Genomic DNA, 144,179 nt, shown 5'->3' on the forward strand with positions numbered 1-144,179 from the left:
GGCCTGAAGCAGCTTCTGGAATTTCTGAGCAGCCCTGGTCAGTACAAAATGGACCCAGTAGTCTTGAGTTACATGAACAGGCTCCTGCAAAGTCATCTCACTACTGGATCCTCCAAACTGGCTCAATGACCATGTTACTGGGTTTTCCTTTGAGTACCTTGGCAACAGTCAATTTCATGACTGCTCTGACTGCATCTGCTTCATCAGCCCCAAACTTACTCAGTTCATCAAGTGGCTGTCAACCCAGCAGAGATTACCATGTTTATTGAACCCTTGGATCTCCCCAAGAGAGTTGTATTTTTAGCCATCAATGATAATTCCAAACATACAGGTTGGGGAACCCACTGGAGGTTGTTGGTTTATCTGCAAGGTAAAAATGGCTTTTTTCATTATGATTCTTATGCTAGCAACTCATTCCATGCAGAGCAGGTGGCAGAAAAACTAGAGGCTTTCTCAGGCAGAAAAGGAAACAAACTGGCCTTTGTGGAAGAGAAAGCCCCTGCTCAACAAAAATAGCTGTGACTGTGGGATGTATGTGATATGTAACACTGAGGCCTTGTGTCAGAACTCCTTTAGACAACAGCCAGAATCACTATTGCAGCTAAATCTCTCCTACATACATCACAAACAAGAGAGAATAGAAAGATCTCGTTGCCAGACTTGCTAAAAATTAGCTGCTGAAATATATTGACTTTTGAAGTCTCTTTTGCCTGTCCCCATGTATTGGATGGCTGTGGTCTCAGTGCCTGAGGGAAGATGCCTGGGAGAGGAAAGCTTAGAATGTTTACTTTCCCCTGAGAGAATGTTGTCCTCTGCACTATCCTAATGGAAAGTTTCACTTTAACCCTAACTTCAGAGCAGTATGTTCTGTGAAGGTGTCTTCAAAATATGCACCAAAACTGATTAATTCCCTTTTGGGCTCCCTCATCCACACTGGTTTATTCCAAAGAAAAAAGATTGATCTGTAAAACAAATTAAGAATACGTTACATCTAGAAGCAAGAAGAAAATTATAGAGCAACCAAAAAGCACAACCCACATATTTCAAGAGATCAACTGGCTAGAAGCAGATTAAGACCTAACCTAATTCAAGATCGAAGTATTATCAGTTACTCAGTTCTATGATATCTCTTCCATTCAACAAGCAAAGGCTTTCCCAGCTATAAGCTTTGCCAATACTTGATAAAGATGATGTTAGCCCAGAGTTGCCCATCTGATTCCTGGAGCACTTTCAGTGTGTTGAAATAAATGTCTGTGGTAGACCTCTAGTTTTGCCTCTGAATACTATAAGTTGGCTTATTTTTGAAATATAAAAGAGAAAAAGTGACCTTTCTCAACTTTTTCACTTAATTCAAAATGCAGACAATGTAATTTCTGAAATGTGGAACCAAGAGCAAAAAAGAAATGCTATTCCTTCTAAATTAAAAAAAAAAAAAAGATGTGTAATTTCACTATTCTTCCACAATCTAGATGAGTAACTAAAAAGTATACTTTAGTAAATATGAGATTTTTGATAATGTAAAAACCATCCAATTATTAATACATTTTCATAATTGCATATCATATCTTTATTATTTTACTTTCAGTTGATATTTTTGCAGGGCAGAAACACAGCTCTGCCGGAAATTCTTTACAATAACTTCCTACAGAATCTTTGAACAAAACATTTGGTATCAGTTCAGTTCAGTTGCTCAGTTGTGTCCAACTCTTTGCGACCCCATGAATTGCAGCACACCAGGCCTCCCTGTCCATCACCAACTCCTAGAGTTCACTCAGACTCACGTCCATCGAGTCAGTGATGCCATCCAGAGGATGGATGCCATCTCATCCTCTGTCGTCCCCTTCTCCTCCTGCCCCCAATCCCTCCCAGCATCAGAGTCTTTTCCAATGAGTCAACTCTTCGCATGAGGTGGCCAAAGTACTGGAGTTTCAGCTTTAGCATCATTCCTTCCAAAGAAATCCCAGGGCTGATCTCCTTCAGAATGGACTGGTTGGATCTCCTTGCAGTCCAAGGGACTCTCAAGAGTCTTCTCCAACACCACAGTTCAAAAGCATCAATTCTTCAGCACTCAGCTTTCTTCTCATATCCATACATGACCACTGGAAAAACCATAGCCTTGACTAGACGGACCTTTGTTGCCAAAGTAATGTCTCTGCTTTTGAATGTGCTAACATTCAGTATACATAAACTTATATCTCAAGATTCCTAAGATTTCAATTTTGCCAGGTTTCTGATTCATTTCATATACTGTCATGTTTGGGTTCAAAATGAAGCGACTTGGTGAAAAAGAAAAGAAATATAGTTTAATCTTGTTCTAGTGCTGTTATCCTACTTTGGATTTTCTAATAGTTTGATAAAATTAAACAGCAAAGAGTATATTAAGGTATCAAAATATTTTAAAGAGACTGAAAACGCAAGTGAAGTCACTCAGTCATGTCCGACTCTTGTGACCCCATGAACTGTAGGCCTACCAGGCTCCCCCGTCCATGGGATTTTCCAGGCAAGGGTACTGGAGTAGGGTGCCATTTCCTTCTCCAGGGCATCTTCCCAACCCAGGGATCAAACCCAGGTCTACCTGGTTTGTGGGCAGATGCTTTACGGTCAGGCCATTAATGCAAAGGTAAAAGTAAATTTCAAACATCTTCATTTATTAGAAACACAACTATTTCAGACAATGCTGCAACTAGGCTATTCTTGGCATTGTACAGAATGTTTTACTCCCTGCATTTTTAAAAACCAGGCTTTTCACTTTTTATTCTATGGTGTCATCTAAAATTTCTATTAATTGCGAAAAGCTTGTGGAATATATATGGCATTCATTCTGCTTTATCTTTGTAGATTACAAGATTCTTAAATAAATGAGACCTAAATATTTGTATCCCATGATGTTTCTAAAAACATTTTTTTTTTTTTTAATTTAAACCTGGTTCCAGTTTGAATCACTTTCACTTTTCACTTTCATGCATTGGAGAAGGAAATGACAACCCACTCCATTGTTTTTGCCTGGAGAATCCCAGGGACGGGGGAGCCTGGTGGGCTGCCATCTCTGTGGTCACACAGAGTCGGACACGACTGAAGCAACTTAGCAGCAGCAGCAGCAGCAAGAAGTAAATAACAAAAACAACAAAAAACAATTACCTAATATGGAAATCACTACTGCTATCTACCAATTTTTTTCAGCCCTCCTTTGTGATATTTCATAGTATTACACTTACCTGCCCTGCTTGAAGTTAGTGGGGCCATTTTACTTGCTTTGGCCAGAGATGTGTGAGCAAAAGTAATATGTGTCAGCTCAAGGTGGAAACTCTTAGAGCCAGTGCATGATTCATCAGGTTGTTTTTCCCTTTAGCACCACAAACAGCAACATCCAAGATTACTGCTGCTTTGTCCCAAGGTCTCTGAGTGCTCACAGTGGGCAGAGCTCCCCTTCTGAGTGGACAGTATCCACGGGTGAGATACAAACCTTTCTGGATTTATGGCACTGGGACTGGGGGGCTGTTATTATAGGTATACTTGTGCCAGTGTGTTTTGGAGATGATCAAATTCCCACCAGAATTATAACCTACCTGTGTAAGATGAGGCACAGGAAAAAGAAACAAGGCAGATGTCACAGAAAAGTGGACAGGAAAGAGATAGCAAAAGGAAAATAAGCTGAAATCCTTAGTTTAGGTTTCAGGAACCTAAACCCGAAAATTTAGGTTCCAGAGTTCCAAATTTTATATGATCTTCCTAAAAATAACCAGTCCTGATAAACACCAAAAGTTTATTTTTTAGAAATCATTTGTTTGAAGTTTTAAACTAGTCAAAGCACTAAAATGACATGAGTTACATGCTGATGGAAGACACAAAATATACATATCACTATTTACTCTCTTATACAACTCAACAAGTATGAAGAGCATAAAATACATTTATTCACATAACACATTTCATCAACTGTTAAAATATGTCAATGACAAGTTGAAGTCCAACAATATTATTTACCAGGCAGTACAATAGTCTGACCCCCAGTGAAGCAGAAAAATATACACTCCCATCCTTTATAGTCTCACCTTAGACAATTAGTCTTGAGCAATAATGATAATATATATGTGAAGCTTGCACCAAGTTTCACAAAAAGTTCACTTCATTAACTAAATGATCTTACTTGGACTCTGAACTCAGGTTAGGCACAAAACTAAAGCAGGTTTATCATTTTCATACTGAAAATGATCAAACAAGATCATTTGTTTTATAAGACAGATATATCTATGTATATGTGTGTGTGTTAACTTAGTATTTTTCACTTCAGAAACAACAGATAATTGGAAGCAACTTTCTGCTTTTATTAAAAAAAAAATGTTTAAAGAACATATTTCTATCACCTAGTTAAACCCATCAGTAAAAAGTCTGATATTTTAGGATATACTTAAAGCTAATTATGGAACAGCACTCTCTCTCTGTACCCCTAAACACATCTGCTGGGGTTTTGTAGTCTCATTTTTTAAAAGTTCACTAACATTAGAAAAAGCCTGCTATTTTCAAGTAATCTGCCTAGAAAAATATAATCCCCTAGAAATAATGTAATCAAATTGTATATGAAGTTGCTTGGATACTATTTTATCCAATGAGAAGGGAAATTCAGTTACTCTGATGGTCTAATGATAAATTTTAAAGTAGACTGTAAAACTTTAAAAGTGGTAAGCTTCCTGAACACTATTTCCAGTCATTTGAACAAATATCCTTCCCCTTTGAACAAATATATGAAAGTTATTGGCAGATGCTCTACTTTATTATTCATTATACAATAAATTGTCAAACCACATGGAAATACATATAATAACAGAAATAAAATTCTGAAGTCAGATATGCATATTGTGCTCATTTCATTTCATTTTCTGTGGACAAAAAAGCCTAACACAATGTAAGCACACATATTCTTTGACTATTTCCCCCCCCCCCAATTTTTGGTGTTTATTTCTTGAGTTTAACAGCATCATGAAACCAATTTAGTTGCTCTAAACCTAAGCTCAGATAATAGAGATAACCCTTCCAGGATGTGCAGAGAATGACTGCCCTGTCACTCCCCAAAATCTTGCATGCTAAGCTCATGCAGTCCTATACATGGCCATGTCACAATATCTCCTCAACACAGACACGCATGACCAGAGCGACATCATAGCAAGAGAAACAATTTTGTCATTTGTCTTCTCAAGGAGAAAAGGCCTAAAACTGAGGTTTTCTCCTCCACATATCTCCTAGATTAGGCTCTATGGGCACTAGTCACTGCAGCATCCCAACCAGCCTGAGGAGAAAGGATGGAACTTTGCTTCCTTCTACTTCAGCTCACAGAACACCAACACTCTCTCAAGGAACTCTAGGAAATACGTGTCTCCTCTAAACCATCAATTAATTCTTTTAGTCTTTAAGTGCTCCTAAAACATGTGAGAACATTTATGTAATATAACAGCAATCACAAATTGCAATGGCTTTTTAAAAAGTATATACACTGGAGATAGATAGATAGATCTTAAAATAACCAACATGTAGTTGTCAGCTTAAACTAAAAGTACACAAAACCTTTGCACTTCCATGCTCATTTGCACCAAGATATCCTTTCCAGTAGTTCAATTTGGCAAGTATCAAGCATCTACTATGTGCTCTATATGTGAATGACCTAACTTGGTGTGATTCATCATTTACTGGTCATAAACTAAGAATATCATATACACCAGTGTGTCTATGCATCTTGCCCTACTTTAAATTCATTGGGGAACAAAACAGTTGTCTTTAAATCTTCACTGAGGCTGTTTGCTTGAGCAAACATTCTTCCAGTGTATTCATTACATTAAGCATACATTCTTTTAATGTATTCATTAGAATTTACCAACATTCACCAAAGTAAACAAGAACAAGAACTTTTAAATTACCAGTCAAAAGCAAAAATTTGTAAAAATAGTAATTTAAGTCTAATTGATCTATACAGATTTCCTAGAGAATCTAGTCAGTTTCACAAGGAAGAGTAATATTAAAACAGATCCCAACTAATGAAAAAATGAGTTTTTTATAGAAATGCATTTCCTGAATATAAAGCAGAACTAGCTATCCTCTGCTCTGACAGACTCAGGACATTTTGAATGATTACTAAAATTCTTTGAGTTCAATTACACAAACAAGCAAAGAAAAAAATGTAAGTATTATTTGGAAATTTGGAGAGAGATTTTTATCTTTTGGTTAATCATTATAAGGGTCTCAAAATACCTGGCTAATTGCCAAAGTTCCCCTTGACATTGGTAGTACAGGCTTTGGAAGATGCCATCTTACAGATTTAAAGAATTCCTTTCAACTTAAATTTCTGATGTCCTTGGTGTGTGTGTGAGTATATGTGCGTGTATAAGTGAAAAGAAACACACTAGCTGCAGATGGTCTTTGAATATTTTTCTCTAGAGGCTGTGTTTCTTTTGTTCCCTGACACAGAAATGACACTGTGTCAATGGTTCTCAGGTAAAGCACCTTTACCAATGTTCTCTGCACCCATCACTTAGGGTTTAACTTCTGCTTGTTTGCATTATCCATGGCTGAGTTCCTTAGGAACCGCTACAGTGCAAGTCACCTCTACACCTGCTCACACAGACTTTGTTTCTCTACAAACTATTGACTATACATAAGCATTTTCAGAGGAAATGGTGATTACTTGAAAACTGTGCAAATCTATGACTTAACAAGAATATCTTCAAACAAAAACTGACCTTCATATCAATAAATGCAAGAGTTGTATCTGTCAAATATGACAAAGAAACGTTCATTCTAAACAGGCTCACAAGACCAGGCAACCTGACAGCCAACCACGTATGTGGAAGTCATTATAAGAAGCCACAATCAATCCCCTGTGACATGACAACGCACGTATTAACTGAGGCTATGTAACGAGGAGTAAAACAGACCAGATCAAAGAAGGTGCCCCATTTCACTGTGCTTGGTCTGCATAGAGCAGTGACCCCCTAAATGGCCATTTCACTGTTCAGGTAGTAGACCAAATACACGCTTCAGGCTTCAAGAGAGTCACTCATTTCAAAAGCAACAATAGCACAGATAAGGCCCAAACTGCTTTCGTTTGACTCCTATGGCATTATTTTATCACATTTACCTCCAGTTGACAAAAGCGTGTTAAAATACGTAATTAAACAGCTAATTTAACAAATTTAAAAGCCAAGTCTGACAAAAGTGCCCCCATACTATCTGGGTGAGGGCTGATTTTTCCAGTTAGACTTTCTCTATTTACACAATTAACTGAAGTATTGCCAATACTTTTTTTTAAATTTGGTCCTAGACCTACACTGATTTACCATCCTATTCAACTAGGTGCTTGTTTGCTGAGTTACTTTCTCTGTAACTGGTAAATCAGAAATAGCAGCAACCTTTAAGGAATTTTTAATGGAGCTAAGCTCCCAAACATGTAAGCTGATGACATGTACTCCACAACAGCGTCTGGTACACACATAGAGGTTCCTAAGGACAGCCTTCCGTAGAAGAATATACACCCAAGGATCTAAGATTTGATTCCATGTTGCCATTCGAAGAGTAAAAAGGGTTCTTTCACAGGAATCCTTAAAATCTTGTATATTCATTCCAATGCTGGCCATTGTCACCTGCAAAACAAACAAAATAGAGAAATCACTTGATAGACAGATTTTTAACTTAACAAACTGCTACATGGTATTTATTTCACTTTCTACAAAGTGATGTTATTTTGCAAAACACCGAGAAAAAGAAATGATAGCAGAATAGCAGAAATAGCAGAAACATTGACATAGACATCTGAATCCTTCGAATTCAAACTGACACCAGAACTACGAAAATGACAACTTATACGGCAAGTCAAATGTGCACAAACAGAATGACCGAAGAGCAGACAAACACTGATCCTAGTTACAGACCTCTTCTTACTTCTGGGAATAGAAAATTCAAAGCCAACATATTTGTAAATCTTGATGAAAAAACTAAAGTTTATTTATGCAAATAGATTATAGATAAGCTAAAGTTTATATAAACTATAGATAAAAGTTTTTAAAATTTTATTTAGAACAGCTATACACTGTCACTAAGTCACGTCTGACTCTTTGCCACCCTGTGAACTGTAGCCCTCAAGGCTTCTCTATCCATGGGATTTCCCAGGCGAGAAAACTGAAGTGAGTTGCCATTTCCTTCTCCAAGAGATCTTCCCAACCCAGGGATGCTATCCATGTCTCCTGCACTGGCAGGTGAATTCTTTACCACAGAGGCACCAGGGAAGCTCTAGCTATAGATTAGAACTGGTCTAAGCATTGTGCCTAGCTTTTACTTCTCAATGAACATTTGCAGAACAAACAAAATGTCTTTGAAAACATCTTGGCTACAAAAACAAATAACGAATAAATGAACAAAAGGTAAAACTGAAAATTTAAGGGGGATTACACTATTATGTCAGCAGGATTGAGAGACAATGTAAAAACCTAAAACTCAAATGGAAACAAAAAAAAAAATCAAGTCTTCTTGGTCTTCTTGATGGGTCATTATCAAGAATAAAATGCTTCAATGTGGCTGGTGATACTTATGGTTAAAGGAGAAATGTCCCTTACCAAAACCCTCATTGTCTACACAACAAAATACAAACTCCTTAACTGCCTTCTTGATGACGCATCTGACATCCATCTCTATAACCTCATCTCTCCTGCCAATACCCTACGCTCCAACCACAGTAAAGGCCTCAACTGTCCCAGATCCACCAGGCCCTTCTGAGCTTTGGCTTGTATGGCTCTCATTTTGAACCTCCACTCGCCATTTCTCTACCTGAAAAACTCCTATCCATCCTTCAAGCCCCACGTCATAATGGGCTCACCTCCATGAAACTTTTCCCAACTTCTCTGAGATGAATTAGCAAGTTGTGCTGCTCCAGCACCCTGTCCCTACTCAGCTGTGTCACATGCCACACTGCATGATAATGTATTATTTACTTGCAAATCTATGATCATCTCTTCTTTTTATTTTTATTTCTAATAGCTGGTACAAAGCTGGTACTTAAGATGTTCTCAGTAAATGGTAAAATGAGCAAAATTATATTATATTTTATTCATTGAGGCTGTTTCTAGAAGAACAGCATCTAGTCATCAGAGAAACATCTGCTCATCCATCACAGTGGTCTGATATTTTGAGGCCTCAGTTCAGTTCAGTTCAGTTCAATCACTCAGTCGTGTCCAACTCTTTGCGACTCCATGAATCGCAGCACGCCAGGCCTCCCTATCCATCACCAACTCCCTGAGTTCACCCAGACTCACGTCCATCGAGTCAGTGATGCCATCCAGCCATCTCATCCTCTGTTGTCCCCTTCTCCTCCTGCCCCCAATCCCTCCCAGCATCAGAGTCTTTTCCAATGAGTCAACTCTTCGCATGAGGTGGCCAAAGTACTGGAGTTTCAGCTTTAGCATCATTCCTTCCAAAGAAATCCCAGGGCTGATCTCCTTCAGAATGGACTGGTTGGATCTCCTTGCAGTATTTTGAGGCCTAGAATGTTTCTAAAAGTAAAGGATTCCAAGGCGGTTTGTTGCCACTAAAAGAAACAAGATCTTGCAGTCCATGCAGATACTTTGGGAAATGATTCTTTCCTTTATGGTTCCTCTTGTAGGGGAAAAAGTGATCAAAGTGCAGGTCTAAAGATTCTCTAGCTAATAAAATTGACCAAGTTTCACTGCACAGATAATTAGTCCTCAGACAATAGTCCCTGGGTTACTTCCAGACTCTTCTATCACTTCTCCCCAAGTTAGCTAACAGGATTGAAGAAATAAGCCTATATGAGCCCTGTTTCTCTTAAAAGAAAGAAGGGCCAAGGCCCAATTGGCAATTGACTTGAGATACTTTCATTTTATGTTTTTTCTTTACTTATCAAATATTTGTTCATTTGCTGTGTGCCAGGCAATGTGCTAGGCTCTGAGGACACAGTGGCAAATGAAGCAAGTATTGCCTGTCCTTATGAAACTTACAATCTATTTTCTTTGCCTTCTTTTTTTTTTTTTTGGACGTGGGGTGGGGAGGAGTGGGTTGAAGAATGAAAGAAGCAATAGGTCTCTTGCCTGATAAATACTAAGTGAATGCAGTTCCTGTTAATGACTACATGTGTTCCTAGAGATCTCAGAGCCCAGCCAAGACATTGCTCTCTGTAGCTGGGAACAAAGATGCTTGGTGCACTTGGATGGAATAGCTGGGCCTAGTTTAGAAACATACAAGCTTAAAATGCTTGAGTTACATGACATTCACTTCTCTGACTTTCCTCCTTCCCTTGCAAACACCAATGTGGTCACCAGCCATGAAAAAACATTGAGTCCTCTGCTGAGGGCAGCCAGTACCCAGGGCTTCCAGCACCGAGGGTTTTTCCAGAATACCAGGGTAGTGGCCAGACACTCCTCACTCTCCCCTTCCTATGACCCCAGCCCCAGCCTGGAAGCGAGGTTGCTCTAGAACCTAGCTTGGGAGAAGCACCAACAGTTACCCACCAAGTGGGTGGAGTATTTATATAAAAGAAAGATCATTAGTATGTTGTTGACAATAGTATATTGTTGAAAATTCAGGACAACTCAAGTATGCAACAAATCATAAATTATGGTACTTTCATGCAGTGGAAGATATGTAAGCTTTCATGTTTGTGATTCAGTCTTATTTTAATATTTTATTTATTTATTTGGCTGCACTGGGTCTTAGGTGCAGCATACAGGACCTTTTCGTTTTAGGTGTGGCATGCAGGATCCTCTTTAGTTGTTAACTCTCAGCTGTGGCATGTGGGATCTAGTTTCCCAATCAAGGATCTAACCCAGGACTCCTGTATTAGGAGCTCAGAGTCTTAGTCACTGAGCCACCAGGTAAGTTCTCAGTTTTAATTTTTTAAGGCAAGTTACCAAATATATTGATGGTATGATCCCGATTTTGAAAAACTTTATGTAATTTTGTGCGCACATAGAAAAAAAACTAGTGTATTTCAATGATTTTCTTGGTTAACTCTAGATAGTAGAATTGCAGAGGACTTTGATTTTCTCCTGTGCTTTGTCTCTAATTTCCTCTTTGTTAGATTATGAATTGCTTTATAATCTGTACTTTTTTTCCCTCAAGTAATTTGTTGAAATATACAGGCATACCGTGTTGTATTGTGCATAGCTTTATTATCGTTCTTTGCAAATACTGTATTTTTTTTTTCTACAAATTGAAGGTTTATGGAACCTCGTGTTGTCAGATGACGGTCAGCATTTTTTAGTAATAAAGTATTTTTAATTAAGGTATGTATACACATTTTTTTAAAACATAATGCTATTGCAAAGTTAAGAGCTTACAGTACAGTGTAAAATATAATTGTGTTTGCCCTGGGAACCTAAAATTTCATGACTTGCTCTACCGTGACAGTCACTTTACTGTGGTGGTCTAAAACCAAACTCATGATATCTCCGAGGTTGTTGTTGTTGTCGTTTTAGTTACTAAGTCATGTCCAACTCTTGGCAACCCATGGACTGTAGACTACCAAAGTACTAAGTCCGTGAGATTTTGGGCAAGAATACTAGAGTGGGTTGCCATTTCCTTCTCCAGGGGATCTTCCCAACCCAAGGACTGAATCTGCATCTTTTGTACTAGCAGGTGGATTCTATACCACTGAGCCATCAGGAGAGCCCTTGATCCCCAAAGTAGGCCTGCACTATTGTGCTAAAGACTCAGAACTAATGTTGATCATTTATGAATGTCTGTGTTTATGTGAGTGGGGTACTACAGAATTGCTGGAGAATTTCAGCCCTGATAAGCCTGATAGAAGGTTGGGAGTTGGGGTAAGAGCAGGAATGTCTACCATTTTCCCCAGGCTCCATCAAAAGTCACTTCACAAACCTTGAAAGCATTCTTCTCTGGCTGGCTCACTGGAACTTGGATTCCAGAGAGTTGTGCATAGATTTTCATCACTCGTGCAATCTTTCATCTAGTTTCCAAGAGCTACTTGACACATAACTATGCTGTTATTTTCTAAAATATCTTCCTTTAGAGCTTGGCAGGTTATATTCAGTCATCTTTGTTAAAGATTAGAATTCTAACTGAGAAGTGTAAAGGCCAAGTGTTTGGATGTTCTCTGGAAAAACAAATGAATTAACTTGATAGTTCTCAAGACATTCAACATTAAGACAATAGAGAAATAATGAAATCAAAGAAGTATGTGGGCCAGAATGTTTGTGTTCATTGCTAGTTGCAAAGAGCAAAATAGACAGATGATACAATAAGATCTCCACTTATTTGGGCCACATAGTACAATTAACTGTTATGGTAACTGCATATTTTCTAGAACTAACACCAAAAGAGATGACCTTTTCATCTTAGGGGATGGGAATGCAAAGGTAGGACGTCAAGAGACACCTGGAGTAACAGGCAAGTTCGGATTTCGAATACAAAATGAAGCAGGGCAAAGGTTAACAGAGCTTTGCCAAGAGAACACACTGGTCATAGCAAACACCCTCTTCCAACAACACAAGAGACAAATCTAGATTTGGACATCACCAAATGGTCAATACCAAAATCAGACTGATTATATTCTTTGCAGTCAAAGATGGAAAAGATCTATACAGTCAGCAAAAACAAGACCAGGACCTAACTGTGGCTTAGATCATCAGCTCTTTATTGCAAAATTGAGACTCAAATTTAAAAAGTAGGGAAAACCCTAGACCATTCAGGTATGACCTAAATCAAATCTCTTATGATTATACAGTAGAAGTGACAAATAAATTCAAGGGATTAGATCTGATAGAAAGCCTGAAGAACTATGAATAACTATTCATAACATTATACAGGAAGTGGTGACCAAAACCATTCCCCCCCCCCAAAAAAAAGAAAGAAAGAAATGCAAAAAGGCAAAATGGTTGTCTGAGGAGGCCTTACAAATAGCTAAGAAAAGAATAGCAGCAAAAGGAAATGGAGAAATAGAAAGATACACCCATCTGAATGCAGAGTTCTAAAGAATAGCAACGGAGAAGGCAATGGCACCCCACTCCAGTATTCTTGCCTGGAAAATCCCATGGATGGAGGAGCCTGGTAGGCTGCAGTCCTTGGTGTCGCTAAGAGTTGGGGACGACTGAGCAACTTCATTTTCACTTTTCACTTTCATGCATTGGAGAAGGAAATGGCAACCCACTCCAGTGTTCTTGCCTGGAGAATCCCAGGGACGGGGGAGCCTGGTGGGCTGCCATCTATGGGGTCGCACGGAGTCAGACACGACTGAAGTGACTTAGCAGCAAAGAATAGCAAGGAGAGATAAGAAGCCATCTTAAGAGAACAGAGCAAAGAAACAGAGGAAAACAATACAATGGGAAAAACTAGAGATATCTTCAAGAAAAATAGGGGGTCTACCAAACAGGAAGGCTTGGCTTTGGAGAAGCAATCTGAAAATTCATCCTCTGCAAATAGAATGAAAAGGAAGTTTCCAGACTCTGTGTATAAGCACTCAGAGTACTTTTGCTGATGAGCTATTTCAAGACCTTTGGCTGAACACTCAGCTAAAATACTGAAACACAAGGAGGAGCTAAGATGGCGGAGGAGTAGGACGGGGAGAACACTTTCTCCCCCACAAATTCATCAAAAAAAAAACATTTAAACGCTGAATAAATTCCACAAAACAACTTCTGAATGCCGGCAGAGGACATCAGGCACCCAGAAAAGCAACCCAAGTCTTCGAAAGGAGAGAGAAGAAATACAGCTCCACCCACTAGAACACCGACACAAGCTTCCCTAACCAAGAAACCTTGACAAGCCACCTGTACAAACCCACACAAAGCAAGGAAACGCCACAATAAAGAGAACTCCACAAACTGCCAGAATACAGAAAGGACACCCCAAACTCAGCAATTTAAACAAGATGAAGAGACAGAGGAATAACCAGCAGATAAAGGAACAGGATAAATGCCCACCAAACCAAACAAAAGAGGAAGAGATAAGGAATCTACCTGATAAAGAATTCCCAATAATGATAGTGAAATTGATCCAAAATCTTGAAATCAAAATGGAATCACAGATAAATAGCCTGGGGACAAAGATTGAGAAGATGCAAGAAAGGTTTAACAAGGACCTAGAGGAAATAAAAGAGAGTCAATATATAATGAATAATGCAATAAATGAAATTAAAAACACTCTGGAGGCAACAAATAGTAGAATAACAGAGGCAGAAGATAGGATTAGTGAATTAGAAGATAGAATGGTAGAAATAAATGAATCAGAGAGGATAAAAGAAAAACGAATTAAAAGAAATGAGGACAATCTCAGAGACCTCCAGGACAATATTAAACACTACAACGTTCGAGTCATAGGGGTCCCAGAAGAAAAAGACAAAAAGAAAGACCATGAGAAAATACTTGAAGAGATAATAGTTGAAAACTTCCCTAAAATGGGGAAGGAAATAATCACCCAAGTCCAAGAAACCCAGAGAGTCCCCAACAGGATAAACCCAAGGTGAAACACCCCAAGACACATATTAATCAAATTAACAAAGATCAAACACAAAGAACAAATATTAAAAGCAGCAAGGGAAAAACAACAAATAACACACAAGGGAATTCCCATAAGGATAACAGCTGATCTTTCAATAGAAACTCTTCAAGCCAGGAGGGAATGGCAAGACATACTTAAAGTGATGAAAGAAAATAACCTACAGCCCAGATTACTGTACCCAGCAAGGATCTCATTCAAATATGAAGGAGAAATCAAAAGCTTTATAGGCAAGCAAGAGCTGAGAGAATTCCACACCATCAAACCAACTCTCCAACAAATGCTAAAGGATCTTCTCTAGACAGGAAACACAGAAAGGCTGTATAAACTCGAACCCAAAACAATGAAGTAAATGGCAATGGGATCTTACTTGTCAATAATTACCTTAAACATAAATGGATTAAATGCCCCAACCAAAAGACAAAGACTGGCAGAACGGATACAAAAACAAGATCCCTGTATATGTTGTCTACAAGAGACCCACCTCAAAACAAGGGACACATACAGACTGAAAGTGAAGGGCTTGAAAAAGATATTCCACACAAATAGAGACCAAAAGAAAGCAGGAGTAGCGATACTCATATCAGATAAAATAGACTTTAAAACAAGGGCTGTGAAAAGAGACAAAGACGGACACTACATAATGATCAAAGGATCAATCCAAGAAGAAGATATAACAATGATAAATACATATGTACCCAACATAGGAGCACCGCAATATGTAAGACAAATGCTAACAAGTATGAAAGGGGAAATTAACAATAACACAATAATAGTGGGAGACTTTAATACCCCATTCACACCTATGGATAGATCAACTAAACAGAAAATTAACAAGGAAACACAAACTTTAAACGATACAATAGACCAGTTAGACCTAATTGATATCTATAGGACATTTCATCCCCAAACAATGAATTTCACCTTTTTCTCAAGCGCACATGGAACCTTCTCCAGGATAGATCACATCCTGGGCCATAAATCTAGCCTTGGTAAATTCAAAAAAATAGAAATCATTCCAAGCATCTTTTCTGACCACAATGCAGTAAGATTAGATCTCAATTACAGGAGAAAAATGATTAAAAATTCCAACATATGGAGGCTGAACAACACACTGCTGAATAACCAACAAATCACAGAAGAAATCAAAAAAGAAATCAAAATTTGCATAGAAACTATTGAAAATGAAAGCACAACAACCCAAAACCTATGGGACACTTTAAAAGCAGTCCTAAGGGGAAAGTTCATAGCAATACAGGCATACCTCAAGAAACAAGAAAAAAGTCATATAAATAACCTAACCCTACATCTAAAGCAACTAGAAAAGGAAGAAATGAAGAACCCCAGGGTTAGTAGAAGGAAAGAATCTTAAAAATTAGGGCAGAAATAAATGCAAAAGAAACAAAAGAGACCAAAGCAAAAATCAACAAAGCCAAAAGCTGGTTCTTTGAAAGGATAAATAAAATTGACAAACCATTAGCCAGACTCATCAAGAAACAAAGGGAGAAAAATCAAATCAATAAAATTAGAAATGAAAATGGAGAGATCACAACAGACAACACAAAAATACAAAGGATCATAGGAGACTACTGTCAACAATTATATGCCAATAAAATGGACAACGTGGAAGAAATGGACAAATCTTAGAAAAGTACAACTTTCCAAAACTCGACCAGGAAGAAATAGAAAATCTTAACAGACCCATCACAAGCACGGAAATTGAAACTGTAATCAAAAATCTTCCAGCAAACAAAAGCCCAGGTCCAGACGGCTTCACAGCTGAATTCTACCAAAAATTTAGAGAAGAGCTAACACCTATCCTGTTCAAACTCTTCCAGAAAATTGCAGAGGAAGATAAACTTCCAAACTCATTCTATGAGGCCACCATCACCCTAATACCAAAACCTGACAAAGATCCCACAAAAAAAGAAAACTACAGGCCAATATCACTGATGAACATAGATGCAAAAATCCTTAACAAAATTCTAGCAATCAGAATCCAACAACACATTAAAAAGATCATACACCATGACCAAGTGGGCTTTATCCCAGGGATGCAAGGATTCTTCAATATCCACAAATCAATCAATGTAATACACCACATTAACAAATTGAAAAATAAAAACCATATGATTATCTCAATAGATGCAGAGAAAGCCTTTGACAAAATTCAACATCCATTTATGATAAAAACTCTCCAGAAAGCAGGAATAGAAGGAACATACCTCAACATAATAAAAGCTATATAAAAAAAAAAGAAAGAAAAGAAAAATAGAGATAACAAGGGAACATTTCATGCACAGATGAGCACAATAAAGGACAGAAATGGCAGGGATCTAACAGAAGTAGAAGAAATAAAGAATAGGTGACAAGAATACACAGCAGAACTGTACAAAAAAAGGTCTTAATGACCCAGATAACCATCATGGTGTGGTCACTCACCTAGAGCCATACATTCTGGAGTGTGAAGTCAAGTGAGCCTTGGGAAGCATCACTATGAACAAAGCTAGTGGAGGTGATGGAATTCCAGCTGAGCTATTTCAAATCTTAAAAGACCATGCTGTTAAAGTCTTGCACTCAATATGCCAACAAATTTGGAAAACTTGGCAGCGACCACAGGACTGGAAAAGGTCAATTTTCATTCTAATCCCAAAGAAAGGCAATGCCATAGAACGTTCAAACTACCATACAATTGCATGCATTTCACATGCTAGCAAGGTGATGCTCAATATCCTTCAAGTTAGGCTTGAAGTACATGAGCCGAAACTTTCAAATGTTCAAGCTGGATTTAGAAAAGGCAGAGGAACCAGAGATCAAATTGCCAACATCCACTGGATCATAGAAAAAGAAAGAGATTTACAGAAAAACATCTACTTCTGCTTCATTGACTACACTAAAGCCTTTGACTGTGTGGATCACAACAAACTGTGGAAAATTCTTAGAGATGAGAATACCAGATCACCTTACCTGCCTCCTGAGAAATCTGTACACAGGTTAAGAAGCAACAATTAAAATCAGACAGGAACAATGGACTGGTTAAAAATTGGGAAAGGAGTATGTCAAGGCTGTATATTATCATCATGCCTATTCAACTTATAAGCACAGTACATCATGCAAAATGCCAGACTGGATGAATCACAAGCTGGAGTCAAGATTGCTGGGAGAAATATCAACAACATCAGATATGCAGATGATACTACCCTAATGACAGGGTACAAAGAGGAAATAAAGAGTCTTTTGATGAAGATGAAAGACAAGAGTGAAAAAGCTGACTTGAAACTCAACATTCAAAAAACTAAGATCATGGCATCTAGTCCCATCACTTCATGGCAAAAAGATGGAGAAAAAATGAAAACAGTGTCAGATCTTATTTTCTTGGTCCCCAAAATCACTGTGGACAGTGACAGCAGTCATGAAATTAAAAGACACTTGCCCCTTAGAAGAAAAGCTATGACAAATCTAGACAGCATATTAAAAAGCAGAGACATCACTTTGCAGACAAAGGTCTGCACAGTCAAAGCTATGGTTTTTCCAGTAGTCATGTACAGATGTGAGAGTTGGACCATAAAGAAGGCTGAGCACTGAAGAACTGATGCTTTTGAACTGTGGTGCTGGAGAAGACTCTTGAGAGTTCTTTGGACTGCAAAGAAATCAAACCAGTCAATCCTGAAGAAAATCACCGCTGAATACCCATTGCAAGGAGTAATGCTAAAGCTGAAGCTCCATTACTTTGGTCTCCTGTTGTGAAGAGCCAACTTACTTGGAAAAGACCCTGATGCTGGGCAAGATTGAAGGCAGGAGGAGAAAGGAGCCATGGAGGCTAAGATGGTTGGATGGCATCACCAACTCAATGGTGTTCTGTAGTCTCTGGAATCACAAAGAGTCAGACATGACTTAGTGACTGAACGACAACAACAACTGCCTATCTCGGCTTCCCTGGTGGCTCAGTGCTAAAGAATCCACCTGCCAATGCAGGAGACGTGGGTTCAATCCCTAGCTTGGGAAGATCCCTTGGAGAAGGAAATGGCAACCCACTCCAACATTCTTGCCTGGCAGGCTACAGTCCATGGGATTGCAAATGAGTTGGACATGACAGAGACTAAACAACAATTCCGTATCAAACATTAAGGTCACCCAATTAATCAATCTTCCAGGCCACTCTACTCATACTCATAGAGCTCACATTCATTAAAGTTTTATTCTGGAAGTTACGCCATCATCCCCTACCCTGTCTGTTTTTCTGTTGACTGGTATCAGCACTCCAGTGGCTATTAACAATTATAAGCAATGTTAAATTAAGAATTATGCTTTCGTTCCTCTGAGTAATCATGAAAGTAAATCAATCCATTAGTGAATAGTTTCTTAGTGTATACTCTGACCAGTCCCTATAGTAGATGCTAGTGATGCAAAGAACAATAGTTAGAGAAATCTCAACATATGATATATTTTGCTCTTTTATTTAGATTTTCTGTCTCTGCAACTAAAATATCATCTTCAAGGCATGTATTTTTATCTGGTTGTCTGTTGTATACCCAGCACCTGGCATACATAGGACAGGTCAATATTAGTTGAATTAATTAAATGAATGAAATCCCTGTGAGTAGAAACTGATAAGAAAGAAAACAGTTACATTATTGTAAGTAATATAATAGAGACATATAAAAGGTGCTACAAGCAGAGTTATTTGCTAGTACATGATCACAGATGCAGTCATTAAAATGGTGAGTTTTTGTAGTTTTTCTAGTACATAGAAACTTCATTTAGTCAGAGTTGAATAATTTTGCATTTATGGTGATTCTGCAGCAGTTTATATTTCTCCTTGGCACCATTTTTTAAAGGACATTTAAATGAATATGTAATTAAAAACCCATTTCTGATAGAATGTTCAGCTTCTTTAGATACCAAGCCATTTTTTAGAATTTTATCAACATCTGTCTTCAAATGAACAGTGCCTATGACGACTATACATCGGTCTCATCTAGTCACTAACGCAGGTAATTTCATACATAGTTATCTCACTCCAAGGAGCACACCATCCCTTCCTCCTTTCCATCATCAGAGAAGACTTAGTTCAGGGACACCTTTTTAGGGAATAAAAGCATATAGAGAGGTACAGCCCACTGATTTTCAAGCTATTGTCCCTTATAACATTGTTATCCAAAGACTGATCTTTAGGTTTGGCACTTAAATAACCACAGAAATGAGGGCTAATTCTGATTATGCAACTACAATCCAGTCTTACCAGATGATGATAAAAGTCAATTTGGAAGTTTTACCAAAGAACCACGTCCTTACACCTCCATGTTTAAGAAGTTCAATCAATGTGTTAATTTGGACAACTAGTGGTAAAGAACGATGCATAGATGAGTGATTTTTAAATGTCATAGTACCTACAAAAATTCAAAAATTAAAAATTAAATTTTCATTTAATTTCATTTATATTGCCATAATGGCAATTTTTAAAAGGCATATAATCACTGAGTATAATCACTGAATCTATCTCACTAGAACAGGTAACTTTTAAAGTTAAATATACTTATGGTGATTTAACTATAGCATTTATGCTTAAAATAGAATAGCTTATCTCTGCAACAGTGACTACAAGAACCTTGAGAAAAAAAACTTGACTCTAGTTTAAAAAACTTAACTCCTACATAATATTTTTTTAAAGTAACAAATTGAAATGTAGAAGCTCTAGCAGGATATATCTTTCAACTACGAACTTTTTCCATATCTAAATGTTATAAATGTCCATATTGTTGAATATAGAAGGTAATATTTCAATAATTTCCTATTTATTGAATACTCATTAAAATTAAGACAATATTTGTACTTGGTGAATGATGTAGAGATAAGTAAAACAGAAATACTACAGTATTGGGAGAAACAGACAAAAATATATATTATTTCTTACAACACAACTCAAGAACAGCTGTGAAATGTTGCCTACCTCCTAAGTATACATTTATGCTGCATAATACAAACACTTGTACAAATAATGTTTTTTTCTGTTTGGTTTGTTGATAGATTAATCAATGTTCCAATCAACAGTGCATTTTTGTCTCTGTCTACAGACTCTGACAGTTACAAAGAAGTGAGAAAATAGGGCATACTGCATTAAGACAGCTCCCCCTAGAATGAGACTGTCCTAAATTATAATGTTTTATATACATCTTTGCTCCTTCCTGACAGCTGAGGAAATGAGGTACAAAGCAAAGAGCAGGAAAAATTTTCAACTGAACAGTATGTAGAGAATAAAAATAAGTATAATACTTGAAAAACAAAACTATTAATCTTTCCAGACAAGGGTAATTTGTAGAATACATGTATTATCATTTTGTATTCCAGTACCTTCTGCCAGACCTGTACTTTTTTTGAGTCTGTTTAGAAGGAAAATTTATGCCATAATTTCTAGGAATAATTGTCCACATAGGCCCCTGCTGCTAGTTTTTACACCTGCAAAAGTTGTAATTTTCTGACACTTTTCAAAGGAATAAAATATAGTCATTTTAGAATACCAAACATAAAAAAATTCTTCAGTAAAATGTTTATATATATATATATATATGCATATATATATATACATATATACACACACACACATATAGTGCACGCTAAGTTGTTTTAGTCATGTCCAATTCTTTGCAACCCCATGGACCCACAGCTTGCCAGGCTCCTCTTCCATGGAATTTTCCATGGGAGTGGGTTGCATGCCCTCCTCCAGGGGATCTTCCCGACCCAGGGATCAAACCTGTGTCTCGACACCTCCTGCATTGGCAGATGGGTTCTTTACCACCAGTGCCACCTGGGAAGCCTATATATATATATATATATATATATATATATATATATATATACACACATATATACATAGATATATATCACATGTGATCATTTCTCTAAGGAAGGCTATTGTTGTTCAGTTGCTCGGTCATGTCTGACTCTGTGACCCCATGGACTGCAGCATACTAGGCTTTCTTGTCCTTCACCATCTCCTGGAGCTTGCTCAAACTCACGTCCATTGAGTCGGTGATGCCATCCAACCATCTCATTCTCTGTCATCCCCCTCCCCTCCTGACTTCATTCTTTCCCAGCATCAGCATCTTTTCTAATGAATTGGCTCTTCACATCAGGTGCCCAAAGTAATGATGCTTCAGCTTCAGCATCAGTCCTTTCAATGAATATTCAGGGCTGATTTCCTTTAGGATGGACTGGTTGGATCTCCTTGCAGTCCAAGGGACTCTCAAGAGTCTTCTCCAACACCACAGTTCAAAAGCATCAATTCTTCAGTGCTCAGCTTTCTTTATGGTCCAACAGTCACATCCACACACGACTACTAGAAAAACCACAGCTTTGACTACATGGACATTTTTCGCAAAGTAATGTATCTGCTTTTTAATACACTGTCTAGGCTTGTTATAGTTTTTCTTCCAAGGAGCAAGCATCTTTTAATTTCATGGCTGCAGCCACCATCTGCAGTGATTATAGAGCCCCCAAAAAAACCAGAGTCTGTCACTGTTTCCATTGTTTCCCCATCTTTATGCCATGAAGTGATGAGCTTCACTGGTAGTTCAGCTGATAAAGAATCTGCCTGCAATGCAGGAGACCCCAGTTCAATTCCTGGGTCAGAAAAATCCTCTGGAGGAGGGCATGGCAACCCACTCCAGTATTCTTGCCTGGAGAATCCCCATGGACAGAGGAGCCTGGCACACTACATTCCATGGCCATGGGGTCCCAAAAGAGTCTGACACGACTAAGCAACTAAGCACAGTACATCTTAGGAGAAGGAAGGCTATGGATATGTACCATGCTTAGTTGCTCAGTTGTGTCCGACTCTGCAACCCCATAGACTGTAGCCTGCCAGGTTCCTCTGTCCATTGGATTTTTCAGGCAAGAATACTGGATTGGGCTGCCCTTTCCTTCTCCAGAGGATCTTCCCAACCCAGGAATCAAACCAGTGTCTCCTGTGTCTCCTGCATTGTAAGCAGATTCTTCACCCACTGAGCTATCCAGGGGAAAAAAAAAAAAAACATAAGAAATTTTAAACAAAATAAATCAAAAGATATGTTCCATGAATCAAATAGAGATTGTACTGAGTTACAATGAAAGCAACTTACTCATAACTGAATGAGAACAAACTCTACAGTTAAAAGAAAATTTATTACCAACTGCAGACTCTACTACAGAACTGGACCAGCATCAAAATACATGCCAGGATCCAGTCATAGGAACTGGTCATACTGGTAGTTATGGGATACTAATTCTCAGGAAAGACAGAAAGCCTGCTGTAAACTAGAGGAACATGCTATAGAACCTAAAGCAAGAGATACGGCCAAGAATAATAACAACTAGGAAAGCTCTTTTATATAGTTGGTCAAATGATCTTCATAATGACCCTATGACTATGTAGTATTGTCATCTACACTTTACAGATAAGAGAACTGAGGTTCAATAAGATACGGGACCAATCCATGTGAAGTGTTGGGCTTGAATGTAAGCAGACTCAGGGCCTATCCTAATTGCTACACTAGACTGCCTAGGGGGCCTGCAATTTACCTGCTCAATATTCTCGCCAAACTTCAGGAGAGTAAAGAAAGCTTCTTAGGGAGAGGGAGACACTGGGAGAGACCCTTACCTAAGGGAACAGAGCTCTCACCACAACCAGGCCTAGGGAAGGAGGCCCCTTGAATCTATTGCTCCAGCCAATGTTTCCATCCACCTTGAGGAAGTGGTGGGGATAGAAGGAGAAACAGGTTCAGGATTGAAGTCCTGCTCGAGTTGTAAACATGCCTGAAGAAGCCCTTCTCTTTTTCCCTTCAGATTAACACAAATATATCCAACTTGCCACTGAAAGAGGTCAAGAATAAGGCAGAGGCTACAAAATAAGGTTTAGGATTGATGTCTCTGAGTCAGAGGGGTCTGAAGAACTATATTAATGTTTTTGTGACCCAAATCCACTCATGAGTAAATGATTATGTGTTTCTACGATCCATGTTAGCTTAGCCACTACAGCTAAGACCCATGTTCATGTTTCAAAGATAGAATTTAATTGATCCCAAGAGTAGGAAAAAACAAAATGTGCTCTATTTATTATATACACATGGAACTGTCTCCATCACTTCACCTGAAAAGAAAAAAATCACAAAATCTTAGGCAACACAGGAAAGTCTTTATCTAGTCCAGTCTTCTCCACAAAGCAGAAATTCCTTAATTAACTGTGAGAAGACTCAGCATATTACTCATGAAAGAACCTCCTCCACTTTAACTGTGTGGATTGTTGAACATTCCCTATTATCACAAGTTAAAATTTACGTATCTTATTTTTTTGCTCTCCAAAGCATCATGGATTAAGTCCACTCACTAAATGTCAGCCTCTCACATACTTTACTTTAAGAACAACACTGGTCTACCCTAATATAAAAAAGAAATAAAAAATAAGAAATCTGAAAGAAAAAGAAAAATAACACTGGTCTTACATTTTCATCAGTTCTTCAACTATTCCTCATACAACATGGTTTGCAAACTCCTGGCTGTCTTCCTCTTATACCCTAGTCTGAAGCTTCCTTTTAAATAACTCACTAGTCAGAAATAAAATTAATGCTCTATGTATCATCTAACAGGTACAAAGTTCAGTGGAACAATTATTCCCTGGGATCTGAATAAACTGCCTATCTGTGCCTCCAGTATTATGTCGGCTAGTTTCTCCTTTGCATGCATGAATTGACTTTAACTCCTAGTATATCACAGGAAATTTAATTCCTCCCTGGGAATGACCTATCCTTCCACACTTCCTACTCCATCCTCACTAAGAAGCCTTACCTAAGCTGTCGATAGCTTGGTAACCTCTCTTTCTAGAGTCCCATCATGCTTGGCACCACTTCATAAGCACTGACAGACATAGTATCAGTATAATATGAAAAGATATATTGCAAAGAGATAATGACAGTATATGTATACTAATCCTTCCCTATACTGTAAAAGCTTTGAGTAGGAATTATACTTTCTCAAATCCTCTCTCTAGGATACACAGGAGAACAGGGAAAGGACTCTCATAGCTTAGGTAAGAAAGATAAGAAGAAACAGGCAATTTCAAGAACAGAAGTGCAGAGATTCAAGCAGAAAGCAGGCCTGGCAACCCCAGATCCAAGTCAGGGATACAAGGTGAAAAACAACAGATGTAAAAGAAAGCTTATGTGGACTTGTGTTTCAAGGATTACCTCAGATCTTTGAGACCATTAATTTCTAGTCTGCCCAAAAGTGTCTATTTACTTAAAGAGACTTGGTTAAAGTGAGTTCTAAATACTTAAATTTTTTAAGGTTAGAAATCAAACATCTTCTCAGAAACCTTTCTTGTCCTTAGGGAAGGGTCATAATCTCAGGTCAAAACTGAGAATGATTTAGGAGGGTGAAGAGGAGAGATATGGATCAGAGATTTCCAACTGGCCAGATTCCAGAAGGACTAAACAGTACTCTTGCCTGGAAAATCCCACGGACAGAGGAGCCTGGTAGGCTGCAGTCCATGGGGTTGTGAAGAGTTGGACACAACTGAGCGACTTCACTTTCACTTTTCACTTTCATGCATTGGAGAAGGAAATGGCAACCCACTCCAGTGTTCTTGCCTGGAGAATCCCAGGGATGGCAGAGCCTGGTGGGCTGCCCTCTATGGGGTCGCACAGAATCGGACATGACTGAAACAACTTAGCAGCAAGGAGCTTGGAAATGGGAGGAGGGGAAATGGGATCATCAAGGTGCTATAACACAGACCTCTCTGTCTTACAGGTTAAAAAGCTTGTGTTGATTATCATAATAAGTGAAATAAGTCAGACAGAGAAAGATAAATCTCATATGATGTCACATGTGGAATCTAAAATAATGATACAAATGAACTTATATACAAAACAGAAATAGAATCAGACATAGAAAACAAACTTAGTTATTAAAGGGGAAAGGGGGAGAGTTAAATTGGGAATTTGGGATTAACAGATACATATGCTTTTGAACTGTGGTGTTGGAGAAGACTCTTGAGAGTCCCTTGGACTGCAAGGAGATCCAACCAGTCCATTCTGAAGGAGATCAGCCCTGGGATTTCTTTGGAAGGAATGATGCTAAAGCTGAAACTCCAGTACTTTGGCCACTTCATGCGAAGAGTTGACTCATTGGAAAAGACTCTGATGCTGGGAGGGATTGGGGGCAGGAGGAGAAGGGGACGACAGAGGATGAGATGGCTGGATGGCATCACCGACTTGATGGACATGAGTTTGGGTGAACTCCGGGAGTTGGTGAGGGACAGGCAGGCCTGGCATGCTGCGATTCATGGGGTCGCAAAGAGTAAGGCAGGACTGAGCGGCTGAACTGAACTGAACCACTATACATAAAATAGATAAATAACAGGGACCTACTGTATAGCACAGAGAACTAAATTCAAAATCTCATAATAACCTCATATACACATATATAATGAATATCTGAATCACTTTTCTGCACCCTTAAAATACTGTAAATCACTATATGTCAATTTAAATAAATAAAAGCCAAAAAATAAATAACAAGCAACAAAAAAGAAATACTGCATACCTATACAAGTACTATAAAAAAAAAAAAAAGATGTAGGACACTCGGCATATCCTAATGGGGTGGTCTCCATGGTACACTGTTAAGGATAAAAGCAAGGTGTAGGACAGGGAGTTCAGCTTGGTGCTCTGTGATGACCTAGAGGGGTGGGATGGGGGTGGTGGAAGGGAGGCTCAGGAGGAAGGGGATATATGTATACCTATAGCTGTTTCACTCTGTGTACAGCAGAAACTAACACAACATTGTAAAGCAATTACACTCCAGTTTAAAAAAAATTAAGAATCAAGGTTGCAGAAAAGCATTACATTTTGTTATGAAGGAGAAATAAGTTTATACATATAAATTTGCGTTTGCATGCATATTCATAAAACGTCTTTGGAAGAACAAATAAGAAACCAATATCAGTGATTGCCTGTCAGGGATAGGACAAGAGTGAAACAACTTACCTTTTTAAAGCTTTTGAACTTTGAACCAAATCAAAACATAATGCAAACAGTAATTCCAATGGAGGCAAATAAAACTGAAAACCCCCCAAAACAAACTTTTTAAAAACCCTGATAAAATAATTCTTACTTCATTAAGATAAAAAAATTAAATAATCTTTAAAAATTGGGAATCACTATACTGTACACCTGTAACATATAATATTGAACATCAACAACTTTGAAAAGATTTTTATATTGTCTAAAAATTATATCATTCCTTGAACAAGACTGTAGCGTTTGCTACCATTAAAAAAAAAAAAAGAGCTTGTGCTATGCACCTTCTACATAATACATTGTTAGATTCAACCACTGTTAAATCAAACTCACTGGTAATCACTTAGGTTGATTTAATTTTAGAGAAGCCACCTAGCACCACTGGATTGGTACTAAGCCATAGGATATTCCTTTCTTTCACTGTCTGACACTTCCAGTCACAGGAGTGGAGCGGGAAGACGAGATCTGCTGGCGTGGCTTGGGCATAGTAGGAATAATGGAATTCTTTTACTCCACTCTGTCTTCAATGAAGGGCAGAAAAGGAAAGGAAAAATCATACTGGCACTTGATACATATTGACAAAACTCCCAAGGAGTTTTGAGACTATTTTTATAGTCTCAAATATTCAATAGTCTCAAATAGTCAATAGGGACTATTTTTCTGATACTATAGATAAGAAAACCAAATCACAAAGACATTAATTTGCCTAAGTTTACTCTGCTGGTAAACAGCAGAGGCAGGATTTAAATCCAAGTCTACCTGGCTTCAAAGCCCATGACCTTTCACTATACCATTCCCAGTAATGAGACCAGTAGTGGTATATTATGTTCACAAACAAGATGATAAAAAGAAAATAAATAACATTTAGTGAATACTTATTATGTTCCAGGCATTGTTTTAATAATTTATATCTATTATCATCTTTAAGCCTGTTAACAATCCTTTGAGGAAACCAGTATTATTCCTATATCAAGATAAAGAAACTGAGGCACTGAGAAGTTAGGTGACTTGACTCAGGTAATGCAACTAAAATATGGTTGAGTCAGGATTTGAGAAACTGGAGATGATGAGGAAGGATTCATCTACTAGTCTCCCTGGCATTGGTATGTCTCATTTTTAAATCTCTAGGTTTCCAATACTTTTGCCTAGAAAATCCCATGGACGGAGGAGCCTGGTGGGCTGCAGTCCGTGGGGTCGCTAGAGTTGGACACAACTAAGCGACTTCACTTTCACTTTTCACTTTCATGCATTGGAGAAGGAAATGGCAACCCACTCCAGTGTTCTTGCCTGGAGAATCCCAGGGACGGGAAGCCTGGTGGGCTGCCGTCTATGGGGTCGCAGAGTCGGACACGACTGAAGTGACGCAGCAGCAGCAGGTTTCTATTTCCGTCTGCCTATGTCTAGTTGCGTTTCTAGCTGATTCTAGCACTCTCTCATCCAGTATTTCTATTCATATACTTTTACTAGTATCATTTATTTAAATCAGGAACATATGCTTATAAATGCATTGCTCCAAATCTCTTGTGCTCGAAATAACACATGCAACTGACAGGTAAGTCATATGAGTTGAGTACCACACAACTGAAGTGTTCTTCAGAAGGACGGTTGTCAAAAAATGCAAGAGCAGAGGAGAGCTATCTATTCAGAAAGGAAAGGTATTTTTTAAGTATACTAAGTGAAAAAAGCTGAGAGCCAAAGAATTGATGCTTTGAACTGTGGTGTTGGAGAAGACTCTTGAGAGTCCCTTGGACTGCAAGGAGATCCAACCAGTCCATCCTAAAGGAGATCAGTCCTGGGTATTCATTGGAAGGACTGATGCTGAAGCTGAAACTCCAATACTTTGGCCACCTCATGTGAAGAGTTGACTCATTGGAAAAGACCCTGATGCTGGGAGGGATTGGGGGCAGGAGGAGATGGGGACGACAGAGGATGAGATGGCTGGATGGCATCACCGACTCGATGGACATGAGTTTGGGTGAACTCCGGGAGTTGGTGAGGGACAGGGAGGCCTGGCGTGCTGTGATTCATGGGGTCACAAAGAGTCAGACACAACTGAGCGACTGAACTGAACCGAACCGAACTGAAGAGATGTAAAGTGATAGAATAGACAAAGCTCTGCTGTGTGCTGTGCTTGGTTGCTCAGTCATGTCTGACTCTTTGCGACCCTATGGACTGTAGCCCACCAGGCTCCTCTGTCCATGGGGATTCTCCAGGCAACAATACTGGTGTAGGTTGCCATGCCCTCCTCCAGGGGATCTTTCCAACCCAGGAATTAAAGCTCAGAATCTTTTTTATTCCTTTTTCATATCTACTCCATGATGGATGGCATGATTATTATTTTATTAGTCTCTTTCCTCTCATCCTTTTGACTGGTCTTCAAATATCCTTTAGGATCTTTTTTCTTTCAATTTACTTTTTTAAAATCCACACTCCTAAATTGTTATCCTTAGTTGATTATTTTTGTTCTTTGGCAATGATGAAAATTAAAAATTAGTAGGCAAAAATTTCAGGCCTTAAAAAAAGAAAACATCTGTATGAAAATAGATATGTTTCTTTATATGTCCTATTTTAAACTATGCTATAGCAGTACTGTAAACTCTGGCTTTTTCTAGCTATGATCATCTACCTCAAACCCATAATTAGACTTTAAAAAAAAATGGTTATGCTCTAAACATTAGCAGTGATAGATACATAAGGTATTTTCATCCTAAGAAATGTTTATCTTAAATGTCATGACTAAAGTAATTATTAGCAAGTCACCTATGACTTAAAGGGAAAACAATTAGTCAGAAAAACAATTAGTCGGAAATCAATTGTAGTATTGGAGGAACAAAAGACTTTGTTTGACTGCTGGCAACATTGTTTTAATAGCAAAAGTAGATTGTAGCAGTAAGGTGTTCCATAGTGGATGATAGGGTGTTTCAGTAAAACATCCACCCTGAAACACAATGTTTTTCCAAAGAGAAATTTACAACAGGCAAAGTTGGTTTATTATGGCAGAAGTTTGGAAAGATTTTCTGAAGCCTCTTTTAGGCTCTAGCACAATAATTCATTATGTAGCAGGAATTTTTAATGAAATGAATGTACCTTTAAAGAGAAAAGATATCCACCATTTTTAAGAGAAAATTGGTCACTGAAAAAGTCAATCTAAACCCACAAACCAACTGCAAAGGCTCTCAACAACTTTACGGGTGTGTTTGTCACATACTCTTTATAGATGAACAAATCAAGACACATACACATAACTCGGAGAAGGCAATGGCACCCCACTCCAGTACTCTTGCCTGGCATATCCCATGGATGGAGGAGCCTGGTAGGCTGCAGTCCATGGAGTCACACAGAGTCGGACACAACTGAGCGACTCAGCAGCAGCAGCAGCAGCAGCAATACATAACTAGGTACTGTGAGTCAGGATTATAACCAATGTCTATTTCACTAGAAAGCATAATATAAGTATAGGTCAAAATGAAATCAACATATGCATCTGCTCAGGAGAAATAAAACAGACCTTGCAGATTATCCAAGTCAATTTAGTTAAAAATAATTCTGTTTCATGGCAGCACTTAAGTCATGTGTCTGACCTGAGTCTGGTTGTTTAGTCACAAAGGTAAGATAAAAATGAATTATCAGTCATTTACTGATAAATGATTAAGAATAATATTAATCATTGAGATATTTTTTACCTTCTGATCTTAATTTTCTAGAGTTACATAATTACACTTTTTATTTTTCTTCAGGATATCTAAGTAGACAACTGAAATTCAGCTTCCTTAGTTGTAAGTCTGTGAATACACTAGCATTCTTTTGACAACAGGCTACTGGCCTAAATCCAATAAAATTCACTCTTTTCCATGTGATTTTCAACACTTAGCCACAAAGCTCTGTTCCAAATCCATTTCCTCTATGAAACAATCTAGTGCAATTGTGGTTCTTTCCCTTGATACTTTGTTTTGTATTACCCAATCAGCAACCATTTCAGAAGCATATACCATGGCTCCACTAAGCCATAAACTCTGCAAAGAAAAAGACTGTTTTGTAAATCTTTATCCTTATTGCCCTGCTCAGTGTGCAATACATAACAGTGAAAGTCACTCAGTTGTATCCAACTCTTTGCGACCTCATGGACTATACAGTCCATGGAATTCTCCAGGCCAGAATACTGGAGTAGGTAACCTTTCCCTTCTCCAGGGGATCTTCCCAACCCAGGAATCAAACCCAGGTCTCCCGCATTGCAGGAAGATACTTTACCAGCTGAGCCATGAGGGAAGCCCAGTAAATACCAAATGGAGGAATGAATGAGAAGAAATTTCATGGTCCATGGAAGCCACACAAACCACAACTCTTACTTTACACTGCACTGGGCACATAGTACTGCCTAATTGTTAACTGGCATACAAACTTCTCAGTAATGCTGAGAACTATCCCAGTTGGCTTCAATGGTTGCATCAGCATCATAAACAAACGAGTAGCCAGCATTCATCAACTTTATGATATTGTTATGTTCAACATCCAATAGAAGGCAGAGTTAATGAGTTGCAGTGTTTGGGAAGAGGGGATCTTTTAATATTTATTTTATTTTATTTATTTTTGGCAAGAGACTAAGTTACTTGAAGTGGTAAACTTGGACCTTGGAACTCTAGCGTAAGTATGTCACTGATGTGTCTCTTTGGCATGATTTCAGGGAATGCAATTACAATGACATTTTGCATCCCATTAATCATTACTTCCCTAAGACTTCAGAAAGGCTATCATTTACTGGTGTATTAGCATCACCATCATCAAAAATTACAATAAAATCTTTTGTTAGTTTAAAATACAGTTAAGATTCAGAGGCCAGCAACCATTGTCTAAAAATTAAACCGGTTTACAACAATATGAAAAATTATTGCTTTATGCCAGTAAAAAGGTTTAACCTTTTATCCCATAGCTTTCTCAAAAGTCATAAAAAATCTAACTTTTAAATAAAAATAAAAACTTTACAATGCAGTATATACAGTTTTTAGGTTGAGTTGATACTCTTTCTGAAAATAAAGTAAATAAAGTACTGACTGCAAGACCTCTGTCTTTTATACAGCATTTTATCTTACCTAAAAATTCATAGCTGATATGAATTGTATGTCTTGTGGGAAAGTATAAGAAGAAGACTTTGAGAATTTGCCAAAGTGGTCTACTAGAAAGGAAATATCAATCATGCTATTTGCTATTTGATGAACTCTTATTCATCCTTAACAAGAGTTACACAGCCTTGTGAGATTTGCCTTTTATGAAGCAAATTGAATGCTCTACCTATTTCATGGATAAGTTATGGTTGTCTCTACAAATCACACAAATGCATTCTATTCCTTTTAACAAGTGACTGAAACCCATCCATTAAAAACCTCCTTGACTCACTACTGACCCCATACTTTTGCTCCACCAGATACCTCACTCCTACTCCTATCACAAATCACAGGGTCTGTCATGACTACTTCTTGCCACACAGGGACACAGGTGGTGATCTCATTCTTTTCATTTGTCCCAAATGAGAATCTGTGTTTTCAAGAGTCTGCAGAAATGCCGGTGACCCAACCTCATTCTGATAAAATTACTGGTGTTCCTGTCCTGCCCCTCTATTAAAACTGTTGCTGAAACTGTTTGGGACCTTGGATGTCTGTGGCAAACTGGATATTAGCGCTACTCACTAACACCACACATTTTGATCATACCTCAAGGACAAATGATGCCAAACAAAGCAAAAGCCAAGAGCACCAGGACACATCGAGCAGGATTCAGTCCTCCTGCTTAAGAGGTGTGGAAATGTATCATGCCTATGATGGAGGTGCAGGAACGTTCCTGCCTTATCTACTCTCAGTGTGGTGTTACACTTGATGCTACATCACCCTGCACTCCCACAGCCTCTCAGAGAAATGTATTGGTTGTCTTCAATTTTTTACCACCACATAGGACACCACTTTGAAATAAAGATCTAGCAATAAAGTTTTTAGTTTCGGGGAATAACATATTGTGTATAGTTCTTGCAGTATTGGGCAGGACCTGGAATTTTTGTTTGTGCTTTGCTCTTAAAGGCATATTGCCAATCTAATATAAGTAAGTCTCAGTAATAGATTAAAGTCAACTAGAGTACTCCTTGGTGCAAGCACTATGTAAACATGTATTGATATTATACAAGCCTATCACTAATTTTAGAAGATTGCTTATAACTAGTGAATTCAAACAGTTTCAAAGATTTCTAAGCACCAAACAAAATACTGTGACACCACGCTTGGTCCTGGAGTATAATAAAGAATTTGGGTGGCCATTGTACCCTGGTTCCTGGGCAGGAGCCTCTATGCCCTTGAAATTTCCCAAATGATAGATGTGTCTATTATTCAGGCCTGGAATCAGGCCTGAGTTTATGCTAATGAGGTGCCTCATGGTGGTCCCTTAAATAATTTCATGATGGGGACAGGCCATGCTGGAAAGACCATGTAATTAGTGGGCTGGAGCTTTGAACCACGTGAGATCAGCCTGACCTCCCGGAGGCTGACATGGTCAGTAATTCAATCAATCATGACTAGGTAATGAAACCTAATTAAAAACTCTGAATACTGAAAGCTTGGCTGAGCTTTCCTGGTTGATGCTGCACATTGATGTTTTGGGAGGGCAAAACATCTTGGAGACATGTAAACTTGATATTGTGGGACCCTCCCAGATCTTGCCCAATGGGTCTTTTCCTTTGGCTAGGCTGATTTGTATACCCACCCTACAGCAAAACACTAAAGAAAATGCTTTCCTGAGTTCTATGAGTCACTCTAGAGAATTATCAAACCTGAGAAGGTAGGAGGAATGTCTGAATTTATTTCCAGTTGGTCAGAAATGCAGGTGGCCTAAGAATCTCCAAACTTGCAGTTAGTGTTTAAAGTGAGGGCAGTCTGACGGGAGACTGTGCCCTTAATCTGTAAAATCTGAAATAACTGTGACCAGTTAGCATCAGAATTCTATTACAGGTCCCTTGTTACATCTTTGCACATGTACGTGTGATAAAGGTTAAGTAAGACTGGAAATATTATAGTAATCCTGAACTGCTTCAGTTTAGGCATCCTGATATCGATCTTACACATGTTGGAACTGGTGACCAAGATACCATTTTCATACCTTTAAAAGGCAGTCAGAGGATATATGTGAACTAAGTCATGGTGGATACCACAGGCATCATGCTCGTTCAGGTTCAGTCACTCAGTCATGTCCAACTCTGTGGCCCCATGGACTGTAGCCTGCCAGACTCCTCTATCCATGGGATTTTTCAGGCAAGAATACTGGAGCAGGTTGCCATTTCCTACTCCAGGGGATCTTCTTGTCCTGGGATCGAACCAGCGTCTCCTACGTCTCCTGCATCAGCAGGTGTTCTTTACCACTGACCACCTGGGAAGCCCACCCTAGGCATAATCACCAGCAAAAAAATTCTTACATTTGTTCAAAGTATACAGTTTTAGATAAAGTTATTATGACTCCCTTCTGATTGACATAAGATAAATACTTTATTAGAAAAGTATAAAGGATGGAATCAGAAAGAACCTTAAAAATCATATACCTTGGCTGTTTGTTTCACAGGGAATAAAATAACTAAGGAAAAGGACATTAAGGGATTTGCCCAATAGCTATTTAACATCAGAGCTGGGACTAGATCTGTAATATCTCAAATTACACTGTGATATCCAAACTCCTTGTGGTGAAACATGTTCAGTTACCAAGGCAGATAAATTGTATTCTAGTTGTTTGCCAGTGAGAGAGAGCGAAAAATAGCTATGTGGGATACAATCACATGCTTTGTCTTTCTTCTGTTGATCATTAAAGTATCACTTTTCATAGCTTCTTTGCATTTCTGCTGACTTACATAACAAAAAAGGTAGCCAATGCAGAAACCCACTCATTTTATAAGCATTTATAAAGCATCTATTATAAATTATATATTATAAATCTGTACTAGGTACTTAGAGATGTCAAGATTAATTATTAAGCCCCTCTTTTCTAGTGAGGAGAACTTGATCCTTCATTAAAAAATAAACACAGCTGTATAAGTCCTGTGGTGAAGGCCATGAGAAAGCACAGAGAAGAAAGTTGGGGATATCATGAAGGGGTCTTCTCTGGCCAACCAAGGAGTTTGGCCATTATTCTATAAGCCTGACAGGCCATTAAAGGGTTTTAAGCAAAACAAAAAACAAACAAAAAAAAATTTTTTTAAGTAGGAAAAAAAAAACCTTCCCTATTGCATACTTCCCTATTGTATACATGGGATATGACTGCCAACTTGCTTGAAGCTCTCAATAGACATGTTTTCTTATCTTGTTACTTTTCTTTCCACATGGCTCAACAACCACAGTGGTTTTGCTAAAACAATGAAGAAAGTCAGGTATACTCGAACATAGTATTGTTCAGTCTCTATCATAGAAGTCTTATAATAAACAAGGTAGAACCAATTCCTTGTCTGAACAGTTAAAACTCAGTTCTGTAATTCCTGGCTCCAGTGAGAATCATGATGGAATCTAAACCAGGCAGACAGTAAAGGAGTCAGGTACCTACCTGAGTGTGTAAGCACATTCTAGAGCCCCTACACACCGGTGGCCCACTGAGCCTCCACGGCACTGTCCGGGGGAAACCTAGTAAGAGATTTTCTGGTTGCAGAAGACCTTCCAGTACATAGCTCTCCAGTTCCATAAGGAAAAGTGGGAGGCATGCTGCTGTTTGCAGAATCCTTGGGGAGCTCCTCAGGATTCCAGAGACGAAGAATGATACAGTCCATCAAAACAAACACACAAGTATAAATTATTTACATGAAAACTTAATTCATCGGTTTAGAGGCCTAGCAGTTAAGACTATCAGTTTATGATCCAGAGCTAAAGCCAAACTGAGGGACATGGTACAAACTAATGACAAGAACTCTTCAAAAGTGTCAAAGCCATAAAAGACAAGGGAAGACTAAGAAATTGCCACAAAGACTAAGGAGACATGACGACGGAGTCACAGCGGCGTAATACTGGGTCTCAGACTGGACCTGGAACAGAAAATGGTCTTAAGGAGACTCCAAATAGAGCCTATATTTAAGTTAATTGTATCATACCAACGTGATTTTCTTAGTTTTGATAACTGTTCTATGGTAAAGCAAGAGGTTAACATTAGGGGAAGCAAGGTAAAGGATATCTTTGCAACTATTAGCAAATCTATATTTTTTCAAAAAAAAAATAAGCTTGTGTGGTTTTTTGTTTTTTTGTGTGTGCTTGTTTTGTTTGGGGAGGTTTTAGCTTCCTGTTGTTGTTGTTGTGTTGTGTTTTTATTTTATTTATTTTTTTTAATTTTATTTTATTTTTAAACTTTAGAAAATTGTATTAGTTTTGCCAAATATCGAAATGAATTGGTTGTTGTTGTTGTGTTTTGTTTTTAAAGGAATATAGGTTTTAGAGTCAAAGTCTTGGGTTTAAAACTCAGTTCTATTTCTTACTAGCAATGTAGCCTTGGGCAACTTCCTTAATCTCCTTTAATCTCTGCCCATGGGAATGGACTTCCCCAGTGGTTCAGAAGGTAAAGAATCTGCCTGTAATGCGGGAGACGAGGAGAGGTGAGTTTCATCGTTGGGTTGGGAAGATCTGCTGGGGAAGAAAATGGCAACCCATTCCAGTATTCTTGCCTGGGAAATCCCATGGACAGAGGAACCTGGTGGGCTATAACACACAGGGCTGCAAAGGGTCGGACATAACCAAGAATGCAATCTGACATTTGAAAATGGGAATAATAGAAACATATTTGCAAGTGAATAAGGTTAAATAAAAAACACAGTATTGTGTCAGGTACATAAATTCCTACAAAGTTATATCTAGTATTTGCTAATGAACATCACCATAATTATTAAATTTACCATTATTATTGTTGTTGTTATTGGGATTTTCTGGTTCTGGAGTCACTTCAAGAACTGATAAAAGGGCAGTGGTATAGATAGCATATATTTAGTCTCTTGCTCATTCTGTAGGAGTCAGAAGGACTAAACGGGCTCCAGGATCTTCTGGGGTAAATTAATTAATCAAGTCTAAGGTATGTACCTGGAGAAGGCAATGGCAACCCACTCCAGTACTCTTGCCTGGAAAATCACATGGACGGAGGAGCCTGGTAGGCTGCAGTCCATGGGGTCGTGAAGAGTCGGACACGACTGAGCGACTTCACTTTCACTTTTCACTTTCATACATTGGAGAAGGAAATGGCAACCCACTCCAGTGTTCTTGCCTGGAGAATCCCAGGGACGGGGGAGCCTGGTGGGCTGCTGTCTCTGGGGTCACACAGAGTCGGACACGACTGAAGCAACTTAGCAGCAGCAGCAGCAGGATATATACCATTGCTGAGTGTGGGGTGAAAGGGGTGGAGGCTGAAGTGGACAAGTACATGGATGGAGGTGGCTTCACCAGCCTATAAGAAATGCCCTTATCAGTTTATATAAGTCTCTTTCAATGAACAGATTATGATCCTCAATAAGCTACTACACCAGCTGCCTGAAAGGTACCATCAAGATTAAGAAATCCATGAATTGTTGTAAACTGTCAGTTACAACCAGATCTTTGTGTTCCAAAGAGCTGATGAGATTTTGTCTTCAGAAATCTGGTATTGATATTTTTGCTGAATTGGAGGCCGCTTTTAGACATAGTAGGAGTACAGTTCCCAAGAGTTAAGAGTGTATCAGGACAGCATTTGAACAAATGCGTGACTGAGTACTTTAAAAACCTTCTGGACCCATTCTTTAAACAATGAAACACAGACAGTCCCTGATTTACAAACTTTTGAAATATCACTCATTTATCAGTTACTTTTTAGAGCACAGAATACAGCTCACATAACAATGCAGAATCGAATTTAAAATATTTTGCACTGACACAAAATATTAACTAAAATAAAATTCTGTTGCAATGTTAGTAATCCTTACACACACACAAAGTTATTTTATAAATTGAACTTTATATCATATCTGAGGGCTTCCCTGATTGCTCAGTTAGTAAAGAATCCACCTGCAATGCAGGAGACCCTGGTTCAATTCCTGGGTCAGGAAGATCTACTGGAGAAGGGACAGACTACCCACTCCTGTATTATTGGGGTTCCTTTGTGGCTCAGCTGGTAAAGATTCCACCTGCAGTGTGGGAGAACTGGGTTCCATCCCTGGGTTCTGACACTTAGAATCCCGATATTCTAGTTAATCCAAAGACACTTATACCTGTCCTTCACATTCTCCTTTTCCCCAGATGCTATTCTCCAATGCAGAATTTTTATTCCTGACCACCTCCCCATGAGCTCTGAATTGAACTATTTCTCCTCCTTCGACTGCTTCAAGGTACTGGCCACCATGGACTCAGTCTCTAAAGATATTAATCCCTAATTTTACAACTTTTTAAAGATGTAAGTGTGACTTCTTGGAGAAAGGAGAGGGAAGTCTACAAACTAGTTTAATCTGTCTGTAGGACAACTTGGCAAAATACATCATCATATGTCTTTATAAGATATTTTCCCTTGAAACTATCAATTTTATGTCTATGAATTTATTCTAAGGGAGTAAATAGGAAGAGTGTGCAAAAATCCACAGGATTCTCACCTCAGTGTTGTTTGTAAACAGAAAGCAGCCTCTAGAAAAACAGAAGCAACCGCTAATAAGTAGTAATTTGTAAAATAGGTTATAGGATAGCTACAAAATGGGACAGTGTGCAGCCATTAAAATGATGTTGCCTAAGAACGCTTACAGAAAAGACAAAATATTTACATTGTAGTTAAGAAAATAAAGAAGATTACAAAATAGTAGCATTTTAGTTTGATTACAATAGTAATGACTATAGCTAAAATTTACTGCATAATTACTACATGCCTTCTGAAATAGGTACTACTAATAAGCCCATTTTAACTACAAGGAAAAAGAGACAAAATAAAATTAATTAACTTGCCCAAGGTCAAATGGTTAGTAAAGACAATCCGGCTCCCAAAATCACACCCATAATACAGCCTCTCTAATACATGTTTATATGTTTTGAGAAAAGCATGGAAGAATTTAACAGAAAGATAACAGTACTTAACAGAGGTTGGGTATGTACCTGCAATAAGCAGAATTTCTAGACTGACCCTTAAAGATATCCCAACCCAATCCAATGTAATGAGATGAACCTCCCATGATTATGCTATATTATAAGGTACATGGACCATATTAACACAGTGAGATTGTCCAGGTGGACCTAATATAGCCACAAGAGGTCCATTAAAAGCGTAGAACTTTCTTCAGCAGGTAGGAAAGAGTCAGCGAGACCCCAAGGATTCAGTGCACAATTTCTGCTTTATTGACAGAGGGGACCACATGAGAAGAGAGGTCAGCTGCCTCTAAGACCAGAGAGCAGCCCCCAGCTGACAGCCAGGAAATAGGAACCTCAAATCTATGGCTGTACAGAACTGGACTCTGACAACAACCGGAATCAGTCTGGCAGAGGATTCTTTCCCCAGGCCTCTGGGCTAGAGCCCAACCTCACTCTTACTTTGATGTCATTCTCAGGGCAGAGAGCCCAGGTGAACTCATCCAGACTTCTGGTCTCCAGAACTGCAAGGTAATAATGTTGGCAATTTCACACTGCTAGGAAGGACTGATGTTGAAGCTGAAACTCCAATACTTTGGCCACCTGATGTGAAGACCTGACTTATCTGAAAAGACCCTGATCTGGGAAAGATTGAAGGCAGGAAGAGAAGGGGACGACAGAGGATGAGATGGTTGGATGGCATCACTGACTCGATGGACATGAGTTTGAGTGAACTCCGGGAGTTGGTGATGGACAGGGAGGTCTGGCGTGCTATTGTCCATGGGGTCTCAAAGAGTCAGACATGACTGAGTGACTGAACTGAACTGAGTTCATTTCAGTTCAGTCACTCAGTCCTGTCTGATTCAGTCCATGGACTGCAGCAAATGAGTTAGTTCACATCAGGTGGCCAAAGTATTGGAGTTTCAGCTTCAGCATCAGTCCTTCCAATGAATATTCAGGACTGATTACCTTTAGGATGGACTGTTTGGATCTCCTTGCAGTCTAAGGGACTGTCAAGAGTCTTCTCCAACACCACAGTTCAAAAGCATCAATTCTTTGGTGCTCAGCTTTCTTTATAGTCCAACTGTCACATCCACACATGACTACTGGAAAAACCATAGCTTTGACTAGATGGACATTTGTTGGCAAAGTAATGTCTCTGCTTTTTAAGTCACTAGGCTAAGTTTGTGTGAATTTGTTATCTAGCAATAGAAAACTAATAGAGTACTCACAAGGGACTTAGAATTAGGAAACAATAAAATTTATATATTAAAAACCTACAACAGCATTATAGTTGAAGGAGAAAATCAAGTGCAGACACTTTTTAAGATCTGGAACAAGATAAAGACATCTGTTATTACTACCATTGCCTAACTAAGCATTGTAATTCCTGGCCAATGCTATTTTTTAAATGAGGTATATAAGAATTAGAAAAGAAGAGATCAAACTTTGTCATCTTGAAATGATTAGAATCAATAAGTGATTGGAAGCAATAAGTTTATCAAAGTTGCTGAATACACAACCATGTCAGAAAGATAGAAAACATTTCTCTATACTGACATTACCAATCACAAAATATAAGACAAAACTCATTCAAAACAGCATAGAAATTATAAACTATCTAGGAATTTACTTAAGAAATAAACAAGCCCAATAAGGGCTCTTACATTTTTCACCTCTCCTTTTCTGTATTTTCCAAAATTTATTTAATGAACACATATGGCTTTGCTAATAAAAATACACCACGTCAATGGTGATACTCAAAATATTTAGAACATTGGTACCAATCAGAATTGCATGGGCAATAAAGAAGTCGCTCAGCCATTCAGGTATTTGCCAGGTGAAGAAGAGCCTCACAACCTCTAATTGTTAATTATTATATTTCTCTCCCTGAATTGGCTGGGAAGAACAAACTTCAGCCTTACATTTTATTTGAAAAATTTCTCTCAATTAATTATTTTTTCCTGTACTCACAAAGAAAGAGAGGACAATTAAATCAATAAGGCAAGCTGGCTTACTTTAAAAACACATGAAACAAAAAAACACAGCTGGCATAGAAGGGAAAAGGATATGTTTACATGGTTTTACATGGGATGGAGAATGAAAGAGTAAGAAAGCAAAACCAGGGAATTCCCTGGCGGTCCAGCGATCAGAACTCGGTGCTTTCACTGTAGTGGCCTGGGTTCAAGCCCTGGTCAGGGAATTAAGATCCCACGGGCTTCACTGCTCAACAACAACAAAAAAAAGTAAAATCAGCCCATGTGGCCTGCAAGTGATCAGCAAGCTGAGCATCTTATCCTGCCTGAGGGAACAGAGTAAAAACATATGGCTCAGATTACATGTCCCCACATGAATCCAGTCATTCAGAAATGCAAACAAAGGACCTTGCCATTACTTGCCTTCAAATTATGAAATGACCAAGTTAAAAATCCTTGGAGTTTGATGTTCAGACCCCGGAGAAAGCAAAAGGTAGTAATTAAAGCATGTGAGCATATTAAGTAAGTACTTTTATCAAATCCACCAGAGTGATAAGTGTAACAAAAAGCAGCTTAAGAGGTCAAATTGGGTTTTTTTCTTTTTATCACAATGCTGGTATCCCCAACAGATAACTTGTTTCTCTTAATTCAAATTGTTTTAGAATGTCAACACATGACTTCTAAAAACATGCCATCTTAGAATTTTGCACTTACTCCTTTCCATCTTTGGATAGTTTTCAAAATATTATTCATGCAACTAGTTCACAATCAAACATCAATGGTGCCTAACAGTAGTTGGCCTTGCACAAAGCCATAAAATATTTAAAACTGAGAAAATGCACGTATCTACTTTACAAAACAGAAACAGATTCACAAACTTAGAGAATGAATTTATGGTTACCAGAGGGGAAGGGATAGATTGGGAGTTTGGGGTTGACATGTACACACTGCTATATTTAAAACAGATAACCAATGAGGTCAAATTGTTTTCATTTTACAAAAACATTCAAGGAGCACCAGAGAGAAACACCCTCTGTATACTTTAACAACAATTGATCCCAAATTGAAGGCAGTTTGTTGCCAAATTGCACTAATTCATATCACTCAGAAAGGTCTGGTAAGCCTGAAAATGATCACCAAACGTATCAAGACCGTTCTTCCCTTAGGAGACTATCAACAAATGCTCTGGAAATTTCGTTCTTGCACTAGTATAAAACTGTGGTTCCATGCCACTCCCTTCTTTCCAGTATATAAATTCCCTGTTATTTTTTCCATCAAGCTACCAAGTTTTCTGGTATTATTTGTGAAACCAGAAAGCCAAGACCTTCCTCTGTGGCTATATAGAAAATATCGTATTCCTAAGAGGTTTTGCAAATAGTACCACAAAAATGGTCTTGCTTAAAAGAAAATATTTCCCAGAAATAAACAGGAGGAAATATAGATATGTAATCAACAAGAAATCAGGCTTTGCATTCAGGTAAGTGTTTTGATAAAGGACTGCACTGGCCTTCAGATTCCTCTGCTTGGGTTAACCAGTGAAAGACACAAGATCCAAAACCCTGACTTGCAAAGGTCCAAAATCCCAAAAGGTAAAATGGTGTGAGGTTGGCATCTCTGAGAAGAACTGACCTTATTAAATGCATGCATATTAAGAAACACATCATGAAAAGAAAGGAGGCAGTACAAACTGAAAAATGACATTTACAACAAGTTTATGGAAAAGAAATCCGTGTGGGGAAAAAATGAGATCATTTAACCCCCAAGGAAAAAAAGAAAACAAAAAGTTTATAAACCAGTGATTGAATCAAAAACCAAGAATTGCAATTCTAGACAAGAATTCAATCTCATGATTTGTAGTTAAGAGCCTACTTCACTAAGCCTAAAGACCACCAGAAACCACATAAGCCTGAACTCAAGGGAGCTTTAGTCAAGAACTCTCTACCCTCCACTGCGAAGTGTAGACTAAATACAGATGAAGGTTCCAGCAAAGCTGCTCCTTGGAAGGTCATGGGCACTTGTTCACAGGGTGCTTCTGCAATACAGTCAGTTCTGCTCACGCCCCCTTAAATAAACCACAAATTCCTTTGAAGTTAGGATCCCATTTTATTCATGTTTATATACCCATGAAGTACACATGCAAATGCTCATGGTAGACACTTAGTGACTGTTCTTCAAACTGCTACTTTACTAGAGTATCATATGGAATAATGGTCATAATAATCATCAAAACAACCACACGGCACCTCCACTGAATGCTTACCAGGTGTTATGTGAAGATTTACAGGTAACTTAATCAGTGATATAGTCAGTACTGTTATCCATATTTGACAGAAACTAAAATTGAAGCCCACAAAGATCCTCAATAATTTGCCAAAGGAGATGTGGCTAGTCATAGGTTGGGAATGAATGCTGATCCTTTCTTCCCAGCGACGGAAGCTGAAGAATAGTCAAGCACTCTGACTTAGAAGGCATAGTATCTACACAAGTCAGAATTTGCTGAGGCTTTTTATGGGGGGCTTGTTCTTTTCCTCTGCTCTTAAATACTTTAAGCCCCTGTAGAAAAAGTCTATAAAATAAAATGATATGCCCCGTTGATGCTTCACACAATTTAAACAGTGGGCACTATAGTAATAAAATAAATAGTAAAATAAAAAAATGTTCCTTATTCCAGAATCAAAGCCTGCGAACCCCAAACAAGGGATCTGTAAATGCCTGGCTCATGGTCTATCTGACATGGAATATACACTCTCCTAGAAATACATATACATACTCATTCTTCACACTGTAGTCACAGACACGGAAATGGTTGAATGTTTCTCTTTTGTGGTCAAATAATTAGTAGGGCATTTCAAAACTGATGTCTCTAGAGTCAAGAAACAGAAAATCACTTGTAACTAAAGAATGGAGTTATGTAATTTGTGAGTATGTGTGTAGCCGTGTAAAACCGAAACCAAAAAAATAAATCATAATAAAGGGAATCAAAAAAGAGTCAAACAACCTCATCTCAAAAGCAAAACAAGATGGATAATTGCATATTTTCAACCAAACAAATGATCATCAAAATGCCCTTTGGTAAGTCAGTAGAGAAGAAATACTGAGATTATCGACCAAGTAAAACAGATAAGATATAATTAACTGTTTTTCTTTAAAATTTTTACCACACAATATAATTGCACACTAAGCCTTAAGAAGAATTGTTTTCAAAGTATTTCCTTTGTTACTCACAAGCTAAATAGTGATTTATTATTTGCCTTATCTCCCAACATAAGTTCTAGAAAAGTATTGTATTCATTCCACATATTTCAAATGAAATTTTTCAAACAACTTTCTGCTATATTCCTGCTCTGTTGTAATCCATCCTCTACGTTGCAGCCAGTTATCTTTTAAAATCATACATCAGATCATATCTTTATCTTGTTAAGAAAGCATTTCAACCAAATTTAATCCAAACTCAGAGTGACCGAAAACATCCTCGACAATCAAAGGTCACCGACAATCTGATCCTTGCCTTCCTCTCCATCCTCAAATCCTACCACCTTCATCTGTGCACCCTTTGTTTTAGTTAATGGCCTTTGCTCTGTTTCTCATACAAGAAGCTCATCCTCACTGTTAAGTTTTTTTGTGCCGGTTGTTCCCACTACCCGACCACCCTGCCAGTATATCTTCTTGTGGTGGGCTCCTTTTTATCATCTAGGGTTAACCTCATCATGAGGCCTTCCCTGACCACCCAACATAAAAGAGCCCCAGATCCACTCTGAGTAACAGCACTTACCTCTAGATGAAGTTATTCTGTTAATTTCCTTGGTTACTTTTCTCTCTCTATCTCTCTGTCCAATCAGTCCCTATCCCTGGCAACCACCACCATTAGAAAAACGAAACCTCCATGACAGAGGGAATATTGCCTGTCTTGTCCAGCACCATGGGCTTCCCTGATAGCTCAGCTGGTAAAGAATCCTCCTTCAATGCGGGAGATCTGGGTTCAATCCCTGGGTTGAGAAGATCCCCTGGAGAAGAGAAAGTCTATCCACTCCAGTATCCTAGCCTGGAGAATTCCATGGACTGTATAGTTCATGGAGTCATAAAGAGAAGGACATGACTGAGCGACTTTCACTTCGCTGTCTAGCACCATAGTCCTAGAACACAGAACAATGCCTGACACATGGAAGGCTCTAAGAAAAATATTTATTGAATAAATGAACATTTCTAAACATATTATATTTATGGATGCAGTTTAATTGTTTTTAATAGTGAATTTTCATTAAGGCCCTATCTTCAACTGTCTAAAAATCAAGGACAATCAATGGCTTCCTCCAACTGCAAATATGCCTGGCTATGAATGACTGCAAGACATTTGGAATAAACAGGCTGTTCAGTGAAGATGAACACATTTTCAAGATAAAAGTTTGTTTTGTAGTAATCAAAATTCTGAAACTGGCTCCTCATGGAACCCTCTGGTTTTAATCAAGCCTCACTGGTCCCTCCAAACATTTAGCAAGGACAGTCTCCTCTGGTTTCAACTTTCAATGGTGGAAGAGAAGAGAAAAACACTTCTCAATGGGTAAAAAAAAACCAAAAAACTGTACATTATCCAGGCTACTTTTGATATTTAAAACCAACTAACAGAGCTGCCATTATTTTTTTTTAATTTACCCAGATAAATTAGGACCCGTTTAGGTTGAGGACAGCAGAGAAAGCTAGAAGACTAAGGATATTGTCAGTGCTCTGGAAGGGAGAAGAGAAGCGATTTTTTTTCCAATTATTGAAGGCAGACTTGTTAGCATATTTGTTCAAAGATTTACTCCCAGTCAGGCCTACGTCAGAATAACAGTGGAGTACCAAAATAATCCTCCTTTTTGTCCTGTTCACCTTTTTCTACAAATCACAACCTGATCAGTGTCTTTAAGCTGTCTTCATGTCAGAGCTCTTATCTGTGAATCCTGACTTAAATCTGAAGGTATTTTAACTAAACTTTGCATTGTAACATATGGCCAGTGATGTTACAACTGCTCATGATGCTAAATGCAAATAACGTCCAGCCTTATATGATTGGATTCTTTGGGAAAACCTTCTGAACATAGAGAATTATAGTTTCCTTGTATGAGGAAATATATAACTAAAAAGGCAATAGGGATTCAGTGCACTAACATCTGTAATGGCTGCCGCCATGAAATTAAAAGACACTTGCTCCTTGGAAGGAAAGTGATGACAAACCTAGATAGCATATTAAAAAATAGAGACACCACTTTGCCGACAAAGGTCCATATAGTCAAAGCTATGGTTTTTTCTCAGTGGTCATGTATGGATGTGAGAGTTGGACCATAAAAAAGGTTGAGCGCTGAAGAATTGATGCTTTCAAATTGTGATGCTGGAGAAAACTCTTTGAGAGTCCTTTGGACTACAAGGAGATCAAACCAGTCAATCCTAAAAGAAATTAACCCTGAAAATTCATTGGAAGGACTGAAGCTGAAGCCCCAATACTTTGGCCACCTGATGCAAAGAATCAACTGCTGGAAAAGACCCTGATTCTGGGAAACACTGAAAGCAAAAGGAGAAGAGGGCGGCAGAGGATGAGATGGTTAGATAGCATCACCAACTCAATGATCATAAATTTGAGCAAACTCTAGGGGACAGTGCAGGACAGAGGAGCCTGGTGTGCTGCAGTCCACGGGGTTGCAAAGAGTCAGACACGACTTACTGACTGAACAACAACAACAAACATTGTAAAGTGCTAAGAGTGTGGTCTGGCATATGTCAGGAGCTATATATGAGGAGTTTTAATTAATTGATTTTTATACTACAAAACAAAATGTCTAGGCAAAAACTTTACATTTTAAATCATCACAACAATTACAGTTTCCAGTTATATTTCATGGAGAAGGAAATGGAAACCCACTCCAGTATTCTTGCCTAGAAAATCACATAGACAGAGGAGCCTGGCTGTCTGTAGTCCATGGGGTCACGAAGAGTCAGAAACAACTGAGTGACTAACACTTTCACTTCAAAACTAACATTTAAAAATAAAATCCTTATGTGACATTATATGAATTTACTAACCATCATTACAAGGATGCTGTTTCATTCACTAATTTCATTTGTGATGAAAAGATTCTAAGAGATGAGCTGCATTTTCCTTGAACCTCTGCAAGTAGTATACCAGGCACTGCAGGATAAATAGAGTAGAAAAATATGGCCTTGACTATGTCATCAGGGGCTCCTTGTTTGTTTGAGAGATTAGACAGTCACAAGACAAGTAGTGTAAATTTACAACTATATAGAAATTTGATGCTATACTTTGCCCATAGAAAGAGAGATAAATATGGGCTATAATAATCAGAATAGGTCATGAAGAAAATTATTACAGATATAAAAAACAAATCAAGACTTCCAGAACTGTAATTCTCTAATAAAAAGAAAATCAGATTTGCATCAGTGTAACATGTTATAACAACATATTCTCATAGAGAGATAATCTTTAGCCAACAGCCACATATACTTCATTCTAAACCATGCAATTTGGACATTTTAGTTATGAAATTTAGATTTTCTTTAATAAATTTTGGAAGGAAAATTACATTACTTAATCAACATTTGTATATGAGCATTCTGATTTTGGGCTTCCCTGATAGCTCAGTTAGTATACAACCCCCTTGCAATGCAGGAGACCTGGTTCAGGTCAGGAAGATCTGCCAAAGAAGGGATAGGCCACCCACTCCAGTATTGTTGGGCTTCCCTTGTGGCTCAGCTGGTACAGAATCCGCCTATTATGTGGGAGACCTGGGTTTGATCCCTGGGTAGGGAAGATCCCCTGGAAAAAGGTTCTGATTTTAATTATAAAAGCATTATTTAATGATACATATTCACCTGTTCTTAAAGTCATGCTAGCACATTAACTTCTCCCTCCCCTCCTCAAGCTGGGGGTAGGTCTGTCTCTGAACAGGGAGACCTAAGACCAAACTTCTCCCTCTACCTACCGCAAAGAAGGCTCTTGTTTCCCACATATCTCAGTGGCCTTCATGGACAGGAAAAATGAGGCTAATTCCAAAATATAGACCTTCATCCTTCAAACTGAAACACTTTTGTTTTGGCTGTGAGGGAGGGGGGAGGGGCATTGGACCAAGAAACCCCTCTGGACTCATTAGGTTCTATTACTTTGCTCAAGACATGAATATACAGGGAATCCTTCAGAAATCACTTTGATGCATGAATTTTAATTGCTTGTTTGCTTGTCTCATTATCCTGTTTAGCATATAATAATCTCTGGGTGATTTGAACTGATGTGTATTTGAGTTTTCAGCAGCTATATAAAACAAAGCAAGAAGGCCAAGAGAAAGGTGACACCAATGCCATGGTTCAGCTTACATCAATTCATACTCAAAGCAGATATTCAAGACAAGGGCACTGATACAGGTGAACCAGGTTATTCATTCATCTTAACAGCCAAATATAAAATGGCTTGCTAAATCAACCATGAAATCCACATCAATATAAAACCATAGAAATAAGCAAAGTAGCTTTTGCATTCCTACCATTTATCTTAGACAGACCTAAAGCGGGCAATCAGAAGGTCAAGAGCACACAATGGAAATTACGCCTAGACAGACTGCTATTTTCTCTACCATTCAGGAGAGCTTTTAGCAAGTAGTTCTGGCATCCATAATCACGGATCAGCGTGCTACAAGACGAGAGAGATGTACTAAAAAGGCGAAGATCTCCTCTAAATGCCATGCATTTTAAACTGCCTAGTATTTTTGTTTGTTTGTTTTTGACTGAAAACAGCAATTTTTTTTAATTTATTTATTTTAATTGGAAGCTAATTACTTTACAATATTGTATTGGTTTTGCCATACATTGACATGAATCTGCCAAACCCCCCTCCCACCTCCCTCCCCATCCCATCCCCTGGGTCATCCCAGTGCACCAGCCCTGAGCACCCTATCTCATGCATAGAACCTGGACTGGCAATTCGTTACACACACGATAATATACATGTTTCAATGCCATTCTCCCAAATCATCCCACCCTCGCCCTCTCCCACAGAGTCCAAAAGACTGTTCTATAATCTGTGTCTCTTTTGCTGTCTCGCATACAGGATTATCGTTCAGTTCAGTTCATTTCAGTCACTTAGTCATGTGCGACTCTTTGCGACCCCATAAATTGCAGCATGCCAGGCCTCCCTGTCCGTCACCAAATCCCGGAGTTCACTCAAACTCATGTCCATCGAGTTGGTAATGCCATCCAGCCATCTCATCCCCTGTCATCCCCTTCTCCTCCTGCCCCCAATCCCTCCCAGCATCAGAGTCTTTGCCAATGAGTCAACTCTTCGCATGAGATGGCCTAAGTATTGGAGTTTCAGCTTTAGCATCATTCCTTCCAAAGAAATCCCAGGGCTGATCTCCTTTAGAATGGACTGGTTGGATCTCCTTGAAGTCCAAGGGACTCTCAAAAGTCTTCTCCAACACCACAGATCAAAAGCATCAATTCTTCGGTGCTCAGCCTTCTTCACAGTCCAACTTTCACATCCATACATGACCAGTGGAAAAACCATAGCCTTGACTAGATGGACCTTTGTTGGCAAAGTAATGTCTCTGCTTTTGAATATGCTATCTAGGTTGGTCATAACTTTCCTTCCAAGGAGTAAGCGTCTTTTAATTTCATAGCTGCAATCACCATCTGCAGTGATTTTGGAGCCCTCAAAAATAAAGTCTGACACTGTTTCCACTGTTTCCCCATCATTTCCCATGAAATAATGGGACCGGATGCCATAATCTTAGTTTTCTGAATGCTGATATCGTTACCATGTTTCTAAATTCCATATATATGCGTTAGTATACTGTATTGGTGTTTTTCTTTCTGGCTTACTTCACTCTGTATAATAGGCTCCAGTTTCATCCACCTCATTAGAACTGATTCAAATGTATTCTTTTTAATGGCTAAGTAATATTCCATTGCGTATATGTACCACAGCTTTCTTATCCATTCATCTGCTGATGGACATCTAGGTTGCTTCCATGTCCTGGCTGTTGTTAACAGTGATGCGATGAACATTGGGGTACACGTGTCTCTTTCAATTCTGGTTTCCTCGGTGTGTATGCCCAGCAGTGGGATTGCTGGGTCATATGGCAGTTCTATTTCCAGTTTTTTAAGGAATCTCCACACTGTTCTCCATAGTAGCTGTACTAGTTTGCATTCCCACCAACAGTGTAAGAGGGTTCCCTTTTCTCCACACCCTCTCCAGCATTTATTGCTTGTAGACTTTTGAATAGCAGCCATTCTGACTGGCGTGAAATGGTACCTCATTGTGGTTTTAATTTGCATTTCTCTGATAATGAGTGATGTTGAGCATCTTTTCATGTGTTTGTTAGCCATCTGTGTCTTCTTTGGAGAAATGTCTATTTAGGTCTTTGGACACTTTTTGATTGGGTTGTTTATTTTTCTGGAATTGAGCTGCAGGAGTTGCTTGTATATTTTTGAGATTAATTTTTTGTCTGTTGCTTCATTTGCTATTATTTTCTTCCAATCTGAAGGCTGTCTTTTCACCTTGCTTATAGTTTCCTTTGTTGTGCAGAAGCTTTTAAGTTTAATTAGGTCCCATTTGTTTATTTTTGCTTTTATTTCCAATATTCTGGGGGTGGTTCATAGAGGATCCTGCTGTGATTTATGTCAGAGAGTGTTTTGCCTATGTTTTCCTCTAGGAGTTTTATAGTTTCTGGTCTTACATTTAGATCTTTAATCCATTTTGAGTTTATTTTTGTGTATGGTGTTAGAAACTGTTCTAGTTTCATTCTTTTACAAGTGGTTGATCAGTTTTCCCAGCACCACTTGTTAAAGAGATTGTCTTTTCTCCATTGTATATTCTTGCCTCCTTTGTTGAAGATAAGGTGTCCATAGGTGCATGGATTTATCTCTGGGTTTTCTATTTTGTTCCATTGATCTATATTTTTGTCTTTGTGTCAGTACCATACTATCTTGTCATTGTTCAGTGCTAAGTCATGTCCGATTCTTTGCAACCCCATGGACTGTAGCTCACTAGGCTCCTCTGTCCATGGAATTCTCCAGGCAAGAATACAGGAGTGGGTAACTATTCCATTCTCCAGCAGACCTTCCCAACCCAGGGATCGAATCTGGGTGTCCCACGTTGGCAGGTTGACTCTTTACCATCTGAGCCTCCAGGAAAGACCCAGGGTCCACTGTGGTCTGCAGCAAATTCGTGGGATGAGGCAGAACTGACTTACTTTCTATACTGGAAATTAGCCATGCTCTTCCCTTCACTGACCTGCTGCCCTTCTGATTTAACTTCATACTCCCCAAATTAGCAGAACTAAAGCATCCACCAGAATACGGACCACAGGAAACATAAAAATTTACTCCCCATGTTGTATTTTTTTTCAATATCAGAATTCTAGCACGCAACCAAGAGTTATTGGAGGCATGACAGAAAGAGAAAGAAAATTTATTCTTATTCTGTTTGAATGTTATGATGATGCTATATTCCATTAACAAGAATGGCATGAAAAGATTCTTAGACTATTCCAATAGCAAATGCACAAACAAAATCCAAAATAGTCAAAAAGTCTATTGCTATCATTGCACTAATAAAGCTCACCTTCAGGATAAGATAAAGAATTTAAAGAAAAATGTTTTTAAAGGGAGAGGGAAGATTGCTTTATATTTATAAAAGGAATAATTTAAACAAAGATATAACAGACATGAATTAACCCTTGATGACATTACATTGAAATCTAAATCTTTGAAATCCAGTGAAAACCATTAGAAACACAAACTAACAAAACATAAATATAATGAAATTCTAAGTTCTCATACATATTATTTAACAGAGAAACTAGAAAGAGAAGTAGGAAAATAAGATTCTACAATTATTTGATTTAATAGCTGTATATTGAAATTTGTAACTTAAAAAATAGTATAAATTCTTTTCAAATGCCCATGGATATTTATAAAATCTGATAATAAGAGCTTAACTAAGATTTATAAATTGATATAAAACATTTTTAAACTATTAAACAATCCTCTGGGAAGACTAACTTAAAAAGAAAAATTTCAAATTTCATACAAAATATTCATAAAATAAACACATATATAAATGTATATATCCATATTTGTGTGTATATATATATAATACATATATTAGTACAGAAGAATCTTAATAAGCAAATTCTCAGTACAAAAATTTGCTACTAAATTTATACTCTCAAAAATTGATTAAATTATGCAAAAATGTACCAATATTGGATCAAAAAAAGTATTAACCTCAAACCAATAGAAAAAACTAAAACTTTATGAAAATAATACTGAAATGACTCCATATCATCACAAAACAGTTGACATCCAAGTTATTTCAATTATTCCAGAACACAGAAAAAATTTTTCCTACTCTTGTTCAAAACTAACATAATTCTAGTATTAAAAGCAAAAGAATAAAACAAATGAAAATTATGGACCAATAAAACTTTTATAAACACAAAAACATGCATGAAAGACCTCTTCATAAAACATCTTATTTCTGGAGTGACCAATCATAATAATTTCATATTTTGAGATTAAAGTTGAAGACTTAATTAAATTAAGACTTAATTTAAGTCCAGGTTCGATGCATGACACAAGGCGCTCAGGGCCGGGGCACTGGGACGACCCTGAAGGATGGATGGGGAGGGAGGTGGGAAGGGGGTTCAGGATAGGGGACACATGTACACCCATGGCTATTTTATGTCAATGTATGGCAAAAACCACTACAATACTGTAAAGTAATTAGCCTCCAATTAAAATGAATAAATACAATTTTTTTAAAAAGAAAAAAAACTGTATGCAAATACCAGCACGCACATGAAAAAGGTGTTCAACATCACTAGTCTTTGTATGTGTTCGTCGCTTAGTCGTGTCCAACTCTTTGTGACTCCATAGACTGTAGCCCACCAGACTCCTCTGTCCATGGAATTCTCCAGCAACAATGCTGAGGTGGGTAGCCATTCCCTTCTCCAGGGGCTCTTTCCAACCCAGGGACTGAACCCAGGTCTCCTGCATTGCGCTATCCAGGAAGCCCTTCATTAGCCTTTAAGGAAATGCAAATCAAAACTAGAAATGACTTAGCATATCAACTAGACAGCCATAATACAAAATGTTTTAATAAAATAAGTGTTGGCAAAAATGTGGAGATACTGGAACCCTCATACATTGTTGACAGGAAAGTAAAATGGTACACCATATGGAAGAGATTAGTGGTTCCTCAAAAACTTAAACATAGAATTACCATATGACCCAGCAATTCCACTCCTAAGTATAAACTCTAAACAACTGAAAATAAATGTCCAAACAAAAATTTGTACACAAATGTTCATAGCAGCTCTATTCCCAACAACCATAAGATGGAAACAATCCAAACACCCGTCAGCTAATGAATGGATAAACAAAATGTGGTCCATTTATCTGAATGAATATTATTCAGCCAAAAAATTGAATAATGTATTGATACATACCATTATATGGAAGAACTGTGAAAAAGTTATGGTAAGTGAAAGAAGCCAGATACTAAAGGTATAAGCTTCCATTTACATAAACTATTAAGAATAGGCAAATTCATAAGGACAGAAGAGAGAGTAGTGGTTGCCAGGGATCACAAAGAATGGGAAACGGGAAAATGATCACTTAATGGGTATTGGGTTTTTTTTAAGGAGGAAATTAAAATTTTCTGGACAAGACAGGGATAATGGTTGCAGAGTACTGTGAATGTACTAAATGTCACTGAATTGCATCTTTTAAAGTCAAAATACTGAATTTTATACTATATGAATACTGTCACAGTAAAAATGAAAAATAAATGTATCAAGATCGGTGCTTTCTTATATAATGATATGAAAAATAAAATAATAAAACAAAAAGATTTTATTATTATGATAGGAAAACATTTTAAAATCTTAGGATAAAAATGATGTGAAGCACTGTTATGAAGAAACTACAGAATTATTATTCAAAACATGATTATGATCATGAAAGGAAATATTCTTATACTGTAATTGATAAACTGAACACAAGTGTAAATAAAATGTGAAGAAAAGTTAAAGTTAGGTCAGTAAGATGAAATAAAGGGTATAGAAAAATTCAAACACATTTAAGAACTGCATATATAATAACGGTAAAATTTTAAAACAGTTGCAGAAAGACGATTTAATAAATGATTTGGGATAACAAGCTAACCATTCAAAATGAAAAAAAAGTCATGCTATTAACTTGCAAATTAAACCAACATAAACTTTAAATGTATTAAAAAAAGAAAAAAAAATGAAAAAGCAAAAGTGCTAGGAGAAATGAACACCAATATCATCTTAGCCGGAGAAAGTACTTCTTAACATGAAACAGAAAGCAGTAACTACAAAAAATTATTGACTCATTCACTCCTTATAAGGAAAATACTACATTAAAAAGCTAACAATGAACGTGGAAAAACAACTGCTTTTGTAAAAACTGATTTTATAATTACTTTTACATATCAGCATTATCTAATCTTTGTCATCCAAAGACTTCTTGTAAATCATTCACAGATAACCATACCTTCACAAAAGAAAGGAGATAATGCCCAATAGCATAAGAAAAAAGCTCACTCTGTTAATCAAGGAACTTAACCAGTATGAATTCTGTTTCTGATGAGTAAAAGGATGCACCCAGTATGCTAACAGTGTTTATCTCTGGGTAATGAGATTTGAACGATGTTTTTAAACTTTAATTTGTACTTTACTTTCTTACAATAAAATTTTATGGTTGAGGAAAACCTTGCCTTTTTTAGAGTAGCTTGAGGGACTATAACACATGAAAGTCAATATTCCTCAGTAAGGAGAAGATACCCATGGAAATAACGGGAGGTCTTTTCTTTCCAGCAGAATTCCTACAACAAGAGAGCACCTCTCCACCCTCACACCCATATAAGCCAGTTTTCTGCTGCCTTCACTGCCTCTTCCCTGCTCCTCTCCCCATCCAGTATTCTGTCTCTCTGTCATTCATGTGGTTTTTATTTTCCTTGTTTTCTGGTCCTCCGTCATGAACATAAATGCAGGAAGCAAAATAAGGAAAGATGCAACCATAGTAATAACAATAACAATTACTGTTGCTGCTGCTTGAAGTGAAAGTCACTCAGTCATGTCTGACTCTTGTGACCCCATGGACTATACAGTCCATGGAATTCTCCAGGCCAGAATACTCGAGTGGGTAGCCTTTCCCTTCTCCAGGGGATCTTCCCAACCCAGGGATCAAACCCAGCTCTCCCGCATTGCAGGATTCTTTACCAGCTGCTGCTATTTAATACTAATGCACCTTTGGGCCCAGAGGTTCCTCCACTATTACAAAAGCAATCAACCCTCTGCTGTGCTCCCAAGAAGGGCCAGAAAAATACAAATAGTTATATTTATGTCATATTAAACAAAGAAAAAGAAGGAAAAGGAGGATGCACATAAGAGAGATTGGAAGAACAAGTACAAAGCTCATAGATAAACTGAAGGAGCTAGAAATTATGATTTCTAGAATTTGGCTCAGGAATATTTTCCCAGGTCATGTCTTTATCTCCATGCTTTACTCTTCACCTAGAGAGATACCCAGCCTTTTGCTCAACAAAAAGCTGCTGAAAAAATAAATCAGTGAATAAGTTAACAAGTAGATTGGAAGCATAAATGATTCAATTTCCTTCATTTATATTTATTAACGTTCACAGCAACTTGTTTTTAAGTCCCTGCTAACATTTTCTTAACCTAACTTCTTGGAAAGAGTTAATTGCTTTTGTAATGCTTTCACCAACATTTATTTCTCTTCCATATCCTAAGTCACTTTCCTTATCAAAAGATAATCTAAAAATACTAATTTGAATTATTAAATTTTTATTACCTGATTCAATTTTTCTGCTAGTCATATTTTACTTGAAAAATCATCTTAGCTTTTAATATTAATTTATTACTGCTATACTCTAATCTGTACTCTAATCTTGTTCAGTACAGTAAACTGCTGTACTCTAATCTTGTTCAAGCCTGTTCCAAATACTAAAGAGTTTCTTATTTGTACACTTTTATATCTCTAGGTAATTATATACATTATCTCTTTTCTCCTGGTTTTACATTACAATTTACATCACTTGACTTTGGATCACATTTTTTCCAATAATTTTTCTTTGTAAATGATATGCTATAGATATTTATGTTACCAAAACAGTCTCATCCACTACATTCATAACAGAATACCTGCTATTCTTTTTTGCCATAGTTTTTTTTTTTCTTTCAAGCAAAAGCATTTATTTGGTTATCCATTTTAAATACAGCAGAGGGATAGTTAGGGGGTCCAAACTTGACTGCACCTGCTATTGTATCTGCTATTTTATTATAACATAAAGTATAATCAAATATCTTCATATCTCAATTTTCTATATACGTCCTCCATTTTCCTTTTCTATAAATACTATTAATTAAGGCCATAGATATCATTACCAATTAGATCACAGAGATTGTTATTCTGCATTTAGAATACTGCCTGGCACCTGGTAGTGCTCAATAACCACTTGTCAAATGAGTAAACAAATAATTCCTTGCGGACCACCAGTTTGAGGGTAACAGCTTCCTGCTATAGCACCCTTATTCATTTAACAACTAATTAAAAAGTGCTTTTGATCATCTTGTTGACAAATGATCTTTTGTTGGCTTTTACTGGTCGGCAGCATTAATATTTAACAGTAACAGCAACAATAATGATAACAGCATAGTAACCGAAGCATATGGTATTTACTCTGTCAAGCACTGTATTAACTTGGTGGTGGTTTAGTCGATAAGTCATGTCCAACTCTTGCGACCCCATAGACTGTAACCCAACAGGCTCTTCTATCCATGGGATTTACCAGGGAAGCATAGTGCAGTGGGTTGCCATTTCCTTCTCCAGAGTATCTTCCCGACCCAGGTTCTGAACCCATGGACCCATGTCACTTGCTTTGCAGGAGGATTATTTTACCGTGGAGTCACCAGGGAAGCCCAATTATTTTAATTCACATGTATTTATTTAGTCCTCAAAAACAACTCAGTGAAGTGATACTATTACTCTACCCATTTTACATATGAAGAAACTGATCACAGAGTGGTTAAGGAAAGTGGAAGAAATAGGACTTGAACCTAGACTCTTAACCACTACGTGATAATGACTCTCCAAGACCTAGTATTTTAATTCTTAGGGTGTATCTTTTACTCCAAGTGAGTTATTAGCTCTTTAAGGAAAGAGCTTAATCTTTTACCTTCTGGAATCAGTCACAGCCCCTAGAGTAGTGCCTTATATGTCATAGGCTCAATAATTTTTTGCTAATTTTAGCACTGATTAATAATGTATAAGTTAATATCTAATAAATTATACTATAATAATAAAAATTTGAATTCAAATAAGATGGGAAAGATTATCATGAAACATCTTTACTTCTGGTAAAGGCAGTGAAATGAGGCACAATAATCTGAACCGTTGGGTGAAATTGTCCAGGAACATTCTCTGTAGCTATGAGCTCCCTCTGTTCCTTTCTAATCTTCCAAATCTTCTCAACAGAGGAAAAATGGAAAACATCTGAACTAAACACAGATGATTATTTCTAATTGAGATGGGGGGTGGTAATGACAGCAAAAGATTTTTGAGGATTTGGGGATTGGGTTGAGCATACGATGCGCCAATCACCATGTTATGAGATTGTAAACAGGGCAGATCATACCTACTGACAGCACTTGTCAGTAAGTACTATTATCATAACCAGTTCACAGATGTACAAAATTGGCTTAGAGTAACTACAGGTCACAGCTAACAGGTGGTGGGGTTGGGACCTGGTCTATGTTTAAGTAACTAGAGTATTCTAAAAGGAAGGCTTGACTGGGGATTATGCACCAAAATCTAAAATCATGGAACAACAGACTGGTTCCAAATTGGGAAAGGAGTACATCAAGGCTGTATATTGTCACCTTGCTCATTTAACTTATATGCACAGTACATCATGTGAAACACCAGGCTGGACAAAGCACAAGCTGGAATCAAGGTTGCCGAGAAAAATATCAATAACCTCAGATATGCAGATGACAACACCCTTATGGCAGAAACCAAAGAAGAACTAAAGAGCCTCTTGATGAAAGTGAAAGGGGAGAGTGAAAAAGCTGGCTTAAAACTCAACATTCAGAAAACTAACTCATGCATCTGGTCCCATCACTGGCAAACAGATGAGGAAACAATGGAAACAATGAGAGACTGTATTTTCTTGGGCTCTAAAATCACTGCAGATGGTGACTGTAGCCATGAAATTAAAAGATGCTTGTTCCTTAGAAGAAAAGCTATGACCAACCTAGATAGCATATTAAAAAAGCAGAGACATCACTTTGCCAACAAAGGTCCATCTGGTCAAAGCTATGGTTTTTCCGGTAGTCATGTATGGATGTGAGAGTGGGACTATAAAGAAAGCTGAAGGCCACAGAATTGATGCTTTTGAACTGTGGTGTTGGAGAAGACTCTTGAGAGTCCCTTGGACTGCAAGGAGATCCAACCATTCAATCCTAAAGGAAATCAGTCCTGAATAATCATTGGAAGGACTGATGCTGAAGCTGAAATTCCAATACTTTGGCACCCAGATGGGAAGAACTGACTCACCGGCAAAGACCTTGATGCTGGGAAACACTGAGGGCAGGAGGAGAAAGGGATGACAGAAGATGAGATGGTTGGATGGCATCACCGACTTGATGGACATGAGTTTGTGCAAGTTCTGGGAGATGGGGATGGACAGGGAAGCCTGGCGTGCTGCAGTCCATGGGGTCACAAAGAGTCAGATACAACTGAGCAACTAAACTGAACTGACTGACTAAAATCTAAAATGATTCCTTTTACATAATCCAGTTGTCTCTGTCTCCTCTGCCATCACACCAAGCCACACTTCACTTTGGCATTTCACTGTCTGAATTTAATTTGGGGATTCAATAGCTTAGCAGGAGTGAGAAAAACCACCTCCCTGTCTGAATAAAGCCACAATTGTACCAACTCCTCTGTGGCATCACCATCCTGACACTTAGCACTGACAAATTTACCCAAACTTTGAAAGGTAATATTTGCAAATACCAAAAGGCAAATTTCTCCTATTGAATGAAATTCTCTCTGAATACAGTTAAATGGCATTGATAGACCAGGTAAAATCTGATGTGGTTATGAATGCCTTCCAAAGCAAATATAAATGAAATGCATTTTATATACCTCCTGTAAGGATCAATTCAGTTCAGTCGCTCAGTCGTGTCCGACTCTTTGCGACCCCATGAATCACAGCACGCCAGGCCTCCCTGTCCATCACCAACTCCTGGAGTTCACCTAGACTCACGTCCATCGAGTCAGTGATGCCATCCAGCCATCTCATCCTCTGTCATCCCCTTCTCCTCCTGCCCCCAATCCCTCCCAGCATCAGAGTCTTTTCCAATGAGTCAACTCTTCGCATGAGGTGGCCCGAGTTTCAGCTTTAGCATCATTCCTTCCAAAGAAATCCCAGGGCTGATCTCCTTCAGAATGGACTGGTTGGATCTCCTTGCAGTCCAAGGGACTCTCAAGAGTCTTCTCCAACACCACAGTTCAAAAGCATCAATTCATCGGCGCTCAGCTTTCTTCACAGTCCAACTCTCACATCCATACATGACCACAGGATAAACCATAGCCTTGACTAGACGAACCTTTGTTGGCAAAGTAACGTCTCTGCTTTTGAATATGCTATCTAGGTTGGTCATAACTTTCCTTCCAAGGAGTAAGTGTCTTTTAATTTCATGGCTGCAGTCACCATCTGCAATGATTTTGGAGCCCAAAAAAATAAAGTCTGACACTGTTTCCCCTGTTTCCCCATCTATTTCCCATGAAGTGGTGGGACTGGATGCCATGATCTTCGTTTTCTGAATGTTGAGCTTTAAGCCAACTTTTTCACTCTCCACTTTCACTTTCATCAAGAGGCTTTTTAGTTCCTCTTCACTTTCTGCCATAAGGGTGGTGTCATCTGCATAAGACTAAGCAAATAAAGTTAGAACTGGCAACCCAAAGAGATTCAGGGTACATAAACATCTTGAATAGTGCTTCAAATGTTTTGGGTCTTAACTTAAAACTCCAAAGCACATTAAAGCAGAAGACTTTCAGATCCATGATGGTATAAATTTAATCCACATGTGTCTGATTCATTTACACTTGAAGCATTCAAGTAATGTTTTGTAAGTGCCGTCTCAATGTCTATGAGATCTCTGGCATTTTGTGTCTTTCTCCTTAAAAAACAGGAAATCATACTTTGGCAAGAGTAAATAAACTTAAAATACCAAAGTATTACAGACCACCATGCACAACTAAATCAACAGACTTTTGTGTAAATTCTCAATCCAGCAGTGTCTTTTTTCTTAATTAGATTGACTTTTGCTGGTCCAATTTTACACCATTCATTTCCATGAAGGGAGATGTTATACTCAAATATGAGTTCAAATCCAAAGACCTATAGACAGCTCAATAGATTTACCAAATCACAGTGTAAACCTATGTGTAATATACTTTATACTGAGATAACATGTAAATAAATGGACTTCTAGAAGAGGGTCCTAAGCCAGATTCTGTAGGAAACACTCTGAGACAGTGATCTACATGCAGAAATTTTTCTGAAGGGTGTGAGGCAATGAGGAAAGCAGGATTTGGCAGAAGGAGGCACAGAGCTGGAATGCAGTTATAAGCTCTGAAGTGCATAGGACCCTTCAGAAATGTCCCACAGGAGGCAAAGGTGTGCTTTAGGTCCCCACACCCACCTGTCACTGTACACAAAATGACCAAAAAGAGGGGGGTACAACCACCGGCAAGGCAGCTCCCTTTGGCTGAGGGTAATTTCCCTGAGGGAAAAACTCACCCCATAGGGATCCAAGTGGGACACCAGTGTCTACTAAACAAGGCTGTTGGAGTTTTCTGAGAATTAATCCTCTGTGAATATAAGACCTACTCAGTATTTCAGTCTGATTAGCAATACAAATCGGAGAAGACGATGGCAACCCACTCCAGTACTCTTGCCTGGCAGATCCCATGGACAGAGGAGCCTGGTAGGCTGCAGTCCATGGGGTTGCTAAGAGTCGGACATGACTGAGCGACTTCACTTTCACTTTTCACTTTCATGCATTGGAGAAGGAAATGGCAACCCACTCCAGTGTTCTTGCCTGGAGAATCCCAGGGATGGGGAAGCCTGGTGGGCTGCCATCTATGGGGTGGCACAGAGTTGGACACAACTGAAGCGACTTAGCAGCAGCAGCAGCAGCAATACAAATTGAGCCATATATTCACTCAATCAGCTAGCAAAGGCTTGAGGTAAGCAAACTCATTTTATAGAGAAATTTTAACATTTACTATGGAGCTTTTATTTATGACAATGTACGACCAGTGTCTGTAGGTCTTACTAAAAGACATTTTCTCCTCCTGTGTCCTGAAATAATCCCCTCAAAGATAAAACACCAATAAAAAATACATTTTGGAGAAAAAAAAAATTGCGCACGTAGAGAAAAAGGCAGCACTAAAGATAATAATGGGGCAAAAATAACTTTGAAGAAGTTGTATCACCTAGCTTTTTCCCTTTGCCTTCAATAATTCACATTTGATACCTGGTTCCTTTTCATTCGTTCATTCAATAAACATTGGTTATGACCTACTTCTTGTAGAAACTAAAACATAAACCAGCAAATAGCTCTTAAATGCCAAGAACCATTGAGACTAACAGAGGAAACTGACACATAAATGATGTAACAAGATAGTATCAATCCCAGTTTATCTATGAACTTCTTCCAGGTTGCTGATGAAATTCCTAAATCCTAGCACCAGACTCAAATTGTCGAATGTTCAGGATACTCCAGGATGCCAATTCTAATACTGCTGGAAAACCTCTGAACACACTTTCACCTCTCGGATTTCTCTAATCCAAATCCCAATCCACAGTTTTGAAGTATTCCCAAGGCCGACCAATCAAGTCCTAACCCCATCAGCAGACTGAGTCCAAAGTGGAAATGAGAACCACTACCCACTGAGCCCTCGTTTACATTAAATTCATTTAGAAAATACTTATTGGGCCCAACTCTGTGCCAGCCATTGGTCTTAGAATTGAGGACACAGCAATAAACAAGGTTCCTTCCTTTAAGGAGGTTATATGCTAGAGGCAGAAGCCAAACAACAACCAAATAAGCAGATAAGTGTATCCCATGTTATCTGATACTGCTAAATGCTATGAAAGAAAATAAAGCAGAGGAATGGAATAGAGAAGAGAAGGGTCACTTTCTAAGACAGCCTGGTTAGACAACATGATATTTAAGAGAGGAGTCAGGGAAGAGCCACAAGGATGTCAGGAGGAGAGTATTCCAGGCAAGAGAACACCAAGGCTTCAGGCTCAGGATGTGTTCCCAAATCTCTCAGAACTGCTCCTCTGCCAGCTCCCATCACTGACCTCACACTACATACTTCATGTCCACCCAAACACAAGAGCAGCCTGAATACCCATCATAGAAACTATATTGAACTATCTCTAAAATGTGCCTTATTTTTTGGATATGAATTTTGAGTTGCATGTGTCTGAGTTGTTCAAGAATTTCATAAAAGTGGGGTTTCCCTGGTGGTCCAGCAGTTAAGAATCCACCTGCCAGCACAGGGGATGTGGGTTAGATCCCTGGTCCTGGAAGATTCCACATGCTGAGAGGCAACTAAGCCTGTGAGCCACAAGTACTGAGCCTGCGCTCTGGAGCCCATGCTCTGCAACAAGAGAAGCCACAGCAACGGGAAGCCCAGACACTGCAACTAGAGAGTACTTCCTGCTCACCACCACTAGAGAAAGCTTCATGTAACAACAAAGACCTAGTGTGGTCAAAAACAATAATAAATAATTTTTAAAAGAATTTCATAAAAGTAGAACCCAAGTATTATCAGTCCTTTCTCCAAACATCATCATTATAGCTTCCACATTCTTTAACCAGGGAGCACTCCCACTTCACAAGGGAAAGCAGCTAAAACAATTATCAACAATATCACCTCTAAACTAGTAGCAATGCGAGAACAGCCAAAAAGATCTGACATAAAGCCATAAAACAATCCAGTTTGTTTTTAATTTTAAAATGAAACTCATTCAAAGTCCTTTATTTGGTACAGTGAGATCCAATGATGGATTGGTTAATTATTTTTTTTAGTTTGGGAAATAATTCAAACAGGCACACATTATGTATGCATATATTTACACACTTCCACATTTTCATTTGAAATATGTAAATATACATCCACTCACCATCCTTTTGGTATAGAGCCAGGTGGACAGGACACATACACAGGTTGTCATTATACAGTTTTTACACATGATAATGAGGGCCAGCCTCTCAAAGAAAGCAATCTTTACTAATAGTCAAAATGTTCTATTCTGTTGTTTTGTTCCACCATTTGCCACTGGCCCTGTAAGATCTGGTCTTTATGACGCCAATACCTTTAGCAATTCAGTAGAATTCAATTAACCATTCAGTTATTTGATTTATATCTGACAAACATCTTAGTGACCAAATGTTTAACTACATGACTAGAAATACTAGCAGAAGAGTAAAAACCTTAGAAAAATTAAAATCAAACTCTATGTATGAAAGAAAACACATTTCTTGGGTAAACTCGCCTATATAAGTTATCATTCTGCTCTTCATATACTTCCCAATTCAAAATGATCCTTCCAGTAAAAGACTGCTAAAGTTGAACTGTGTCATAACTCGACAGTTGCTGACTTACGGAACAGATTAAAAATTACCATTTGGTTTCAATATCTGCTTAATTAACTTACCTACAGAACTCAGAACCCACATTCTGGTAAATCATTTCCCATCTCTTGACATTCATACTACTTAAGTTACAGTCAACCAGTCAACAAGTATTTATTGCTCTGCCAAACTAGTGAAATAAACATAGGAATAATAATAAGTTCTTTTTAGGATTACATAGTCTAGAAATGGAATGTTAAAAAGACTCACTACCTGAAGAAAGACAAAAGTAAAGATATTAAGGAAATGTTACTTAGAAGTGCTGTTAAGTGTCTTCTTTTTCCACATCACTCTAGAAACATCAGAAAAAATATTTTCAAGGTTTATTTATTAGGAAAAAGTGGTTCACCTAAGATGCATGCAAGACAATTTTATAACAGCCATTTGACTCTCAAAGCTTTTTGTATTAACTTGTTGCTAAATGGAATTGTAGGTCAGTCAGTACCTATTGCATTTCCCTGTATTTTTCAATTGGGATTGTAATTAAATGAATTAACAATGTTTAAAACTATAAAATTCAGATATTGAAAATTTTTCCGACACTAACAAGTTATACTTTAAGTTAGTATTATGACTATGTTTCTAAGTAACAATTCCTGAAAATAAACATATACAGACACACACATACACATACATTCCTCTTTTTGTGGGGAAAAAAATAGGGGATTTTTAGGGCAGTGAAACTATTCTGTATGATACTGTGATGGTGGATACATATCAATATACATTTGTTAAAACCCACACACTGTACAGCACAAGGAGAACCCTGATAAAAACTACAGACTTTAGTCAATTATAATGTACTCATACTGGCTCATCAATTGTAACAAATGAACTACATCAACGCAAGATGTTTATAATAAGGATTACTGAGTGTGAATGGATGGAAACATGAGGAGGTATGTGAATTCTGTGCTTTCTACTCATTTTTCTGTAAACCTACAACTACTCAAGAAAAATAAAATCTATTAAAAGAGATTTCTAACAAATATCATGATCTTCTTACCTTTGTATTAAACTCAATCATCAAAATTAATAAAGTATCCCCTTTTTCATCAGCCACAAGTTTTAAAAGTTTTAGAAATTATGCCAAAACTATTGATAAGTTTTGATGCAGTAAATCCTGCCAATCCCAGACATCAACACCTGCATTACTCACTTCCTCCTTTCAGTTTATGCATGCACCTGTACCCTTATTCCAGTTTGAGGCTTGAAAAATGACAGTGAACACAGGTCAAAGACTGTCTGCAGATGTTCATTCAAATGACAAATTCAACATTTCATCCTTATCAGGATGAGAGAAGGCACAGTGTAGAGTAGGGCATTGACCTGGAAGATGTCACAATTATAGTGCATCTGTGGGAATTTAGAAGCTCAGTTTCAGAGATATGTTTTGAACATTTAGAAGTTTCTAACATGTAGGGAGCAGAATGATGGCTCAGTCATTAACACCTATGCAGTTTCTCCTGGGCATTCAGAGGATAAAGGAAAAATGGTTCAATAGGGAAATCAGTGTTGGGTATTATTTTGGCATTTCCAAGCCTGGATTTTTCACTCAGGTTCCATTTAGAACTGTCTGAGGGCCTTAACAAAGCAAGTAAGGCACTTGTTATAAGTCACAAGTTATAAATCCTTTAGCCAGAACTTGCCATGAAGACCCAAGACTTCACAAGAGAAAGAAACTAGGAATGCAAAGAATGCTTGAAACAATTTAAAACATCAATTCAGCCTGGGGTATCTGTGGTAGACCTACTACCCATCTGATGCAGAAACAATTTTCCACACTAAAAAGCAGTTTAGAAGTATTGATGCATTGGGGTCATAAGTGTAGCAATAATTCACAGTTAAATAGAACACAGACCTCAGAAAACATTTCATAAAAATAAAATTATATTTCCACTAGGATATATATGCAAGATATTAACTAAATTGTAATATCTATTTTAGCAGTAAAGAAAACCAAAACTTCAGGAAAAGAAATTAGAGAAAAACATAAATTCAAAATATTCCTGGTGAGGATGAAACTTTGTTACCTTCTATTGCCTGACAGTAGTTAACCTAAAACTCCTATTTTTTCAAAGTCAAAAGCCAAAACTAAGTAGAATTTTAAAGGTGACTTGAAAAAAAAAAAAAAGCAAAAACCAAAACACCAGTGATTAGCCCAGTTATCCAAGGTTACCTGTGTCTCATTAAGTTCACTACTTCATGGTTTTCAGGCTTTCTCCAGAGCTTCATTTTTACATTCTCTTTAAATATTTTCAGCTACCTCTTTTCTCCCTTGCTTAGCATTCCCTTTCCAACCCTCAAATTAGTCATTTTTACTCAGACTTATTTTTTATTTTAAAAAGCTACTCTATTTCAAAGTTTAAAAGAAAAGGAGAATTATTCTAAGGGAATTCCCTTTGTCAAGTAGCATAAATTAAACTCTCCAAGAATGAACACTGAAGTGATTCCAAGTGTTGACAAACTTTTCTCAGCTATTCACATTCAAACAACTAAACTATGAGCTCAGATGAGACCCCGAGTTGGGTTCACCTAAGGCCTCCTAAATTGACAATAAGCAAGCTTCAATATGTTGACTTGCCATTGACAGATGTAGTCTATCCTCTGCTAGATTGGGCACCTTGGACTAATTCCAGAATACTGTGTAAAAAAATACTTAAATGATACAATTTCAGTAGCTAAATGCAAATTGTAAGGAAATAAGAGGTATAGAAATAAAGAAATATTTTAAAAGCAAGAAATCCTTTTGCAGAATAAAATTGACTACTAGAGGATCTATCTGCAGCAGCAACTCTCAAGACTTCTGTTCACCAGGACCATCAGGATTGTTTATTAAAACTCTACTGGCAACAGTTCTTAGACAATGAACCCACAGGGGCGTGGAAGAACTGCATTAAAACAAACAAGAATAAGCACTTGCACATCACTATGCAAGGTATGACCATGACCTCTGTGTTATGGCTACCTCTGTCTTAACTTTTTTGCCTTACCTCTACCTGAGTATCACCTGTATTACTACCTTTGAATACCAATCTGTTTCCCCCTTGGCAAATGGAAAAAGGAATGGAAATAATCTTCACTGCCATCAGTAGCCACATACACAAGGATGTTTTCTCTTTCCTTGTATGTTGTCACCTTTTCTATCAAAAATTGTTGGCCAAAGTTATGGCCATACTTATCAATCACAAGTATTTTTTGTCTTCTATTTAGAAAGTCATATAAATGATTTATATTTGTTGCTAATTCTTTAAGCTTAGCCTTCATTTCCAAATAAAAATACCAAGATGTTAAATATAGCTGCTGGAAAAAGAGGAAATGAAATGATAAGAGAAGATTCCTTGGCTCTCATATCCCTCCCTGCATTACTATCATCCTGGGTTAATGAACTAGAGATTTCTTTACCTGATCTACCCATTCCTTACCTGATCTACCCATTGAGATCACCTGCACTATCCAACTATCTCAACTCATCACTTCCCTTTGCAAACTGAGACCTGATCATTGTGTGTTGAGAAGCCAATCTATAAATTACAAGCCCATGTGATTTTCTATCAAGACTTACTGGAGTCCATTCCAATATTGTTTTATAGTCATTTTTTCACATTTTAGAAACTAATCATATTCAGTATATTAAGACTGTCATTTCTGCGAAAATTACTTTATACCACACTGCAATATTTAACACTACGGTTAGAATTGTTTACTGAGATATTTCTTTTATTTCCAGGCTTGTGGGAAAATAACCATCTGTGTCATAGTTAGCTTAATTCTAAGCCAGAGCTGAGAACTAAAGCAAGTTCCGAACAGGAGTAAATTCCAGCACTCAAAAGATGAAACAGCATTGCCCATCAAGACTAACATCTTTGAAAAAGACAACAAACCTTGTATTGAATATGGATTAACTGAAAAAGGCAAAAAAAAATGTCAAAACCATAGATCCTTACCAGAAAAGGACTCCAACAAATGCAGGAAACACACATTATACCCAGAAGCTGGATGACCATTTCAAAGTGATGAGACCTGCCTTGTCTGTGCTGTTGACTTCTAAATTTAACTTTCAAAAGTGAAATTCCTGTGATGGCATTGCAAACAAATGAAATACCCAGGGCTAGGAGCCCCAGAAAAGCAAAAAGTAAAAGATAAAACCTATCTTCCCAGTCTTTGATTTCATCTGTTTTGTAGAAACACCAGGTCCTTGAAGCTTGAATTTTATAGTCACGGTGCCCGAGGATGGGCAGCAAAGCTACAAAAACAGCAAAAAAGCACACCCCACTCAACATCATTTTAACATGCTTGGTTGTAATTTTTGTAGAGTGAAATATTGGTTTGGTGACTCCAATGCATCGCTCTATGGCCATCAAACTGCCTAGAAAAAGTGGGCACAGACCAGAGAACACCATGCAGATACCAAAAATACTGCAAAGGATATTTGACTTGTCAAAGTAGATCCAGTCTTTATCAGAAGCATACACAAAGACTGCTATAGTTCCATTGATGAGGTGCCCAAAGAAATCTGTGATTACTAGAGCACTAGCCAAAAGCAAAAACGATGACTTATACTTCTGTCTAAATCTCTGGTATGCCTTCATGAGGATAGCAATGGCAAGGCTGTTCGATAAGATTCCCACTGTCATGAAGATTATTGAAAAAGATATTGAAAGGTCTTCTTCCAGTTGGCAAGTTGTATTTGAAAGGAGCTCAGATTCAGGAGACACTGGCTGTATAGAACTGTTCGTGGACATTGTTATGGAGATAAGAGCTGGCCACTCAAGTCATCTCCTTCTCAAGAGTTTAGGCTTGCAGTCCAGAGATCTGTAGCATAAAGACAGAGAAATCATGAGCTCTGGAAAACTGCTCATCTGGCACCCCAGCACCCTATGGTGGGAATCATATTTATCCAGCCTATCAGGAGCCAGATTGCATCATGCTGTGAACAGCACATATCTGCCTGGGGTTCCACATCTCATTTTCAAGGTAAAGAAGCTACCAGAACTGAGACCTTTTGGTTAACTTCTGTGTCTACTCTGCCAATGAGCACCTCCTAAATCTCCTCCTGACACTTCACTGTCACCCTAAAACTTCAGATTTACCAAGTCACTTAACAAGACTAGATTTAAACCCAAATGAGTTTTTAAAAGTATGATAGTCTATTCTAATAACTAAGTGACCTTCTAAACTTTTTGCTTTTTCCTCTGATGAACTTTGCCCCAAACGTGTAGATTATTCCTTTGGGAGCTATGTCTGTTTGTCACGCAGACAAAAATCATCTTCCCCAAATTTTGGAAGGGTGCAGGGTGGAGCCGCAAGCGCACTGACGCTGCATGGGCTTCTCTGAATAAGTTCTGAATTTGAGCTAAAACTATGTGATTTAGCTCAAATAACAGCAAACCACACACATCAATGACCCATGGAAGGTTACCACCTGTGCAGAAATGCAGGTGGGTGACAGCCAGGGAGACGGACCGCCCTCACTGTGGGTAGTTCTGCCTAGATGCTGCTGATCTTACGCTACAGGTTCAGGGCAGCAATATCCAAGGCGAATTATTCATTTGTAGCTCTTTCCCTAAGGCTTCCTTGGTAGCTCAGACGGTAAAGGGTCTGCCTGCAGTGCAGGAGATCCGGGTTTGAACCCTGGGTTAGGAAGATCCCCTGGAGAAGGGTATGGCAATCCATTCCAGTGTTCTTGCCTGGAAAATCACATGGACGGAGGAGCCTGGCGGGCAACACCCCACAGGGTCGCAGAGTTGGACACGACTGACACACAGCTCTTTCCCTGGTGAGCTGAGGCCTGAGTCACAGACCCTCTATGCCCACCACCGCCGCCACCCCGCCCCGAGCTCTTTCGGCCGGCGTTTCCCCAACAGCTTTCCCGGAGGCTAGGAATTCCGAAGCCAGCCTTTCCTGGGACCGGCCCAAGAAGGGCCGCCCCGGTCTGCCCGCAGGGCGGCCGCCTCCTCCGAGTCTTACTCACAGCGCTACTTTCGCCCGCTGCTACCCCGACGCCCCCGGGCCTCTGCTTGCAACATCCTTCCCAAACCTCTTAACTGGCTGAAACTTTCTGCGATTGCTCAAACGCCAGAGGGCCGGTCTCCCTCCCACCCCGGGGGCGCCAAAGACCTGAGCTGATCCGGATGTGGGAGTCGAAGGGTCCCGGGCAGGGAAACGAGGGGCGAAAGAGCATCTTTTCCTTTACCCGTTTCCCTCCTCTTAGACCCGTTCTCCCGGGTCCCAGCCGCGCACCTCAGAATCCGGACGGGTCGGTCTTTCCTCTGAGGCTGTATCCCCAGCTGGGGGCATCTGTTCCAAACTTGTTGGCCAGCGCAGGCTCAGGTGCCCTCGGGTGCGGCTGCCTGCTGCCGCCCCGGGCGTCCGAGAGTGGGGTGGCTAAACCTCAGTAGGCTTGAGCATCCGGAGACCAACGCGTGGGAATCTAGCCGCTAAAGGGGTGGTGACCTTGGCATCCCCGGCTGCGGGCAGGGCTCTAGGCGGAGCAGAAGGGCGCGCCAGCCCGTGGGCCATCCCGCGCCCTGCTCTGCTTCGCCGCCGCCGCCGCCGATGCCTCCTGAGCGCAGCGCTGCGCCCTCGCCACGGCTCCGGCCCGGATTCGCTCGCGCCGCGCGTCCTTCCGCGCGCTCGCGCAGCGCGGAACCTGCCTGGTGCGCTCGGCTGGCTGGATCCTTTAGCACCTAGCAGCGCTCGCCGCCTGGGCGGGGAGGAGGGCGCGGTTGACCTCCGCCCCTTCCTCTCCGCCCCTTTTGCCTTGAGCCTGACCGGGAGAAACTTCAGCACCGTGCTCAGATGCTACAGCCCCCCTCCTCAGCATCACTACGGCCCTCTTAGCTGCCCGAGCAATTAGGGAAAAGTTTTGTTTTAAACTCATTCTCCAGCTAAAGGCGCCATCTCTACGGCTGTAAAATAACAATCAGGAGAGCCGAGGAAAGCGCGCAGACAGCAGTCGTGACAGCGTGTTGGAGCTGTCAGATTGTAGTTTGCCGACAGTTCATCCCAAATCCATCTTAAAAAGATAAAACCAGGTACAAAGAAAGAGATGGTGCATTTGAGATGGTGGGCTTAGGGGCCGATATCCCCAAGAAGTGAAAAACATTCGGGCCACGTGTTGTCAATGGGAAGTCGCTGCCTTAGGATTCTCTGTCACTTACAGGACTGGACTGTTTCTAGCTTTCTAAAGAAGGTGAGAAGGGAAAGGGTGAGGCGTATTCTCGAAGGACGAATGCAGATAAAGCAATAACATTTTAATGATTTTAAAAGCTCAATGGTGAGAGAATTTCTAGTGGTGTATTTACTCAAAGAAACGCTAATAAATTTGGCTGAAATAGTTTTATAATCAAGAAATATCCACTATTTCATTAAGAATTGTAATTCGAGTCATTTTAATATTGTAACCGCTTTTTGCTTATATTGTTTCGATCCGTACCTATTAACTCTCATTTTCATAGCTTATGGAAATGTATTACTGACTTTTGCTTTTTTTGTCAGTAAAATATTGCCACAACTTATGTGAAAAACCAATGCCTCATGGAAATAAACCCTCTTTTCTCTGTTCTAAAATCAGAAGAGGTCTCTAAACTCCTGGAAATTAAAAAGGATCATAAATGCTACAGTGAGATAAATAAATTAGCCATTAACTATAGAAAAGAATGATTGCAGTTTTTCTCTATGGTAGACATAGATTTTTTTTTTAATGATATGATCATAACTTATAAAATAAACTATTACTCAGGTAGAGTCACTTGAAAATTCTGGTTAACCAAATATTCTAGTTAGTAGAGAAATAGTATATCTGAATGACCAGTGTCCAAAAAACAACTATGTAATAAACCACATGGAATATGTTAATCACACAGAGTACTATTCTATCCTTTAGTGATTAATATCACTTGATCACATTGGATACAATTATCTATTTCTTATGCCTCTCCCACTGAACTGCATATCTGCAAAGGTCTTAATTATCTCTCCATCCTCACCTAGGACTATCCTCCTGGTCACTTATTAACACTGCTTGAATTCATCAGTGGTACAAGCAACATTTCCAGGATTACACTTCAAGATCTTTAAAAGTCCCGATCTCTCACTGGCACATCTCACAAACAACAGCTACTTAATCTACTGGGTAAAAAAGAGAAAATTCTCATGAAAGCAATTTCAAGTCATAATGTTTATTATGTATATTCAAAACATTATTAATCTATTTTTCAAAGTGCTAGATAAATCCTATTATTTTTAAAGTATCTACTTTGGGGGGAAAAAAAGTGTCTACTTTGCATGTATTCTTGGAGTTCCATTTTTAGAATCCATTCCTTAATCAAGATACATTTCACCTGAATCTCAATAAAGGATTCTAAAGAACCTACATCTCTTCTCAAGATAGAATATATTAGTATCAGTAGAGAAGGTACTAACTAATATGGAAGAGTAAATAATTAACTAACTACTCTTAAAAGAAAAAAATACATATCTGGCCTTATTACACCCAAATCTGACCCCTATTCAAAGTCCCAATGGCAGCCTCTGACTTTATATAAAGAAGTACTTACATAAAGACTTTATATAAAGAAGTACTTATACAAAGAAGTACTAGTTAGTAGAGAAATAGTATATCTGAATGACCAGTGTCACTTCAGTCACTTCAGTCATGTCCGACTCTTTGTGACTCTATGGACTATAGCCCACCAGGCTCCTTTGTGCATGGGATTCTCCAGGCAAGAATACTGGAGTGGGTTGCCCCACCCTTCTCCAGGGCATCTTCCAGACCAAGGGATGGAACCCGTGTCTCCTGCGGCTCCTGCATGGCAGGCAGATTCTTTACTGCTGAGCCACCGGGGGAGCCCGAGTATAAGGAAGAAGAGCTAGCAAATCAGCAGATAGAAACAAACAGATCAAAAATTAGTTGGTGGGTGGAGGGGGTGAGAGATGGTGGGGGGGGAGGTGAGAAGGGGGGTAGCTGATAAAATTCTTCTGAAAAACAGTAGTTGGTATCATTACTGCTGAGAAGCAGACACACATAAAACTCTTAACTTACACCTTCATTCAACAAATTTCTTGAGCATCTACTTTGTGTCACACACTGTTTCTAAGAGGCAGAAACACAGCTGTGTGGACAAAGCATCCAAGCCCTTCCTCTAGTGTGGCTTTGAGGTAAAGGAGGGCACTTACTTTTGTGGAGCCTATGTCTGAAACCTTGATGTGATTTGGTGGCTTCCCTTTAATGGTGCCAAAGCTGATGTCAGCCTGTTGACAAGAGATTACATGACAGGTGTGTGCTTGGCAATCACCTTCATTCAGGATTGGATGCTGAACACTGTGCTCAGAGAAGTGTGCACATTATAATTAAAGTCAGAGAAACCGGGACTCAATGACACTGAGGATGAAGTAAAAACTCCATAAAAATTAACAGGAGTGTTGAAGATTTTTATAGTTTTAATAAAACTGTCTAGGAAAACTTTTCTGGAATTTACCATTGACATTCATGCTAGAAACTATGTCCCAGTGTGGCAGTAATTAAAATAATAACTTCTTTTTAAAAAAAAATTATTATGTAACTCTTTGAAACACCAAAAGTAACATATGTAATGCATTTGTAAGTCGTGAATTATAAAATAAACACCCATGCACCTAGTATCTAATTTAAGGACTGTGTGGATTTCCTAGGGCTGCTGTTACAAAGTACTACAGACTGGGTGCTTAAAAAACAGAAACGTTATCTTGCAGTCTGGAGTTTAGGAATCCAAAATCAAGGTGCTGGCATGGTTAGTTCCTCCTAGGGGCTGTGAGGGAGAATCTGTTTCATATCCCTGGCATGGCTTCTGATGATTTGCTGGCAGTCTTTATCATTCCTGGCTTTTAGATGCATCACTCCAATCCCCGCTTTCATCTTCACATGCCATTCTCTCTCTTTGTCCTCACATGGTCATCTTCTTATAAGACCAGTCATATTGGATTGGGATCCACCCTACTCCAGTACGACCTGATCCTAATCGATTACATCTGCAACAACCCTATTTCCTACTACAGTCACATTCTAAGACACTGGAGGTTTGGATTTCAACATATTTTGGGGGGTGTGGGGGGAAAGAGTCATTCAATCCATTGCAAGACTATACAAGAACATTACTAACATTGTTACATCTATCTTCATGTTTCTGTCTCCATTTCATTCTTCTGTATCCTACCCCCGGAGATAACAGAGATAACCACTATCCTGAATTGTATGTTTGTCATCATTCTCTTGCATTGTATTATTACATAAATATGCATATGAACCAATGTATTATTTAATTTTCCTTGTCTTGTAACTTAACCTCCTGTAACTTGTTTTTTTAATACAAGATTTATAAGATTCACAGATATTGTTGTATGCGGTAGGAGTTATTCATTTACAAAATTCTGCAGTCACAAAAATTTGGATTTCCAAATTTTTCAAATATCATCCTGTTAATGGTTATTAGGATTATTTCCAGTTTTATGTTCTTAGGAAATAATCTACTGTGAATAATTTTGTATTTATCACTTTGTGTAGGAGTTTCTCTAGGACTTATACCTAGAGTGAAATCACTGGGTCACAGAGTTTGAGAATGTCCGACTTTCCAGGATAAGGCTGTGCCTAGGAGTTTTCCTTCATATTTGTGACAATACTTGGAATTGTCTATCTCTTTAATTATTACTAACCAGACAGTTGTAAAATAATATCACATTGGGGACCTAAATTATATTTCTCTTTGCATTCCTGTCTCTTTTTCTGTGAAATATCTGTTTATCTCTTTTGTCCAAATTTTCACTGGATTCGTTGTCTTTTTACTGCTGCTAAGTCGCTTCAGTCAAGTCCGACTCTGTTCGACCCCATAGACGGCAGCCCACCAGGCTCCCCCGTCCCCGGGATTCTCCAGGCAAGAACACTGGAGTGGGTTGCCATTTCCTTCTCCAATGCATGAAACTGAAAAAATAAAGTGAAGTCGCTCAGTCGTGTCCGACTGCTAGCGACCCCATGGACTGCAGTCCACCAGGCCCCTCCGTCCATGGGATTTTCCAGGTAAGAGTACTGGAGTGGGTTGCCATTGCCTTTTCTGGGTCTTTTTACTAATTCTTTATGTGTTCTAGATACTAATTCTCTATCAGTTGCAGAGAAAACATCTTTTTCCAAATCACAGCTTGCCTCTTCATTTTCCTTACTCTCCTTTCTTTGCTGTCATTGTTTTATACAGTGCTTAATTTAATGTGATCAAATTTCAAGATCTTAAACCTCATCTTTTATGCTGTACTTTAGCATTTTTTCTGTCACATTTTAAAAGCCTTTCCAGAACCTGGATTATAAGATATTCTACTATATATTTTCTAAACATTTCAACATTTGTGCCTTCCACATTTAAGTCTTTAATCCTACAGATAATTATTTTTGAGTATTTGTGAAGTAGGAATCCAGGGAGTTCCTCAATACAGATAACCAATATTTGTGGTGCCATTGGTAAGTAACCCCACTATTATGGGTTGCACTGTGTCCTTTAAAATTCACATATTGAAGTCCTAACCCCCAACACCTCAAAAAGTGACCTTATTTCTAGATAAGGCCTTTACAGAGGTAACCAGGTTAAAATGAGGCCATCGGGATGAGTCCCATTCAATCTGAGTGGTGCCCTTATAAAAGAGGGAGATTCAGAGACAGAGACACATACAGAGAGAACCCCACGTGAACGTGAAGATGGCGCAGTTACAATACCTGCCATGGAAAGAGGCCCTGAACAGGGTCTTCCCTCTCAGCCCTCAGAACAAATCAATGCTGCCAACAGCTTCATCTTAGACTTCCAGCCTCCAGAGCTGTGAGACATTTCAGTTGTTTAAGTCACCCCATTTGTAATGGCAGCCCTAACAGATTTGTACATCCTCCCTTCCTCATGAATCTAACATTTATATCTCTCATAGACCAATATCCAATTCATGGGAAAATAATTATTCCTTGACAGACCTACCATACTCATTGGGTTCCACTGGACTCCGGTTCCCCTGGAAAGTACTATTTGGGGAGTGCTATTGTTACCCTTAGGATAAACTCTGAATTCTTTAAGGTGGTTTTCAAGACTTCTTAATCTATGTTCCTACTTCTGCCATGAGGTTTAACTCTCCTTCCTCAGCCCTAAAACTCTTTGCCCCAGTCACACTGACATCCTCAGCTCCCACAACCTGTCCTTGGCCTTCTGCACCGTTATCTTTAGTAATCTTCCTTCAATCCCTCACACATTGCCTGATCCCTATTCAGACGCCAGTGTTCAAAAATTAGTGTGATTTCTGTATATCATGCTAACTGCACGTCTATCATTGCCATTGCATGTCCAGCACTTTGCACATGCTGTGGAGGTGCTCAGGAAAGAATGAATGAATTAAGTGGACATACTTCAGAAGTGGAAATTCAAGCATCAAGAAGTAAACTTGCCTGATTAGAGTGGCAAATACATGTGACAAAACCACATCTATCTGACCAAAAAACCCATACTCTCACCAACTCTTCATATTGCCCCTGGGTTTAATAAGACATAAAGTGCTGTCCTTTATGCACAGTTTGTTGCTACTAAGCCTACCACCAGAAGGGCAGATGCCTGTATTGTTTTTCTTTTGGTACAAGAAGTTTTGCAATAATCCATCTACATTCTTTCACAAGATCCAAGACCCACAGCGCCACTGTTCTAGCACTGATGCTTTTGTTAACGCTTCAAGACGGGCAGAATGGAAAATCTAGGAGGTGAAAAGAAGGAAAAAGTTGGAAGGAAGCAGAAGAGAAAGAGAATATGTACTGATTTTCTGCCCTTTGCCCAGCGCTGTGATGGGTTCTTTAAGTGTACACATCAATGCTACCAGGTGGTTATTCTATCCTCATTGCACAGAGGAGAGATGAGGAAACTGAAGCCTAGACAAAAATAAATTATTTGCCCAAGATCACACACATATGCTGAAAGTGAGGTGCAAACCAAACCATAAAATACTCAGCAATTTCTGCTTCGTTCAGGGATAGGGGGCCAATGCAGATCCTCTTAAATCTCCTATCCATCCCCACATCTCCCCGTTAGCCTGGACCCTGCTATCGGCTACTCCCACTGGAGCTCTGGGTGCCTATCACCATTCACTATTTATTCTACACATTTACTAGACTCAAAGTGAGCAACGTGTTATGCTAACAAAGTTTGAAATGTAGGGATCAGGTAGCCTCTGTTTCTGCCCTCAAGGAGCTTAAAAATCTACACTAGCACGCTAGTTCTTGTTAATGACCCCCTGTTTTTTTCCCTCTTCTTTCCATTTCATCTTCATCCCTTTCTAGGATTCTATTAGCCCTCTTCACATTTTTCTTCCTGTCTTATCTGACTTCAATATTTCATATAGATAGCTAGGATCCAACTAAGAAGCAAATTTAATCCACCCAGTAACCTATTATTTTTAAGTGGCCCCTGAGCAGGTGAGACACAAGACATACAGTGTTTGACAAAAGTGAAGTGACAAGGACAAGTTTGCACCAGGGGAGAGAATGGACCAGACACAACATCACAGAAATTCCTGAAGGCACTGGGGATCACAGACAGGGGCCACAAAGGAAGACTGTTTTGCAAAGAAACTACCACCTTCACTTTTTTCTGCATGCTTGCATATGAAAAGATATAGAATTTACAGCTATTGAGGACTGACGGTGTCTCAATGCTAAACACTTTACATATATATTAAATTAACTTTTCCAAGAACTCTATTTAAAAAGGCAAAACCATGACCCTCACTTGCACAGAGATAATTGAGGCACAGAAAGATTAAGGCGTTAAACTGCTTAACACAGAGAACGAATTCAGTACCAGGTCTGCTCAACTCCTTGATCCTAACTCCTGGCGCAACTGCCTCACTGGCAGCTAAGACACCCCTGCACGCTGTGGTTTGACAAGCAAGGTTTCCCAATATTGGCAGCTATCACAGAATGTTCTTTTGTGGCTAAGTGGTTATCAGGGGTCATCTTGATTCTTTATCTGCATTCAATACTTGTCTACAATTTTCTCATGGATTTTACTTCAGTGAAGTTTCAAAACACCCACATCCAAACCCAGAGCAAATCTGAAACCACCACAAAGATCATGAGACCATCCTTGCCAAAGTAAAGAAAATCCCCCTTTAAAAAAACATTAAAAATGAGTCCCTTGCTGGAAGAAGAAAATATTGATAGATTCACTATTCCCCCAACTTGGCACAAAGGAGAAATTGCCTTCTCTGAAAGATGGAGCCATCTCGGGGGTGTAAAAAATATATCCAAAAGCTGAACTCAAATAGGACTGCCTGCTTCAGCATGCAGCCAGTGCCATCTTGAAATTTCTCAATCATTTTAGCTTTGAATTGTGTATTTAAGTGAAGTCCAATCAGACAATAGAGCCTGCACCCCCAGCTGAGACCTCCAAATCTTGTACACATTCACCTCCCCGGGATGGGCCTCCCTGGGATGGGTTCTTGGCTACCCAGTCCCCTATCCCAGACTTCAGCCAGCCTCCATCGACACTCTCACATGGTAACTGCTGCCATTCTTCACCAAGGAAGGGGCCTGGCCATGAGATTGGGTACGGTGGGCATAAGGGCCACTCTTCACCAAGGAAGAGGCCTGGCCATGAGCTTGGGTAGGGTAAGGATAAGGCATCTTGGGGCCAAGCATGGCTGCTGCACTCCCATGCCAGATGAGCTTATCTGGGCTGAGCAGGGCAGGCTTCTCACTGCTTCATCCAGGTACTGAGCACATCTGGGCACAGAGGTTTAAGATCTTCACATGCTCAGTAGCTCAATCGTGTCCAACCCTTGTGATCCCATGGACTACAACCCACCAGGTTCCTCTATCCATGATATTTCCCAGGCAAGAATAGTGGAGTGGGTTGCCATTTCCTCAGGGGTCTCCCATCTACTATGAACTGAGGCAGTCGGCCCATGGAAATAAGGAGCCACCTGGCTCGATCCCTCCGGCCCAAACCCTGTACAGACACTGCACATGGGTCCCTAGTTTGATGGGAGAAGGAACCCAGTAGCCATCAGGCTCAAGCAAATTCACACACACCTCAAAGATCCTTGGGTACCTGTGAGGGTTTTGTATTGGCCCCTGTTCCTGGAGGGCCCCTCAAAAAGCTCCACTCTGGGGAATTTTCTCTTCTTCCTTCCAAGTCTTTCTCATTCTGTCTTGAGTTTGTCTCTTACCAGCTAGAGGCAGCCTTGAACGACAAGCCACAAAATAGAAATTGTGTAATTTTGGTGACTCCGCACCCAAGTGAAATGTGATATTTGCATTTGAATTGGCATTGCACAACATAGAAAGGAACAAGAAAATTCATCCTAGTAATCTAACATTTTAATTTCTATTTTTTTAGAACATCAAGTAGCAAATAAACAACACCATGACAAGTCCAGAGAGAGACCAAAAAAGGGAAAAAATTTATATTGTAGTATTTTTAAGTGTACTTTTCCCCTACTTTTTACATTTCTTTCTCAGCTTCCACACATCAAACACTGGATCCTAGTTTTCTGGGTTCCTCTAGGCTACAACATACAATTAATAAACATTTGGTAAGTGAATGAATAAGTTTCTATAACAATTTTCTCTTATGGCATTAAAAACTCTCTACCTGCTAAACTGACAGTGAAGCTGTGTCCTTTGTATTTTTGTATTTCCCTAAAACTCAGCATAATTCTTTTGTTGATGATCATTATAGTGTATTGAATCACCACATACACTTTTATTTTCCCTTGTCTCAGTAACTGTATCTCTGGAGACATTGTGAAGTGGAGATCAAAATTATAGGCTGAATAAATAAAAACAAAAAATACTCTCGAATTATCCAACACACAAGACATAAAAAGAATTGAGAGGAAAAAGTCGTTCTCAGATGGAATTGTGCAACTTATTAGCCATCTTTTCCACAACTTGCTTCCTACCCAGGCAAAGCTGAGGCATCAAGTCTCATTTTCTAAAAGCCAGTTGGAACTTATGCTAACATGGTTGATGCTGTTTCTCCTTCTATCATAAAAATGTTTTAAATCAAATTGAAAGTTGAAAGCTCTGTGTGGTCATAAATTTTTTTTTAGTTCAAAAACATCTTGGCTCTCAGATGTGACTTCTCCAACAGTTAAGAGGCTCTCATCTTGTGAAAGTGTCTGCCAGAACCAGTTATCACTAACCAGAGGGAACAACGCTGCTGTCAGAACGCGGTGTCCTTGACAAACAGAAACTTAGCTTTTCCACACATGTTGGGAGTTTGTCTTTGCACATCATCATAATTGAGAATAAATCTTTATTCTCAACAGGACAATCATCAGAAGAAAGTCTCCCTTTCCAGAGGGGAAGTATTTCTCCTACACATTGAACACCTTCTGCATCTCCACCACAGCTGATGGTCTAAGCACAACTGCATGAGGCTGGAACTTTGTCTCAAAATGTGAACATTCTCCTGATATCTCTGTTCTTTTAAACAATCCCAAGTATCCAGTGGGTCAACATTTTAGCCATCAGTGATGCCCCCTCTCTCCCTACTCCAACAATGGCTCAACATGCCAACTTAGTCATCAGTTTGCTGATTATCTTGGAAAAGTCACTGGATCCTTCTGATCTTCAGATGTTTCATCTATACACTGAAGAACAAGAGGCAAGGGAGAGAGAAAAAGAGACATGGCAGGGCTAGAATAGTCTTCAAGATTCTATGTTGTTGCTTAGTCACTCAGTCATGTTCAACTCTTTTGCGACCCCATGGACTGTAGCCCGCCAGGCTCCTCTGTCCATGGGATTTTCCAGGCAAGAGTACTGGAGTGAGTTGCCATTTCCTTCTCAAGGGGATCTTCCTGACCCAGGGATCAAACCCGCATCTCCTGCATTACAGGTGGATTCTTTACCACTGAGCCACCTGGGAAGCCGTAGGATTCTGGATTAGTTCTCCAGAAAAACAGAATAAATAAGGTATCTATGTGTTTGTGTGCACATGTGTGTATGTGTATATATACATTACAAATATATACAACACTCATATTCATATATACATCATATGTAAAATATATATTACATATGTATACTTAATATATTACATGAGTATTCAGCCCACAGGGAGAGACTCAGCAGAACCATGCTCCAGTTCAAGTCCAAAGGTAGACAGCTGGAAAATTCCCTCTTGCTTGGGAAAGCCTGCCTTTTTGTTCTATTCAGGTGTTCAGTATATATACACATACACATACAGCCTAGTGGCTCTCTTTCTCTGCAGAACCTAATACAAAATCCTAATCCTACTCTTTGACCTCTACATGAGAACAACCATTCCATATACCAGGTGGATGGTCGGGACACGAGCATCTGGATAGCACTCCATACAGAATATGAGTCACAGAGGGAACTAGAGGACAGAATTTAAAAAACTAAGGGGAAAGCCATTTGTAAAGACTAGGTGAATGTAGTGGATTAGTGGAAATCAGCTCACTGGACATGCAAGTGCCTAGGACTCATCCCACATACTCCATGGGAAAGTGTACTCCAGTTCCCCTTGGCTTGTGATCCGAGTCCACTGATCATCAGAACAGGCCCAGGAATCTGCTAGAGAAGATTCTAACAAGGACAGACACACCCTGCTAATTCTACCACTGGCTTACTCATTTATTCAACAAACGTTTATTTGTTTAACTTGAACAAAGTTCTGGATACAATGATTTTAGGCTTTCTGGAGTGAGATTGCCATCAAGTTATACAGCTAAAACTTAAGTGGGCAAGAGACCTTTGATAGAATTGGCATGATAGTCACTACCCAAATATAATAAGTGAAGAAGAAAGAGAAGTGGAGCTCATAATTCACACCACATCTGCAGGTTATCTTGGAATTTAACCACATCAGGGTGTGGTATAGAAAACACACTGTAAGCCATGCTGCCACTGATAACCTGAAGGTGCTTGGAACATGAAATGAACCACTGGTCTAGGATTAGACTGTCCATCGCTGTGTCATTATGCCTTCAACTTGCCAGGAAATCTCCTTGAGTGGTCAGTCTAGCTGTTTGGTCAGGAAGGCCTGAGGCTGACCCATCTAACTAAAACTTAATTACCTCTGCCTCATATGTAGATTCTACTAGTTCCATACACATTAAATTCAGACATCAGTTCAGTTCAGTTCAGTCACTCAGTCATGTCTGACTCTTTGCAACCCTGTGAACTGCAGCATGCCAGGCCTCCCTGTCCATCACCAATACCAAGAGCTTACTCAGACTCATGTCCATTGAGTTGGTGATGCCATCCAACCATCTTATCCTTTGTTGTCCCCTTCTCCTCCCACTTTCACTCTTTCCCAGCATCAGGGTCTTTTCAAATGAGTCCATTCTTCATGTCAGCTGACCAAAGTACTGGAGTTTCAGCTTCAACATCAGTCCTTCTGAAGAATATTCAGGACTGATTTCCTTTAGGATGGACTGGTTGGATCTCCTTGCAGTCCAAGGGACTCTCAAGAGTCTTCTCCAGCACCACAGTTCAAAAGCATCAATTCTTTGGCACTCAGTTTTCTTTATAGTCCAACTCTCACACCCATACTGGAAAAACCATAGCTTTGACTAGCCAGACATTTGTTGGCAATGTCTCTGCTGTCTAGGTTGGTCATAACTTTTCATCCAAGGAGCAAGCATCTTTTAATTTCATGGCTGAAGTCACCATGTGCAGTGATTTTGGAGCCCAAAAAATAAAGTCTCTCACTGTTTCCATTGTTTCCCCATCTATTTGCCATGAAGTGATGGGATCAGTACCATGATCTTAGTTTTCTGAATGTTGAGTTTTAAGCCAGCCTTTTCACTCTTCTCTTTCACTTTCATCAAGAGGCTCTTTAGTTCGCTTTCTGCCATGAGTGTGGTATCATCTGCATATCTGAGGTTATTGATATTTCTCCCAGAAATCTTGATTCCAGCTTGTGCTTCATCCAGTCCAGAATTTCTCATGATGTACTCTGCATATAAGTTAAACAATCAGGGTGACAATATACAGCCTTGACAACACAAATCTAGACATAGACTATACCAAAAGTGCATGATGTAATCCAAGACTATGTGCCAGAAGAAGAAAAAAACTGAGAAGAAATTACTTCATCAGAATTAAAAGCTTGACCTTAAAATAAGCAAATATTTATAAAATAAAAAGAGGCAATGATATCTGCTAAACTTAGTTGACTTCAAGTACAGTCATTATATATTTACACTCAAAAGCAGTGGAAAACTATTGTCTCACACACATCATCGGTTGATTGATTTCATTGTCCCAAACTGGTATTTTGAAACTAATTTAGAAGATGTCTGTGTGTCTATGGTTATCCCCCTATTTAACTTAACAGAACAGATATTAATGATTTCCTCTTCCTAACAGTAGATTCTACAAAGGCTTACATAAATAGCCTGAAAACTACTTCTCTAATATTCCTCTGCCTCTCACCTTAATCACCTTGGCTATTTTTCCTGCCTTAGGGTGTGTGTACTCTTGTTCTCTCTATCCGGAATAATTTTCCCGCAGATATCCACTTAGCTAACTCCTTTTCCAACATCATGTGTTTGTTCAAATCTCACCCTCTCAATGAAGTCTGTTCCCTAGTTATGCCGTAAAGTGTAGCACCAGCCCACCATACCTCACCAGCACCCTGCGTGGATCAGGCCCTCTCCCTCCCTCTTACTCTGTGCTCTTTTTTCTCTTTTCCATAGTGCTTTCTGCCTGCTAACAAAATATATGATTTCCTTATTTCTTATAACATTTTTCTACTCATCTTCTAGAATGACATCTCCATGAATGCCGTAGTGTCCCATGGCTGCAATAATAAACTACCACAGACTTGGTGGCTTAAGCAACACAAATGTGCTCTCTTATGGTTCAGGAGGTCAGAAGTCCAAAGTCAGTTTCCACAGGCTTCCGTTAAGGTGTCAGCAGGGAGGCTGTGATGGAAGGATCCATCTCTTTCTCTTTTTCAACTTTTAGAAGCCATCCTCATTTCTTGACTTGTGGGCCCTTCCTATAACTTTAAAGCACACTACTCCAATCTCTACCTTCTCCTTTACTGAAGGAAAACCTCTGTCTCCCTCTTGTAAAGACATTTCTAATCACATTTAGAGGCTCACCAGGATAATTCAGGCTAACTTCACATCTGAAAGTCCTTAATCCTACCAGCAAAGTCCCTTTGCCACAAAAAGTAACATATTCACAGGTTCCTGGGACCATGACATCAACTATTTTGGTGGGCATTTCTCAGCCTACCTCAATGAGAATAGGACTGTGATCTGTTTTGTTCCCTCAGGTTATCTCAACCCAAACCTGGGACACAGTAAGGACTCAATAAGTGTCGATTAGAAAAGTTAAACTGTATAAGGTAAAATCATACAAATAGTTTAAACTATTTAGTTGAGAATTTGAATGTATAATATCTGATCTTGAGATGTGGTTTTTGTTGTTGTGCTCAGTCGTGTCCAACTCTCTGTGACTCTATAGACTGGAGTCCACCAGGCTCAGTGGGATCCCTTTTGCTGTGAGATTTCCCAGGTAAGAATACAGGAGTGGGTTGCCATTTCCTTCTCCAAGGGATCTTCCCAACCCAGGGATGGAAGCTCCAGCCCTTGCATCTCCTGCATTTGCAGGTGGACTCTTTACCACTGCACCACCAGGGAAGCACCTCGTAATGTGATAAAAGCATCCAAAGAAGCCAGACTGCCTAGTGTTACTCGCATAACCTTTAACCTCCGCCACATCTTAGAACATTCCTTTTTGTAAAATAAATGAATCCTCTGTTGAATTAAATTGCCCCTGCATTAGACTGAAATATGACCTCTCTTTAGTTTCTTTTTAAAAAATTATTCCACTTTTTTGTTTTGTTTATGTGCTGTACAATTCTCTGTGAAGGACTGCTTCTCAGGGTGCATACATTCAGAATTACTAATTCATAATGCTTAACTAACCATTAGTCAACAGTTACTGAATGACATATTACTCTTGGCATGCTCTTAAAATGTTTATTACCTCACAGAAAGGAATTATAACTCCAGATAACAACCCATAATATTGACACTCAAAAATGTATATTTTATCATTTGATTATTTGAGATTCATAAAATTTGTGGAAATAATCAGAAGCAGTGGTCACTGTCAGTCAATACCTATCTTATCTTTAATCCACCTTGTTAAGCAATTGATCAAGCTATGGATATACGCTTTATTTATTTATTCATTTGTCTTGCTCCACAAAAGATCTGACTATGGCTTATAGTTTGAATAAAACAGATGGTTAATTTTTATTTTATCTTTTAATTTATTTTTATTGAAGTACAGTTGATATACAATATTAAATAAGTTACAGGTGTATTATATAGTGACTCACAACTTTTAAAGATTATATTCCATTTAAAGTTGTTATAAAATATTGGCTATACTCCCTGTTATACAATATATCCTTGTAGCTCATTTTATATCTAATAGTTTGTTAAATTAAAAATGCAAATTCAGAATTAAAAATTAGGACTGGGCAAAATACCAATAAGAGAGTAGACATAAATACCAGGAAAACTTAAATATTCAGTTTATCAGCATTATAGGATTACTGCATTTGAGTCTCATATTTGGATCTAAGCTTCTTAGTAAGAACCACGTAGAGGAAGTCATGTAGTTGTTTCAAACAAAGAAGGGAGAAATGCCAGTTCTTTGGGGTGGGGGTCGGGGGATTGCTCCTAGCATGTGAATGAGAGATATCATGATGGAAGATGCATAATATGATGTCACATGCAATGTGAAAATATGACTAAGAACACTAAAATCATAAAGATCTGGTTCTGAAAACTGGCCCCACTACTTAACCTCTGTAAGCCTCAGTTTTCTCATCTGTTAATAGATATTTTTTAAGTATCTACCTAATAGCATTATTGTAAAGAGTAAATTATGCTTACATGCAAAGCAATTTAACATGAATAGCAATATCTACTTGAAAGGACTGCTGTACAGAATAAGTAATGTAAGTAATGCAAAGTAATGCATTATTGTCAGACACAGCAACAGACACTGTGCCAAAGGTTCAAGCAATGTAGGCTATTATAAACATCCACTGGCATTTTACATCTAAGATAAATGTCCTACCTGGAACCTAACTGGAAGCTGAAAGTTAAATGTGAGGCTCTAGTGTACTGTTTTATATAAATAACAATGGTGTGGAATTAATTTAATGATTTCTAAATGTATTGCCAACTTTGCTATTCAGTTCAGTTCATTTGTGACTCAGTTGTGTCTGACTCTGTAACCCGATGGATTGCAGCACACCAAGCTTTGCTGTCCATCACCAACTCCTGGAGCTTGCTCAAACTCATGTCCATTGAGTCGGTGATGCTATCCAACCATCTCATCCTCTGTCCTCCCCTTCTCCTCCCACCTTCAATTTTCCCCAGCATCAGGGTCTTTTCCAATGAGTCAGTCCTTCACGCCAGGTGGCCAAGTATTGGAGTTTCAGCTTCAGCATTAGTCTTTTCAATGATTATTCAGGATTGATTTCCTTTAGGATGGACAGGTTGGATCTCCTTGCAGTCCAAGGGACTCTTAAGAGTCTTCTCCAGCACCACAGTTCAAAAGCATCAATTCTTTGGTGCTCAGCTTTCTGTATAGTCCAACTCTCACATTCATACATGACTACAGGAAAAACTATAGCTTTGACTAGATGGACCTTTGTTGGCAAAGTAGTATCTCTGCTTTTTAATATGCTGTCTAGGTTAGTCATAGCTTTTCTCTCCAGGAGCAGGCATCTTTTAATTTCATGGCTGCAGTCACCATATACAGTGATTTTGGAGCCAAAAAAAAAATAAAGTCTCTCACTATTTCCATTGATTCCCCATCTGTTTGCCATGAAGTGATGGGACCAGATGCCATGATCTTAGTTTTTTGAATGTTGAGTTTTAAGCCAACTTTTTCACTCTCCTCTTTTACTTTCATCATCTTTGCTTTCTGCCATAAGGGTAGTATCATATGGGTATTTGAGGTTATTGATATTTCTTCCAGAAACCTTGATTTCAGCTTGTGCTTCATCCAGTCCAGCATTTTCTCATGATATACTCTGCATGTAAGTTAAATAAGCAGGGTGACAATATACAGGCTTGACGTACTCCTTTCCCAATTTGGAACCAGTCTGTTATTCCATGTCCAGTTCTAACTGTTGCTTCTTGACCTGCCCCCTCAGAGTCAACAAAAGAGTCTGAACTTTGCTGTAAATAATGGTAATATCTGAGATTATTGAGTGCCTGCCATACAGCCAGACATTGTTCCCAGTAATTCACACAGACTATATCACTGAATCCTCACTGCAAATACTAACCTGTTCCTCATCGCACAGATAAAGAAACTAAAGTTCCAGGAGTCTAGGGAACTTGCCTAACTATGCCCAGAAAGGAAGTAATTGATAACTCTAGTTCTTTCCAAATTTGATTGAATAACTATCCCCATCTTATAATAACAGTAGACTGGAAAGTCCAATTAGAGAACTTTTAACGTAACTCCTCATTTTAAAGACAGAGAAACAAGTCCCACAAGACACTGCAGACTTGTCCAAAATTCTCAGGTAGTTATTGCAGAACTAACATAAGAAGCTCTTTACTCTGCGGGGGAGAGTGGGAAAGGTGTAACTGATAACTCTGTCAGGAAGAGGTGTGGTTGGTGAGTGCATTCAAATGTATGATGATGAGAATGGCTCCAATACTGCTCTGTTGCAACATACATTTGACACTCATAAAAAAAAAATCAGTGAAAAAATTCATTAAAATTAAGGTTTGACTAAGTCTGATGATTCTGTTCTAGTGGCCCATTTGATCTCCTCATTAGGCAGGACCACTGTCTTATTCTCCCCACAAAATGAGTAATGAAGCACAGTGTTGATCATCAAGAGCACAGTAAACCAGGCCTCTGTTTTGCTACCTTGTTTTGAACTTCTGCTCAGCAATTAACAACATGACTAATCTCATTCAATGGGAGCAGTCTCCTTTATTTCTCTGTCTCTCACCAGACATCTAGTAACAGTTCTCATAGAGTATCATATGCTTTGCAGATTCTTACTATTGTCTGTTTTCATGCTGATTTTCATAAGTAAACTGTAGGTGGTCACCTGTATGCTTTGACTTTCAGAAGTAATCAACATTTTTGAGCATTTTCTATGCTTCCAAGAATTTTCTTAAGTCCTTTATTTGTATCAACCTCACTAACACATTTTATTCTCAGGACAGTACTATGAGGCAGGTACTCTTACTATCCCAATTTTGGATATGAGGTAACATACAAAGAGGATAAAGAATGTGTCCAGGATAAGGATAAGGAATGTGCCCAGGGTTTCAAAGTTAGTAGGTGGTAGGCTGAGAGACAAACTCAAGCAGTAATGATCCAGAGTCCGCACTCTGAATCAAACTTTGCTAACCCCACAGCAAAGATGCCAAAAAGACACTGGAATATATTATTACAGTCATTTTGTTCTACAAAAACTGAAGTGATCAAAAGAGGAAAAGGCAATATGTAAGAATGGAGCTCTTCTCACTGAAGAATTTGTACATTGCCTGTGCCCTGAAAGGCAGACTCAGCTGCCTAGAGCACCCACCAACTAAGTGCTGTGCTAGACATGGGACACAATCTTGTCCTCTTAATACTGATGAGTCCACAAGCTAGAACACTGCTTCATGCTCACTCAGATTTTAACCCCACACACAGCAGCCATGCTCTCATCCTCCCTAATAAAACCAACAAGGGATCAAGGCTAAAATAATAGAAGGTCAGGAAGAGTAAGAATTAAAGGATCTAGAAAAACTTAGAGCACAATTACTGCATGTTTTTATCCATTTTATGATAGGCAACACCTTATGAGTTCATAATATTTTCTCACATTACAATTTTAATGATTTAGTATATAAAATGTATATTTATAATATATGTATTTATATTTAATATACTTTATATACTTGCAACATTTCTCACAATTTAATTGAACACTTTAATAAATTCTTTTCATTTCTTTTTAAATCAACCCATTTCCAATTTAAAATGGACTTACATAGTTTTCCATACTTTTGAAAAATAAAAAAATATATACCAGACACATTCTATTGCAATTTTCTCCTTTATGGTTTCTGAAGCTCATTTCACAACTGAATTTCTTATGGATATCATTTGTGATAGAGGATCAAGCAGCTTGATATCCATTTTAGAGTTCACTTGTCTCCCTTCCACTCAATTTCTATACCGTTTATTGAGGTTTAAGATAAGCAGAACGCTAATTATTAGACAAATGCAAACCAAAACTACAATGAGGTATCACCTCATACCAGTCAGAATGACCATCAATAAAAAGTCTACAAATAATAAATACTGGCAAGTGTGCAGAAAAAAAGGGAACCTTGTTACATTGTTGGTGGTAATATAAATTGGTGCAGCCACTATGGAAAATATAGAAGTTTCTTAAAAAAACTGAAAATAGAGTTACCATATGATCTAGCAATTCCACTCCTGGGCAAACATCTGGAAAAGAGTAACTGTCTAATTCAAAAAGATACATATTTATAGCAACCACTATTTATATTAGGCTGTGGTCCATGGGGTCGCGAAGAGTCTGACACGACTGAGCGACTTCGGTTTCACTTTTCACTTTCACGAATTGGAGAAGGAAATGGCAACCCACTCCAGTGTTCTTGCCTGGAGAATCCCGGGGGCGGGAGAGCCTGGTGGGCTGCCGTCTATGGGGTTGCACAGAGTCGGACATGACTGAAGCGACTTAGCAGCTGCAGCAAGACATGGGAGCAACCTAAATGTTCATCAACAGTTGAACAGATAAAGATGTGGTATCTACATACAATAAAATATTACTCAACCATAACAAAGAATGAAATAATGCCATCTGCAGCAAAATGGATGGATTTAGAGATTATCATATTAAGTAAGACAGAGGAAGACAAATATCATATGATATCACTTATATGTAGAATCTAAAAGATAATACAAATGAACTTGCTTACAATATAGAAACAGACTCACAGACTTAGAAAACTTACGGTTACCAATCAGGGAAGAAGGTGGGGAAGGGACAAATTAGGAGTCTGGAATGAGCAGATACAAACTAGTATATATAAAATAAACAAGGTCCTACTCTATAGCACAGGGATCTACATTCTATACCCATAGAATAGCCCATAAAGGAAAAAAAAAAAAAACTGAAAAAGAAAACATATACATGCGTATACGTGTGTGTGTGTATAACTGAATCACTTTGCTGTACACCTGAAACTAATACAACACTGTAAATCAACTATACCTCAATTTTAAAAATAAATAAATAAAATGAAATTTTAAACTTAAAAAAAAAGAAAAGCAGCACACATCTCTCTGAAGCGGTATTACACACTAAGAGCACAGGTCCTGGCGCCAACATTCCTGTTTCAACTCCATCTTCATCATGTATTAGTTATGAACTTCAGTGAGGTATTTGATCCCTCTATGCCTTGATTTCCTACAAATTGGGGATAACAGTGCCACCACTAGTACTAATATTCTTCAACATGCACCAGGATGAGAGATCTGGCTCCTTAAAACACTGAAATATTTTTATGCCAGTAGATAACTTGCTGCCATCTCAAGCATCACGGTGCCCACTCACACAGCCTCCACCCAGGCCTCAGCCCCTGTGTGGCCTCTATATTGGAAACATTAAATTTAAATATTGAAAATCTAATGCTCTGAACAGCAGAAATCTGACAACCATGATCCAGCTCTGTACCCCAAATTCATTCCAATGGGCCAGAAACCAAGCCTTATAGGTTGCTAAATGCTTTATATCAAACTACCTTATAGGGTTCTTACAAGGAGCAAATAAATTTCACACATTATAGGAAAAGCTCAAGAAAACTTTATTATTACTCTGATCAAACCTATTGAAGAATAATAAGTAGTGACAAATATATGCACCTCTTAAAAAATGTTCAGTTCAGTTCAGTTCAGTCACTCAATCGTGTCCGACTCTTTGCGACCCCATGAATTGCAGCACGCCAGGCCTCCCTGTCCATCACCAACTCCCGGAGTTCACCCAAACCCACGTCCATCGAGTTGGTGATGCCATCCAGCCATCTCATCCTCTGTCGTTCCCTTCTCCTCCTGCCCCCAATCCCTCCCAGCATCAGAGTCTTTTCCAATGAGTCAATTCTTCGCATGAGGTGGCCAAAGTACTGGAGTTTCAGCTTTAGCATCATTCCTTCCAAAGAACACCCAGGACTGATCTCCTTTAGAATGGACTGGTTGGATCTCCTTGCAGTCCAAGGGACTCTCAAGAGTTTTCTCCAACACCACAGTTCAAAAGCATCAATTCTTCGGTGCTCAACTTTCTTCACAGTCCAACTCTCACATCCATACATCACCACAGGAAAAACCATAGTCTTGACTAGATGGACCTTTGTTGACAAAGTAATGTCTCTGCTTTTGAATATGCTATCTAGGTTGGTCATAACTTTCCTTCCAAGGAGTAAGCATCTTTTCATTTCATGGCTGTAATCACTATCTGCAGTGATTTTGGAGCCCAAAAAAATAAAGTCTGACACTGTTTCCACTGTTTCCCCATCTATTTCCCATGAAGTGATGGGACCAGATGCCATTCTTAGTTGTCTGAATGTTGAGCTTTAAGCCAACTTTTTCACTCTCCTCTTTCACCTTCATCAAGAGGCTTTTGAGTTCCTCTTCACTTTTCTGCCATAAGGGTGGTGTCATCTGCATATCTGAGGTTATTGATATTTCTCCTGGCAATCTTGATTCCAGCTTGTGCTTCCTCCAGCCCAAATGTTACCGGTAGTATTTCCTTATCACATAACCTCAATTCTTAAGGCTATTTGAAAGACAAAGCAAGTGCTTCTAAGACTTATGAAAATCAAGCAGTGAGAAGAATCCCTCTGAGAAAAGCTCAGTTGTAAATACATGTGCTTATTAATATTAATATTAATAATACAAAACAAATAGCTTTTCTTAAAAATACAGATATGAAGGGGTTAAGAGGATATTCAATAACAAGTGATGCTGCTATCTTTCTAACATAATATGATCTTTTCTAATATAATCAATGCTTATTTAAAGTGTCTTTTCTTTAGAAGCCAATAAAAACTTAATGAAAAAGTAAGAACTCTTAAACAGCATTAGAAGGTAAAAGTAAAGTTTCAAAATAGTTGAGAGGGTTTTTTAAGTATTAGAATGAATATTTGAGCAAAAAAAAAAGTTAAATTGTATAGATCAATTCTTAAAATCCTGTCATTTTAAAATTACATAAAAAACTGTATTTATAACTTGACACCATTTTCTCTCTCCTAATGGTTCCCAGTATTTAAATGCAAAAATATAATTTGCATATGTATATGTATGTAGAGGGGTAGAGATAGGCTGAAGCTGGTACAAGCTAGAATAACCAGCTACAAATAAGAAGTAAGAACCAACAGCCTAAATGAATGCACTTTTTTTTTAAACTAAATAACACTGGAGCAGTAACAATCTTAACTGTGAAACTACTACTGTGCCCAACAGTATTTTCTCTCTATAAGCACTGAAGACAGATTTTATGATTCCTAGCTCTCAGAATTCTCCTTGGTATTTTTATGAGGTCCAAGATGATTTTATAAAAACTTTCAATATCACAGTAATCCAAGTCTAACCTAGACTCTTTGAACATTTTCCGGAAAAGAAAGGTTTAGGGTTACTATAAAAAATAATGTCTACCATTCACCAGCATTTCTAGAAAACTCAGGAAAGTAGATGGAGTGATTCAAGGAGGCAGAAAGTAGAGGTCCAAAGACTATTTGGTAAGATCCTCCTTTTTTAGGCTGTTTACAGGTTGCTGTAAACTATGAGCCATGCCATGCAGGGCCACCCAAGATGGACAGGTCACGGTGGAGAGTTCTGACAAAATGTGGTCCTGGAGAAGGGAATAGCAAACCACTTCGGCATTCTTGCCTTGAGAACCCCATGAACAGTGAAAAGGCATAAAGATATGACTCAGAAAGACCAACTCCCTAGGTCAGTAGATGCCCAAAATGCTACTGGAGAAGAGCAAACAAATAGTTCCAGAAGGAACAAAAAAGGCTAAGCCAAAGCAGACACAATGCCCAGCTGTGGTGAAAGTAAAGTCTGATGCTGTAAAGAGCAATATTGGAACCTAAAATGTTAGGTCCATGAATCAAGGCAAATTGGAAGTGGTCAAACAGGAGATGGCAAGAGTGAACACAGACATTTTAGGAATCAGTAAACTAAAATGGACTGGAATGGGTGAATTTAATTCAGATGACCATTATATCTACTACTGTGGGCAAGAATCCCTTAGAAGAAACGGAGTAGCCCTCATAGTTAACAAAAGAGTCCAAAATGCAGTACTTGGCTGCAATCTCAAAAACGACAGAATGATCTCTATTCGTTTCCAAGGCAAAGCTTTCAATATCACAGTAATCCAAGTCTATGCCCCAAACAGTGATGCTGAAGAAGCTGAAGTTGAACAGTTCTATGAAGACCTACAAGAACTTCTAGAACTAACACCCCAAAAAAGATGTCCTTTTCAGCAAAACAAACTGGAATGCAAAATTAGGAAGTTAAGAGATACCTGGAGTAACAAGCAAGTTTGGCCTTGGAACAGAAAATGAAGCAGGGCGAAGGCTAACAGAGTTTTGCCAAAAGAATGCACTGGTCATAGCAAACAGCATTTTCCAGCAACACAAGAGATGAACACCATCAGATTTCAATACCAAAATCAAACTGATTATATCTTTGCAGCTGAAGATGGAGAAGCTCTACACAGTCAGTAAAAACAAGATTAGGAGCTGGCTGTGGCTCAGATCATGAACTCCTTATTGCCAAATCCAGACTCAAATTGAAGAAAGTAGGGAAAACCACTAGGCCTCAGGTATGACCTAAGTCAAATCCCTTACAATTATACAGTGGAAGCGACAACGAGATTTAAGGGATTAGATCTGATAGACAGGATGCCTGAAGAATGATGAGCAGAGGTTTGTAACATTGTACAGGAGGCAGTGATCAAAACCATCCCCAAGAAAAAGGAACGAAATAAGGCAAAATGGTTGTCTGAGGAGGCCTTACAAATAGCTAAGAAAAGAAGTGAAAGGCAAAGCAGAAAAGGAAAGATATACCCAACTGAATGTAGCACTCCAAAGGATAGCAATGAGAGATAAGAAAGCCTTCCTCAGTGATCAATGAAAAGAAATAGAGGAAAACAATAGAATGGAAAAGACTAGAGATCTCTTCAAGAAAATTAGAGATACCAAGGAAACATTTTATGCAAAGATGGGCTCAATAAAGGACGGAAATGGTTTAAACCTAACAGAAGCAGAAGATATTAAGAAGAGGTGGCAAGAATACACAAAAGAACTATATTTAAAAATCTTAATGACCCGGATAACCATGATGTTGTGATCACTCGCCTAGAGCCAGACATCCTGGAGTGTGAAGTCAAATGGGCCTTAGGCAGCATCACTATGAACAAGATGGAATTACAGCTGAGCTATTTCAAGTCCTAAAACATGATGTTGTGAAAGTACTGTACTCAGTACGCCAGCAAATTTGGAAACCTCAGCAGTAGCCACAGGACTGGAAAAGGTCAGTTTTCATTCAAATCCCAAAGAAAGGCAATTCCAAAGAACATTCAAACTACAGCACAATTGCATTCATTTCACATGCTAGCGAGGTCATGTTCAAAATCCTCCTAGCTAGGCTTCAGTAGTATGTTAACCAAGAATTTCCAGATGCTCAAGCTGGATTTAGAAACTGCAGGGGAACTAGAGATCAAATTCCCAACATCCGTTAGATCATAGAAAAAGCTAGAGAATTCCAGAAAAACATCTACTTCTGCATCACTGACTATACTAAAGCCTTTGTGGATCACAATAAACTGTGGAAAATTCTTCAAAAGATGGGAATTTTAGACTACCTTACCTGCCACCTGAGAAACTTGTATGCAGATTAAGAAGCAACAGTTAGAACTAAACATGGAAAAAAAGACAGGTTCAAAATTGGGAAAGGAGTGTGTCAAGGCTGTATATTGTCACCCTATTTATTAAACTTATATGTAGCATACATCATGTGAAATGCAGGGCTGGATGAAGCACAAGCTGGAATCAAGATTGCCAGAATTATCAATAATCTCATATATGCAGATGACACCACCCTTATGGCAGAAATTGAAAAAGAACTAAAATGCCTCTTGATGAAAGTGAAAGAGGAGAGTGAAAAAAGCTGGCTTAAAACTCACATTCAAAAAACTAAGATCATGGCATCTGGTGCCATCACTCCATGGCCAATAGATGGGGAAACAATGGAAACAGTGACAGATTTTATTTTTTTGGTCTCCAAAATCACTGCAAGATGGTGATTACCACCATGAAATTAAAAGACACTTGCTTCTTGGAGGAAAAGCTATGACCAACCTAGATAGCATATTAAAAACCAGAGATATCACTTTCCTACCAGTGGTCTGTATAGTCAAAGCTGTAGTTTTTCCAGTAGTCATGGATGGATGTGAGAGTTGGACCATAACAAGGTCTGAGCACTGAAGAATTGATGCTTTTGAACTGTGGTGTTGGAGAAGACTCTTCAGAGTCCCTTGGAGTACAAGGAGATCAAACCAGTCAATCCAGAAGGAAACCAGTCCTGAATATTCATTGGAAAGACTGATGCTGAAGCTGAAGCTCCAATAGTTTGGCCACATGATGTGAAGAGCTGACTTATTTGAAAAGACCCTGATGCTGGGAAAGATTGAGGGCAGGAGGAGAAGGGGACAACAGAGGATGAGATGGTTGGATGGCATCACTGACTCAATGGACATGAGTTTGAGCAAGCTCCAGGAGATGGTGAAGGACAGGGAAGCCTGGAGTGCTGTAGTCCATGGGGTCACAAAGAGTGAGACCCTACTGAGCAACTGAACAACAGCAGCTAAGGACTGTCAGGGCAAAAGTCTGGCACTGAATGTTCTCCCCACTTGCAGAGCCTTTAGAGGAGAAAGCGAAAACGTTAGTCGCACAGTTATGTCCAATGTTTTGTAACCCATTGGACTGAAGCCTGCCAGGCTCCTCTATCCATGTGGTTCTCCAGGCAAGAATACTGGAATGGGTTATCGTGCCCTCCTCCAGGGGATCTTCCAACCCAGGGATTAGACCCTCATTTTATGTCTCCAGCACTGGCAGCCAAGTTCTTTACCTCTAGTGCCACCTGGGAAGTCCTCCAAGGGAGAAGTGAGTGTTAAGCTACTCTGAACTGACTTGCAAAGAAGTTTCCAAATAAATGCTTGGGTCTTAGTACCACTTCCTTCATTAAAAAAGGGAAGAGTCAAAAAGTTCCATTTGAAAAATAGACATTTTTCATTGTTTATCAGAGGAAAATCTGAAAATATGTACTATTAAAATTAGATTTTCATTTTTGCTGTTTAAAAAACACAGTTTGTCCATGGCTAATGGCGTTTTGGGCTTCCCATGCACACACTCAATGTAGTCTTAGACTTTCAGCTAATTGCGGTATAGTTTTCTTATTATTTCATAAGTAGAAGTTCAAAAAACTTCAAAATAAGAATGCATATGCAGGATTAGAAAATATTTCCCAAGAAATGGCAAGATTAATGTTCATGAAGAAATATGTTCATAGAAATAAACTTTTGTAATTTTTCTATTATGTTTTAATGAATATTACAAATGTTAATATGCTTAAGAATAAAATATCAAATTGCAAAAATTATTGAATCACAAGATACCACTCTCCTACTTCCCTCTCCTTCCCTTTTTGAAGTGAATAAACATAGTTGTGGAAAGATCTTAAAAATTTAAAGCACAACTTGAAGGTGGAATAAAAAAGAATAAGATTGTCAAGGCAGAGAGGAGTAACAGTGGACAAAAACAATTATTATTACTTGCAAAATCTTCATAATTTTGCCAGTAATAATATAAAAAGTTTTACAATTTTTATATGAGAAGTTGTACAACAGAAATCCATAGGCTCCCTGTCATGAGATATCATTAACAGTAAAAATTCATTAACTTAAATAATTTTGAAGGCATTTCATGACACTTTGAGGATATGTGTGTGTGTGTGTGTGTGTGCGTGCGTGCGCGCGCACACATGTGTGTGTGTTAGTCAGTCAGTCATGCCTGACTCTTTGCAACCGCATGGACTGTAGGCTGCTAGGCTCCTCTGCCCATGGGATTCTCCAGACAAGAATAGCGGAGTCAGGTCCTATGCCCTCCTCCAGGGGATATTCCTGATCCAGGGATAGAACCCATGTCTCCTGGATCTCCTGTCCTACAGGCAGATTCTTTACTGCTGAGCCACCGGGGAAGTCCTCTGAGGACATAGCAGTGAACAGAACACCAAAATCCCTTCCCTTGGAAACCTTTCATTCTAATGAGAAAAGACCTGGAGACCTGGCTCCTGGCACTAGCTGTTCCCTCTGGCATGGCTGCTCTTACTGTTACTTCTGTCAAGTTCCTCTCATACTTCAGGCCCCCAGTTTGGAGGTAACCAGACTAACCCACGAAGGATATGATGGTGGCTTGGACCAAGGTGTGAAAATGTGAGAAGAGGTTGAACATATTTTGAGGGTAGAGTCAATATGATTCACTAATGGATTGGACACGGAGTATAAGGAAGAGTCAAGTTGCCTCCCAGATGTTGGCCAAAGCAATGAAAAGGATGAGGTTCCTAATAGCTGAGAAGAGCAAGAATAGGTGTAGGGATGGTTTGGTGAGGTAGATAGGAATTCAGTTGCAGATGTGGTAAGTTTTAGATGCCTGTTAGAACTACAAGTAGATACGTTGAGCAGACAATTGTATATATAAGCTTGGAGATCAAGCAGAAGACGTAAATTTGGGAATTATCAATATTCACCTATAGATGACTTTTTAAAATAGGAGACTGAAAGATCACTAAAGGAGCAACTATAGATAGAAGAAAGAAGAGGAGGACTCTCGGTTGAGTTCAGGCTGATGACAAAGGAATAGCAAAAGACTAAGAAGTAGCAAGTAGGTGGAAGGCAAATCAGATAGGTGTGATATTCTGTGGGGCAAAAGTAAAGAAAACAGGTAAAGGTAAAGGTAAAGGACAGAAAAGTAATCAACTATGACAAGTGCTACCAGGAGGTCAAATACATTCCTTAGAAGTGATGCTTAAGAAAGTGGAAATATATGGTGACTTTGACAACAAAACCAACTGAATGCTATATTAAATACTACACATGCATGCAAGATAGGTCACTTCAGTCATGTCCGACTCTTTGCAATCCTATGGACTGTAGCCCACCTAGCTTTTCTGTCCAGGGGATTTCTCAGGCAAGAGTAGTGGAATGGGTGGCCATTTCCTTCTCCAGGAGATCTTCCAACTGAGAGATCAAACCCACATCTCCTGCAGGTGCAGATTCCTTACCAAGAAATCCCTGGGAAACCTAATATATAGTATATGTGAAAATGAAAGAAAGTGAAAGTCGCTCAATTTTGTCCGACTCTTTGCGAGCCCTTAATACAGTCCATGGAATTCTCTAGGCAAGAATACTGGAGTGGGTAGCCTTTCCCTTTTCCAGGGGAATCTTCCCAAGCCAGGGATCAAACTCAGGTCTCCTGCATTGCAGGTGGATTCTTTACCAGCTGAGCCATGAGGGAAGCCCAAGAATACTAGAGTGGGTAACCTATCCCTTCTCCAGTGGATCTTCCCGGCCCAGAAATTGAACCAGGATCTCCTGCATTGTAGGCAGATTCTTTACCAACTGAGCTATCAGGGAAGTTCAATATAGTGTACAGTATACAGTTTATAGTATATAGCTTAAGGCTCAGTGGTAAAAAATCTGCCTGCCAATGCAAGATATAATCCAGGGTTCAATCCCTGGATTGGGAAGATCCCCTGGAGAAGGAAATGGCAACTCACTCCAGTATTCTTGCCTGGGAAATCCCATGGACAGAGGAGCCTAGTGGGCTACAGTCCATGGGATTGCAAAAGAGTCAAACATGAATTAGAAATTAAACAACAAATATACTATATGTTTAATAAACATATATTAAATACCAAATTCTACAATTTGGATTTGTACTGTATTATAAGAACGTTTGGAAAGTGAGTTATAAAGTCAGGTCTCAAAAAAAGGTCCTCAGACCTCACCTTTATGTTTATATAATTTATATAATCTTAGTGAAAGTGAAGTCACTCAGTCGTGTCTGACTCTTTGTGACCCCATGGACTGTAGCCTGCCAAACTCCTCCACCCATGTGATTTTCCAGGCAAGAATACTGGAGTGGGTCATCATTTCCTTCTCCAGGGGAGCTTCCTGACCCAGGGATTGAACCCTGGTCTTCTGCACCGCAAGCAGACTCTTTACTGTCTGAGCCACCAAGGAAACCCTCATATAATGTAGAGATAAATCTCAGTAATATTGTGATCTGCAGGGAGTCCCTATATGACTCTTTAGGTTACTTTTCGCTCAAAGGTGTCTAGCAAAGAGAGCAAGTGGGGCCCAAAGTGTGTGAATTTGTGAAGATGGGAATGCACTGTGCACTGTTTTATAAGTTACTTTTCTCTTGTACCACATTGCAAGCATTTCTCATGTGGTCACACTTGGACATTGTTGGCATGTAGACCATGTTTAAAACTTAGGTAAGAGTGAAATAATCTTGGGAGAAATAAAAATAAATAAAAGAGGAAGTCCACTAGGATGTTGAGGATAAGAGAACCAAAGAAAAAGCAACATAAATACAACATGGAGATCATTAATGAATTTAACAAAAGAAGTTTCAGTGGGGTGATGGGGTCTATAGAAGCCAGATTGGAGTTGGTTTAAGAGTGAATGGAGTGAGAAGGAAGAACAACATGTGTAAAGATGTCTTTCAGAGAGTGTTGTTTTACACACATTAACTCATTTTATTCTCTCAACAGCCTTATGGAATAGGTACTCTTGTTATTCTCATTTTACACATGAAGTAATTTGCCCAAGGTCACACAGCTACTAAGTGCTCAAGTTGGGATTTGAACCCAGATCACTGTAATTCTTAAGCCCATGCTCTTAACTGCTATTCAATATGGCAAGATACATAGCACAGGATAAAGTATAGATTTTGATATTCATTGATTCATTCATTTAATGAATAAGAGTTAAATCACACAATAAATTCTTAGACGTTTATCTAACCCAGAAGCAATTTTCTAATATGTGAAAAATTAGATTTTGTGTTCAAAATCTGGTATTTATAATAGAGGAATGAAATGTTAATAAATTCCTCAAATATTCACTCATCACTTCTTATGTACTTAAGATAATGGTGAGGTAACACCAAGTATAAGACTTGTCTGTTCTCAACCAGCTGAACCCACTTGGTAAAATGGGTTGATAAAATGATGAACCAAGCCATCACACTGTGTGTAATCTAGATAGAATTTGCTGATATTAGTATGTGGGACAGTGGAAAGAGATATTTGCAAGGCTATTATAAACTCATTTTAAAATACTCAAGTCTAGTTTATTTTCCAGGCACTTTCAAAACTGTGAAAGGTTAAGGTTTCAACACTCTTTATCCATTTTTCTCTTTTATAATCTGATTACTTGTAAATCACATATATTAGGCCTATATGTCTGGCTGGTCTGGAATATGACTTTACAGGTCATATGGTTATAAAATATGTAGTAACACAATGTTAAGAGTAAATGATTCTTATGTCTTGACTTTTCAACGTGGATTTTAAGAGGTGTATAACTGAGTGTTTTATATCCATTCCTATGTTCTTGAGAAGAATTTCCTTCAGTATTAAGTTGTTCCAGCAATTACCATACTATAATGTGTCCTTTATTCTACACCAATCAAAATCATAAAGTTCTTTTATTAAATAAACCTGTAAATTTTTATACTTTTCCTTGCATTGCTCTAGTGTTTTTCCAGATGATTTCATTTTATCATAGGATTTTCCATGGGTTAACTTCAGCCAAATTCTTAAGATTCATGCTTGGTTTTTATACCGCATTGCTTCCCAAATTCTCTACAAGTGATTTACGACAGGACTGACAAACTAGAGAATTCTCTATGTGTACTTATAAATAGTATCTGTAATATACGGTGCATGTGTATTCAATTCCACTCAACAGTTAGGAATTATATGTTATGTATTTATGTTAATAATATTTATGTTAATAATAATAGTATTTATGTTAATAATAGTAAATAATAGTATTTATGTTAATAATAATATTATCATTATGAATAGCACATGTTCTCTGACACATATTTGAAAATAACAAAAATTTTCAGAAAAGAATTCAATATAAAGTTGATAAGAATCTAAACTCTACATCAGAGTAGAACAATCCACTTATATGCTGCTAAGTCACTTCAATCGTGTCCGACTCTGTGTGACCCCACTCTGCCGACTCTGTGGGCAGCCCACCAGTCTCCCCCGTCCCTGAGATTCTCCAGGCAAGAACACTGGAGTGGGTTGCCATTTCCTTCTCCAATGCATGAAAGTGAAAAGTGAAAGTGAAGTCGCTCAGTCATGTCCGACTCTTAGCGACCCCATGGACTGCAGCTTACCAGGCTCCTCCATCCATGGGATTTTCCAGGCAAGAGTACTGGAGTGGGTAGCCATTGCCTTCTCCATCCATTTATATATATATATAATATATATAAATGAAATATGCTATACTCCTGTTATATATAATTATATTTATTTAAAGTTAGTTAGTTTAAATTATATTCATTAATTTAAATTACATGAATATACACTAATTTACTATATAATTATATATTTATGTAAATATTGTTAGTGGACTAGAGCAACTGTATTGTTCTACCTTGATTTAGATTTCAGACTCTTATCAATTCAATATGTTGGATTATTTTCCAAGAATATTTGTTATTCCCAAATGATTCAGAGACTATGGTTCCTATATATGAACAGAATGTTGTTGAACAGCCAAAACTTGTCATCTTCCTTGACTGGGAGATGCTGCCAGACTTTATCAATCAGTTGAACAGCAATTGAGCTCCTCCTGATGCTGGAGAGCCACTCACAACAAAAGCCTCTAGCACAGCTCTACTGTCATGCTCACATCATTTCATGAACAGCATGCCCATAGATTATGCTCACCAGATCAAGGATAATTCTGGGACTCAGCTGAGAACTGGCAAGGGATCTCAGTCATCTTTGCAACTCTAGTTCTTGGTGCACAAGGTTTTCTGCAAATATTTGCAGAATGAAACAAGGGTAAAGAATAAGAAGGCTGGGTTAATTTAAGTGTCTCTAAAACTCAACTGTAACTCTGTACCTCCTTTCCACCAACTGAATAATCTGAAAGTCTGTTTCCTTAATTCTTCTAACTCCCCAATCCCTTTTACCTAATCTATCGATAAATTTAATTGGTCCTACTTCCACTATAAATCCTGACTCCATCTATTCCTCTCCTCTCCTCTGACCCACAACCTAGCCCAAGCCACACTCTAAATCTCACCGGAAACACTACAAACAGCTTTCTCGTTCGGCTCCTGCTTCCACTTTGTCTACCTCCAATGTTCCAGACATACCACATCCAGAACAGTTTTTTTTTTTTTTTAATATAAACCTAATTAATGCCACCAACTTACCTAAAATGCACCAACAACTTTCAAATATACTTAAATGAAAACCAACCTCTCTCCTCCAAAAGTTCTGCATAATCCAGGCCCTGTCTACTTCCCAGCTGGCATCTTCTGTCATCCTTCCCCAAGCTCACACATTTCCAAGCACACAGGCCCAGTTGCAGTTTTCCAAACACACAAAAGTATCCAAGGTTTGCACATACACTCTTTGGACTGCCAGTTTGAAAACGTAAGAGAAAAATCCTTCCCCAAAAAGGGCTTGATTATTGAATGTCAGGGAGTATACCTAGACATTTTCTGGTGAGATTTTTTTAATTCCACAGGTATAAAGAAAGTGCTGCATGCTTAAAAAATAATTTTTACAAGATTATCCCCAAATAAGAATCAAAAGTTTTAGATTTCTATCTTATATTATTGAGTATAGAATTTAAAAAGTAAATATCTTAGCCATTACTAGAAAAAAAAATAGAATTCTGAACAAAAGAACTGTGACCTTAGACATATTTTCTAGATCAAGGAGAGAAAAACAATAAAATAACAGTAAATTAGAATAACTTGATAAGTTTTATTTATTAACATGTAGAATTTTATACCCAATAAAATACTCATTATTTTCAGATATCATAGAATTATCTTTTAAATTAATAATACAGTAAACCATAAAAGAAATCATAATAAATTCCAAAAAGTAAGAATATTACAGTGTGCCTCACTAACCACACTGCTATAAAAGCAGTTATTACTAGCAGGTATCCTCCACACTCCCACCATCCAGCTAATTATCTGTAACTTTAAAAATCTTCCTCCAAACAATTTAGGTTAAATGGAAATTGATTCTGAAATTATAGAATTTTTAAAGGGAAAGGCAATGATAACACATTGAAACTATAAGATGAAATCAGAGTATGGAATAAAAATAATATAACTCCAAATACATTCATTAGAAAATAAGAAATATCAAACAGGTTATTTCATTATTCTTCTAAAGGAGCTAGTGAAAGAATAAGTAAGTAAGCCAAAAGGGAGTCAAAAGAAAGACTCTGTTGAGATAGAAGCAGGAATTAACAAACTAGAAATGTAATATTTCTAGAAATTGTGATGGCATTAAAAACCTTTGCTAGCACAAATAAGACAAAGATCTAGCAAGTCTGAATAAAAATTAAAAATGGAAAGAACAAAAGATATGCAAAATTAGCAATAAGAAAGCCAATACAGTCACAGATACAGGTGAAATTTGAAAATCTAGATAAAATATGTGATACTCTTAAAAATATATATAAATTATCAGAATCACCCCAAGAAGAGGCAGATGACCTAAGAGAGCTAATTCTAAAAAATAAAATAAAAATCTGTCAAATTTGTACTGCAAGGAGATCCAACCAGTCCATTCTGAAGGAGATTAGCCCTGGGATTTCTTTGGAAGCAATGATGCTAACTCCAGTACTTTGGCCACCACATGCAAAGAGTTGACTTATTGGAAAAGACTCTGATGCTGGGAGGGATTGGGGGCAAGAGGAGAAGGGGACGACAAAGGATGAGGTGGCTGGATGGCATCACTGACTCGATGGACGTGAGTCTGGGTGAACTCCAGGAGTTGGTGATGGACAGGCAGGCCTGGCGTGCTGCGATTCATGGGGTCGCAAAGAGTCGGACACGACTGAGCGACTGATCTGATCTGATCTGATCTGAAAAGTCACCAGGCCTTCAAAAGCCACCATTATTAATATTCAACATAAGCAAGAGGGATTGTTAGCAGTTAGCACTTTCCAGGCATGGTTTTGAGCACTTTATTTGTTAGGTGACTGACTACAATCTTCTTTCTATAATCAAAGAAGCAGAGACAGGCAAAGAAATTTGTCAGCTTTCACACAGCTATTGGGGGTAGACCTGGTATTGGAACACAGTCGTTCAGTTGCCAAGTCGTGTCCGACTCTTTGCGACCCCATGGACTGCAGCATGCCAGGCTACCTTGTCCATCACCAACTCCCAGAGTTTGCCCAAGACTGGAACACAGACAAAAACACATACACTACATGGTATGTAGTGACCACAAAGCCTAACATCTTGACCTCTAAATTATGTGCAAGAGTGATTTCACATGAAAACAAGGTATTATTTTTAAGAGATACAGAAAAAACACTGATCATTTCAATAAAAGTAGAAAAGGTTTTGATAAAATGTAAAAGCTATTCCTGAGTTTAAATAGAAATGTTTAACATCAATTACAGGATAAAAAAGTATTTCTCAGAAACCACCAGCAGACACAATACTCAAAATTGAAACAAGAGAGCAGAGATCCTTAAACTGTTATGAAGGGAGGAGATGTGCCCAGTTAAGTTTAGAAAAAAACATCTTTTGCATAACAAATAAGTTGGTTTGTTTAGCTATTAAGCAAATTAAACGGGTTTCTTTTATACTGGGGCGTTTCTCATGGCTTTAATATGCTAACATGTTCGTTCCGTGACTCCTCTGGAATGGAATTTGCTGTGATGTTTCCCAAGCTTCTTAAGACTACTGAACCCTTTGCTCTCCCCACTGGGACCTAGGGTACACACCTACACAGTTGAGAAAACACGGCTCTGAAGCCTGAAGTGCTGAAGGTACTGGCACTAAAATTACTAATAAAATAAGGACTCTCATTCTGAGGCCTACTATTCACGATTACTCCAGTAACCTAGCCAATGCATAAGAGGAGATAAATAGAGGTTGATACTGGGAAGGAAGAAAAAACAATATTTGTAAATGATATGATGACCTACATAGAAAATTCAAGAGCAAAATAGCCTATCAAATTACTGTCTTAAAATGACAATAACTTAGATATATTTTTAGATACAAAATAAGTATGTGTAGAAACTGGCCTCCACATTCAATAAACTCAAAAGGCAGAATTTATATGCAGTCAGAAAGGGGTGAAAATAAAGATTAGAAAGGGGAAAAAAAATCACTGAACATAAAATACATTAGTTAATAATTTCCCCATTTTATCTCAAGAGTAGCAACAAGATTAGAGGAAAAACACATTTCCTTTGTTTTGAATTTTGTATTCAAGAAAAATTAAAACAAGCCACATGATAGTGGATAATACAATTAAAAGTAAATCTGCTTATAATTAGCTGTGTAAACTTTGACAAGTTAACTTTTCTAGCAGAATCTCAGGAACAAATCACCTAATATGGATCAAAACCTTATAAATATTTACCTTGATATAGCATAGCCACTTCAGAGAATTTATCATTAGAAAGAAGTCAAAAATATGCACAATGCCCAGATCACATTTTAAGAGCGCAACATCACAAACTTCAGTGCACGCAAAAGGCTATTTTCTTAAAGAAATTACAGTACATTCACACTGTGTACCTAAACTATGTTTACTACACTGGCCTTAAAAATCCCATGACCACATGAGAAATGTTTGCAAAGCAGCACAAGAGAAAAGTAATCTACAAAACAGTACACAGTTATTACCGCAACTTTGCACTTAGGGCCTCACTTGTTCTCTTTTTTCAGGCCCCTTTTAAGCAGGAAGTAACCAAAACAGCCACATAGGGATACCCTACAGATCAAAATATTACTGGTTCTTATCTTCATGTACTAAGATTATATTAAGATGATTTGTATTTTCCTCTTAGGGTTCCCATATCTGCAAAGTCTACACAATTCTTTGTAACCAAAAAATTTTAACAAATAGCATTTTTAATTTTCTAGGTTAACCACAAAGCCTGTTCTTAGTCTTCTTGAATTATACTCCTCCCGGTGCCTTCTACCATTCCATATTCAAATGTCTCCAATGATATGACCCAAAGATTCCCAGGAAGATTTTGAAGACTTCGATATTGTTAGAGAATTTGTTCTTGTGTTGAGCTGTAATCTGATTCCCTGTAACTTCCAGTCAGTGGCCATGCAAAATAAGTTTATTCCTATTATAAGCAAGAGTTCTTCCAACATTTTAAGATATCAAGCATGTAGCATTTATTCTTCTTTTCTCCAGATAATCCAATTTTTTACAACTCTTCCTCTTAGTGGCATAGATTTGTAATATTTCCGTCAATGTGTGGAAAGATCTTTTAACATATATAGAGTGTGAAAGAAGTCAACATAGCCTTAGCCAGTTTCCCCAACCGGAATAGGCATCGTAAAAATAATAGCTGGAGTGTCACTTAATGATGTAGCATTCTTGCTACACTGCCTTTGCTAATTTAAAACAGCAAATTTTTTTTAAACATGTTGTTCAAATTATTAATCTGTTTTTTAAAGAATCAATGTCTGCCTATCAAGTATTTAAGCAGGGGTTAGGGTATGTCACGGCCTGAAAGTTGTTCAAGTAGTGAAGACTAAGACCTTTGTCATTCTGTTCTCTTGATCAAGAACTCTCATAATGATTCCTTCTGTTGGGTAAAGAGTCACCAGGAAGAACTCTCCCACCCATTTCTACATGAGAGATGAGAGACGGAAAGAATGAGACACACTATTGATGAGAAATTTCTTAGCCCTCAAGGATTTATAAAGATTCCTCATAACAGAATATCTTAACAGAAAAGTTCCAATAAAAGCAAACAAAAGTATATAAATCATCCATGAAAGCTTGTAAAACCTACTTAGTCATACAAGCAGATTTACAGTATAAAGAAAACAGACAGGGGAAAACAGAAGTATGGAATTGAAACACGGGGTTGAGGGAAATGTGGTAACATTCAAGTATGATAAAGACTAAAGGCATTACCACAGTCACATGTCTGGACCAAGGGATGCGTGAGAGCCATTGGAGGAGGAAGGAGGAGAGCATAGCTCTCCTCTCTCAACTCACCTCAAAGCCCTCAACTTTCTGTCACTGAAACACTGTAGAATATAGGGAAGACAACTCCACAAAGCAAGGGCTGGAATTGTCTTGTTTCCTGTGATCATTTTTCAACTAGGAGATTAAGACACAGGCATCGTCCCCAAACCTTATTCTGCAGTTATCCCTGTTCTGTGTTTTCAATCTTACCATCTCTATTCAACCATCCTGAAGCATTTTGGACATGCTCTAAGCTCTTCCTTCCTGGACCTCACCCACCCTCAGCTATGGTCCCATATCCTTGCTCTGCTTGACAACAACGCTTAGCAAAAAGTCTCAAAGTACCCTGTCACCACTTTGTTATCCTCCATTCCCTTTTCAACATTTTTATTAATTTTTAATTAAATAAATATGCGTATTCACTGTACCTTGTAAAGAAATGCAATGGTCTAAGGATGTCTTCTGTAAGGTCACAAATGTTAATAACATGGCTTATATTGATCCACATCCCCTGCCATCTATGCAAACATATATGCATTTATGAAGAAACTTTGTTATCATTGTTTGTTTTAACAAACTGAAATTGCACAGCATAAAGAATTTGCCATTTGCTTTACTGATTTGAGAATTCATGATAGAATCCACTTCAATCTGGCTCTGTCTTCCCACAACCCTGAAATTGTTTGTCAGTCTCACTGTATTACCCCTGTGTTGAGGCTTCTCAGGTGGCTCAGTGGTAAAGAATCTGCCTGCCAAGCAGGAGACCCACATTCAATGCCTGGGTTGGGAAGATCCCCTGGAGAAGGAAATAGCAACCCACTCCAGTACTCTTGCCTGGGAAATCCCATGGACAGAGGAGCCTAGCAGGCTACAGTCCACGGGGTTGCAAAGACTCAGATACAACTTAGCAACTGAACCACCACCATCACCACCCCTGTCAAGTACAACAATGTAAGTACTTCCATGCTGTTAAGTACAATGGTCACATCTGTAATCTTCACCTTGCCCTGGCTCCTGGTAGAGTATGAAAGGTGACTATTTTCTCAAAGCTCAATCTTCACTTGGTTTTGAGATGCCCCAATTCCTGGTGTTCTTCCTATCTCTCTGGGTGTCTCTGCAATCTCTTTTACTGGCCCCCTCCCCTATTGACCCTTAAACGTTGGATGCCTTGGGCTTTTTTAAACTTTTCTACCTCTGCAAACTTTATCTGACATCTAATAGAAATATCATATTTCTCATGTTCAAAATTTAATTGATTTTCATCTCCAACTACCCACTCACTCCAACAAACATCCAAGTGGGTCATTAGGAGAGTAGGTAGTTGGATATACAAGTTTGGAGATCAAGGAAGAGTTATGAGTCATAGTATAGGTGATTTTAAAGCCATGGGCATGAATGAAATAACCTAAGAAGAGATTAGAGTCAGAGGCTTCCCCCAGTCCTTTGAAGAAATCGAAGAAAGGAGTGTCTTATTAAAGTTTGAGTGTTTTTTAAAATCATAATGCAGCATGGTGACAGCGATAGATTATTTCATAACAATGGATCAGCTCTTCAGTCCTAAATTTGAATGGTTCAGACAAGACAGCCAGGAGTTGCAGAGGTCCTACAGGACCCACACTGAGCCTGGCTGCCTCCAGCTAGGGTGACACAGGCAGTGCCAGGGGCTCCTTTTCCTAATCAGCTTTCACATATAAACTTTACTCCAGTTGCACTTCTTTGTCAAAAGCCAAAGAGTAACTATCCAACCGTTTTTTTCTTCATTATCCATAGAAAGAAGCTCATTCCTTGAATTTTCTGTTGTTTTAAGAAATGCAAAAAAAATCATAGGAGATCCTCTGGGCTTCTTATCTGAAAATCAGTCCCACTGCTAGAACCAACTGAGTGAGATGCAATGCTGAAATCAAATTGCTGACCTAGAGAACACATGGGCTGAACAGTCACATAAAATCAATGAAGTATCCATTAATTCTTGTCTTGCATGTCAAATGAACTCAAGTCTTAAAAAAAATTTTTTTATCATGATCAGACTGCTCATGATAGTGATCAGCCTCTTTGAAGAAGATAATGTGATTGTGTAGTTTGAGATCTGTGTCTCTCCCTGAGTTACAGAAAATTCATTTATTTTGAAGCTGAGTCTATATAACAATACTTAACCAATAATGTGTCCAAACAAGTGTTTAATGTCATATATTCTGAGCATCAGGAGAATGAATTACTGTTTTGAGGAAATCAAGAGTAGCACCTACGAGTATTCACAGAATAAAATTATTCATAGGCTACCTTAGCAATTCATTCCAATTCATTGTCATATCAGATATCAAGTAAGTTCTGGGATAGACGATCTGAAATCTAAATGGGGACCCAAAGGAGTTACACCTCCAAAAGCAGCACTCACTCTTCCATTCGATAACCAAACACTGGTTGTCATGCACTATTTATTAGACGCTCATCCCTGGAGAGACATCAGCATGATGTCCACTCCCTCAAGGCACTCACAGTCTAACGGAAACACAGTTATGAACTCAGAATATTATATATACAATGATGGAATGTGTATGTACTATGAGGATGTGTTTTATTTAACTTCAACCCTTAGAAAGGAGCTTACAAAGGACCAGGGAATTTTAAAACACTAGTAAATTGATGATGGTGAATAAAGGGTTCACCATCACCAATTGAAAAAATTTCAAGAAGGTCAAAATTTTAAAAGCTAATAAAAAGAGATGAACATAAAGAAAATTGCACCATGTCAGAGTCGAGAAATTAGACTTATCCTTAAGAAAACAATGCTGAATATATGAGAAAATATCCTCCCTTTTAGAAGAAAGTTCAGCAACCTAGAAATAGTGCTGAACAAAAAGGGTCTAAACACCAGAAATATAAACACCAGAAATGCAACTCATAAAATAGGGTTGAATAGCATGAGAGCTAAGGGTGGAGCCCCAGACAGAGACCCCAGGTTTTAATTCTGAGCCCATTGTCTATTATGCTGTGGGACTTTGGGGCAAGTTATCAGACCTCTCAGTGCCTTATTTTCCCTGGTTGTACATTAAAACTGTACACCTGATGCGAAGAACTGACTCATTGGAAAAGACCCTGATGCTGGGAAAAACTGAAGGCAGGAGGAAAAGGGGACAACAGAGGATGAGATTTTGGATGGCATCACCAACTCAATAGACCTGAGTTTGAGCAAGCTCCAGGAGTTGGTGATGGACAGGGAAGCCTGGCGTGCTGTAGTCTATAGGGTTGCAAAGAGTTGGACATGACTGAGCAACTGAAATGAACTGAATAGACTGTGTTAAAGATTTATTTCAAAGCTGAAAGTAAGTGATCTACTTAAAATACTTAGCTCAGCTCCTGGCACATAGGTAAGATCCACACAAACATTTTCTATTATTACTAGGTTTTCTGGAGAATTCGTACTTTTATTTCTCTTATATTTATAGAGTCCAGCAAGTAAATGATACACTGCCTGAGGTGTCACTGAGAAAACATTAGGCGAACAATATTGACAAGAATCGTGTTCAAAAAGGGCTTATAACTGGTAACAGAGGGAGAAATAACAGGTAATCACAGTGTAATGTGAACTCAGAAAAGGGAAGTAGGAATGTTTATAATCCCCATAAAAATAATAAAAACTAAAAAATTTAGTTAACTACTGCACTGACTGGCCTCTATTTATTAAATGCCTTGAATGGTTAGGCAAATTGAATTTATCATCTATTTTAGCCTCCTAACAAAGCATACCATTCCCTAAGTTAACACAGAAACGGCGGGGAGAAGGCAAGTAAAGTACCCTGCAACAGGAATTCGGCTGTTCAAAAGAGTTGGTAGAGAGAAGGCCCCATCCTTCCTGCAAAGAAAAATAGCAAATGTGAGTTCTCTTCTCTATACTTGCTCCTACTCTGACCTCATCTAGAATAGAAATCTGCAAATTAAAAAGCTGGTCTAAACAATGAACATCTGAATTAAAGAGTTTTCCTTGCAGTTTTACTACTTTTAAGCATATAAAATAATGAAGCTATTTCATACGCACAAGGAAGGATATATATATCTTGAAAGCACGAAGGACATATATCTTGAAATATGTATGTAAGATGTATGTATGTGTGTGTGTGTGTGTGTGTGTATTATATATATATAATCATAGTCCCTGCTTTCAAGATGCTCAAAATTTAGAGAAAAGAACTCAGGCTACTGTAATTGTGTCTAACTTAACTCTTTGCCTCTGTTCTTGCTGCCTTCCAATTCATCCAGGAGCCTGGATAATCTTTCTAAAGTCAATTTGATTGAGACTCCTCTGCTTAAATGGCTTCCCTACTGTTGCCTGGAAAATCTCATGGATGGAGGAGCCTGGTAGGCTGCAGTTCATGGGGTCGCTAAGAGTCGGACACAACTGAGTGACTTCACTTTCACTTTTCACTTTCATGCATTGGAGAAGGAAATGGCAACCCACTCCAGTGTTCTTGCCTGGAGAATCCCATGGACGGAGAAGCCTGGTAGGCTGCAGTCCATGGGGTCGCACAGAGTCGGACACGACTGAAGCGACTTAGCAGCAGCAGCAGCAGCAGCAGGGGATCAGACAGTAAAGAATCCACCTGCAACGCAGGAGACCTGGGTTTGATCCCTGGGTTGGGAAGATCCCCTGGAGAAAGGTATGGCAACCCACTCCAGTATTCTTGCCTGGAAAATTCCATAAACAGAGGAACCTGGTGGGCTACAGCTCACAAAGAGTCAGACACGACTGTGACTAACACAAGTTCATAAGACACAACTTCTCTACTTAAAAGCCTGCATTGCTGTTAGAATAAAATGCAAACAGCTGAGCATACCACAGCCAACCCTAATCTAGTTCCCACTACTTCTGCAGCTTCATCCTCTATCATCACCTCACCATTCTTCTCCTCCTCTCTTCCTCCTATAACCTATACTCCCAGCCACATGAGTGACAGACATTTCCTTAAAGGTGCCTGTGTTGCTTATGTGTCTCTCTCTGACTAGAATGCCATTGCTTCTATTCTACCTGATAAACCTCTCTCTTGGAAGGCATTCCCCTCATCATCTCTTCTATGAAAACTTTGACTGACAGACACACGTGCTACACACACATGCACACATGTGCCTTTTCACTCTTGGTACCCTAACCCAGTTCCACCACTGAGTCATAATACCGTGCACCACGCTGTAGTGTACGGTGTCCAGATCGCCACTTTAGAACTGAGATGCTGAGTCTCAGCTGAATGCCCCCAGCGAAATTTGCCTAGGCCAGCTCAAATCCAGGATGAGTCGATAAAAATAGGATACAAAGCACCTCTTGCTTCAACATGAGATGATTCTGATGTCCATTCCTGCTCCTGAGCTCCTGGGAGGACATAAAACAGTTCAACTCCATTCACTGCTTGATTCTCTTCTCCCACTTCCCCACAGAGACTGACAAGTGCACTCCCCAGCTAACTCCACCTTGGAGTGTATTTCCCAGGAGCCCTAACTTAAGACACTGTTTTACACTTACTTTTTTATAGTTATTTTCACATACCAACTGTAAGTATTTTAAGGCATGGGCTGTATGCATTTGTGTCCCTCAGTACAGGCTGTCAATAAAGTCTTACCAAAATAATGAATAAACATTAATATGAACCAAGTTGTACAAAGATTGCTCTTGGTCAAGAGTAACAAAGACTGCATAGTGTATCCAATAACAATTTCCCCTCTTCTCTACTCAAAACATCTTTGCATTTAACTGGACCCATGGTCACTACCCATGGCCATACAGAAAGGAAACTACATTTCTCAGCTTACCATGGCCCTAGCTGTGGCCATATGACCAAGTACTGGTCAGGGGGATGTTACAGCAAAAGTGATACATGCAACTATTACTCCATGTCCCTATAATAGATAAATGTACTCTCCTTTGTCCCAGCTTTGTCCTCCCCACTGTGATATGAATACCATGATTATAATTTGGCCCTTCTCTGACCATTTACACAAGGCCAAAACCTTGGGATGGCAAAGCCTGGCTTCTGAATATCAAGGAGCTGTTCTATCAACATTGGGCTCAGAGTGTTAAATGAAAGAAATATCCATTTCAATCTTATTAATCTCCCATATCTTGGAGTCTATTTATAGTATCCTGCACCCTAATTAATATCAATAATTGCAAACAGCTACTCCGCCTGAGGATCAATCTGCTAAATGCCAATTTTTCAAATTAACCAAATGCATCTATTAACCAAAAACTTTTTCTTAAACATTTTTATAAAGTTGTCAGAAATATATGGTCCTCCAATGAGAGACTGTGGGAAGCCTGACTCTAACCTCCTTAGACCTCCAAATTCTCCCTATTCCTGTCCCCTCCTGGGTCCTCTGCTCCTTAGTCTCCCCACTCTCAAGATTCAGATAAGTTCAGATCAGTCACTTAGTCGTGTCCAACTCTTTGCGACCCCATGAATCGCAGCACACCAGGCCTCCCTGTCCATCACCAACTCCCGGAGTTCACTCAGACTCAGGTCCATCGAGTCAGTGATGCCATCCAGCCATCTCATCCTCTGTCGACCCTTCTCCTCCTGCCCCCAATCCCTCTAAGCATCAGAGTCTTTTCCAATGAGTCAACTCTTCACATGAGGTGGCCAAAGTACTGGAGTTTCAGCTTTAGCATCATTCCTTCCAAAGAAATCCCAGGGCTGATCTCCTTCAGAATGGACTGGTTGGATCTCCTTGCAGTCCAAGGGATTCTCAAGAGTCTTCTCCAACACCACAGTTCAAAAGCATCAATTCTTCGACACTCAGACTTCTTCACAGTCTAACTCTCACATCCATACATGACCACAGGAAAAACCATAGCCTTGACTAGACAAACTTTTGTTGGCAAAGTAATGTCTCTGCTTTTGAATATGCTATCTAGGTTGGTCATAACTTTCCTTCCAAGGAGTAAGCATCTTTTAATTTCATGGCTGCAGTCACCATCTGTAGTGATTTTGGAGCCCAGAAAAATAAAGTCTGACACTGTTTCCGCATCTATTTCCCATGAAGTGATGGGACCGGATGCCATGATCTTCGTTTTCTGAATGTTGAGCTTTAAGCCAACTTTTTCACTCTCCTCTTTAACTTTCATCAAGAGGCTTTTTAGTTCCTCTTCACTTTCTGCCAAAAGGGTGGTGTCATCTGCATATCTGAGGTTATTGATATTTCTCCCGGCAATCTTGATTCCAGCTTGTGCTTCTTCCAGTCCAGCATTTCTCATGATGTACTCTGCATAGAAGTTAAATAAGCAGGGTGACAATATACAGCCTTGACATATTCCTTTTCCTATTTGGAACCAGTCTGTTGTTCCATGTCCAGTTCTAACTGGTGCTTCCTGGCCTGCATACAAATTTCTCAAGAGGCAGATCAGGTGGTCTGGTATTCCCATCTCTTTCAGAAATTTTCCACAGTTTATTGTGATCCACACAGTCAAAGGCTTTGACATAGTCAATAAAGCAGAAATAGATGCTTTTCTGGAACTCTCTTGCTTTCTCCATGATCCAGCGGATGTTGGCAATTTGATCTCCGGTTCCTCTACCTTTTCTAAAACCAGCTTGAACATCAGGAAGTTCATGGTTCACATATTGCTGAAGCCTGGCTTGGAGAATTTTGAGCATTACTTTACTAGCATGTGAGATGAGTGCAATTGTGTGGTAGTTTGAGCATTCTTTGGCATTGCCTTTCTTTGGGATTGGAATGAAAACTGACCTTTTCCAGTCCTGTGGCCACTGCTGAGTTTTCCAAATTTGCTGGCATATTGAGTGCAGCACTTTCACAGCATCATCTTTCAGGATTTGGAATAGCTCAACTGGAATTCTATCACCTCCACTAGCTTTGTTTGTAGTGATGTTTTCTAAGGCCCACTTGACTTCACATTCCAGGATGTCTGGCTCTAGGTCAGTGATCACACCATCGTGATTATCTGGGTCATGAAGATCTTTTTTGTACAGTTCTTCTGTGTATTCCTGCCATCTCTTCTTAATATCTTCTGCTTCTGTTAGGTCCATACCATTTCTGTCCTTTATCGAGCCCATCTTTGCATTAAATGTTCCTTTGGTATCTCTGATTTTCTTGAAGAGATCCCTAGTCTTTCCCATTCTGTTGTTTTCCTCTATTTCTTCGCACTGATCGCTGAAGAAGGCTTTTTTATCTCTTCTAGCTATTCTTTGGAACTTTGCATTCAGATGTTTATATCTTTCCTTTTCTCCTTTGCTTTTCACTTCTCTTCTTTTCACAGCTATTTGCAAGGCCTCCCCAGACAGCCATTTTGCTTTTTTGCATTTCTTTTCCATGGGGATGGTCTTGATCCCTGTCTCCTGTACAATGTCACGAACCTCGTTCCATAGTTCATCAGGCACTCTATCTATCAGATCTAGGCCCTTAAATCTATTTCTCACTTTCACTGTATAATCATAAGGGATTTGATTTAGGTCATACCTGAATGGTCTAGTGGTTTCCCCTACTTTCTTCAATTTAAGTCTGAATTTGGCAATAAGGAGTTCATGATCTGAGCCACAGTCAGCTCCTGATCCTGTTTTTGCTGACTGTATAGAGGTTCTCCATCTTTGGCTGCAAAGAATATAATCAATCTGATTTCGGTGTTGACCATCTGGTGATGTCCATGTATAGTCTTCTCTTGTGTTGTTGGAAGAGGGTGTTTGTTATGACCAGTGCATTTTCTTGGCAAAACTCTATTAGTCTTTGCCCCGCTTCATTCTGTACTCTGCTGGGGACCAGCCCCAGCTGATCCAGGGTATTCGAAGGAGAAACGGCCTAGGCGACTATTTATATGCTAATTAGAGATATAAAGAATAATAGAATGAGGATAGCTCAGTAGGAAAATTCAGTGGAGAAAAGAGGCTGAGTAGCTTGGTTTACGTGGGAGACCAATAAAACTTCAAGACAAGAAGTTTGCACCACTTACGTAGGCCGCAGGCGCCCTCTCGAATAGCGGAAGGTGCCTCACCCTAGACACCTTCTCGAGTGGGTCTTAGAAGCCCAGGCATAATTAGTAAGCGTGGTGGGTTCTGCGCTCCAGATGGAGACTCAGCTGGAAGTTAAAGGGAAGAATGACATGGGGAGACCAAGCGTTGGTGAGCAAGGCCCATAGCTTTATTTTTAACAGGGGCTTTTATACCCTAAGTTACACATAGAGGATAATAGGGGATGCAAAGTCAGCAGTCTTTGATTCTTATCAAAAACCAAGGTTTCTTTCCTGCAAATTTATCGTATACAAATGGTTTAGGTGATTTACATCATCTTCTGGCCAGAAGGCCTACTAACATTTTATGACTCTTGACAAGGACTTATCAACAAAGACTTATTTTCTCTAAGAGTAATTATTTTAAGGTTTGGCACCATCTTCCAAAGATAAAATTGCATTCCTATAGGGCGGATGTGTAATGGGTTTACAACAAAGGAAAGAATTTATTACCTTAAGGGTCTAAAGTTACTAACACCAAGGCCACTACTTATTTTTTTCCATATACCAACTATTAATTAATACACATTCAAGGATACAATTCAGGGGATGTGAAAACTTGGCAACAAGCATTGACTCATCAATGAAATCCTTTACTAGTTTATTCTGACAGTTTTTAACTCTCTGAGAGGCTCTAAGCTATTTGAATATCTTAAGCTTCCCGTGCCTCTGGAGGCTAGGAGACTGTAAACAATCGTATGCATAGCTGCAGGAGTCCGGGTAAACTTGTCAGGCGAGTTAGAGAGCCATCTGAGGGGTTTGGATTTAAACACTCCTAATTGCCCAGGAACTTTATTAATTGGAGCTGTAAGTTAACTCTGTCAACAGAGAAAGAGCGAGATGGTGGTAAGGGACAGCCCCCAGTAAAGTCAGAGGTGAGAGCACAAAGCAATAAAGTAGGCAGACTCTGGTTTTTTGGGGGAAAATGCTCGAGAATATCCGGGCGGACTCCTGAGCCTCGATCCCGCCTTTGTGTATGCCGAGCCTCCTTCCTCATGACCTTTGTCACGAGCGGAATGCCTCACCGGCTCCCAGCAGTACTCCAAGGCCAAGTTTGCCTGTTACTCCAGGTGTTTCTTGACTTCCTACTTTTGCATTCCAGTCCCCTATAATGAAAAGGACATCTTTTTAGGGTGTTAGTTCTCAAAGGTCTTGCAGGTCTTCATAGAACTGTTCAACTTCAGCTTCTTCAGTGTTACTGACTTGGATTACTGTGATACTGAATGGTTTGCCTTGGAAATGAACAGAAGATCATTCTGTCATTTTGGGGAGTGCATCCAAGTACTGCATTTCAGACTCTTTTGTTGACCATGATGGCCACTCCATTTCTTCTGAGGGATTCCTGCCCATAGTAGTAGATATAATGGTCATCTGAGTTAAATTCACCCATTCCAGTCCATTTCAGTTCGCTAATTCCTAGAATGTCGACATTCACTCTTGCCATCTCTTGTTTGACCACTTCCAATTTGCCTTGATTCATGGACCTGACATTCCAGGTTCCTATGCAATATTGCTCTTTACATAGACAGCTGAAATAGAGCTCAGATTGACTCTTCTTCTTTTTTCTAGTAGAGGGTCCCTACCTTTGCCTTGGCTCTTTTTAATCATGGAGTTCAGGGAGAGACAAACTCAACATTCCTTTAAAAACTGTTATGAAAAGAAGAATGAAAACTCATCAACATCTAACATTGTTCAAAACCTCTAACCATAATTAAAAGTATTAATATTATCTTATCCAATATAAAGTTTTATAAATATTAAAGAAACACAGGCATTTGGTAAAAGATAAATTAGGAAACCAATCATTTGGTTGATTTTTTGGTTAAGAGGTATTCAAATAATTGATTTCAGGGACTTGGATGGGGTTTCTCCTTCTGGAAAACATAGACTGGCTTGTTTAAGTTCTATCTTCTTGCTGAGAACATAAAAAAAAAAAAAAAAAAACTTGGCATATTATTTTGTTTTTCCTTTTTTGAAATTTATTTATTTTTAACTGAAGGATAATTGCTTTACAATATTGTATTGGTTTCTGCCATACATCAACATGAATCAGCATAGGTATACATATGTCCTTTCCCTCTTGAACCTCCCTCCCACCTCCCACCCCATCCCATCTCTCTAGGTTTACAGAGCCCCGGTTTGATTTCCCTGAGTCATAAGGCAAATTCCCATTGGCTATCTATCTTACATATGGTAATGTGTATATTTCCATATGACTCATTATTATTTTTTAAAAATCTACTTGAGGGAATCAGTAAGTTACCAGCAGTGGAAGTTCAAGAGAAGGAAAACACAGAGGAATTAGTCTGAAATCTGTTCTTACTATTCCTCATGAGTCATTTACTGATTCAAAACCTGCAGCTAAAGGTCAGAAGGGACAAAAATGGAAACCCAGGACCCATTAAGAAGGAGGGGTCTTGGAAAACAAAGCTTTCAAGTGGGTCCTTGGAAGCATGTACCTTAGAAGTGGAAATGAAGTGGAACTACTTACAGCTGAAGAGCAGCTCCTACTCAGCTCAACCCTTGACTGAATTAAAGAGGTCTGCCCCTGTTCCAACTGCTTCCCTGAAGTGAAAGTAAATTCACTCTGAAGGAAGACAACATTATCCAGAGGTTCAAATTATCTCTATCATTCTTCATAAATAGTGCTGTTATGGCTGAATTATATCCCCCCAAAATATATATGCTTAAAGCCCAAACTCAGTACTTCAGACTATGACGGTATTGGAAAGTAGGGCCTTTAAAAAGCTAATTAAATTAAAACAAAGCCATGAGGGTGGACCCTAATCCAATCTGACAGGCATCCTTATAAGAAAACAAGATTAAGGCACAAACAGACATCACAGATGCACAAAGGAAAGACCACACCAGGACACTGTGAGAAGATAGCTGTCTTCATGCTGAGGAAACAAGTCTCAAGAAAAACCAAACCTGTTTACACCTTGATCTTGGACTTCTAGCCTCCGGAACTGTGAGGAAATAAATTTCCGTTATTTAAGCCACCCAGTCTGTGGTATTTTGTTATGACAAACTTACCAAACTAGTACATATGTCCAGAAGTTGATTTTTTTTAAAGGAACAACAACAACACAAAAGAATGAGAATGAATACTCATAAGTAACTTCCATCTCTTTAGAGTCAGGATCTTGTCTGGGGTCTCTTCACAGACTTTACTGTCTCAGAAATTTATGCCTATGATCACATTTCTTTTGCTTTAAAGTGCCTTTTCTTCTCAGTTTCCTGGCAGAACTCTTTTCCATTCTCTGTGGCTTCCCCTGATCCACAGAAAATCATTGTATTTTTCCATCCTTTATACACTATTGTCGCTGGTACAGGGACAGAATCACTTAGAAGAAATGGAGTAGCCATGATGGTCAACAAAAGAGTCTGAAATGCAGTACTTGGATGCAATCTCAAAAATGACAGAACGATCTCTGTTTGTTTCCAAGGCAAACCATTAAATTCACAGTAATCCAAGTCTACGCCCCAACCAGTAATGCTGAAGAAGCTGAAGTTGAATGGTTCTATGAAGACCTACAAGACCTTCTAGAACAAACACTCAAAAAGATGTTCTTTTCATTATAGGGGACTGGAATGCAAAAGTAGGAAGTGAAGAAATATCTGGTGTAACAGGCAAATTTGGCCTTGAAGTTCAGAATGAAGCAGGCAAAGGCTAATAGAGTTTTGCCAAGAAAGCGAATTGGTCATAGCAAACACCCTCTTCCAACAACACAAGAGAAGACTCCACACATGGACATCACCAGATGGTCAACACCAAAATCAGATTGATTATATTCTTTGCAGCCAAAGATGGAGAAGCTCTGTACAGTCAGCAAAAACAAGATGGGGAGCTGACCGTGGCTCAGATCATGAACTCCTTATTACCAAATACAGACTTAAATTGGAGAAAGTAGGGAAAACCACTTGGAGAAGGCAATGGCACCCCACTCCATTACTCTTGCCTGCCCTGGAAAATCCCATGGATGGAGGAGCCTGGTAGGCTGCAGTCCATGGGGTCGCTAAGAGTCAGACACGACTGAGCAACTTCACTTTCACTTTTCACTTTCATGCATTAGAGAAGGAAATGACAACCCACTCCAGTACTCTTGCCTGGAGAATCCCAGGGATGGGGAAGCCTGGTGGGCTGCTGTCTATGGGGTCGCACAGAGTCAGACACAACTGACACAACTTAGCAGCAGCAGCAGGGAAAATTACTAAACATTCAGGTATGACCTAAATCAAATCCCTTACAATTATACAGTGGAAGTGACAAATAGAGTCAAGGTATTAGATATGATACACAGAGTGCCTGAAGAACTATGGACGGAGGTTTGTGACATTATACAGGAGGCAGGGATCAAGACCATCCCCAAGCAAAATGAATGCAAAAATGCAAAATAGCTGTGAAAAGAAGAGAAGCAAAAGGCAAAGGAGAAAAGGAAAGCTATACCCATTTGAATGCAGAGTTCCAAGGAATAGCAAAGAGAGATAAGAAAGCCTTCCTCAGGGATCAGTGCAAAGAAATAGAGGAAAACAATAGAATGGGAAAGACTAGAGATCTCTTCAAGAAAATTAGAGATACCAAGGGAACATTTCATGCAAAGATGGGCTCAATAAAGGACAGAAATGGTTTGAACCTAACAGAAGAAGATATTAAGAAGAGGTGGCAGGAATACACAGAAGAACTATACAAAAAAAGATCATGACCCAGATAATTACGATGGTGTGATCACTCACTTAGAGCCAGACATCCTGGACTGCGAAGTCAAGTGGACCTTAGGAAGCATCACTATGAACAAAGCTAGTGGAGGTAATGGAATTCCAGTTGAGCTACTTCAATTTCTAAAAGACAATGCTATGAAAGTGCTACACTCAATACGCCAGCAAATTTGGAAAACTCAGCAGTGGCCACAGGACTGGAAAAGGTCAGTTTTCATTCCAATCCCAAAGAAAGGCAATGCCAAAGAATGCTCAAACTACCACACAATTGCACTCATCTCACAACGCTAGTGAAGTAATGCTCAAAATTTTCCAAGCCAGGCTTCAACAATACATGAACCGTGAACTTCCAGATGTTCAAGCTGGATTTAGAAAAGGCAGAGGAACCAGAGATCAAATTGCCAACATTCACTGGATAGTTGAAAAAGCAAGAGAGTTCCAGAAAAACATCTGCTTTATTAGACTATGCCAAAGCCTTTAACTGTGTGGATCACAACAAAGTGTGGAAAATTCTGAAAGAGATGGGAATACCAGACCACCTGACCTGCCTCTTGAGAAATTTGTATGCAGGTCAGGAAGTAACTGACCTGCATACAGATTTCTGTCCAGTTAGAACTGGACATGGAACAACAGACTGGTTCCAAATCGGGAAAGGAGTACTTCAAGGCTGTATATTGTCATCTGCTTATTTAACTTACATGCAGAGTATATCATGAGAAACCCTGGGCTGGATGAAGCACAAGCTGGAATCAATATTGCTGGAAGAAATATCAATAACCTCAGATATGCAGATGACACACCCTTATGGCAGAAAGTGAAGAAGAGCTAAAGAGCCTCTTGATGAAAGTGAAAGAGGAGAGTGAAAAAGTTGGTTTAAAACTCAACATTCAGAAAACTAAGATCTTGTTATCTGGTCCCGTCACTTCATGGAAAATAGATGGGGAAACAATGGAAACAGTGAGAGACTTTATTTTGGGGCTCCAAAATCTCTGTAGATAGTGACTGCAGCCATGAAATTAAAAGATGCTTGCTCCTTGGTAGAAAAGTTATGACCAACATAAACAGCATATTTATAAGCAGAGACTTTACTTTGCCAACAAAGGTCTGTCTAGTTAAGGCTATGGTTTCTCCAGTAGTCATGTATGGATGTGAGAGTGGGACTATAAAGAAAGCTGAAGGCCACAGAATTGACGCTTTTAAACTGTGGTATTGGAGAAGACTCTTAGAGAGTCCCTTGGACTGCAAGGAGATCCAACCAGTCAATTCTAAAGGAAATCAATGTTGAATATTCATTAGTAGGACTGATGCTGAAGCTAAAAGTCCAATACTTTCACCACCTGATTCAAAGAACTGGCTCATTTGAAGAGACCCTGATACTGGAAAAGATTGAGGGTGGGAGGAGAAGTGGATGACAGAGGATTAGATAGTTGGATGGCATCACTGACTCAATGGACATGAGTTTGAGTAAACACCAGGAGGCTGCAGTCTATGGGGTTGCAAAGATTCAGACATGACTGAGCAAATGAACTGAACTGAACTGTCCCTGATACAGACTTCTATTATTGTACTTGGCATGATACAGTGTGATATTTTTAATATTCAGTTCAGTTCAGTCACTCAGTCGTGTCCGACTCTCTGTGACCCCATGAATCGCAGCATGCCAGGCCTCCCTGTCCATCACCAACTCCCGGAGTTCACTCAAACTCATGTTCATCCAGTTGGTGATGCCATCCAGCCATCTCATCCTCTGTTGTCCCCTTCTCCTCCTGTCCCCAATCCTTCCCAGCATCAGGGTCTTTTCCAGTGAGTCAACTCTTCGCATGAGGTGGCCAAAGTATTGGAGTTTCAGCTTTAGCATCAGTCCTTCCAATGAACACCCAGGACTGGTCTCCTCTAGGATGGACTGGTTGGATCTCCTTGCAGTCCAAGGGACTCTCAAGAGTTTCTCCAACACCACAGTTCAAAAGCATCAATTCTTCAGTGCTCAGCTTTCTTCACAGTCCAACTCTCACATCCATACATGACCACTGGAAAAACCATAGCCTTAACTAGACAGACCTTTGTTGGCAAAGTAATGTCTCTGCTTTTGAATATACTATCTAGGTTGGTCATAACTTTCCTTCCAAGCAGTAAGCGTCTTTTAATTTCATGGCTGCAATAACCATCTGCAGTGATTTTGGAGCCCCCAAAAATAAAGTCTGCCAATGTTTCCACTGTTTCCCCATCTATTTGCCATGAAGTGATGGGACCAGATGCCATGATCTTAATTTTCTGAATATTGAGCTTTAGACTTCCTAATAAACTATGGGCAACTTCAGAGTAAATGCTATCTTAATTACATCCGGGTTCTTACCTAACACATTGTCTGAGGTATTCATTAAAGATTTATACAAGGAACTGAATGGATAATGTCCTACCTTTAATGAGAATATCAGAATGTTTATGAATCTTTCCTCCAACAAGGAAAATTAAAACCTGAACAAGTTTTTAACAAAAGAGTTTTTACATGGACTGTGTCATTATTTTCATGTATGACATGAAGAGCAGTATTATATATCCCCTTTTTTCTTTATTTGACTCTACCAGCTTGTAATGCCTAATAAAATCTATATTAGAAATCCATTGTTTCAAGTAAATAATATATAAATAAGATATACCCTAATTTTCTTTATTAAGAATATTAATACTTAAATGTGAGCAAACTTTACAGTGTGTATCTTCAGGATTTTTCCCCAGCCCCTCTTTTTCCAAGCACCATGATTCCTCACATCCACCTAGCCTCATCTGCATGGTAAAAAGAATAGCTCCCGGGAGTCACAGTTATGCATATGATTCCCATACCCTAAAATTGACTATCGTGAGAGTAAGTACCTTAAACAAGCTGATCCAAAAAAGTTCTGCCTCTAAAGTTTAGAATTTGGAACAAAAGAAAAATTTAGTCTGTCTTTTGGTGGTCGAAATTGTTACAAGTAAATTCAGAAGCTATATGAGCGATGTTCTTCCCTGTAGCCTAAAGAAGTAAAAACCTGTCTGTAGGAGACAAAAATGATACAAACTCATCCAAAGAATAGTTAATGACAGACACAGGAAAGGCCTGATAGCACTACATCCCCTGGTTCCAGTTGTAACTACTATGCAATCTGTAGGCATCGTAAGTTATGCATATATCCTCTTTCTGCTTTATCCTAGCTCAAATGGAATTCTGCTGCTTGTACCAACAGTCATAAGAGAGATTTATTAGAAACTCTCCAACTAAAGTCTAATGCCATTTTTCTTCAACAAAGTAATGTTGTTTTTGTTGTTCAATCACTAAGTCATGTCCGACTCTGAGACTCCAGGGACTGTAGCCCACCAGGCCTCCCTGTTCCTCACTATCTCCTGGAGTTCACCAAAGTCCATGTCCACTGAATCAGTGATGCCATCCAACCATCTCATTACCAAAGTAATCTGAGAAACTGTAATTAAATAATGCAATATATTTCCAACACCGTCCATAAGGTACACTTTGATGAGAGGATGATTTGGGAACTCCACAGTGGGGGATTTAAGTAAAAGAGTGCAGATTGTGCACAGCTACAGAACACTGAACATCTGGAGAGATGCTAAGGATTATAGAAGAGCAATAAATTTGCTGGGATGGAAGGGGACTAAGATTGACATTTGCCTACTTTGCAATTGCCAACATGGAACCAAGGATATGATTACTGAGATATACCCAAGGAAAACAATGAAATACCAAAGGAAGAGCAAGAGGAGCAGAAAAAGACGAGGAGGAAAAGGAGCAGGAATCAGGAATGATCCAAGACAGATGAGGTGACCTTCAAGTTCTCTTCAAATATTAAGAGGAAATACGAGGTATGAATGGAAGAAGCTTATTCTTGAATGTTATAGCTCAACTGCAATAATAGTGCTGCTGCAGATTTTTTTTCTTTTAAATAAATAGCATGCCTGTTAAATTATTGGGCTTTCAAATTCTAGCAATTCACTGGGAAAGGAAAATTTGAACTTCCTTAAAGTTCTTATATTTGAATCTTTTTCTTTAGTAAAAGAGATAAATGATCAATCATCAGGCATCATCACAGTAAAAAGTTTTTAAACAATAGGCTAACTTAGGAACACTTTGGGTTTGGTGATTACTTCAAGGTATTTTTCAAATATCTGTGATTTTACCAAAGCCAAAACACATTTTGTGTCTTACCAAACCCAAAATAAATGTTGCCAAGAATTTTTTTACATTTAAATTTTGAAGTCATGTGTATTTTATGTGAAATTTAGTTCATATGTTTCTGATTTATTTATGTACAAATAATCAAAATTTTGTTTTGTAGAACCATTTGATGTCCACAGAAGCATTTTATAAATGATCTAAAGTGTTTAATAATTTTTAAAGCCTTTTTCCTATAAATAGGCAATTTTTTCTTTGAATTTACTTAAAGCTTCTCCTTATTCCCCAAACTTATGCCCCCAAAGTAATTAAAATATTAAAGCTAGCAAATTTTTGGTTTTAATTACAAAATAAGGAAGTTCCATGCTTTCCCTAGTAACCTAAAGATAGAAACCTGGGAAGATTTTTTCCTTATCCCTTATTCTACTTTTTCAGTTTTTTTATTTTCTTTGTTCCACATGTTATTAGTGGAAAAAATTATGTATGCTTAATGTTTAAAGAATCTGATCTCACATTTGACTCAGTTCTAATAAGGTGGATCAACCTAGAGCCTATTATAAAGAGTGAAGTGAGTCAGAAAGAGAAAAACAGATATTGTATATTAACGCATATGTATTAAACCTAAAAAGATGGTACTGGTTAATCTATTTGCAGAGCAGCAACGGAGACTCAGATATAAAGAAGAGACATGTGGACACAGTGGGGGAAGGAGAGGGTGGGACAAATTGAGAGAGTAGCGTTGGAACATATACATTAACACATGTAAAATTAGATAGCAGATGGAAAATTGCTATATGACACAGGGAGCTCAAATCCGGAGCTCTGTGACAACCTAGAGGGATGGGATGGGATAGGTTGGGCGGTGGGAAGGTTTAAGATGGAGGGGACATACATGTACCTATGACGGATTCATGTTGATATAGAGCAGAAACCAACACAATATTGTAAAGCAATTATCTTCCAATTAAAAATGAATACATTTTAAAAAAAGAATTTGATCTCTGAGGAAAAGTGACAACTTTGGTAAAGTTTATGGAGCATAAACAAAGATAAACAATAATTAAATGAAGAAATAACAGTGCAGCACATTATTTTCACTGATAATGCTAAAAACCAAAGAGACACTAGACTAAATTGACAAACAGCCATTATTGATAGCTAGTTCCCTGAAATAAGATGCAATCAAGGGAGCAAATTAAAATATTTTTACGTATCCTTTTGCCCCTCCATTCTCTTCAACTGTCCTATCATACAAAAGCACACATTTTTTAAATGAGACATTAAAATGTAACATTTGACATCATGGTACGATCCTTTTTATCTTTTCTTCTGAACAACCTAGAATTAAGCAAACTATCCTTGATTGTTTGGAAAGACTGCCTCTTTATAACAGTTGTTGTTTTTCAGTCTCTAAGTCATGTCCAACTCTTTGCGACCCCATGGACTGCAACACGCCAGGCTTCCATGTCCTTCGCCATCTCCCGGAGTTTGCTTATATTAATGTCCATTCAGTCAGTGATGCTATCCAACCATCTCATCCTCTGCCACCCCCTACTCCTATTGTCTTCCGTCTTTCTTTCCCAGCATCAAGGTCTTTTCTAAGGAGTTGGGTTTTTACATCAGGGGGCCAAAGTATTGGAGCCTCAGCTTGGGCATCAGTCCTTCCAATGAATATTCAGGACTGATTCCCTTGAGGATTGATTGGTTTGATCTCCTTTCAGGTCAAGGGACTCTCAAGAGTCTTCTCCAAAACCACAATTTAAAGCATCAGTTCTTTGGTGTTCAGCCTTCTTTATGATCCAACACTTATATCCGTATATGACTACTGGAAAAACCATAGCTTTGACTACACAGACCTTTACCAGCAAAGCGATGTCTGCTTTTTAAGTCATAGCTTTTTATTTTTCCAAGAAGCAAGTGTCTTTTAATTTCATGCTGCAGTCACCACCCTCAGTGATTTGGGAGCCCAAGAAAATAAAATCTGCTTCCACTTTTACCCCTTAAGGGTAAAAGTGGAAGCAGTGACAGATTCCAATGAAGAGGCCTGCTTAACTCAATGAAGCTATGAGCCATGCCATACAGGGCCACGCAAGACAGACAGATCATAGTGAAGGGTTCTGACAAAACATGGTCCACTGAAGAAGGAAATGGCAACCCACTCTAGTATTCTTGTTGTGAGAACCCATGAGCAGTATTAAAAGGCAAAGAGTTATGACAATGGAAGATGAGCCCCCCAGGTCAGAGGGTGTCCAATATGCTACTGAGGAAGAGTGGAAGGCAATCACAAATAGCTCGATAACATAAATACCAATAATATTAAAATTTGTACATTTAATTTGAAGATTTCAGTCTATAAAATTATTTCTACTCCTACATTAATAGTTTATCCTTTATATTAATTCCCAAAATGTACAAACAAATTTATACAGCTCATGCTTAACGTCACTAATTATTAGAGAAATGCAAATCAAAACTTCAATTTGGTATTACCTCATAACAGACAGAATGGCCATCATGAAAAAATCTACAGACAATAAATGCTTGGAGAGGATGTTGAGAAAAGGGAAACTTCCTACACTGTAGGTGGGAATATAAATTGGTGCAGCCACTCTGGAAAACTGTAGGGATGTTCCTTAAAAAACTAAAAATGGAGTTATTATACAGTTTAGTGATCCCACTCACTCATGGGCATATACATGGAAAAGACAAAAACTCTAATTCAAAAAGATACATGCACCCCAGTGTTCATTGCAGCACTATTTACAATAGCCAGACATGTAAGCAACCTAAATATCCATGAACAGATGAATGGATAAAGATGTGGTACATATTCACAATGGAATATTACTCAGCCATAAAAATGAAATAATGCCATTTGCAGCAACATGATGGACCTAGATTATATCATACTAAGTGAAGTCAGACAGAGAAAGACACTATCATATGATATCACTTATTTGAGGAATCTAAAAATAATACAAATGAACTAATTTACAAAATAAAAATAGAGTCACAGACATAAAAAAACTTACAGTTACCAAAGGGAAAGGCTGGAAGGGAGGGAAATATTAGGAGTTTGGTATTAACCATACACAAAAATAAACTCAAAATGGATTAAAGATCTAAATATAAGACCAGAAACTATAAAACTCCTAGAGGAAAACATAGGCAAAACACTCTCTGACATAAATCACAGCAGGATCCTCTATGACCCACCTCCCAGAATATTGGAAATAAAAGCAAAAATAAACAAATGGGACCTAATTAAACTTAAGAGCTTCTGCACAACAAAGAAAACTATAAGCAAGGTGAAGAGACAGCCTTCAGAATGGGAGAAAATAATAGCAAACAAAGCAACTGACAAAGAATTAATCTCAAAAATATACAAGCAACTCCTGCAGCTCAATTCCAGAAAAATAAATGACCCAATCAAAAAGTGGGCTAAAGAACTAAACAGACATTTCTCCAAAGAAGACATACAGATGGCTAACAAACACATGAAAAGATGCTCAACATCACTCATTATCAGAGAAATGCAAATCAAAACAACAATGAGGTACCATTTCACACCAGTCAGAATGGCTGCGATCCAAAAGTCTACCAACAATAAATGCTGGAGAGGGTGTGGAGAAAAGGGAACCCTCTTACACTGTTGGTGGGAATGCAAACTAGTACAGCCACCATGGAGAACAGTGTGGAGATTCCTTAAAAAACTGGAAATAGAACTGCCACATGACCCAGCAATCCCACTGCTGGGCATACACACCAAGGAAACCAGAATTGAAAGAGACACGTGTACCCCAATGTTCATTGTAGCACTGTTTATAATAGCCAGGACATGGAAGCAACCTAGATGCCTATCAGCAGACGAATGGATAAGAAAGCTGTGGTACATATACACAATGGAAATATTACTCAGCCATTAAAAAGAATTCATTTGAATCAGTTCTAATGAGGTGGATGAAACTGGAGCCTATTATACAGAGTGAAGTAAGCCAGAAAGAAAAACACCAATACAGTATACTAATGCATATATATGGAATTTAGAAAGACGGTAAGGATAACCCTGTATGCGAGACAGCAAAAGAGGCACAGATGTATAGAACAGTCTTTTGGACTCTGTGGGAGAGGATGAGGGCAAGATGATATGGGAGAATGGCATTGAAACATGTAAATTATCACATGTGAAACGAATCACCAGTCCAGGTTTGATGCATGATACAGGGTGCTCACAGCTGGTGCACTGGGATGACCCAGAGGGATGGTATGGGGAGGGAGGTGGGAGGGGGGTTCAGGATGGGGAACACATGTACACCCATGGCTGATTCATGTCAATGTATGGCAAAACCAATACAATATTGTAAAGTAAAAAAATAAATAAATAAATAAAACTGGGGGGGAAAAAGGAGTTTGGTATTAATAGATACACACTACTAATGGGTTTCCTAGGTATCTCAGTGGTAAAGAATCCACCTGTCAAGCAGGAGGTGCAGGCTCGATTCCTGGGTCAGGAAGATTACCAAGAGAAGGAAATGACAACCCACTCTAGTATTCTTGCCTGGGAAATCACAGGGATAGAGGAGCCTGGTGGGCTACAGTCCATGGGGTCATAAGAGTCAGACTTGACTTAGCAACTAAACACAGACATACATGCACACAAAAAACAAGGACCCATTGTATAGCATTGCTACTGCTGCTGCTAAGTCACTTCAGTCGTGTCTGACTCCATGTGACCCCATAGACGGCAGCCCACCAGGCTCCCCCGTCCCTGGGATTCTCCAGGCAAGAACACTAGAGTGGGTTGCCATTTCCTTCTCCAATGCAGGAAAGTGAAAAATGAAAGTGAAGTTGCTCAGTCATGTTTGACTCTTCATGGCCCCACGGACTGCAGCCTACCAGACTCCTCCATCCATGGGATTTCCAGGCAGGAGTACTGGAGTGGGGTGCCATTGCCTTCTCCATTGTATAGCACAGATATGTAATATCTTGTAATAACCTATCATGGAAAATAATCTGAAAAATAACATATATATATATATATATATATATAACCGACTCACTTTGCTATATATCTGAAACTAACACGTTGTAAATCAACTATGCTTCAAGAGAATTAATTAATTAAATTTCAAAAATAGTTTATCCTTTTAATATTTTGTTCCTCTGAGCACAATTCCTTCTATTCTTACAATACTAGAGTTCAACTTCTTAACCTTCTATCCCTTTGCTAAATATTTCATTCTTTTTTTAAAATATTATCTACTGGACACTTACTATAAACCAGGCACTCTTCTAAGTTCTAAGGTTACACATGTGGCTAAAACTGACAAAAATCTCTGTCTATATGGAATTTTTATTCCAGAATATGTTCAGTCAGTTCAGTTCAGTCACTCAGTCGTGTCCGACTCTCTACAACCCCATGAATCGCAGCACGCGAGGCCTCCCTGTCCATCGCCATCTCCCAGAGTTCACTCAAACTCACATCCATCGAGTCGGTGATGCCATCCAGCCATCTCATCCTCTGTCATCCCCTTTTCCTCCTGCCCCCAATCCCTCCCAGCATCAGAGTCTTTTCCAATGAGTCAATTCTTCACATGAGGTGACCAAAGTACTGGAGTTGCAGCTTTAGTATCGTTCCTTCCAAAGAACATGCAGGGCTGATCTCCCTTAGAATGGACTGGTTGGATCTCCTTGCAGTCCAAGGGACTCTCAAGAGTCTCCTCCAACACCACCTTTCAAAAGCATCAATTCTTCAGCACTCAGCTTTCTTCACAGTCCAACTCTCACATCCATACATGACCACTGGAAAAATCATAGCCTTGACTAGATGGACCTTTGTTGGCAAAGTAATGTCTCTGCTTTTGAATATGCTATCTAGGTTGGTCATAATTTTCCTTCCAAGGAGTACACGTCTTTTAATTTCATGGCTGCAGTCACCATCTGCAGTGATTTTGGAGCCCAGAAAAAATAAAGTCTGACACTGTTTCCACTCTTTCCCCATCTATTTCCCATGAAGTGATGGGACCAGATGCCATGATCTTCGTTTTCTGAATGTTGAGCTTTAAGCCAACTTTTTCACTCTCCACTTTCACTTTCATCAAGAGGCTTTTGAGTTCCTCTTCACTTTCTGCCCTAAGGGTGGTGTCATCTGCATATCTAAGGTTATTGATATTTCTCCTGGCAATCTTGATTCCAGCTTGTGCTTCTTCCAGTCCAGCGTTTCTCATGATGTACTCTGCATAGAAGTTAAATAAGCAGGGTGACAATATACAGCCTTGACGTACTCCTTTTCCTATTTGGAATCAGTCTGTTGTTCCATGTCCATTTCTAACTGTTGCTTCCTGACCTGCATATAGGTTTCTCAAGAGGCAGGCCAGAATATGTTAGTATCATAAAATTAATTTGAAAGGATAGATGGTAGTTAGATAACTTAAAATTAAATGTTGTTAACTAAAGATATACTTCAGTGCTTTAACAATTGCCTAACCATCACTTGTGTCATTATAAGTATTTCATCCTTAAGCTCTTTACAACTGTATCTGATATTTGTGCACCTACCCCAATGTCTGCATCAAAAAATATCACAAATAGATTTTAGGACTAAAAACCACAGCCTGTCAGTTCTATGGACAGCAAATTCTATATACATTTCTGTCTGTGGTGCATACCAGTCTTTCAGATTAAGAAACTACTATTTTAAGGATTCTACCTTTGAAGACTTAGAGACATTATATTATCATCATAAGATCACAAAGTTCTCAAATAAGTGTCATATTCACTACCCAAAGTTTGGGATGTTAAATTTCCTCAAATTTCATCTCCATGGATACAGATTGGGAAATACATCGCCACTGGGAAAACAAAGCCTGCCTGCAGCACTCAGCTTACAGAGGAAATTAAGCAATTTGTTAACCGTTGTACTTCAAGAGCAGAAGAAGCAGAAAAATACACTTCTCCCAGTAACTACAAATTATTCCTCAGGATAGATTTTGTTTAAGGGTAATATGATTTTGCTTGGCATTTCTGGCCCGAGATCCCTGTTATCGCATGAGTCATAGACAATCACCCCAGCAAATGCACTATTTTATAGTCATATAGTGCAACAGCAGGGAGGAGAGCTAAGGGGTCGGTTCTGGATTAGAACATTATCTTGACCACTTTCTAGCAGTGTGACGTTGACTGGGTCACTTTAACCTTTTCGAGATTTATAGTGTTGTTGTGAGAATCAAATGTACCAGATACTACTATGTCTCATTGAATCTTCACAACAATCCTGAAACAATTCAATAAGCTATTATAATCGAACAGGTATTTTAGAATTGAAGAAATAGTTTAAATAAAATGTCTGCCATAGAACCAGGCCACAAACAAACACTCATAAGTTAGTTCCATTCTCCCAATGCATTCAAGTGCGTGAAGCCCCTTGTATGCGTAAGGTGGATAAAATGTGCATACATACAGCTGTTTAGTCACTTAATATTTGTCTCGGTTTGGTAAACTCCATTCATCCTGTTTACACTCAATTCTTGGATCACTAAGAGACAGCTGTGAAGTGTAGATCCCTCACTTTCTATTGCTTCAGACAAGACTTTTCTATCCTTTCACAAGTTAAAAGCAGCAAGGCTTACTGTAAAGACTAAAGTGAGTTTAGTTATGTCACATTCCAGTACTTGCCTTTCTTTTGGAATCTCTTTAGGAAGAAAGAAGGGCCAGCATTTAAGAATACTGGTCCTCATAAAGACATGAATGGGCTTGTCTTCCTCTTTTCTCCTACCCTTTCAATAACTGTTATTGTTCATGCTGTTGAAAGCATTAAGGACAACGGTTGACTATCTACATTCTTTTTTCTTTTATGTGAAAGGGAAATGTACATAGTTTGGTTGGTAGGAACTGAAGAAAAAGCCCCAAAGAGGAGATAAAAGAATCCTCCCCTGGACACCAGACTGCAGCCTTCCTGAAAGGAGCCGGGACAACACCAAGAAGATGCCTTGAGTTATTTAAATGTTGCTGTTCTTACTGTTTTCTTTCGCATACATCACTGAATTCTGAGTCATTGGTTCACAACATAAATATGTCCACAGGAGAACCCTGAAGATTCAGAATGTTAGTAACAACAACAGCTCTTCACCCATCGCTGCTCTGAAGTTTCAGTCCATGGTACTATTTCCATTCTGACCTCTGCAACCATGAGAGTCACCTATTAGTTTTCCTTTTTCTGTAGACTTTTCTTCCTATAACTACCATATTCAAACATTAGGTTAGATGGATTTTCTGGCTATACAATAGGATTTGCACTCCTGTTTGGCAACATATTTGTGTACTTACAAAATGTTTCTATAAAGAGTTTTCTTAATATTTATAAAATATATTTTATTTCTTAAGACCCATATTAACTTCTAATTCATTAAAATAATGTGGGTCCTCTACCTTTCTACTTAAAAATACTTGATTTCAGACTTGGTAACATTTTTAAAGTGAATTCTCATTGACAGTGATGCAAGCTTCTGGCATACATTTTCAAGTTAACCTTCATTCAGATGTCTAAATAGTAACTGGATATATATGTATACTGAAACTCAAGAAATGTTAAACTTCTATACATGCACAGAACTGTGCCACAAATTAAATATGATAGCATGTGTGAGATTTAAACCAAAGTAACTGCAACAATATCAATACATGTATTATTAATATTAATAACAGTAGAATCTCTTAATTCACTTAAGAATGTAAGTAATTCATGCTAATTCATATAATATAATAATTCATATAATATAATCATTATATTATATATAGTTTATATAATATAATAACTATTTCTTCCCTATATTAATAATTTAAAACCCTTTAATAATCTAAAATTCTTTCTATTCCTGCAACAGTTTAGTGCAACTCCTTAATAATCTATCTTTGTGTCTAGAATACAAAATAATTTGCTAAATAAAAAAGAAAAATATGAACATAATCTTACTTTTTCTAACTGATGGCCCTATCTCCCACTTCTATAGAATATATTATAATTACTTAATAAGTACCTGTTTTCACCATGCAGTCATACTATTTTCTTCAAGCAGCTGAATAACCTATTTTTATGCTTAACATTAAATGGTCCAACAGTTTACAACCAATATGAATCTCAGCCATAAAATTCACCCCATCTTCATAGCAGGCTTCAGCCCTCTGGCTAAAGAAATAACCACATTGGAACTGTGTAATTTACAGAAAATAGAGTCCTACAAATAAATAGCCTTAGCTTGTTTTACTAGATAAGTAATTTAACTTTCTAACTTGGGGGAAATACAGCAGTTAATTGCTCAGTTCCCCACATCCCTTCATACAAATAAGGTCCAATTCCTCTAGCTGCACAAGGTGGGCAGTGCTGTTTATTGCTCACCTACCCTGGCACAGAGTGAAAATTAATGAGTTGGTGTTGAAAAGCAAAAAGTGCCTCATATAAAAAGAAAATGTAAATACTAAGTGCCATTACATCATTAGAAATAAAGATCACTTGAGTGAACACAGGAAATAAAAAGGAACCCTGAGAAGTTGCCACTAGCTTTTATTCCCTCCCCCTGGAGCCAAAGTCATGCTGACTGCCCTCTCCTATGTTTCCTGGCTCAAAGGTTCTATAAGACCCCATAAGGAGAATGGAATGGCTACCCACTCCAGTATTCTTGTCTGGAGAATTCCATGGAATTCAGAGGAGCCTGGTGGGCTACAGTCCATGGGATCACAGTGACTAACACTTAAAGGGAAACTATAAAACCCAACCTCTATTCTATTTATTATAGGATGATTAAAGCATAATGACTGAATGATTGCAACAACAGATATCAACATTAGAGAACAGCAAGATTCTGGAAACCAAAGGATGTGTTCCCCATTATGATGCTGATGACCAAAGAGCAGTCACGGAGTCTATGATATTATGTGACATACTTTATACTCAGCTTCAATGCAGATACAGACAGATCACTGACAAAATGGCAGTTTCTTGATGCCCCAAGAGATACCACCTAACTGTGCCTAACCTAGACACAAATACTTGTTGAAATTGTCATGATCTCACTTGTCTCCTGTCCAATAGAAGTTAAAAGGGGGAAGGGGTCTTTGGAATGGAGATAAGGCAGTGATACAAATATTTATTAGCTCTTCCTTTCTACAGATGGATACATGATGAGGACAAATGTCCTTCACATGCAGATTGATTGTTCCAAGAAACCAGGCTAAATAAAGCTTCATTTCCTGGGCCCCACTCCTCCCTGCTGTGTTCTGGGTCATTCTCCCCTTAGCGTTGCTATGCAACCTTCTCACCTTCCCATGATAGAACAGGTAAAGTCAAGTCTAGGAAGTTTCCCAGCAACTCCTGAATCTACTTTTCCAGAATGACTTGGTTGAAGGAGTTATGAACCTCAGATACACCTGTACACAAACCCATGTCAAAGTTAAATAATTTTTTAAATTATCTTCCTCACTTCTCCTAAATTAACACACTCAATCATGTTCAATAAAATAAAGAATGATTATAGAAGTCTGTCAGCTTTAGAGTTCTGGTTCAGACCCTTGCTGATCATTAGCAAGTTGATGAATCTTTACAAACCTATTTCCTGTTTTGTAAAATGGGTATGACAAGGCCCATCTAGCAGGAAAATTGCTAAATAATAAACTTGAGCTCCCAACACATAATAAGTCCACAATAAATACAAATCATTATTCTTTTTAACTTGCTATGAAATTATCCACAGAATCCTTACTCCTGGGTCATCTTCCTCAGAACTTTCTTGGTCAAGCCACCCACATTGTTTTCCCACTTCATCTAATGAAAAAAGTCAGGGTGGTCCAGAGTCAGAATGCCCCTTGGCCACTTTTTATGTTCATTCTGGCAGGCCTTTGCCTGAGTACTAACCAGTGCTCATCCCATGCCATTACCAAACCTATTTCTTAAGATCATCTAACAATGTCTTTCTCATTTCACAGTTTCTGCCCCACTGCATTGTCTGTAAGGCAAACTTTATAAACCAACTTTTCTTCTTACTCTTCTTTTTTCCCTTCCATTTCCTTCCTAAACAATTCAATCTAAAAGACAATTCAATCTGAAAGCTTTTAGGTGGGGTTGAGCAAGGTGAGCATCAGACCGGGGACTGTGGGCGCACGATGGCATCCCGGCTGAAAAACTGGACGGAGCCCAGGCAGAAAGAGGAGCAAGCTCACAAACTGCAAGTGGCGTCCAGTTAGGGTGGGGGAGCCCGGAAATGAGTGAAGAGAATGTCCTTGTCAAGAGACATCCCAGAGTGGATTGCCAAAGCCTGAGCAGGGTGAGGAAGGTTATCGATGTAGAGGGATGGCTAGGTGCAGGCTGTCCAAGTGGAGTGAGAAAGGTCTCTATGCATATGACAGCATGAGGTGTCACAGCCCAAGCAGACGGAGGTGTTTGGCTTCAAAGTCTAAGGAAGGTATATAGACCATCAGCGCAAGGGGTGTTCAGTGTGGGAGATGGGTTATACACAGGAGAACTGAGCAAAAAGGAAACATATTGAGCATGTTGGGAGCTAGATTTTTCACAGTTGGTGAAGGGAGTTACAAATGTGGAAAGGAAAAAAACTAGACTGAATCTTGTGGTATTAAACTGGAACTGGAGATATCTCTGTGACCTCACAGTTTCAACATTTAGATAGAAACAGAAAAATATGGATTTAAAACATATATATTACTTTTTCTATTGCTACTCCTGGATGAGTCTTGAGTAGACAAAGCAGGGAAATATATAATTATACATATATATGTAATAACAAATAAATAATATATAATATTATATTATATATTTTACATAATAAATAAATAATATATAATTATAATAACATATATTCCCCAGCTTTGTGCATTCAAGGGACCTGGAAGCAGTAATACTACAATAGCAGCAATGAGTTTATATAGCACCACGGTCTTGGTTTCTAAATATCACTCTATAATGAAAGGACTTAGAGATCCTTAGAGAAATGGATTATTCCAGGACTGAGGCAAGGAAAATAAAGAATGATCCCAGAACTTATTCTTGTGCTAGAAAGTACAGATGTGTTCAAAGGATGAGCTATGTCAAAAGGATATAGGAGCCACCTTGAAGAAGATTTCCCTGATCAAATGAGTATATAATTTAAGTTCAAACTAAATAGTGATAGAAATAGATAACTGTTGAATAAACTAGGAATTCATGAGTCATGAGCAAGAAAGCGCAAAATGACAGATAGGTAGGTAATTGATAGATAGATAGATAGGAGGGGGGACAGAGAAAGACAGGGAGGTAGGGAGGGGGGAAGAGGAAGAAAGGAAGGAAGAAAAAGAAGGAGAAAGAAGGAAAGGAAAAGAAAGGAAGAAAGGGCAAATGTTTGTTTAAGAATGGAATCTCTATTCTCAAAAGACTGCTTTACAAAACAGTTGTTAATAACAAAGAGTAATTGCAAAGATAAACTTGTATACACCAGTTTACAGATTAATCATTTTAATCAAACAATCACAAATCATTAAATGATTGATGAACACATTGTCAATAATGGAACAATAAGAAATCCTGATGCATTACAATGAGATGAACCCAGCACCACTTTTGTAATATTTCTGCCAAAGACACATAAATTGACTCTAATCAATAGAAAACAAAAATATACATTGAGGAATTTGCACAAAATAACCGCCCTATAAATTTCAAGGTTGTGACAGTCAAAATAAGAGTGGAAAAGGATTGAAGGACACTCAGATCAGATCAGATCCGTCGCTCAGTTGTGTCCGACTCTTTGTGACCCCATGAATCGCAGCACGCCAGGCCTCCCTGTCCATCACCAACTCCCGGAGTTCACTCAGACTCACGTCCATCGAGTCAGTGATGCCATCCAGCCATCTCATCCTCTGTCGTCCCCTTCTCCTCCTGCCCCCAATCCCTCCCACCATCAGAGTCTTTTCCAATGAGTCAACTCTTCACATGAGGTGGCCAAAGTACTGGAGTTTCAGCTTTAGCATCATTCCTTCCAAAGAAATCCCAGGGCTGATCTCCTTCAGAATGGACTGGTTGGATCTCCTTGCAGTCCAAGGGACTCTCAAGAGTCTTCTCCAATACCACAGTTCAAAAGCATCAATTCTTCAGCGCTCAGCCTTCTTCATAGTCCAACTCTCACATCCATACATGACCACAGGAAAAACCATAGCCTTGACTAGACGGACCTTTGCTGGCAAAGTAATGTCTCTGCTTTTGAATATGCTGTCTAGGTTGGTCATAACTTTCCTTCCAAGGAGTAAGTGTCTTTTAATTTCATGGCTGCAGTCACCATCTGCAGTGATTTTGGAGCCCAGAAAAATAAAGTCTGACACTGTTTCCACTCTTTCCCCATCTATTTCCCATGAAGTGATGGGACCAGATGCCATGATCTTCGTTTTCTGAATGTTGAGCTTTAAGCCAACTTTTTCACTCTCCACTTTCACTTTCATCAAGAGGCTTTTGAGTTCCTCTTCACTTTCTGCCCTAAGGGTGGTGTTATCTGCATATCTGAGGTGATTGATATTTCTTCCGGCAATCCTGATTCCAGCTTGTGTTTCTTCCAGTCCAGCGTTTCTCATGATGTACTCTGCATATAAGTTAAATAAACAGGGTGACAATATACAGCCTTGACGAACTCATTTTCCTATTTGGAACCAGTCTGTTGTTCCATGTCCAGTTCTAACTGTTGCTTCCTGACCTGCATACAAATTTCTCAAGAGGCAGATCAGGTGGTCTGGTATTTCCATCTCTTTCAGAATTTTCCACAGCTGATTGTGATCCACACAGTCAAAGGCTTTGGCATAGTCAATAAAGCAGAAATAGATGCTTTTCTGGAACTCTCTTGCTTTTTCCATGATCCAGCGGATGTTGGCAATTTGATCTCTGGTTCCTCTGCCTTTTCTAAAACCAGCTTGAACATCAGGAAGTTCACAGTTCACATATTGCTGAAGCCTGGCTTGGAGAATTTTGATCATTACTTTACTAGCGAGTGAGATGAGTTCAATTGTGCAGTAGTTTGAGCATTCTTTGGCATTGCCTTTCTTTGGGATTGGAATGAAAACTGACCTTTTCCAGTCCTGTGGCCACTGCTGAGTTTTCCAAATTTGCTGGCATATTGAGTGCAGCAATTTCTCAGCATCATTTTTCAGGATTTGAAAGAGCTCCACTGGAATTCCATCACCTCCACTAGCTATGAAAAGGCAAAATGATAGGATACAGAAAGAGAAACTCCCCAGGTCAGTAGGTGCCCAATATGCTACTGGAGATCAGTGGAGAAATAACTCCAGAAAGAATGAAGGGATGGAGCCAAAGCAAAAAGAATACCCAGCTGTGGATGAAGGACACTAAAAAGGCATATTTGACAGCTGAATGCAACATGTGATCTTGACATGGATCATTCTGTTACAAAAGGTATTTTTAAGATAATTCACAAAACTCAAATGGTATTTGAGGGTTAGATGGTAGTAATGTGTCAATGTTGATTTCTGAATCTAATGGTTTTACTGTGATTCATTAGGAGAATGTTGGCAGTAGAAGGAAATACAGTAAGTATCCAGGGGTTATGGGCAACTTGCTCTCAAATAGTATAGGAAAAAATTTCTTTGTACTCTTCCTGCAATTTTTCTGTAAATTTGAGATTGCTTCAGTGTAAAATATCTTTTTATAAATAAACATACTGACATAAATGCAGTGAAGTACAGGAACCTTCAACACATCATAAAAAGATAGAAGCAGAGATGTCAGAACAAGGCAATGGTCTCTGCAAGCTACCTGACAAGTTTTATGTGAAGGTTTGTAAAATAAAACCTAATTGTTCACTGCATGGCCATTTCATTTCTGGGTGTCTGGCTTGCAATGCTGATTCTGCCACTGTTTTTCAAGTGGCGCACACAGAGTAGGCACTAGAGCAGAAAAGTGACTCTCTCTTTAGTAAGAACACAGTAAGTTTCCATGTCAATTTGAAATGCTGAATGTCATCAGGGCAGCTTATGTCTTTGTTTACCTCCTGGCATGGAAAACCCTTCATGCCATCATGATTTCATATCCAAGCTAATTTTTAAAAACCAGAATTGGCACTCCATAGGTCAGTTCCAGACAGCCTGTGACGCGTGGTTTTAAGAATGTGCCATTAAAGAGATGGCAGGTACCCTAACCAAAGTGGCTGACAAGTTGATGGCCAGAAGCAGTAAATACACAGCCCAAGTTTGTATATAATGGTCAGCAATGGTGACATTATTTATGGAGTGGAAAAGCCCACAATGTAAACATACTAGACATACATTTCTTGGACTTCATGACTCTAGTGCTTAATCATTTGAGAGTTTTCATTAGAAGTGTTCTCAATTAATCTAATTTATAATCTGATACAAAACATTTCTCAAACTAGGTTTGGACCACTCCAAATATGAATCTATAGGTAGTCACCACACAGATGTACACATACCTTTAAGTCAACTCAGAAGTTCTGCTTTCAACACAGGCTCACAACTCCAGCAGGGAGCTGATAACCCATCCCAGGTAAGGGCAATCTCTTCAGTCATTTTCAAACTTAGTCATATTTTTCCTGTTGTGGTTTGCATCCTGTTGTGGTTTGCATCCTATCAAGCTCCTCCATATCAGGGGATATATTCATTTTATTTTTATTTAAGTGTGTTTTTGGTCTGTTTCTTCTGCTCTTAGCAGTATATTACAATATTATAATTATTTCTCCTGTCAAGAAATTTTTTTCAGCACCAGGCTGCATAGAATTCTGCTAAACAGATGATCCTATGTTTTTGACCTTGTTAGTTGACATAGAGTTGACAAAAGCTAATGTTTTGTATATGAACCTCTAACTGTTTCCTTTGCTTAATTCCCTAAAAGTGAAATCACTGAGCCAAAATGTGTAAACACATTAATGCTTTGATAGTATTAACAAGAGCTTCCTAGGTGGTGCTAGAGGTAAAAAACCCACCTGCCAATGCAGGAAACCTAAGAGACCAGTTTCGATCCCTGGGTCAGGAAGATCCCCTGGAGGAGGGCATGGCAACCCACTCCAGTATTCTTACCTGGAGAATCCCATGGACAGAGGAGCCTGAAGGTCTACAGTACATAGGGTCGCAAAGAACTGGACGTGACTGAAGCAACTCACACACACACACACACACACACACACACACACACACACACACACAGAGTACTATCAAATTGCCCTCCTGGAACTCTACTGAATACTCTATAATGACCTATATGGAAAAAGAATCTAAAAAAAGAGCAGATATATGTAATGTATAACTGGTTCATTTTGCTGTACACTTGAAACTAACACAGTATTATAAATTAACTATACTCTAATTTTTAAAAAATTCTTAAATATAAAAGGATATAAAAGCAAATTGCCTTCCCAAATTCTTACAACTTGTCCTCCCATGAGTTTCTTCCCTTCCCCCTTGCTGGTATTATTGTTATTGTTCAGTCACTCAGTCATGTCCAACTCTTCGTGACCCCATGGACTGCAGCACGCCAGGCTTCCCTGTCCTTCACCAACTCCCAGAACTTGCTCAAACTCATGTTCATCAAGTCAGTGATACCATTCAACCATCTCATCCTCTATCATCCTCTTCTTCTCCTGCCTTCAATCTTTCTCAGCATCGAGCTCTTTTCCAATAAGTCAGTTCTTCACATCAGGTAGCCAAAGTATTAAAGTTTCAGCTTCAGCATCAGTCCTTCCAATGAATATTCAAGGTTGATTTCCTTTAGGATTGACTGGTTTGATCTCCTTGCAGTCCAAGGGACTCTCAAGAGTCTTCTCCAATGCCACAGTTCAAAGGCATCAATTCTTCGGTGCTCAGCTTTCTTTATAGTCCAACTCTCACATCCATACATGACTACTGGAAAAACCATAACTTCAACTATACAGACATTTGTCAGTAAATCAATGTCCCTGTTTTTTAACATGCTGTCTAGGTTGGTCATTGGAGAAGGCAATGGCACCCCACTCCAGTACTCTTGCCTGGAAACTCCCATGGATGGAGGAGCTTGGGGTTGCTAAGAGTCAGACACAACTGAAGGACTTCACTTTCACTTTTCACTTTCATGCATTGGAGAAGGAAATGGCAACCCACTCCAGTGTTCTTGCTTAGAGAATCCCAGGAACAGCAGAGCCTGGTGGGCTGCTATCTATGGGGTCACACAGAGTCAGACACAACTGAAGCGACTTAGCAGCAGCAGGTTGGTCATAGCTTTTCTCCCAAGAAGCAAGCATCTTTTAATTTCGTGACTGCAGTCACCATCTGCAGTGATTTTGGAGCCCAAGAAAATAAAGTCTCTCACTGTTTCTGTTGTTTCCCCATCTATTTGCCATGAAGGGATGGGACTAGATGCAATGATCTTAGTTTTTTGAAAGTTGAGTTTTAAGCCACCTTTTTCACTTTCTTCTTTCACCTTCATCAAGAGGCCATTTAATTCCTCTTGACTAGTATTGAGTGTGATAATATTCAGTTCCAGCACTGAAGTATGGCAATATTTCACTTCAGTACCTAACTGGGTAGACAACTCCTTGAGAAAAAAATTTTACTTAGAGAGTCAATATCTTTTGAGCTCCAGGGGGTTTTGTTTGTTTGTTTTTAAAAGGCTGGTTATCTCCTTATCTCAAAGAGAACAACCTTCTGGATACTACCATCCTTCAGTGTTATCTGGTTAAAGTAAATTGCCCAAAAAGCAAAGAAATGTTTACTTTCCTGTACTTCTTTCTGAGTTCTACACCAATCACTTCAACTATTGCAACTCAATTCTTTTTGCCAAAATCAGCTCATTTGCCAACTGTTTTTAATTAGCTATGGTTGCAATAGTGTTTGCATTTTGCCCCCCTCCTCTTTTTAGATTTCCCTGGTGGATCAGATGGTAAAGCATCTACCTACAATGCGGGGGACCTGGGTTCAATCCCTGGGTCAGGAAGATCTCCTGGTGAAGGCAATGACAACCCACTCCAGTACTCTTGCCTGGAAAATCCCATAGATGGAGGAGCCTGGTAGGCTACAGTCCATGGGGTCACAAAGAGTCGGACATGACTGAGCAACTTCACTCACTCGTTTTAGAAACATAAATTTCCAAAATAATTACCTACTAGGCTTGAAGTTTCATGTTTTTGCTAATCCTGAGGGTAATGTTTTTTTCGTTTTGGATTGGTTTGCCATTTGTGTGTGTGTGTGTGTGTGCTTGTTTTGGAAAGTTTGTAAATCCATTTAGTTCTCTCTGAAGATCACATAGCCAAATAAACATAGATACCATTTTTGACAGCAGTTATTACAATACTGTATGTTCTTTTGGTTATTCGATTTAGTTTTGACTTATTAAAGTACTACTATAAGGTCGTTGACTCCATTCACATTGTTATAAAAATAAAGGTGCAAAGACACAAGATAGGCAATCAGGTTTAGCTAAATGAATACATTTAGAAAAAAGTACACTTAAATAAGCAGACATTTACTTAGGCTTTTCAAAATTAACCTTTCTCATATTGGCAAAAAGAAGAATTTCCTCTCCTCACTATCCCATTATTGTTTTTTATTTGAAATATATTATAGAGGGTAAAGTAGTATAAAGAAAGACATTATAAATTCAGTGAGGGAGAAATTCATATATTACTATTACTGTGCAGTCCTTTTAATGTTTGCTTTGGTATAATAAAAATCTCATCCTAATATTGCATAAAAAATCATTTTTGCATTTAAATTTCCTTGCTCTTAACACAAGATTCATTTGGGATAAGACAAAAAGAATCAAAATTCTGCATTAATTAACCTGGAAGAATGAATCTTCCTGAATGGTTTTCGGATGCAGGTTCCCAACTACATCACACTATAGTTTGGTCTAGTTATACAAAGGGAAAATAACCAAACAGTCGTATTTCTTGTGAACTCCTGGACTGAGCAATAATGTTAATTCAGGAAATGAATTCCACAGTTTATGAGGCTCCTCAGGATTCAGCTTGACTCTGTAACACTTAAAATTTTTTTTAATTTCAGTTTCAAAATGGAGCTTTTGTTTTCTGCACACATCTTTTTTTTAAGCCCAGAGTTCCCTCATCTGATTCTCTTGAGAAGGGATGTGGATAATCTTTTGGCCAGAGCAAATAATTCTGATACTTTAGGGGGATCAATCTATTTGCTAGTTGGGCTCAATGACCTCGCCTCTGCTCTATGGGGACCAGTTTCCACAGATGTGTCCACCAAGCTCAGGCTGAGCTCTGAGCACAACAGACAAGCAGAATTATAGGATGTAGAGTCAAAGAGATGTACTCTAAACCTGCTTCTGCCATTTGCTGGGTATATGGGCAAGTTATTTGACTTTCATGCCTCAGTTTCCTCATCTGTAAAATGGGAAGGATAGCAATATTTGCTTGACAGGATTGTTATGAAGATTAAAAAATGTAATGCATACAAAGCACTTTGCAAGGTTTAGAATATTATATA

At 38.7% G+C, this 144,179-nt stretch overlaps 1 protein-coding gene and 1 pseudogene across 3 annotated transcripts; one reads left to right on the forward strand and one right to left on the reverse strand.

The window, feature by feature from the left end:
* Positions 1 to 18: 18 nt before the first annotated feature.
* On the forward strand, positions 19 to 674 carry LOC132344969 (sentrin-specific protease 8-like; annotated as a pseudogene).
* A 3,075-nt stretch (positions 675 to 3,749) lies between these two features.
* Positions 3,750 to 70,205, reverse strand: PTGFR (prostaglandin F receptor). Of its 3 annotated transcripts, none has more exons than XM_024984696.2 (3): positions 69,604 to 70,205; positions 67,355 to 68,222; positions 3,750 to 7,628 (listed from the first exon to the last, which is right to left on the reverse strand). In XM_024984696.2, the coding sequence occupies exons 2-3, from the start codon at positions 68,150 to 68,152 to the stop codon at positions 7,338 to 7,340; spliced, it is 1,089 nt and encodes a 362-aa protein (XP_024840464.1). In that variant the 5' UTR covers positions 68,153 to 68,222; positions 69,604 to 70,205; the 3' UTR covers positions 3,750 to 7,337.
* Positions 70,206 to 144,179: the final 73,974 nt, after the last annotated feature.

This window comes from Bos taurus, chromosome 3 (assembly GCF_002263795.3).
Source record: "Bos taurus isolate L1 Dominette 01449 registration number 42190680 breed Hereford chromosome 3, ARS-UCD2.0, whole genome shotgun sequence".
NCBI classification, from domain to species: domain Eukaryota; kingdom Metazoa; phylum Chordata; class Mammalia; order Artiodactyla; family Bovidae; genus Bos; species Bos taurus.

Bases quoted from the DNA above. Each gene is read 5' to 3' on its own strand.
- PTGFR (XM_024984696.2), bottom strand. From the start codon at position 68,152: ATGTCCACGAACAGTTCTATACAGCCAGTGTCTCCTGAATCTGAGCTC. The intron at 7,629-67,354 runs GTAAGGATCTAT...TTTGTTTTGCAG, and splicing joins TTTGTTGGAGTCCTTTTCTG to GTGACAATGGCCAGCATTGG.